This window comes from Culex pipiens, chromosome 2 (assembly GCF_016801865.2).
Source record: "Culex pipiens pallens isolate TS chromosome 2, TS_CPP_V2, whole genome shotgun sequence".
NCBI lineage: Eukaryota > Metazoa > Arthropoda > Insecta > Diptera > Culicidae > Culex > Culex pipiens.
The window spans coordinates 67,142,616-67,286,794 of NC_068938.1; the positions used below are offsets into that span (position 1 = coordinate 67,142,616).

The window sequence follows — 144,179 nt, forward strand, 5'->3', positions numbered from 1 at the left end:
TGGTTATTTTTCTGATCACAAAAACATCAAAAAAAGTTGTAAGCGATGAACTTTTGAAATATTTTACCATCGACAGTCATATCTTTTTGTTAACTGTTTCATTACCGTAATCTGGGGTGGATCGGGACTACAGTCTGAATAGGGACAGCAGTTTTTAGAGCACTTAAAGCTCTTAAATTTGGAAATGGATGTACACATTTTGTTGGTCTGAGTCTGTTCTAACCGAAACCAACCAGGAAATTAAAAAAAATTGCTCCAACATGGTTAAAACTGCTGTCCCAATTCGCCCCATGTGTCCCGATTGACCCCAGTTTACGGTATTATTTTTTTATTTATTAGGTCACTCAACCTTTAATAACAAGTAAAAAAGCGAAGCGAAGCGAACAATAAATTTTCATATGAATGAATTAAGAATTCAGAGACCTACATTTGAAATAAATAAGAACTTTCGTATCAATTTAGAAAATTATCACATATGTGTTTTTACAGCAAGATGCAACAATAACTCTTTTCCACTTATAAGAAGTATGATAATTTTGAAGTTTATGTAAATAACTGACATGACCATACAAATAGTAAACATTTCAAGTAAAGTGGTGCAAGAAGAATATGCCATTAAAATAGTTATCAAAAAATTGGACTTATCTGAAAATATGCTACATGGACTTTAGAGATTCAAAATTATATTTATAATTACGTGAAATCAGCTTAAGCCGTTAATAGCCGTTGAAACAATCATTTCCTTAGATACAATATTGCACGAAATAAAACTATCGCAAATTTTATTTTAACTTTTGGTTAAGTTATTTATTCAAAAGTATCACAAAATAGGCAGAACTAAAACCGTGTCGAAATTATTTAATTAAAATTATTTTAGATGAGTTATTTTTTTTTGTATTTTTGTTTTCGAAAAACATTGAAAAAAAAACTTAAAAAGTATATTTATATCAGCTTGAAATAGGAAAACACAAATTTGAGGAATAAACAATCCAAAAGGTATCTTGAAAAAATATGTTAATTTTTGGAATACTGTTTGCATAATTTTAAATTTTTACTAAGGGTATCCTGCCGTTTATCGAAAAGGAAAACACAATGCAATTAGATCCAGACTTTTGATGATGCAGGTAAATAAGATTTAATTAAAGCTATTAAGACTCTTTCAAATTACTTGAAAATATTGTAAATAATTTTAGCAAAATAGTTTGATTTCACACAGATTTAAGTACATAAAACATACATGTGAACGTTTTTGTGTTAAACACCATAATTTTGTTATACAGAATTGTAGGATACGAATTCATAAACCTAGTTTTTCGTGTATTTGAGTTTGCAGATTTTTGCAGATATTCGAAAAAAAAATTTGCAGATAACTCAAAATTTTATCTGGCATCCCTGCTTCCTCTAACGTGGGATTTCTGCTCCAGCGCCTCTGACGAGACAGGAGAAAGAAAAATGAAATGTTAAAATGAGTCAATAAATCTGGGAGCATTAAATATATGACACGTTCTTCAGTATATTTTTCATAAACTTCGATAGTTTAAAGAAGTTCAATGAACTAAACATGAAAACTACTCAATATATATTTTTCTACACGTTTTAAAATTTGTTTGTTTAAAATCTTTTAAAATGTTTTATAATAGTAGTTTATGCAACAAGTTGCAAAAAGAGGATTTTTTCAGCACGAGTCGTACATTTATCCAACGAGGTTCACCGAGTTGGATAAATACGAAGAGTGCTGAAAAAATCAAGTTTTGCAACGAGTTCCATACAACATTTTTTGCAATTCCGAAAAAAACCCATTGAGTGAAATTTTAAGTCAAATTTTTATGTATTTTGTCAATAAATCGTTTAAATCAAAAAATGTTGAAAAGTGTTACTTTTCGAAACAAGTGCTGAAAAGTCCAACTTTTCAGCACCCATTTCAGTGCTGAAAAGTAGAACTTTTCAGCATTTATTTTGAAAAGTGTTGCTATTCGATTCTGTTATTTTTGGTACAGAAAAGTAGGCTATTTCGTCGTTCAAGATTGACAGGAAAAGTAAGTAGTTTCACGACGGAATTGCAAAAAATATATTTCAATAAAGGTGAACAACAACGCAAAAACTTTTTTTTTTGTTTCATTACGCTTGGATCCAAATTATTTGGATCCAAATTTCGTTTAGATAGTTTTTGTCAAGCCTCATTGATTTCTTTTATACATGGTTGTGTTGGCAATCAAGCTTTCAAAAAAAAACTTGCAACGACCAGTTAAATTTGAATGTTTTTGCCTTTTTTTTAACTAATTTTTAAATTAATTATATCAAGGTATTGAATAGCAATCTACAAAACCAATAACAATAAATGAAAAAAAAAACTAAATGAAAATAAAAGAAATAAACACATTTTTCAATGTTTTGATTCTTATTTTCAACACTAGTTTATTCATTTGATTAAGCATAAGCATAAGCATAGGTGCCCACCCGCAGTTGCTACTCCGTTATTGACCAGGACCTCCAGAAGTTACATCCACGAGCCGTGGAAGATGAGTGGGTGCTATCTTTCCTCGCTTCGCAACTTCTCAAAGGCCCCTATCATGCTGATCAATACCGGCGCCGGCCACGACCAGTGGTAGGGTCACGGGGAAGTGGATGGGAATGTTAGTCCGATACTTGAGTGATAGAGACCGCCCAATCGACTGCTTCTCCGACAAAGTATCACATGAGTTTTGAGGGGGTTAGTAGATGGGTATGAGGTCAGGATTCACGAGTGGCAGTGATGTGACCATGAGCATTTTGTTTATCGGTTGAAATTTTTTAAATCTTAGGCAGCCGGCTGCGGAAAGATAAATAATTGATTATTTAAAAAGTTTTTTAATCGAACGCGTGCCAACCGAGCAGTAGTGCTATGGGCTGGACTTATCAGTTTTTTGTTCTGATTGTATAATTTAGATAACGCGGGCAAATTTCAAAAAAATAGTAAATAAAAGACGCTTTACGCTTCATAAAATCGATAGTTTGACGAGTTAATACTAAGTTAATTTGATTACATGAAAAGAACCTATAAGAATAATTTTATGAAAAAAATGTTTACTTTTGCAATTTTTTATCAAACATTGGTTCCGGCCCGTCACTGCTTCAGAAAAATCAGATCTGGCCCGCAGGGCCAAAAGGTTGGGCACCCCTGAAATAAACAGTCCGATCAAAAAATAAAATCAAACAAAAAAACTGTTTGTTTGATTAAAATAGTGGAGCATTTATCTGAGAATCAGAAGTCCGGAAATTGCCTAAATCTTAGAAAATTTTAAGCGTCAACATACAGTGAAGTGATCAGAATGGAAACAAAACTCATTTTCTGCATTTTTTAAAGAAAAAATATGGCCTTCACCATTCAAATATTATATCTTATTTATGTAAAGGAATATTTATTTAAGGGAAAATATTTATTATGCATTGGAACTGTGTTGTTAATTATTAATAGTCAACATATTAATCATTGCCCTAAGCCCTAAGTCCAATCCTTGTGAAGATACAGCGGTTTTAAACATAAAAATGTTGAAAATAGGTGTTTTGGCCATTTTATGTGGTTTTTGACCATTTCTTTATGACAGACTTGATTTTTCAGTCTAGTAAATATTTGTACCGAAAATCTCGTCCGATTTCCCATAAGTTTTTCTTTGACAGCCGGATACAAAAGTACCAGAAAATAAGCTAATTTGGGCTGCATTTGCTAATTTATTATATTTGTATCCAAATGAGAATGTATCCTTTACATTGTTCGTTCTTTTTTCACATTTCTCTGAGGAGTAACTAATTAACCTTATTAGGTATTCATTTTAAGATTTTAACCCTCTAATGCCCAATTTTTTTCGAGTTTTTTTTATTTTTCTTGTATTTAGAAGGTCATTTTGAGCAACTTTTGTTCTACGAAAAACTTTACTCCTATTGTTTTAATTTTTCTTGTTTCATTTATAGTACTTCAATTTGCATTGATCTTGTTTAGTTTATGTTTGTTTCTGATAGCATTTGGCTTACTCTCCCACCTCCTATTATTACCTTTTGCCGATTTATTTTTTTCATGTTTTAACAGTCACAAATAAAACAAGTCTAACTTCCAAACAGATTTTTTTTTGTAAAATTTAAGAGTTTTTCCTTCCAATGCATTTTAAAGGTCAAAAATTGGTTGAACAATTGATTTTTGGCGAATTTTTAGTTCGAAGCCCGCCTAGACGCTGGGTTGAGTTGTAGAGGGTTAAAGTATTGGAAGGAAGAACTCTTAAATTTTAAGAAAATTGTCAGTTTGGAAGTTAGACTTGTTTTATGTGACTTTGTCATTATTTAAAAAATGTAATTTTTCTGGGGTCAACTTTGGTTGTGTTTCCACTATATGATGTGAAATTCAGTATGCAGTACACTCAACCCCCGGTGGTTGGTCACTTTTTCGTTTGACACTTTTTTAGTTTGTACCCCGTTGGTTGGTCAAAGTCAAACTAAAAAGTAACGAACTGTCACTTTTTACACGGCGCTCACGCACACTATCAAAACAAACGTTTAGTAGTGTGTGTGAACTCCGTGTAAAAGGGGTGTCAAACTAAAACGTGACCCCGTTCGTTTGACAACAGTTGGTGTCAAACCATCGGGGTTTGAGTGTAATTTTTTAGTGTACCAGACTATGCATCTAAGCATTTTTTACAATTTAAACGATAATGGTATCGCTATATAGTAGATAATGTGAAAAATTTGCAAAAAAATTAAAAAGTGACTGTAAAAACATGAAAAAATTAGATCGGCAAAAGATAATATGTAATAGGAGGAGATAAAGTTAGCCATATCAGAACAAAACATAAACTAAACAAGATAAATGCAAATTGAAGTACTAAAAATGAATCAAGAGAAATATAAAACAAGAGAAGTAAAGTTTTTCAAAAACAAAAGTTGCTCAAAATGACCTTGTGAACACAAGAAAATAAAAAAAATCCTTGAAAAAAAATGTTCTCAGTGAAAATACTCTCAACAGTTTCAGCAGTTTTCCTTTACTCTTTTTTTATTGATTTGTCAATTTTATACAAAATAATGTGCAATATTTTTTTTTATATTTATAATTTCTTAGCAGCAGCAATTCTTAGTGTTTTCAAATTACTTATTTTATAAATAAAAACGATCTATGTATTTAAATTTCTAGCTCATTTTAAAATGAAAACCAATCACTTTTACAGTTTTCTTTAGGTTAGCCGTAGTGAACCACAATTATAAATAGTTTTACATTCTTTGCTAAAAGAAAAGCAAGTTCTCGTATTCGACATGGTGAACACCGAGGTGAACACTGTATATTTTTAAATTAAAATTTAAAAATTATAAAATAAAATAATATTGATCAAAAAGGGACAAAAAAGCATTCAAGCTGTTGTCCAACCACGTGAATTCATTTTCAAAAGCAAGTCGCATGGCTTGTTGCCTATCTGCCGGGGGATTACACCGCTTGGATTACACATTCACAGTAGTTTCTTCAATTTACCACGAGATGTCGCTAGTCGCGTTCGCAGCAGTTCACCCCGAAAAGCAGTATGAACTGGAGAAAAGGCGCGAAAACGGCATGACAGTCAAATGTTTATGTTTTTTGCCTCAGAGTGGGTGTTCGTTCCCGCGGGGAGTAATCGTTGCATTCAGTTGCGTGTTGTTAATTTTTAAGTGTTTAGAAAGATTTTGTACGTGAAAATAAGTGAAAAAGTTCCAAAATGGATCAATTCCCTACGGAGGAGGAGGAATTCGAGCTGCAGTACGGCGATGAGCTCGACGCGATGGACGACATGGGAATGGAGAGTGAGTGCTGATTTTTTGCCCCTAACAAGATTTTCAACAGTGACTAATCGCAACCTCATTGCAGTGACCCCGGCCACTCCAGGACCATCATCTCGCCAGGAACCACCGCGCGCATCGACGTCCTTCTCAAACTACAGTCGGCATGGTGGTCGCGCACCGGACAGTCCCCACCTGTCGCAGATCAACGAGGACAGTCCGCTGCGGAGTCCGGCGCTGTCGCAGATTCCGCGCAATGCCAGCACCACCCACAAGCGGCTGTTTGGCACTCCCTCGGACAAGGGGCAGTACGGGAGGATGGCGTCGACGCCGTTTCCGGGTGCGTCGTCGTCGGTTGCGGCTGATCCGTTGGCGGAGATTCAGAACATGGGGTTGAATCCGAGGAAGCGCCGGTTGGATGCGCTGTTTGGGGACATTCAGGACATCGAGGACGACCGGAGTGAGTACAACTTTGGCGGGATGGATTGTGCGACGAAGAAGAGTAAAACGGAGGAGCAGTTGGACCGGGAGTTGATCGAGAAGATTTTGGAGGCGAGGAAGCAGTTTCAGGCGGTGGTCAATCCGACCAAGTCGAGTGGGTTGGCCCGGGTGGAGGCGCTGCACCGGTTCAAGATGCAGAATTTGTCGTACTCGTTGCCGAAGTGGCCGTTTGCGACCGTTGTGCGGAGTGACAAGGAACGGGTTTACGTTCGGTTTCATTCGGAGGAGTTTGAAACGAAGGAGATCAACGAGATTAACTGTTTCAAGGACGGTTACAATGGGCTGCTTGGGGAGGCCAAGGAGAGGATCTGGAACGAGGCGAAGGAGATCATCGCGAAGCGTTACGAGGAGCCGGTTCGAGCTATTGAGGCTAACCCGGAGGCGCCTGTTGTGGTCGTTCCGGATCATGGCTCCGTTTTGTGGGTTGAAAAGTATCGTCCAAAGCGATACATCGACCTGCTCTCCGATGAGACTACGAATCGAAGTCTGCTGCAGTGGCTGAAGCTGTGGGACAAGGTCGTCTTCAATCGCGAGCCCAAGCAAACCAAGGACACCAAACAAATCAACAGCTTCAACAAGAAAACGGGTCGTTTCGAGTCCGGAGGTTGGAAGAAGAAGGGCCGCTCAACGCTCAACACCGAACTGGACGAGCACGGTCGTCCCGCGCAGAAGATTGCCCTGCTCTGCGGCCCTCCCGGCTTGGGAAAGACTACGCTGGCCCACACAATCGCGCGACATGCTGGCTATGTTGTGCGCGAGGTCAACGCATCGGACGACCGAAGCCCGGAAGCGTTCCGGGTGGCGCTGGAGGGTGGAACCCAGATGAAGTCGGTGCTCAACCAGGACGGCCGACCCAATTGTATCGTGCTGGACGAAATTGACGGCGCCCCGGTGGCCACGATCGAGTTTCTGCTGCGGTTTGTGACTGGAGCGGTCCCCGTGAAGGGAGCCAAAAAGAGCGCCAAAGGGGAAAAGGCGGACAAGTTTATCTTGAAGCGGCCAATCATCTGCATCTGCAACGACATGTACGTGCCGGCGTTGCGACAGCTGCGGCAAATGGCGTTCGTGGTTAATTTCCCACCCACAGAGTCGGCTCGACTGGCGGAGAGGTACGTAGACTTGAACTCTTACTCCTAGCAAAATAAGCAAACACATTTCTCCCGTAGATTGCTACTCATCGCCAAGCAGGAGAAGATCCTCACCGATTTGACCGCAATGCTGGCGCTCGCGGACAAAACCGGCAATGACGTGCGAGCTTGCCTCTCAATGCTGCAGTTCCACAGCTCGCTCAAAAAACCGCTACGACTCACGGACGTGCTCAAGAGTAACGTCGGTCAAAAAGATCGCCACAAGGGACTGTTCGGCATTTGGTCGGCAATCTTTCAGGTAAGAAACTCTACTTTCTACGTTTATTGTTCAAAATTCATCATGACATCAAATTTATTTCGAGCGCCGCGTCGACGACGCGCTCAAGCTCTCCACCGTGAGCGAGTAAACCTCGAGCGGGGACGGCGCCGCGGGTGTCTCCGTCTTCTTCAGCCGCGGTCTCCGCTCCTCGGTTTCGGTGCCGCGACTTACCCGCGTTTGCGTGCCCTGCACCTTCGGTGGGTAAACCTGCGTCAGCTTGGCCTTCGTAGTCTGGCAGGAGCTGGTGCGTTTCATGCGCATGTTTGTCAGCTCGATCGCCTCGCGGCGCAGATCCCAGATGTTCCACCGGTACTGGCGGTCAATGTTGGACGGGACGGGGTGCAGTTCGGTTTGCACTTCCTGCTCGCACGTGATCGGGGCCTTGATGCGGAACACGTCCGAGCTTTGGGAGTTGTACGAGTTCTGTACCTTGTAGAAGATTTCCAGAAAGGTGATGAGCTGGATCTTGCGCCGGGCTAGCTGGACGATCTTGAAGAGGTACCTGGGGATAGCCAAAAAATGATTTTTTAAAAGTTTTACTAGCCTCGGTGAAATATTGTATGTTGGCAGGTTTCGGTCCTATTTAAATCAAAATGGCACAGAAACAATCAAATTGAAGTTTTCCAAGTGTCACCCAAACTGACTCAATTTTTGAAAGCCGATATCTCTGAAACTATTGGTCAACATAACCTGGGTGCTGAATAGTGGTTCGCAAAACGGCCTCAATTTTGAACCAATTTTAAACTGTCAAAGTGGAACCAATTTGCTGTTCGCCAAAAGTTGAGAGTATTGTTATCGTTCATTAAACATTGTTTTTTTTTTGCAAGAATAAAAAAATGCTTTTGGAACCTGGAGTTGAAGTCAAGAAATCTAAAGAAAGTTGACGGCACTCACAATTTTTTAGCAAAAAATGTCAAAAACTAGACAAAACAAAACACATGATACTAATTATTAAACAGCTCATTTATCAGTAAGAAAAAAGTTATGCTTGGCCCTCCTACTTTGTAAATGTAAAGAAAGTGGGATTAATCGAAAAGCACATTACGCATTCTCTCTATTCATCACCCAAAACATAACTTCAAAAAATATGTTCACAGCCCAATACGTTTATTCCGATTTTTCAAATTTAAAAGAGAAAAGCATTCGTTTTTGTTTACAATTGATTATGGTACACAGCAAAAAATCCGATGGTAAAATCGCATGCAAAAGTATGCACATCACCTTCGGCAAAATAAACACTTAACCCTCTACTGCCCAAATTTTTTTTTCGAAAATTTTTATTTTTCCCGTGTTCAGGGGGTCATTTTGAGCAACTTTTGTTCTACGAAAAACTTAACTTCTCTTGTTTTATGTTTTTGTTGTTTCATTTTTAGTATTTTAATCTGCATTTATCTTGCTTAGTTTATGTTTGTTTTTGGTAGTATTTGGCCTACTCTACCACCTCCTTTCATTATTTTTTGCCTATCTAATTTTTTACAGTAACTTTTTTTTTAACTTTTTCAATTTTTTGCATGTTTTTCACATTTTCTGCTATAAAATGGCACCGTTATCATTTAAATTGTAAATAAATGCATAGAGGCATAGTCTGGGGCACTAGAAAAATTACTGCATACTTCTTTTTACTTAAAATAGGGGCAGGGGGGGGGGCAGAATGGACCAGGGGGGCAGAATGGGCCACCCTTGATTTTGGGCTTTAGAATGGATTTAGACTAATTGTAAGGCAAGGGTCTTATAAAGGACGTCAAATAACTTCACCATACCGAAAACGACGTTTGAATTCATTGTATTTTTCGAATTATGAGCAAAAATGTAAATTTATTAGAAAAACCACGCAAATGTTGTTTATTTTGAGGTTTTTAAATAAGCTTTCTAAAAAGTTGGATTGTTTGAAAAAGTTTGCTCAATGCTTATAACGATACTAGATGTTACTACCAAGGTATACAATCAACAACGGAACCTTAAAATCATTCAGAGGCTTGGTGGTGGAAGTGTTAAAATAAAATCCACTTGGGGGCAGAATGGACCACAATCAAAAGTTATGAAATTTGTATTAAATGGATTATTTCACTCCTGGTAGCTTCACAAATAAAGTTTAATGCAACATTAGTTGATTTGCTAGTTGTTTTGATGATTATTTGTAAAAATAGAGTCCTTTTTCAACATATTAACACTATTTTCAAAAAAATTTGTTTTGGTAAGTGACTATTTTTATTAAAGTGGTCTAACTTCATGGAAACTATGTTAGAAAGGTACCTTAAGTCATTTCTTATCTCCCTTCAACGTTGTATTAGACGAAATGGCTTGTTTTCTAAGGTGGCCCATTCTGCCCCGCAGGGTGGCCCATTCTGCCCCGCACCCTAGAAAAGTAGTCGAAAAAACTTTTTTTTAACGTGGCTCAAAAATAGGTTTAAGCTAAAAAATTTCATCAACCAAGTATACAACATTGAAGGGAACATCCCAAAGCATAAGCCTACTACACTGAATTCATAAGTTTTCATGTTTTTCCATGGTTTTTGGTGCATTTTACTTAGGCGGGCCATTCTGCCCCCCCTACCCCTATAAGAAATGTTAGTAAAAAACACTGCCAAAGTTGACCCCTTAAAAAATGACATTTTAAAAACATTGGCAAAGTCACATAAAACAAGTAAAACTTCCAACCCATAAATTTTCTAAAATTTTAGGAGTTCTTCTTTTCAATGCTTTTTAAAGATCAAAGATAGGTTGAAAAATTGATTTTTGGCGATTTTTTCAAATCGAAGCCCGTCTACAGGCGGGGTTGGGTTGTAGAGGGTTAATATTACACACTGCATGTACAATTTTTGCAAACACAAAAAAAAGTTGCAACCGACGGGATTCAAACCCAGCAGCAACAGAAAGGATTGGCGCCTTAGCCCACTCGGCCATCAGACCGATGTAAAGTTGTAAGGATAAACGCATATATGAGCTTGACATTTCGGTCAAGTAGGTTTCCCATACTGATGGGCTACATATTTCAGGGTGTAAAATCACATAAAATTGCATAAAATAATGCAATATTTATTTTACACCCAGGCCTTTTACACGCAGCTGGACTACTACTTTTTTAGCTGTGTAGGTTTGGGTGCTCTCCCCATTCAAGCCTTCGGACTCCTATGTTGTTGATTTTATGTTGAGATTATGATAGTCTCCAGTTGACAGGTCTTAGAACTTTTCGAGTTGTCTAGATAGCAACATCAGATGTTTGCCTTGAGAATAAAGATTAAACGGGAACTGTCTTGACAGCAGCTTACGATTGCTTGCCATGAGAATAAAACTATAACTCTTACACACACTATGGCAATGGTCGCAACGTTTGCTTAGAGCGTATCCTAGACCTTTTACCTTTCCAAAAACCAGGGCTGCGGAGTCGGGTCATATTTCAAACGACTCCGACTCCGACTCCGACTCCAGCTTTCTCAGACTAGTCGACTCCGACTCCGACTCCGGCTCCGGCTTTCAACAAATGCAGGGTTGTTACGGACGGCGCGGATCGCGCGGATGGCGCGGATGGCGCGTATCGCGCGGATCTGGCGCGGATTTGCTGGCTAATTTTGTTCAGGCGCGGATTTCGCGCGGATAGCAATTTTCATAAATAAAATAATTGAGAACGATAGAATTTCTTTCAAGGTACAAAGGAAAATATTATAAGCAATTAAATAAATTCAATCTTTTTCTTTGAGTGCAAAAACATCAATTTCTAAAAAGTTGTTAATGAAGAATTTTTTTTCTGCAAACTATTCATTGTTTTTTTTCTTAATACGAATCTTTAAAAATAATCTTAAAGAGCGTTTATTTTTAAAAATGTATTGAGATTTCTTATTCTTATAGCAAACAATAAATATTGAGCGATCATATTAATTACAATTTCAAAATTACAAAATTCGAAAAATTTCAGAATTTCAAAAAGCTTTACTTCTTTTTAGATTTTTTAAGTTTTTTCAATCTTATATTTAAATTTTGAAATTTGCGGTTTATTAAAAAAATTAAAGATTCTGTTGCCACTCTGATTTAGGTGGAATTGGTTCTTCTCCCAATTATCAAAACATGACGAAATCTACTTAGCAATCTGCTAAAATCTCCGTCTAAAATTGAAAATTTCAGAATTTACATATTCAATTAAACAAAAAAAAAATAGAATTCATAAATTTAAATTGCCAAAACATGCAGACTCAAAAACGATCCTAAATTCTCACATTGAAAAATTTAAAAAAAAATAACAGATTTTTTCTAATTCTTAAATTCTTTTTTTAATGAAAGTTCTTTAGTTATTCAATTATTTATTTATTAAGTTATTAAATTTTTAAATTATTGAATTTTTAAATTAATCAATAATTAAATTATTAAATTATTAAATTATTAAATTATTAAATTATTAAATTATTAAATTATTAAATTATTAAATTATTAAATTATTAAATTATTAAATTATTAAATTATTAAATTATTAAATTATTAAATTATTAAATTATTAAATTATTAAATTATTAAATTATTAAATTATTAAATTATTAAATTATTAAATTATTAAATTATTAAATTATTAAATTATTAAATTATTAAATTATTAAATTATTAAATTATTAAATTATTAAATTATTAAATTATTAAATTATTAAATTATTAAATTATTAAATTATTAAATTATTAAATTATTAAATTATTAAATTATTAAATTATTAAATTATTAAATTATTAAATTATTAAATTATTAAATTATTAAATTATGAAATTATTACATTATTAAATTATTAAATTATTAAATTATTAAATTATTAAATTATTAAATTATTAAATTATTAAATTATTAAATTATTAAATTATTAAATTATTAAATTATTAAATTATTAAATTGTTAAATTATTAAATTATTAAATTATTAAATTATTAAATTATTAAATTATTAAATTATTAAATTATTAAATTATTAAATTATTAAATTATTAAATTATTAAATTATTAAATTATTAAATTATTAAATTATTAAATTATTAAATTATTAAATTATTAAATTATTAAATTATTAAATTATTAAATTATTAAATTATTAAATTATTAAATTATTAAATTATTAAATTATTAAATTATTAAATTATTAAATTATTAAATTATTAAATTATTAAATTATTAAATTATTAAATTATTAAATTATTAAATTATTAAATTATTAAATTATTAAATTATTAAATTATTAAATTATTAAATTATTAAATTATTAAATTATTGAATTATTAAATTATTAAATTATTAAATTATTAAATTATTAAATTATTAAATTATTAAATTATTAAATTATTAAATTATTAAATTATTAAATTATTAAATTATTAAATTATTAAATTATTAAATTATTAAATTATTAAAGTATTTAATTATTAAATTATTAAATTATTAAATTATTAAATCATTAAATTATTAAATTATTAAATTATTAAATTATTAAATTATTAAATTATTAAATTATTAAATTATTAAATTATTAAATTATTAAATTATTAAATTATTAAATTATTAAATTATTAAATTATTAAATTATTAAATTATTAAATTATTAAATTATTAAATCATTCAATTATTAAATTATTAAATTATTAAATTATTAAATTTTTGGAGTCGTATTTTAGTTTAGAGAAATTTAGAGAAGAAAATAAAATAAATTTCGTGTTTCGATTTTCCAGCGTAAAATTTTGGTGGGAATTATCAAGTACAAAATCCCTAGATTTTATAATTTGGTTGTTTATTTTAGGGTTTTAAATTTTTTTAAGTTTTTAAGTTTAAGCAACGATATTTAAAGTGTTACAAAAAATGTTAATATTGTTTCAGAAATGGCAGAAAAGGTTCCACTTGGCGCAGGTGGGATATGAATCCACAACTGATCAACGGATCAGTAATGCTTTCTGTATTATTCTTTTTTCGTTTAAAATTTTATTCATTATGTTACTCTCTTCTATGTTTGTCGCGATTTTTTTACATGGCGCGGATTTCGCGCGGATTGGGTTTTGAGGTCGGCGCGGATCTGGCGCGGATTTTTTTTCGACTTTTCCGTAACAACCCTGCAAATGGTTGGCTCCGACTCCGACTCCGACTCCGGCCTGCCAACTCTAGCCGACTCCGACTCCGACTCCGACTCCGACTCCAGCTTTCAACAAATGGTTGGCTCCTACTCCGACTCCGACTCCACATATTTTTTATTTGTTTCAAAAGTTAGTCAACTATTATTAGTTATTTATTTTTAAAACATTGATAAAAAAGATTATTTAAATACTCTCTAAGCGTCATGTTTTTCTCAAGAAAAATAAGTTCGAATCACAAAACGAAAAAAAAGTTTCTAGGTTACAAGTTGTATACGTTATGAAAACAGAAATCGAAAAATATCTTCAGTTTAAGAGGCATTTTGAGAAGAACAGTTTTGTAAATAAATTTGGAATTATTTGCTTAACCTCAAATTTGCAAATAATGTATTCAAAGCTTATAAATTTAAATATAAAATTGTTATTTTTGAATGAATAATCAAAAGAAACCTGGCCTTAATGATCTATTGAACTTGAATTTGCTCTTTTTCAGGCTGACATTTATAAGAAGCACAGTGACAGGCACCTTGTTTTTTAAATAACATTTTTTTTTTGTTTTTTTTTTAAGACGTACATGAACATCACACCATGGCTGAAGAAGATTATTATTGCAAATCAATGTATCTGAACAATTTCTTCGTGGAAAGGACGCTTAAGAGGTCCTTTTCAAATATCTGTGACAAGGAAAATATTTTACCCTGGAATTTTTTAATTTATTTTAATTTTAAAAATTAATATACATTAAAAAGGAGGCGCACGATACTTCATGATTCTTCACCTAAAACGAAGCTTTATGAATGATCTTGCGCCTCCATCAAAATATATGAAAAAAAACTTAAAATATAATAAAAACAAATATCCACAAGTAAAATATTTTCTAGGTCACAAGTATTTCATTTTTTTAAGGTACATTGATTTGCAATGATAATCACCTTCCGTCATATTGGCGTGGGACATACAGTATGAAAAAATTCTTACGGGTTGATAATATTTTGATTTCATTTTTTTCAATAATATTTGAAAAATAAATTAAAATCCTACGTTTTCTTCTATACATTTTTTTATTAGTTCATTTTTGTACTGAAGTCTTGAGATTTGTCAACGATCAACGATAATTTGTAACGATATCAAAATAGTTTCCCTAAAATCAACATCAACATTCAATGATTATTTCAAAATTAGTTGCAACTTCTTTTGATATTTTTTGTTAGTTTCAATTATTTTAAATGCAACACTTAGATTTTCTTGTACTCAGTTATAAACAAAATGCGCATGTTGAGTTCCAAGTAAGAGATTGTTATTATCGTTGATTATTTGTTACAAAAGTTAAACTGTCAGTGACTCTTTTTCGATTTCCAAAAACAGTAATTACTATTTGTAATCTTTTTATGTACCTCGTAATTTTTTTCCTAAAAAATGATTTAACTTAAAACCTCCAAGACATTCGCTATCGGGGTAAAAGATGACTGTGTGTGTTCTTTTTTCAGAAAGAACTGGATGACATTTGGTCAAATTTGAATTGGAAGAGCACATAAATATAGGCAAAAGGAAGCAGTCAAGAATCAATTAGATATGTTTGACTATATAACCAATATTTTTTATATATTTTTTTAATTATGATACTACATATTTGGGTAAGAGGTTATCATTTAGTGATTATAGTGAAATAACACAATTAGAGCTTTCCAATAACAATAAAAAGCTTCAAAAACATAATGGCATCTGATAAATCTCTTTAAAAAAATGAAAAAATGGCGACGCATTGCATGCGACGTAAAAAACAATTAAAAACATAAGAAGTTTTGTAAATCAAGCTGTTATATAGTAAATACTGAACAATAAAAAAACATATTTTTTGTTGAATTTAAGATAACTCCGACTCCGACTCCGACTCCGGGTTATCAGAAATCTTCGGCTCCGACTCCGACTCCGACTCCAGCTTTTAAAATTTAGCCGACTCCGGCTCCGACTCCGACTCCAGCTGTTCGAGTTTTGACGACTCCGACTCCGACTCCGACTCCAGGTCCCCAAAAAGACCCGACTCCACCGACTCCGGCTCCGACTCCGACTCCGACTCCACAGCCCTGCCAAAAACCGTCCAACTCCAAGCGAAATTTACTTGTGGATACCGTGGAGATTGTCCCTTATTCCCTTTTAAAAAGTAGAGCATCAACACTTAGCGTCTTCCAAATTCTGTTCCTTGTCCCTGATGCGCGGTGGAGATGGGAGCGACCGGCAATGGACGGCTGTCATGGTGGTGAGAATCTGGTTCAGGTGGAATTCATTCTATTACTAATTATCATTTCGACGTCGTCGTGCTATCATGTCGCACCCGCCATTTCGGCGTTCCGAGAAAAACGCGTTTTAATGTTTGACCTTGAATAAACAAAAACTAGAGCACGCAATAACAAACACGTTTTGTTTGGCAGACCATTCTGTGCAGGAGTCCTGAGATATAATTACAAATGTTTACGGCAGTCTAACTTGTACTTGCGACAAACGCGTTCTGACCTGAAATCCCTTTGGCCAATTGTCGCACTTACATCAATTTTCAGGGAGTGACAAGATAGTAGTCAAGGCACAAAACCCGAAAATAGCGATGCAAGAAGCAAATCGTGTAACAGGCCAGTTTTTTATGGATCTAGACTAAATCGACCCTCCTGAATCCGAATCTGCCTGTTGATTTTCCTGATTCTCAAAGGGAACCGAGATATTCAAGATGGCGTCCAAAATGGCGGCTGAATGGAAAAATCACAATAAAAGGATTTTTAAGTCCAATCAACTACTCAAATTTAACTAAATTGGGGTCGCTGGACTCGAATATGATCCTTAGAATACTCCAAAGTACTCAGGGAATGTGCAATCCAAGATGGCGGCCAATATGGCGAAGTAAGAATATTGGAAATGTTTATACAGAAATGTAACAGGCTATCAACAGGTCAAATTTAACTAATTTGGGGTCGCTGAACTCGAATATGACCCCTAGAATACTCTAAAGTACTCAGGGAATATGCAATCCAAGATGGCGGCCAATATGGCGAAGTTAGAATATTGGAAATGTTTATACAGAAATGTAACAGGCTATCAACAGGTCAAATTTAACTAATTTGGGGTCGCTGAACTCAAATATGATCCCAAAAATACTCCAAAGTACTCAGGGAATGTGCAATTCAAGATGGCGGCCAATATGGCGAAGTAAGAATATTAGAAATGTTTATACAGAAATGTAACAGGCTATCAACAGGTCAAATTTAACTAATTTGGGGTCGCTGAACTTAAATATGATCCCAAAAATACTCCAAAGTACTCAGGGAATGTGCAATCCAAGATGGCGGCCAATATGGCGAAGTAAGAATATTAGAAATGTTTATACAGAAATGTAACAGGCAATCAACAGGTCAAATTTAACTAATTTGGGGTCGCTGAACTCAAATATGATCCCAAAAATACTCCAAAGTACTCAGGGAATGTGCAATTCAAGATGGCGGCCAAAATGGCGAAGTTAGAATATTGGAAATGTTTATACAGAAATGTAACAGGCAATCAACAGGTCAAATTTAACTAATTTGGGGTCGCTGAACTCGAATATGACCCCTAGAATACTCCAAAGTACTCAGGGAATGTGCAATCCAAGATGGCGGCCAATATGGCGAAGTAAGAATATTGGAAATGTTTATACAGAAATGTAACAGGCTATCAACAGGTCAAATTTAACTAATTTGGGGTCGCTGAACTCGAATATGACCCCTAGAATACTCTAAAGTACTCAGGGAATGTGCAATCCAAGATGGCGGCCAATATGGCGAAGTTAGAATATTGGAAATGTTTATACAGAAATGTAACAGGCTATCAACAGGTCAAATTTAACTAATTTGGGGTCGCTGAACTCAAATATGATCCCAAAAATACTCCAAAGTACTCAGGGAATGTGCAATCCAAGATGGCGGCCAATATGGCGAAGTAAGAATATTAGAAATGTTTATACAGAAATGTAACAGGCTATCAACAGGTCAAATTTAACTAATTTGGGGTCGCTGAACTCAAATATGATCCCAAAAATACTCCAAAGTACTCAGGGAATGTGCAATCCAAGATGGCGGCCAATATGGCGAAGTAAGAATATTGGAAATGTTTATACAGAAATGTAACAGGCAATCAACAGGTCAAATTTAACTAATTTGGGGTCGCTGAACTCAAATATGATCCCAAAAATACTCCAAAGTACTCAGGGAATGTGCAATCCAAGATGGCGGCCAATATGGCGAAGTAAGAATATTGGAAATGTTTATACAGAAATGTAACAGGCTATCAACAGGTCAAATTTAACTAATTTGGGGTCGCTGAACTCAAATATGATCCCAAAAATACTCCAAAGTACTCAGGGAATGTGCAATCCAAGATGGCGGCCAATATGGCGAAGTAAGAATATTGGAAATGTTTATACAGAAATGTAACAGGCAATCAACAGGTCAAATTTAACTAATTTGGGGTCGCTGAACTCGAATATGACCCCTAAAATACTCCAAAGTACTCAGGGAATGTGCAATCCAAGATGGCGGCCAATATGGCGAAGTTAGAATATTGGAAATGTTTATACAGAAATGTAACAGGCTATCAACAGGTCAAATTTAACTAATTTGGGGTCGCTGAACTCAAATATGATCCCAAAAATACTCCAAAGTACTCAGGGAATGTGCAATCCAAGATGGCGGCCAATATGGCGAAGTTAGAATATTGGAAATGTTTATACAGAAATGTAACAGGCAATCAACAGGTCAAATTTAACTAATTTGGGGTCGCTGAACTCGAATATGACCCCTAGAATACTCCAAAGTACTCAGGGAATGTGCAATCCAAGATGGCGGCCAATATGGCGAAGTTAGAATATTGGAAATGTTTATACAGAAATGTAACAGGCTATCAACAGGTCAAATTTAACTAATTTGGGGTCGCTGAACTCAAATATGATCCCAAAAATACTCCAAAGTACTCAGGGAATGTGCAATCCAAGATGGCGGCCAATATGGCGAAGTTAGAATATTGGAAATGTTTATACAGAAATGTAACAGGCTATCAACAGGTCAAATTTAACTAATTTGGGGTCGCTGAACTCAAATATGATCCCAAAAATACTCCAAAGTACTCAGGGAATGTGCAATCCAAGATGGCGGCCAATATGGCGAAGTTAGAATATTGGAAATGTTTATACAGAAATGTAACAGGCCATCAACAGGTCAAATTTAACTAATTTGGGGTCGCTGAACTCAAATATGATCCCAAAAATACTCCAAAGTACTCAGGGAATGTGCAATCCAAGATGGCGGCCAATATGGCGAAGTTAGAATATTGGAAATGTTTATACAGAAATGTAACAGGCTATCAACAGGTCAAATTTAACTAATTTGGGGTCGCTGAACTCAAATATGATCCCAAAAATACTCCAAAGTACTCAGGGAATGTGCAATCCAAGATGGCGGCCAATATGGCGAAGTTAGAATATTGGAAATGTTTATACAGAAATGTAACAGGCAATCAACAGGTCAAATTTAACTAATTTGGGGTCGCTGAACTCAAATATGATCCCAAAAATACTCCAAAGTACTCAGGGAATGTGCAATCCAAGATGGCGGCCAATATGGCGAAGTTAGAATATTGGAAATGTTTATACAGAAATGTAACAGGCCATCAACAGGTCAAATTTAACTAATTTGGGGTCGCTGAACTCGAATATGACCCCTAGAATACTCCAAAGTACTCAGGGAATGTGCAATCCAAGATGGCGGCCAATATGGCGAAGTTAGAATATTGGAAATGTTTATACAGAAATGTAACAGGCAATCAACAGAACAAATTTAACTAATTTGGGGTCGCTGAACTCGAATATGACCCCTAGAATACTCCAAAGTACTCAGGGAATGTGCAATCCAAGATGGCGGCCAATATGGCGAAGTTAGAATATTGGAAATGTTTATACAGAAATGTAACAGGCTATCAACAGGTCAAATTTAACTAATTTGGGGTCGCTGAACTCAAATATGATCCCAAAAATACTCCAAAGTACTCAGGGAATGTGCAATCCAAGATGGCGGCCAATATGGCGAAGTTAGAATATTGGAAATGTTTATACAGAAATGTAACAGGCTATCAACAGGTCAAATTTAACTAATTTGGGGTCGCTGAACTCAAATATGATCCCAAAAATACTCCAAAGTACTCAGGGAATGTGCAATCCAAGATGGCGGCCAATATGGCGAAGTTAGAATATTGGAAATGTTTATACAGAAATGAACAGGCAATCAACAGGTCAAATTTAACTAATTTGGGGTCGCTGAACTCAAATATGATCCCAAAAATACTCCAAAGTACTCAGGGAATGTGCAATCCAAGATGGCGGCCAATATGGCGAAGTTAGAATATTGGAAATGTTTATACAGAAATGAACAGGCAATCAACAGGTCAAATTTAACTAATTTGGGGTCGCTGAACTCGAATATGACCCCTAGAATACTCCAAAGTACTCAGGGAATGTGCAATCCAAGATGGCGGCCAATATGGCGAAGTTAGAATATTGGAAATGTTTATACAGAAATGTAACAGGCAATCAACAGGTCAAATTTAACTAATTTGGGGTCGCTGAACTCGAATATGACCCCTAGAATACTCCAAAGTACTCAGGGAATGTGCAATCCAAGATGGCGGCCAATATGGCGAAGTTAGAATATTGGAAATGTTTATACAGAAATGTAACAGGCTATCAACAGGTCAAATTTAACTAATTTGGGGTCGCTGAACTCAAATATGATCCCAAAAATACTCCAAAGTACTCAGGGAATGTGCAATCCAAGATGGCGGCCAATATGGCGAAGTTAGAATATTGGAAATGTTTATACAGAAATGAACAGGCCATCAACAGGTCAAATTTAACTAATTTGGGGTCGCTGAACTCAAATATGATCCCAAAAATACTCCAAAGTACTCAGGGAATGTGCAATCCAAGATGGCGGCCATTATGGCGAAGTTAGAATATTGGAAATGTTTATACAGAAATGTAACAGGCTATCAACAGGTCAAATTTAACTAATTTGGGGTCGCTGAACTCGAATATGACCCCAAGAATACTCCAAAGTACTCAGGGAATGTGCAATCCAAGATGGCGGCCAATATTGCAAAGTTAGAATATTGGAAATGTTTATACAGAAATGAACAGGCCATCAACAGGTCAAATTTAACTGATTTGGAGTCGCTGAACTCGAATATGACCCCCAGAATTCTCCAAAGCACTCAGGAAAACATTTCCATTATTCTAACTACGCCATATTGGCCGCCATCTTGGATTGCACATTTCCTGAGTTTTTTGGAGTATTCTAGGGGTCATATTTGAGTTCAGCGACCCCAAATTAGTTAAATTTGACCTGTTGATTGCCTGTTACACTTCTGTATAAACATTTCCAATATTCTAACTTCGCCATATTGGCCGCCATCTTGAATTGCACATTCCCTGAGTACTTTGGAGTATTCTAGGGATCATATTTGAGTTCAGCGACCCCAAATTAGTAAAATTTTACCTGTTGATTGCCTGTTACATTTCTGTATAAACATTTCCAATATTCTAACTTCGCCATATTGGCCGCCATCTTGGATTGCATATTCCCTGCGTACTTTGGAGTATTCTAGGGGTCATATTCGAGTTCAGCGACCCCAAATTAGTTAAATTTGACCTGTTGATAGCCTGTTACATTTCTGTATAAACATTTCCAATATTCTAACTTCGCCATATTGGCCGCCATCTTGGATTGCACATTCCCTGAGTACTTTGGAGTATTCTAGGGGTCATATTCGAGTTCAGCGACCCCAAATTAGTTAAATTTAACCTGTTGATAGCCTGTTACAGTTCTGTGTAAACATTTCCAATATTCTAACTTCGCCATATTGGCCGCCATCTTGGATTGCACATTCCCTGAGTACTTTGGAGTATTTTTGGGATCATATTTGAGTTCAGCGACCCCAAATTAGTTAAATTTGACCTGTTGATTGCCTGTTACATTTCTGTATAAACATTTCCAATATTCTAACTTCGCCATATTGGCCGCCATCTTGGATTGCACATTCCCTGAGTACTTTGGAGTATTCTAGGGGTCATATTTGAGTTCAGCGACCCCAAATTAGTTAAATTTGACCTGTTGATTGCCTGTTACACTTCTGTATAAACATTTCCAATATTCTAACTTCGCTATATTGGCCGCCATCTTGGATTGCACATTCCCTGAGTACTTTGGAGTATTTTTGGGATCATATTTGAGTTCAGCGACCCCAAATTAGTTAAATTTGACCTGTTGATAGCCTGTTACATTTCTGTATAAACATTTCCAATATTCTAACTTCGCCATATTGGCCGCCATCTTGGATTGCACATTCCCTGAGTACTTTGGAGTATTTTTGGGATCATATTTGAGTTCAGCGACCCCAAATTAGTTAAATTTGACCTGTTGATAGCCTGTTACATTTCTGTATAAACATTTCCAATATTCTAACTTCGCCATATTGGCCGCCATCTTGGATTGCACATTCCCTGAGTACTTTGGAGTATTCTAGGGGTCATATTCGAGTTCAGCGACCCCAAATTAGTTAAATTTGACCTGTTGATAGCCTGTTACAGTTCTGTGTAAACATTTCCAATATTCTAACTTCGCTATATTGGCCGCCATCTTGGATTGCACATTCCCTGAGTACTTTGGAGTATTTTTGGGATCATATTTGAGTTCAGCGACCATAATTAGTTAAATTTGACCTGTTGATAGCCTGTTACAGTTCTGTTTAAACATTTCCAATATTCTAACTTCGCCATATTGGCCGCCATCTTGGATTGCACATTCCCTGAGTACTTTGGAGTATTTTTGGGATCATATTTGAGTTCAGCGACCCCAAATTAGTTAAATTTGACCTGTTGATTGCCTGTTACATTTCTGTATAAACATTTCCAATATTCTAACTTCGCCATATTGGCCGCCATCTTGGATTGCACATTCCCTGAGTACTTTGGAGTATTCTAGGGGTCATATTTGAGTTCAGCGACCCCAAATTAGTTAAATTTGACCTGTTGATTGCCTGTTACACTTCTGTATAAACATTTCCAATATTCTAACTTCGCCATATTGGCCGCCATCTTGGATTGCACATTCCCTGAGTACTTTAGAGTATATTTGGGATCATATTTGAGTTCAGCGACCCCAAATTAGTTAAATTTGACCTGTTGATAGCCTGTTACATTTCTGTATAAACATTTCCAATATTCTAACTTCGCCATATTGGCCGCCATCTTGGATTGCACATTCCCTGAGTACTTTGGAGTATTCTAGGGGTCGTATTTGAGTTCAGCGACCCCAAATTAGTTAAATTTGATCTGTTGATTGCCTGTTACATTTCTGTATAAACATTTCCAATATTCTAACTTCGCTATATTGGCCGCCATCTTGGATTGCACATTCCCTGAGTACTTTGGAGTATTTTTGGGATCATATTTGAGTTCAGCGACCCCAAATTAGTTAAATTTAACCTGTTGATAGCCTGTTACAGTTCTGTGTAAACATTTCCAATATTCTAACTTCGCCATATTGGCCGCCATTTTGGATTGCACATTCCCTGAGTACTTTGGAGTATTTTTGGGATCATATTTGAGTTCAGCGACCCCAAATTAGTTAAATTTGACCTGTTGATAGCCTGTTACAGTTCTGTGTAAACATTTCCAATATTCTAACTTCGCCATATTGGCCGCCATCTTGGATTGCACATTCCCTGAGTACTTTGGAGTATTTTTGGGATCATATTTGAGTTCAGCGACCCCAAATTAGTTAAATTTGACCTGTTGATTGCCTGTTACATTTCTGTATAAACATTTCCAATATTCTAACTTCGCCATATTGGCCGCCATCTTGGATTGCACATTCCCTGAGTACTTTGGAGTATTCTAGGGGTCATATTTGAGTTCAGCGACCCCAAATTAGTTAAATTTGACCTGTTGATTGCCTGTTACACTTCTGTATAAACATTTCCAATATTCTAACTTCGCTATATTGGCCGCCATCTTGGATTGCACATTCCCTGAGTACTTTGGAGTATTTTTGGGATCATATTTGAGTTCAGCGACCCCAAATTAGTTAAATTTGACCTGTTGATAGCCTGTTACATTTCTGTATAAACATTTCCAATATTCTAACTTCGCCATATTGGCCGCCATCTTGGATTGCACATTCCCTGAGTACTTTGGAGTATTCTAGGGGTCATATTCGAGTTCAGCGACCCCAAATTAGTTAAATTTGACCTGTTGATAGCCTGTTACATTTCTGTGTAAACATTTCCAATATTCTAACTTCGCTATATTGGCCGCCATCTTGGATTGCACATTCCCTGAGTACTTTGGAGTATTTTTGGGATCATATTTGAGTTCAGCGACCCCAAATTAGTTAAATTTGACCTGTTGATAGCCTGTTACAGTTCTGTGTAAACATTTCCAATATTCTAACTTCGCCATATTGGCCGCCATTTTGGATTGCACATTCCCTGAGTACTTTGGAGTATTTTTGGGATCATATTTGAGTTCAGCGACCCCAAATTAGTTAAATTTGACCTGTTGATTGCCTGTTACATTTCTGTATAAACATTTCCAATATTCTAACTTCGCCATATTGGCCGCCATCTTGGATTGCACATTCCCTGAGTACTTTGGAGTATTCTAGGGGTCATATTTGAGTTCAGCGACCCCAAATTAGTTAAATTTGACCTGTTGATTGCCTGTTACACTTCTGTATAAACATTTCCAATATTCTAACTTCGCTATATTGGCCGCCATCTTGGATTGCACATTCCCTGAGTACTTTGGAGTATTTTTGGGATCATATTTGAGTTCAGCGACCCCAAATTAGTTAAATTTGACCTGTTGATAGCCTGTTACATTTCTGTATAAACATTTCCAATATTCTAACTTCGCCATATTGGCCGCCATCTTGGATTGCACATTCCCTGAGTACTTTGGAGTATTCTAGGGGTCATATTCGAGTTCAGCGACCCCAAATTAGTTAAATTTGTTCTGTTGATTGCCTGTTACATTTCTGTATAAACATTTCCAATATTCTAACTTCGCTATATTGGCCGCCATCTTGGATTGCACATTCCCTGAGTACTTTGGAGTATTTTTGGGATCATATTTGAGTTCAGCGACCCCAAATTAGTTAAATTTGACCTGTTGATAGCCTGTTACAGTTCTGTGTAAACATTTCCAATATTCTAACTTCGCCATATTGGCCGCCATTTTGGATTGCACATTCCCTGAGTACTTTGGAGTATTTTTGGGATCATATTTGAGTTCAGCGACCCCAAATTAGTTAAATTTAACCTGTTGATAGCCTGTTACAGTTCTGTGTAAACATTTCCAATATTCTAACTTCGCCATATTGGCCGCCATTTTGGATTGCACATTCCCTGAGTACTTTGGAGTATTTTTGGGATCATATTTGAGTTCAGCGACCCCAAATTAGTTAAATTTGACCTGTTGATAGCCTGTTACAGTTCTGTGTAAACATTTCCAATATTCTAACTTCGCCATATTGGCCGCCATTTTGGATTGCACATTCCCTGAGTACTTTGGAGTATTTTTGGGATCATATTTGAGTTCAGCGACCCCAAATTAGTTAAATTTGACCTGTTGATTGCCTGTTACATTTCTGTATAAACATTTCCAATATTCTAACTTCGCCATATTGGCCGCCATCTTGGATTGCACATTCCCTGAGTACTTTGGAGTATTCTAGGGGTCATATTTGAGTTCAGCGACCCCAAATTAGTTAAATTTGACCTGTTGATTGCCTGTTACACTTCTGTATAAACATTTCCAATATTCTAACTTCGCTATATTGGCCGCCATCTTGGATTGCACATTCCCTGAGTACTTTGGAGTATTTTTGGGATCATATTTGAGTTCAGCGACCCCAAATTAGTTAAATTTGACCTGTTGATTGCCTGTTACACTTCTGTATAAACATTTCCAATATTCTAACTTCGCTATATTGGCCGCCATCTTGGATTGCACATTCCCTGAGTACTTTGGAGTATTTTTGGGATCATATTTGAGTTCAGCGACCCCAAATTAGTTAAATTTAACCTGTTGATAGCCTGTTACAGTTCTGTGTAAACATTTCCAATATTCTAACTTCGCCATATTGGCCGCCATTTTGGATTGCACATTCCCTGAGTACTTTGGAGTATTTTTGGGATCATATTTGAGTTCAGCGACCCCAAATTAGTTAAATTTGACCTGTTGATTGCCTGTTACATTTCTGTATAAACATTTCCAATATTCTAACTTCGCCATATTGGCCGCCATCTTGGATTGCACATTCCCTGAGTACTTTGGAGTATTCTAGGGGTCATATTTGAGTTCAGCGACCCCAAATTAGTTAAATTTGACCTGTTGATTGCCTGTTACACTTCTGTATAAACATTTCCAATATTCTAACTTCGCTATATTGGCCGCCATCTTGGATTGCACATTCCCTGAGTACTTTGGAGTATTTTTGGGATCATATTTGAGTTCAGCGACCCCAAATTAGTTAAATTTGACCTGTTGATAGCCTGTTACATTTCTGTATAAACATTTCCAATATTCTAACTTCGCCATATTGGCCGCCATCTTGGATTGCACATTCCCTGAGTACTTTGGAGTATTTTTGGGATCATATTTGAGTTCAGCGACCCCAAATTAGTTAAATTTGACCTGTTGATAGCCTGTTACATTTCTGTATAAACATTTCCAATATTCTAACTTCGCCATATTGGCCGCCATCTTGGATTGCACATTCCCTGAGTACTTTGGAGTATTCTAGGGGTCATATTCGAGTTCAGCGACCCCAAATTAGTTAAATTTAACCTGTTGATAGCCTGTTACAGTTCTGTGTAAACATTTCCAATATTCTAACTTCGCCATATTGGCCGCCATTTTGGATTGCACATTCCCTGAGTACTTTGGAGTATTTTTGGGATCATATTTGAGTTCAGCGACCCCAAATTAGTTAAATTTGACCTGTTGATAGCCTGTTACATTTATGTATAAACATTTCCAATATTCTAACTTCGCCATATTGGCCGCCATCTTGGATTGCACATTCCCTGAGTACTTTGGAGTATTCTAGGGGTCATATTCGAGTTCAGCGACCCCAAATTAGTTAAATTTAACCTGTTGATAGCCTGTTACAGTTCTGTGTAAACATTTCCAATATTCTAACTTCGCCATATTGGCCGCCATTTTGGATTGCACATTCCCTGAGTACTTTGGAGTATTTTTGGGATCATATTTGAGTTCAGCGACCCCAAATTAGTTAAATTTGACCTGTTGATTGCCTGTTACATTTCTGTATAAACATTTCCAATATTCTAACTTCGCCATATTGGCCGCCATCTTGGATTGCACATTCCCTGAGTACTTTGGAGTATTTTTGGGATCATATTTGAGTTCAGCGACCCCAAATTAGTTAAATTTGACCTGTTGATAGCCTGTTACATTTCTGTATAAACATTTCCAATATTCTAACTTCGCCATATTGGCCGCCATCTTGGATTGCACATTCCCTGAGTACTTTGGAGTATTTTTGGGATCATATTTGAGTTCAGCGACCCCAAATTAGTTAAATTTGACCTGTTGATTGCCTGTTACATTTCTGTATAAACATTTCCAATATTCTAACTTCGCCATATTGGCCGCCATCTTGGATTGCATATTCCCTGAGTACTTTGGAGTATTCTAGGGGTCATATTCGAGTTCAGCGACCCCAAATTAGTTAAATTTGACCTGTTGATAGCCTGTTACATTTCTGTATAAACATTTCCAATATTCTTACTTCGCCATATTGGCCGCCATCTTGGATTGCACATTCCCTGAGTACTTTGGAGTATTCTAAGGATCATATTCGAGTCCAGCGACCCCAATTTAGTTAAATTTGAGTAGTTGATTGGACTTAAAAATCCTTTTATTGTGATTTTTCCATTCAGCCGCCATATTGGACGCCATCTTGAATATCTCGGTTCCCTTTGAGAATCGGGAAAATCAACAGGCAGATTCGGATTCAGGAGGGTCGATTTAGTCTAGATCCATAAAAAAATGGCCTGTTACACGATTTGCTTCTAGACACGAAAAATGAGCACCTTTTTTGATTTCGTGCCTTGACTATAGCACGACAAGATTGAAACTTCTTTCATATGAAGAGCGACAACAATGCACGGAGTTTTTTCGGTTTTTATTGAATATCTCAGGATTGGAATCGAATTTTGGAGATCTGTGAAGGTCAAAAGGTGAGTCATTGTTAGCTGCACAAAATGGCGTCCTTAACTCAATTTGGCCCAAAATGCACGTACGACAAGTTAGCACGACTGCGACTGCGATTTTAATGAGCAACTTGGGCTTAGATAATCATCACATTACATGGCGAAATCCAGTCTCCAATCCGCTAAAATTACCGTCTCCTAGCAAAGCGAAGAGGTCCAAGAATTTTTTAAATGTATGTGGAGTAAAACCAGAACAGATACTAGTCTCAATATTAGGACATCTGATCTAATTCGTTTATTTCATTTAATTTAGGTTAAGTAGGAATTAGTTGATAGCTCTGATCATCATTCGCGAGGTCTTCAGTCCATAATAGTAACCTCTGAAGGATTTCCAGCACATCATCGTGGCGAAATCTGTTACTGTTCCTCTGACATAAGCTCCATTAAGGTTGCTGAAAATGTAAAAAATGCAGCAACCAAATTTAAATAATCCTTAGAACAATCATTACCTTTCGTGACAAGCCGCATACCACCATGCCCCTTGATATTTAACGGCACAAGCCCCATCCTTAACCAAGTCGTTATCCACATCCAAGGTAGAAAACTTCATCCCTACTTGATAATTCAGCGAATCTCCCGCAGTTCCGGAGTAAATTCCTACACTTTTCAACGTGTACTTCTCCTCCGGACCTGCCACCGAAAATCGACTATATTTTGCCACCGCCTGGTAACCATTCCAATCGTCCATCAGAACTACCAACTCGTACTTTTTCGAATACGTCAGCTCGTGGATCTTCTTCAGTCCTAGCCAAAACTCTCCCTCCATGCTGCCAAATCCTTCCTCGTACTGTTTCCAACCCCGGTAGAAGTTAACCGATCCATCGTAGCGATTCTGGATGACAGTCCATCCCCCTCCTTCGTAATCTTGATCGCAGAACACTCCAAACGGCTCACCGAAGCCCGGTTGAGGTTGGATGATCTGGATGCCCGATTTCCGATAATGAGAATCGGCACAACACTGCGGTAGGTCGGAGTACATGCCCTTAGTTTCGGCTAGGTTGTTACTGAAGTATAAGAATTTTTTTTTTGGTCAATTTATCTTTTGCACAGGTGTTTTGAAAAACTCGAACCTGCATTCTACTGATGAAACTTGAACTTGAACTCCTACCAAAAGAGCGAACAGCGCCAACAATGTCTTCAACTCAGCCATCTCAAATGAATGAAATTGGATGACTTTAGAACATAACTTTATATACAAATTAAGAATCCAAACTTTTAGAGATAAAGACATGATAAGATAAGATTTATGTAATACAATTGCAGTTTTCGTGCTTTCGCTACGAAACAATGAGCACATTTGCAACGCAGAATGAAAACAACCTTGAAACACTTTGTGTGATTTACAACGTTTGTATAACCTAAACTCTCCAGTTTGAGCAAAAGGGGCAACTTCCATACAAATTCCTCCTTTTTCTCGAGCTTGAGAGTTTACGTGTTATTGCTAGGGAATTGTTACGCCCGTTTCTTTGCTATTCAACCAAAAAAAGTTTACACTCAAAAAAATGAGTTCGCGTAAACGTTAACAGAGTTCATGCCACCGGGAACCAGGAAGAAAACTTTTCAACTTTTATAGTGCATTGCTCCATGAAAGTGAACAGTTTTCTTCCTGGTTCCCGGTGGCATGAACTCTGTTAACGTTTACGCAAACTCATTTTTTTGAGTGTATGTTTATCATAAAATACTGCGTTTTGAGACTGTATTTGGTTTGCAGTCTAGCCGGTTTTGTTTATCCCATGCTCTATCCCGTTCCCACTCCTCCCATTCACGATATCGCCCTATTAAAAGTAAGAGAGTAATTTTACACTCCATCGAAAGACATGATCGGTGATTGTTCATCTCGGAAAATCCCGACGGCGCAGGGAAATATTTTTCAAACTTCCAAGCCCGTTTTCTCTACTTGTTCAAAATACGTATGGGACATTAACATGATAATTTTTCATGTAAATCAACGTTGTTAACGATAAAATCATCGAGGCTCGATAACGATAGTTCTATCGTTATCGTCGGGACGATTTCAATATTTTCAATATTTTTGTAATTCGGAATTTAAAAATCGCTGTATCTTGAACCCGTTGCATTGTATCAAAAAGTGGTCAGAGACAAACTTGTAGGAAATTTGACGGGCTTTCTGAAAAAAAAATGCACTGAAAGAAAAAAAACACCCCACTTTTATGAGTTTTTTTGCTTTCAAAATTTTAAAGTCAATTTTTTTTGTTCGAAATTTTTGTAAAAAAAAACAAGATGTTACAAAAAGTATCACGAAAAATGTAGGATGGAGCAACTCACCTAAAAAAATACAAAAATCATTTACCAAAACTGTTTTTTTTAAAGTGCTCTGAGCGTCAAAATTTTCAAAACCCGCAAACGGGAATTTATTCTCCAGACATTCTATATATAGACGTCGTCGTGCTATCTTGTCGCACCCGCCATTTCGACGTTCCGAGAAAAACGCGTTTTAATGTTTGACCTTGAATATACAAAAACGAGAGCACGCAATGTAAACAATAACAAACACGTTTTGTTTGGCTGACCATTCTGTGCATTGTCCCGAAGTTTGGTTGAAGTTGGTTGCTGGAGTCCCGAGTTATAATTACAAATGTTTACGGTAGTCTAACTTGTACGTGCGTCAAGCGCGTTCTGATCTGAAATCCCTTTGGCCAATTGTCGCACCTACATCAATTTTTAGGGAGTGACAAGATAGCACGACAAGATTGAAACTACTTTCATATGAAAAGTGACAAAAATGCACGGAGTTTTTTCGGTTTTTGTTGAATATCTCAGGATTGCAATCGATTTTTGGGGATCTGTGAAGGTCAAAAGGTGAGACATTGTGAGCTGCACAAAATGGCGTTCTCAACTCATTTTGGCCCAAAATGCACGTACGACAAGTTAGCACGATGGCGACGATATATAAAAAATGTCGATGGTTTTTTTTTCGAACGCGAATCAGTTCAATACGGAGCGTCGGATCGAGGTGCTCTTTGTTGCGTTGGGTTCGTATAAGCCCAAGGAAGGTTTATACGCTAACTAATTAAATAAAAAACTAACACTTTGGCCACTCTGGAGCCGATTCCGGAGCATCGGAAAATTGTATGGAAAAAGTTACGTAAAATCAAATTTTAATCACAGGAGGCTGAATAAGCAAAAAAGCAAAAAACGTCAACAAACGAAAAAAGGCAGAACGAAGTTTGTCGGGTAAGGCTTGTTTTACATAAAAGCCCCCATATTGACATTTGTCCTAAGTCCAAGCCTTGTGAAGTTACAGCGGTTAAAAACATGTTAGAAAATTGTTTTTCTGATGGTTTTTGACAATTTCTATATGACAGACTTGATTTTTCAGTCTCGTAAATATTTTAACCGGCAAGCTCGTCCAATTTCCTATAAGATTGTCTTTGACCACATTTATAAATACTTGAAAGTATATAAGGGGTATATAAGAAGTGTATAAGAAAATACTCTTTAGTTTTAAGCTTTTCTATTTCTATCCTTTTCCTTAGTAAATCTAGAAGGTTTTTTTTTAATTTTTCCTTCTCTTGCCAAATCCATTGTTAGAAAATCCAATTACATCAAAATGAATTATAGTTCAAATCATAGTTGAAAGGAACTCCAAAACTCTATTAGGTTATAAGAATTACGAAATTGTGAATTGATTATTTACTAATAAAAACTAATTGAATTGAATTGAAAGAAAATACTTTTTACTAAAAAATCACCCAAAATCAGAAGCGACTGCAGGCAAAAATGTCAAAGGTTGGTTTGAGCACACACTTAAACTTTTTTCAAAATCTGTTTTCAGGGCATTAACATATTCCTTTTCATCCATTAACAAAACAAATTTGAAGACATTTGGTTGTATCATTGCCGAGATATAGCTATTTAAAGTTAGCAGTTTCAAAAAACGGGTGCCACGATATCTCAACATTATTTCGACCAAATCGGCTCAAAATCAAGGTGAAGACTCGTTAAACCGGTCCCGTGTGCATGACGAAGGCCGATTTTCAAAAAGTTTATTTTTAAAAAAGATAAAAATATGTTTTCTGTTATTCATATAAAAAATCGCCAGTTTTTAATTTTTGTATTTTTTTAAAATTCAAAATTTCAAAATTAGGCTTCGTCATGCACACTGGATATGTCTTGGGAGTCTTCACCCAAAATTTCAGCCAATTTGGTCCGTCCCATCTCGAGATATCGTGGCACCCGTAAATCAACTTGGTGTTTTGAGAAAAACGCTCACAAAGTTTGACAGTTCGCTTTGGGCATGACAAATCTGAGCTTAAATCGTCTCTAACTCAGTTAAATCATGAAATACCTTCATGAAACTTTCAGGAGTGATTGAAAATCATCTTTTAAGTGGAATCAATAAATTTTCTGTAATATGAAATTTTGTGATTTTCTACATGTTGATGGATGTAACCCCTTAACCTTAAGAGCAATTCTCTGAGATTTCGGTCATTCAATTTTTTTTGTATTTTTTAATCCAGCTGAAACTTTTTTGGTGCTTTCGGTATGCCCAAAGAAGCCATTTTGCATCATTAGTTTGTCCATATAATTTTCCATACAAATTTGGTAGCTGTCCAAACAAAAATGATATGTGAAAATTCAAAAATCTGTATCTTTTGAAGGAAGTTTTTGATCGATTTGGTGTCTTCAGCAAAGTTGTAGGTATGGATATGGACTATATGAAAAAAAATGATACACGGTAAAAAAAATTTGGTGATTTTTTTATTTAACTTTTTGTCACGAAAACTTGATTTGCAAAAAAACACTATTTTTAATTTTTTTTATTTTTTAATATGTTTTAGAGGACATAAAATGCCAACTTTTCAGAAATTTCCAGAATGGGCAAAAAATCTTTGACCGAGTTATGATTTTTTGAATCAATACAGATTTTTTCAAAAAATCGAAATATAGGTCGCAAAAATTTTTCAACTTCATTTTTCGATGTAAAATCGAATTTGCAATCAAAAAGTACGTTAGTGAATTTTTGATAAAGTGCACCGTTTTCAAGTTAAATCCATATTTAGGTGACTTTTTTGAAAATAGTCGCAGTTTTTCATTTTTTAAAATTAGTGCACATGTTTGCACACTTTTGGCAAAAATATTTTTGAAGAGCTGAGAAAATTCTCTATATTTTGCTTCTTCGGACTTTGTTGATACGACTCTTAGTTGCTGAGATATTGCAATGTAAAGGTTTAAAAACAGGAAAATTTATGTTTTCTAAGTCTCACCCAAACAACCCACCATTTTCTAATGTCGATATCTCAGCAACTATAGGTCCGATTTACAATTTTAAAAGATGAAACATTCGTGAAATTTTCCGATCTTTTCGAAAAAAATATTTTCAAAAATTTTAAATCAAGACTAACATTTCAAATGGGCGTAATATTGAATGTATGGCCCGTTTGAAATGTTAGTCTTGATAACATTGAAAATATTTTTTTCGAAAAGATCGGAAAATTTCACGAATGTTTCATGTTTTAACATTGTAAATCGGACCATTAGTTGCTAAAATATCGACATTAGAAAATGGTGAGTTGTTTGGGTGAGACTTAGAAAACATCAATTTTCCTGTTTTTTAACCTTTGCATGGCAATATCTCAGCAACTTAGAGTCGTACCAACAATGTCCGAAGAAGCAAAATATAGAGAATTTTCTCAGCTTTTCAAAAATATTTTTTTCAAAGGTGGGCAAACATGGGCACTATTTTTAAAAAATGAAAAACTGCGACTATTTTCAAAAAAGTTACCTAAAAATGATTATAACTTGAAAACGGTGCACTTTATCAAAAATTCACTTAAGTACTTTTTGATTGCAAATTCGATTTTACATCGAAAAATGACGTTGAAAAATTTTTGCGACCAATATTTCAATTTTTTTAAAAAATCTGTATTGATTCAAAAAATCATAACTCGGTCAAAGATTTTTTGCCCATTCTGGAAATTTCTGAAAAGTTGGCATTTTACGTCCTCTAAAACATATCAAAAAATAAAAAAATTAAAAATAGTGTTTTTTTGCAAATCAAGTTTTAGTGACAAAAAGTTAAATAAAAAAATCACCAAATTTTTTTTACCGTGTATCATTTTTTTTCAGTGTAGTCCATATCCATACCTACAACTTTGCTGAAGACACCAAATTGATCAAAAAATTCCTTCAAAAGATACAGATTTTTGAATTTTCACATATCATTTTTGTATGGACAGCTACCAAATTTGTATGGAAAATTATATGGACAAACTAATGATGCAAAATGGCTTCTTTGGGCATACCGAAGGCACCAAAAAAGTTTCAGCCGGATTAAAAAATACAAAAATTAAAATTAAAGAAAAAAGACCGATTCCGTAGAGAACTGCTCTTAACCGATTTGGCTTAAAATTTGTAAAAATACTTATTTTTACCTAAGAAATCGAATCAGAGGGTATCCCTGATGTCGAGATTTTTTATTGTCACCCTAGTGTACAGTAGGGTGCCCAGAATATGGGACTTTTTCTCAAAACCTCGCTCCACAAGCTGAATATTGTTCCTTGACCTATTCTAGGACTCTGGACCAAATATGAGCAAAATCGGTCATCATTTACCCATTGATACACGGAGGTGAAGTTAGTATGGTAAAAATCGAAAAAATGTATGGAAAATCCAAGTTTCTTACGGTTTGGTCTGCACGGTGCGCTACTTCCATCCGAATATTCCCAAAAGTGAGATTCTTAATGAAAATTTAATGCTCTACAACTTTGTAGAACATACAAAGCTGTAAAACTCGATCCTGAAAAGTTATTAGCGATTTAAAAAAGTCATTTTTGTATGAAAAACATTTTTTACACCAACTTTAGGCTCGGGTATCAATGTGTTAATCTCAAACAATTTCGCTCAAAATTTGCAGAAGACTAACATTTCAAATGGGCGTAATATTGAATGTATGGCCCGTTTGAAATGTTAGTCTTGATAACATTGAAAATATTTTTTTCGAAAAGATCGGAAAATTTCACGAATGTTTCATGTTTTAACATTGTAAATCGGACCATTAGTTGCTAAAATATCGACATTAGAAAATGGTGAGTTGTTTGGGTGAGACTTAGAAAACATCAATTTTCCTGTTTTTTAACCTTTGCATGGCAATATCTCAGCAACTTAGAGTCGTACCAACAATGTCCGAAGAAGCAAAATATAGAGAATTTTCTCAGCTTTTCAAAAATATTTTTTTCAAAGGTGGGCAAACATGGGCACTATTTTTAAAAAATGAAAAACTGCGACTATTTTCAAAAAAGTTACCTAAAAATGATTATAACTTGAAAACGGTGCACTTTATCAAAAATTCACTTAAGTACTTTTTGATTGCAAATTCGATTTTACATCGAAAAATGACGTTGAAAAATTTTTGCGACCAATATTTCAATTTTTTTAAAAAATCTGTATTGATTCAAAAAATCATAACTCGGTCAAAGATTTTTTGCCCATTCTGGAAATTTCTGAAAAGTTGGCATTTTACGTCCTCTAAAACATATCAAAAAATAAAAAAATTAAAAATAGTGTTTTTTTGCAAATCAAGTTTTAGTGACAAAAAGTTAAATAAAAAAATCACCAAATTTTTTTTACCGTGTATCATTTTTTTCAGTGTAGTCCATATCCATACCTACAACTTTGCTGAAGACACCAAATTGATCAAAAAATTCCTTCAAAAGATACAGATTTTTGAATTTTCACATATCATTTTTGTATGGACAGCTACCAAATTTGTATGGAAAATTATATGGACAAACTAATGATGCAAAATGGCTTCTTTGGGCATACCGAAGGCACCAAAAAAGTTTCAGCCGGATTAAAAAATACAAAAATTAAAATTAAAGAAAAAAGACCGATTCCGTAGAGAACTGCTCTTAACCGATTTGGCTTAAAATTTGTAAAAATACTTATTTTTACCTAAGAAATCGAATCAGAGGGTATCCCTGATGTCGAGATTTTTTATTGTCACCCTAGTGTACAGTAGGGTGCCCAGAATATGGGACTTTTTCTCAAAACCTCGCTCCACAAGCTGAATATTGTTCCTTGACCTATTCTAGGACTCTGGACCAAATATGAGCAAAATCGGTCATCATTTACCCATTGATACACGGAGGTGAAGTTAGTATGGTAAAAATCGAAAAAATGTATGGAAAATCCAAGTTTCTTACGGTTTGGTCTGCACGGTGCGCTACTTCCATCCGAATATTCCCAAAAGTGAGATTCTTAATGAAAATTTAATGCTCTACAACTTTGTAGAACATACAAAGCTGTAAAACTCGATCCTGAAAAGTTATTAGCGATTTAAAAAAGTCATTTTTGTATGAAAAACATTTTTTACACCAACTTTAGGCTCGGGTATCAATGTGTTAATCTCAAACAATTTCGCTCAAAATTTGCACAGATGCTTAAAATAACCCAATAAACCGTTTTCCGCTTGTGGAGCAGGGGGTCACTTTTTTCTGGGCACCCTAGTGTACAGTAGGGTGTAATATCAAAATCGATTTTCCAGCAGCACAGCATTTTTTCAGTTCCTTTTGGGGTCCTAAACAACTCCCCAAAGTTTGGGAATGATTGGTTTAGTCCACACTTTGCGCAAAGTGATTCAATTTTCCATATAAATTTGTATGGAAAAAATCATTTTTTTGAATTTTAATATTTAAAAAATCCAAGTTTCACGCTGTACCAAAACCGGATTCATATTCGGATGCTCTGGAAGGTGCTCTACAACTTTCCCGAAGAGAGTATGGTGCTAACTTTCTCCTATAAAAAGATACAGCGTGTTCAAAACTCGTCTAAAACGTGTTTTTTGCTCGAAAATCACGTTTTAGACGAGTTTTGAACACGCTGTATCTTTTTATAGGAGCAAATTAGCACCATACTCTCTTCGGAAAAGTTGTAGAGCATCTTTCAGAGTATTTGAATATGAATCCGGTTTGAGTACAGCGTGATCCGTGAAATTTATAAATATCAAAATAAAAAAAAATGGTTTTCCCCATACAAATTCCTATAGAAAAATGAATCGCTTTGCGCAAAGTGAGGACTGAACCAATCGGTCCCAAACTTTGGGGAGTTGTTTAGGACCCCAAAAGGAACTGAAAAGTTGCTGTGCTCATTAGATTTGGACAATTTTATTTTTTTTCCATACAACCATATTACGCCCTAGTGTACAGTCATCCCACATATTCGGAACGGTTTACAGATCGATCAATGTTTAAAAAAAAATCATAGAAAATCAATAGTTGAACATAATGATTTGTATTTACCTTCATGTGAAAGCTTTTCTTGTAAACTTTCGAATGATGTATCGAGCGATTGTAAATTTTTAAGTTTTATAACGTCATTTTCCCGTCGAATTCCCGGACGCTTCGAAACCCGGACACCTCATTTAAAGTTTGTTTGAACGCTGTAGTTAATGTCAAAACAGTTAAATAAAATAAAATTTTAAGATTATCAAAAATGCGAAACATTTCACGTGAAATATTTCATAGGCGTCCGAAGCACCGGGAAGGCAAAGCAGAAATTTATTATTTTGATTTCCTTAAATTCTAGGAAATTTTTATATAAAATATCGATTGTATTGATGTAAACAGCTAATTTGAGACCTAAAGAATGCCATTCACTAACATTTCAGTCCAAATTTGTGCGATTCATTAGCAAAATCGAATGTCCGGAATTCGAAGCAAAAGTGTCCGGATTTCGAATCAGCTTTTATCAGTGTCCGGGACTCGAAGCACAACAAGTCATTTTAATTTTCAAATTCTGATGAAAAATTGTTAGAAAAGACATATTTTGCATGCTTTTGCTTAAAACTGACTGTTAATACTACATCCTGATGATATTTCTTCATTTCCAACTTATTACATGATTTTTTGTCAGCTATACTGCCGCTCAAATCAAGTCCGTCCCATATGTAATTTCGTCAATTTTGAGGTAATCATGCAGTTTGGTTCAAAATCATGTTAACTATCAGAAAAACCAATAAAATGTAATACTTTGTTCTAGAAAGCCTGAGAAAATCCACTTTTTCGTGAAATTCTAACACGTGGCCTTATGGGCGGGACAACTTTGACACGCGTTTTTCTCGGCTTGCTGTTTTTACATATGGGACGGACACGATTAGAGCGGTAGTATAACGAAAATGATATGCTACTAAGTGTCCGGATTTCGAATCATGACGTTATCCATTTTCTAAAGAAAATTATGACCCTTGAAATTCGGAACACATTTTTCTTACGGATGTAAACAAACTTTGATTCTCTCCAGAAGTACACATTGAATACAAAATAAGAAAGAGAATTTCCAAATAAAGGTCCTAAAAATAGTAGGGTCGACAGAAAAGATGCATATGGCCTGCTATTGACAAATTATCATAAAAGTGTTCCGAGATTGTGGGTCTTCTGAATATGTGGGATGACTGTACCACGTTTTATTCAATAATTCATGGCAAACATTTAGCTGAATGACTCCAATAAATTTTGCCACATTCCAATAATCAAATTGAGTATGATTTACAACATACCACAACACACGCTACAATAAACCTCTCGCAACCTACTTGTCGGGATCCTCGTCGAAGAACACCACCGGCTCGGGAATGTTGAACGCGTAGCAGTCCTTCTGGTACTGACACACGCCCATATCGACGTTGCCCGGCATCAGCACCCCGTCCGCCTCCGTCAGGTGCCACACGCAAAACTTGAGCAGCTCCACCTGCAATATATATGCAAATGTGTGACCCCGTTTCGTGAAATACCATCGAATCCAGAAATTTACCTTCATCGCCAGCGAGTACGGCACGATTTCGCAGTTCGGCTCCTCCGCGTCCAGAATCAGCTGCTTGCCGGCGGTTTTGCCGAGCCGGTCCGAGTCCGTTTGCACCTGGGACTCGCCCAGCAGCCGGTAGGCGAGGTCGTCGAAGCTGAGACACTTTTCGGTCAGGTTGGTCAGCGTGTTGCTGATTTGGTTGATTTCCGAGAGGAGGTAGATGTAGTTCTGGAACTGCAGCCAGATGCGCGTCAGCTCGGAGAATTTTGGCTGGAAGATCAAAAGTCTGTAATGGAAGACCTCTTTGGTGTAGAAGGTTCAGTTTGCTCACAAAGACTCGATCAGTCGGGATCGCCGTACGGTACTGGACCGCTTCGTGGATCTTGACCAGTTTGGCCTTGTACTCCTGGTTGCAGGTGTCGATGTTGAACTTGATCAGCGCAAGCTCGTCCAGGAGCTTGCGGGTGTAGACTTCGTGCTGACGGTACATTACGAGAAGATCTTTGAGGTTGGTTAGGTCTTCAGCGGAAATGTTCTCCGGAAGGAGGGTTACGATGGTGCGGTTACGTAGGTCGTAAGCAATTGACGAGTTGAGGGCGCTGGTTAGCAGGTTGACCTTGTCCATTATTTCACAGAGGGTGATTTGGAGAATCGATTTGGTAGATTCGTGGGATTGGTCCAAGATTCGAGGAACTGAAAGTTTGTAAGGTTGAAGTAGTGCTATGCGAAGGTTCGTTAAGAAACAACTTACGATCGGATATCCCGTTGGTTGAATTCCCAGCATGTTTGTTGAAGATCCTTATTCCACACACAATCTCCCGAATGTCCTTCAGCGCCATCAGTCGGTCTTTCTTATCCAGAGTAACAAACTTGGCCTTATCACTGCGGGACATGACCGAGTTTAACGCCTTCAACGTTTCGTTGATGACCTCCTTGTTGTCGGGATTCCCCAGACCCATATTAAGCACGATATCCACAATAATTTTGCTGAAGATGTCGTCCTGCTCGTCTTTGGTGATGACATCGTTCTCCGTTATCTCCTTCAGCAGGTACGCTGTCTTGTTCAGGAGATTGCGAGTATGCTTTTCAACCACATCTTCCCGATCGAAAAAGTTCTCCAGAAAGTACAGCTGCATCTTCAGCGTTACCAAGCTTGGCGAACGGTCCTCTGGAAATCCTCAAAATCCTGTATCAAAACCTTAGAAACCAACCAACCGCCAACTCACCCCCCAAAATGCGCACGCACTCCTCGACAAAGTCGTCGTGGTTCCGCCGGTCCGCGCTCAGCGTCTCCATGTAGATCTCGAACTTGGGATCCAAGCTGACCAGGTTCATGATAAAGGTGACCAGCTGCTTGTCGTAGCGGATGTTCCGACGTTCGCACTGCTTCACGATCTCGTAGAACAGCGGCCGCAGGTTGGCGTTCGCCTCCAGGAGGTAGCTTTTCAGGTGGTTCGACGCCATTGGTGGGATTTGGGTGCTCTCGCGCGGACTGCTTTCGGAGGAATGAAACCGTGGGCGACCCGGTGACCTGGGTTGAACTTGGTGGGAATTCGCGGAATGTTGTTATTTTAACCCTCGAAAGCGGAGGGATTGTTGCTGATGATGGGGAATGGTTGTTTTGGCGGTTGCTAAGACAAGTGCATGTTGCAACTGTGCCAGTTTGCGTTCTAGAGTAAACGACATTGGCAGGGAAAATAATGAGGAAAGCCAATGAATTTGCATTGAATCAATATTTTTATGCTACAAGCTTATAAATAAGGGATCATCCATAAAATACGTAGACACTTTTTTGAATTCTGGTGCAATATTGATATCGAGAAGATCGACAGCCAGAGAATCGACTGAGTCTGATCTCTTATCTATAAAGTCCAGACTCGAATATCCTAAGTTACTTTAGCATCGAATTCGAGTTCTGCGACCTAATTTTATTAAAATTTGTGAAGTTTATGGCCTATTCAATTACAAAATGCATTCTTTATATATTTCATCGCCGTCATTTTGGCCACCATCTCGAATTAAAAAAAATAATTTTAGGCTTCATCCATAAACAGGAGTGTAGCCAGAATTTTGGTTGGGGGGGGGGGGGGGGGGTCTGGAAGAAGAAATTTTCTTCTTCTTTTCTTCTTCTTCCCTCTCTCCCATATGTCTTCCAAAAATTTCGGGGGTGGGCCCACCCCCCTGGCTACGGGCCTGTCCATAAAGTACGTCACGCTCCAGGGGGAGTGGGGGGTTGTTACTGCTGTGACGAAACTTGACAAGAGAGGGAGTGAGGGTTACCAAGATCGTGACGTCACGGTGAGATTTTCAAAAATTTAATTCATGATTGGCCTAAAATCATTGGTTTTGTTTTGAGGATAACTTGTCAAATTTACACAAAATTGGACGAGCTTTCCGGTAAAAATGTTTTCGAAACTGAGAAATCAAGTGACACTTATAGAAATGGCTAAAAACCAAAAAAGAAACTCTGTTTTTTCAACATTTTTATTTTTAAAACCTTTGTATCTTTACAAAGATGGTTCTTAGGGTAATGGTCAATATGGAGACATTTATGTAAAATTGTCTGGAGAATCGATTCTTGCTATTGGTTTTTGAAAATGTTGACGTTTAGATTACCTACTAAAAATAGTTTATAAATGATTTTTTATATTTTTTTCGTGAGTTTTTTAAGCAACATATTTGCCTCTCTCTACAAAAATGTTAAACGAAGAAATCGGAAAGTTGTCTTCAAATTCGACTTGTAAACTTTTAAATCAAAAAAATATTATAAAAGAAGGTTATTTTTTTTCATTCATTTTTTTCTCTCAGAAACCCGGTTCAATTTCCTACAAGTCTGTCTTCGACGTAGAAAATCGTGAAAAACATTTAAAAACTCTTTAAAAATCACTTTAAACTGAGCCACAAAGAAAAATGGTGGAATGGTTTAACTTTTCTAACCTATAATTCACGCAGAAGGTGAATTTTTTGCACAATGTGCTCGAAAATCATTAACAATCTGCTTTTTCGGTAGCTCTCAAAAGTTAGTGGAGAAATTCTCCAGAATTTCGCATTATCTTCAAGATTTTTTATTTGTTTATTCGATTGAAACTTTGTCCAAGAATTCTTTACGTGAAAACAAGACATTTGCATTATAAGTTTTGCCATAAAACGCAAAAAAATCCGATTTTTCAAAAAATGTTTTATTGGGAAAAAATTAAATATTGTCGTACAAAACTTCAAAAATCATGTTTACATATAAAATAAAATTTTGCAATTGAAAATGACTTGACACGTTTTTTGATAAGGTGGATTTTACTTATATTTTTTTATTTGGCTCAAACTTTGTGGGGGCCTTCCCTATGACCAAAGAAGTAATTTTGTGTTTAGGGTGTAACAAAAATGACTTTTTGGTGGGAATTCAGGGGTTTGTTCAATTTTAAATGGGATTTCACCCGTAAAAATACTTTTTTTCAAAAATGTCTATTTTTGAGGCATTTTGGCCACCAAATGCGTTTCGAAAAAATGCCAAACTTTGAAGGTCTGTACCGAGCTTCAGGGTGCTCCAAACTTCAATGTTATATATACCAAAAGATGCGCAAGGATCTGGCCTACACGCCAGCGATGTCAATTTTGTTACGATCTAGTCTCCATACATTTTTGGCAGCTGTTCACAAATACACAAATACACAAATGGTACGTAAATATTCGAAAATATGCAACTTTGCAAGGAATTTTTTCGATTGATTTGGTGTCTTGGGATGGGAACTATTCTTAAAAAATAGGTACACGAAAAAAAATATTTTTTAATTAATTTTATTTTTTTGATCCTGCAATTATAACTTTACCATTTTTTATATGTTATGTAAAATTTTCCGAGGAATCTGATAAAAAAGTGTTGAAACATGGCTCTTTGATCCCGAGACCTTCAAAACAGCATTTTATGTTTCATATGACCTATTCAAATGTCAGGCTAGATTTTTGAAACATTAAACTATTTTTCGTTATAAGCCTATTTGCGCCCAAAACAGCTAAAATCGATTGAAATTGTTCGGAGCTATGACTTTTTGAAAAAAGTGATTTTTGCGAAAATCGATGAAATTAGAATTTTTTTTGGGACCACCCTGCGGATACGGATGCGGAACAGTGTGAATGGGAACATTTGAAATGCATTGGAGAAATCGCGTCCGCACTGTGCGTCCGTACTGTCAAATTTTGTGCGGATGCGGATGCGGTATAATGTGAATACACCTTAACACGGCGTATGTCACCCTAATAGTCAAAAAAAAAAAAATACGGATCTAATTATTTCGGCCAAGGAATCCCCAGACAAATTTTGAGCCTGAACGGGGAGCTTTTTTTTGAATCATGCTGCTTTCGTGGGGAATTGCTGTATAGGAATTACATAAATATAATTTAATAAAAACAATATTTACTCAAATTTGTATTTGTTATTGTTGGAGCTGAGAAAATTTCTAAATAAAAATTCACTACGCAATAGTTATGCATTACGTTTTTTCCAATTAAATAACTTACGTTTAATTGAACCTTTTTCGTCATGTTTTTCAAATAACGATTTTCCATCTCTTCCAGATCCAACGGCCCAAAAAGATGCTCTCCCAGGAGGACGACGCCGCCGAGGCGATCGTCACCCTGTCGGACATGTCGCCGGCCACGCGTATGGTGAACGTGCTGGACGTGCTCCACATGGCGGGCGATTATGACCGGCTGATGCAGGGCGTTTTCGAGAACTATCTGCACCAAAAGATGCCCGACCCGAACATGGTCGGGGTGGCCGACGCTGGCGAGTGGTTCTGCTTCAACGATCGCGTCCAGCAAAAGATCAACCACCAGCAGAACTACTCCGTCTATCCGTACCTGACGTACGGGTTCGTCGTGTGGCACTACCTTTTTGCCGGGCTGGCCTGGCCGAAAATCAATTTCCCCAGCAAGGGATTCGAGGTGAGTGGTGTGGGGCTGTGGCGGAGGTGTTGAATGAAATCAATTACGGGACCCATTATAACTTGTTATGTGGATTTAGTCCCAACGAAGAATGAATGCCTTCTGTGGAACAGGGATGAAATTAATATCTCGTGATGAATAGAGCTGGCTTGTAGTTCCGAGGCTGCTACTAATTATTCTTCCCCTTTCATCCTTCAATCTGCAAGGAAATCTCTAATTTAGTATTCTATTTTGCACCGCAACAACACAAGGTTCGTGCAAAATGTGAAGATGGGGGTACCTTAGTCGTTTAGAACCGCATCATCGTCACGTCACCGCACTTTTCTGGTGTGCCCCCGAGCGAGTAGAGGAGCGGTCGGTCCTTTTCTGTGAAGGCATGTGGACAAAAAAGAAAATCCTTCACTACGAAGGTGGAGAAGATGACGACGACGATGATGATGATGTTAATGGAATACACACAGTTTAAACATAATTTACACCATTTTGAATAATTCTTTTTGTACCACGAACGGGTGCATAGCTGGGGACACGAACGCTGGTGATGCTACATGGTGACGATTTTCTGGGAAGGACTTTAAGAAAATTTCGCATCTTGTAAATTCGCTAAATTTACTAGTTTTTTAAAATGTTTATTCTTTTTGTCAAAAACTCAAACAAAGGATATCTTATGAAGAACTCAATTATATATAAATATCATGCAGGGCCTCGCTGAAATATAATTGTGATCTTGAGGATAAAGACTATTTCATAATTGAAATTCCGAAAAATAAACAACTTTTTCAAAATTTCGATTTTAATAGGTAACTACAAATGAGTTTTTTTTTGTCTTATTTTATTTGATACACACTGAATGGCCTCTTACAGGTTTCCTAAAACCGGTTCCGGAGTGGCCAGAAATTGGCCAATTTACTTTTTACTCTTTTCAGAGAGCATGGCTTATAATTTCATTAAGCATGCCGCACGATAAGTTTACACCAAAAAACTTCAAACTTGGTGGAACCTTGCCTGTCACCAAAGAAGCCATTTTGTGTCATTGGTTCACCCATACAAGGCTTTTTCAATTTTTGGAGCTGTCCATACAAAAATGGTACGTAAATATTCGAAAATCTGTAACTTTTGAGGGATCTAATCGATTTGGTGTTTTCGCCAAAGTTGTAGGTAATGATGAGACTTATTTTGAAAATAATTGGTATACGGAAAAATGCCGATTTTTTAATTATCTTTTTTCCCGAAAATAAAATTTGACAAAAATTGGACAAAAAATTTGGAGTAAACCATTAAGCCCTATCTAAATATTTTTGCGCAGAAATTTTGTTAGTCGGTGTAATTAAATAGTCGAAAAACTAGAATATTACATTTGAGCAATTCTCTACGAAATCGGTCTTTTTTCTTCAATTTTAATTTTTTTATTTTTTAATCCGGCTGAAACTTTTTTGGAGCCTTCGGTATGCCCAAAGAAGCCATTTTGCATCATTAGTTTGTCCATATAATTTTCCATACAAATTTGGCAGCTGTCCATACAAAAATGATGTATGAAAATTCAAAAATCTGTATCTTTTGAAGGAATTTTTTGATCAATTTGGTGTCTTCGGCAATGTTGTAGGTATGGATACGGACTACACTAGAACAAAATGATACACGGTAAAAAAATGGTGATTTTTTATTTAACTTTTTGTCACTAAAACTTGATTTGCAAAAAAACACTATTTTTATTTTTTTTATTTTCTGATATGTTTTAGTGGACATCAAATGCCAGCTTTTCAGAAATTTCCAGGTTGTGCAAAAAATCATTGACCGAGTTATGAATTTTTAAATCAATGCCGATTTTTACAAAAAATCGAAATATTGGTCGCAAAAATTTTTCAACTTCATTTTTCGATGTAAAATCAAATTTTCAATCAAAAAGTAATGTAGTGAAATTTTGATAAAGTGCATTGTTTTCAAGTTAAATCCATTTTTAGGAGACTTTTTTGAAAATAGTCGCAGTTTTTCATTTTTTTAAATTAGTGCACATGTTTGCCCACTTTTGATAATTTTTTTTTTGAAAAGTTGAGAAAATTTTTCTATATTTTGCTTTTTTGACCCTTAGTGCTGAGATATTGCCATGCAAGTGTTTAAAAACATGAAATTTGATGTTTTTTAAGTCTCACCCAAACAACCCACCATTTTCTAATGTCGATATCTCAGCAACTAATGGTCCGATTTACAATGTTAAAATATGAAACATTTATAAAATTGTACAATCCTTTCGAAAAAAATATATTCAAAATTTTTAAACCAGGACTAACATTTTAAAAGGGCTTAATATTGAATGTTTGGCTCTTTTGAAATGTTAGTCTTGATATAAAAAATATTGTTTTCGAAAAGATCGGAAAATTTCACGAATGTTTCATATTTTAACATTGTAAATCGAACCATTAGTTGCTGAGATATCGACGTTATAAAATGGTGGGTTATTTGGGTGAGACTTAGAAAACATCAATTTTCCTGTTTTTAAACACTTGATTGGCAATATCTCAGCACTAAGGGTTGTATCAAAAAAAAAAAAAAAGGGTTGTATCAACAAAGTTCAAAAAAGCAAAATATAGAAAATTTTCTCAGCTTTTCAAATTTTTTTTTTCAAAAGTGGGCAATAATGTGCACTAATTTAAAAAAATGAAAAACTGCGACTATTTTCAAAAAAGTCACTTTAAAATGGATTTAACTTGAAAACAATGCACTTTATTAAAATTTCACTAAAGTACTTTTTGATTGCAAATTTGATTTTACAACGAAAAATGAAGTTGAAAAATTTTTGCGACCAATATTTCGATTTTTGTTTAAAATCAGTATTGATTCAAAAATTCATAACTCGGTCAAAGATTTTTTGCACAACCTGGAAATTTCTGAAAAGTTGGCATTTGATGTCCTCTTAAACGTATAAAAAAAAAAAAAAAAAAAATAGTGTTTTTTTGCAAATCAAGTTTTAGTGACAAAAAGTTATATAAAAAAATCACCAAAATTTTTTTACCGTGTATCATTTTTTTCCAGTGTAGTCCGTATCCATACCTACAACTTTGCCGAAAAAACCAAATCTTCAAAAAAATCCTTCAAAAGATACAGATTTTTGAATTTTCATACATCATGTTTGAATGGACAGCTGCCAAATTTGTATGGAAAATTATATGGACAAACTAATGATGCAAACTGTCTTCTTTGTGCATACCGAAGGCACCAAAAAAGTTTCAGTCGGATTAAAAAATACAAAAAAAAAAAAACGAATGACCGAAATCTGAGAGAACTGCTCATTTAATTTAATGATACAGTCGACACCATGCAGCATAACCCAAAGCTCGTGACACTCCGGAACATGACACATTTTGCTTTCACTCTCAGTGGAAAATAATTAGGAATGACACAAGTAACGGAATAACTTGGCTGGTGAAAATGAAACAAAAAAAAAACTACATTTGGTTTTCTGTGGAAAGTTTCCTTTTTCCCTCGCGTTTTTCCACGGCCTCCAAATTGATTCAGTCCTCTTATGGTGTTGTTAGTGGTCCACCAAAGAGAAGAGTTTAACGAGCACTCGCTCTCGCGATCCTTGTGCATTAGTAAATAATGGCCTCTTAATGTGGTTTCTTTCTGCGGCACATGCATAATTTAGCTGGCAATTATAAAACTGCATAAGAACTCCACCCGTCCCTGGCCCCCACTCTCTCTCTCTTTCAGGACTCATTAAAAAGGATTTTCCGGCCTTCCGTGCATGTGTTTATCCATCAACGGCTAAGTGGGTCCTCGGATTTTAGCACGCTTTTTAGCCTTTGGCGCTCTTTTTTTATTTCTAACGCGAAAAAGAAGGAGGCAGGGACGATGGTGTGCGCCCAAACTTTGATAAGATTGATGCTGGGCGTTGCTAACTCTTGCGTACTTTAGCACGATTTTTTCGGGGGGACCATTCCGGAACAGGTTGAAATTAAAACAAGTTTTTTTTTCGTTGGTCCCCTCGAACCCAGGTAACGTTTCGGTCGGCCCGCCGTGGAAAATAAATCTGATGATTATTAAGATAACCCACCCGAAAGAGCGTTTCATGAAATGATTCTATTAATTATTCAATATTCATTTACCTTCCCTTTGAGAGGCATCGGGAGCTACGGGATTGGCTTTGCCAGGGAATGGTGGTGCCCTTTTTTCGTTCAATTCATTCGCGGGGTGCGAGAATCGCTTTTTTTCTTGCTGCTTTTGATGCAGTAGCATGTTTTTTTCTTCTCACAGAACCCTTTTGATCTGTTCAGTGACGTACGGAGGGGTTGTTGATGTCTGACATTTAATACATATATATTTCTAATGGTTCTGGATTGAGACATCATTTCAATGAAATTACTCTATAGCTCTACTATTTCCGTTTTAAATCAAATGCCAAATTGTTAAGAAGTTATCCTAAAAAAATAACATATTTAGTATAATCCAAATTATATTTTATAAATTAATATGGTCCTAAAATAAAGCTTCAATTGCTGATCTTGTTGTTCACAACGATAAAGTTTATTTTTCTAAGTACAGTCGACTCCGAGGTCGACTCTCTGGTTGTCAATATCCAAGGGCCCACCGAGGAAGAGAATCATCAGTTTACAGAACGATGCAAAATGAAGACTCGATTAAAATATTTTTTTGCTTGATGCCCAGCTATGGGATAGAATCATGGCAACGTCCATCATACAAAAACAAATTAATGCTAAACACCCTTCAAAGCTTCGTTTCGTCAAGAAAAATGTCTATGCAAGCCATGAGAAAGTAAAATTATTGACAACCGGAAGAGATTTCTAAGGCAATCAGAATCCAAGGGACCGTCGAGGAAGAGATCCTTCAAGCAAGGGAAAATATCGAGGAATGAAGATAATTGAAGTATGCAGATTGAAGGGACTGTAGAATTCATCGATATATGGAGAATTATTGATATCGAGAAGATCGACAGCCAGAGAGTCGACTGTATAATGACCCTTTGTACGACTGCAAAGGATTTAAAATTGATTTTTAATTTTTAAAAAATTAACTTCGCGGCCTGTCTTGACATAAAAGGTCCTACTTGACAGCTCGTTTCAAAGGGGCCATAGTTGATTCATAGAAAAAATGTTGTCTTGTCAATTTATTTTTTTTGCATTAAAATGAAAAAAAGTGATCAGACATGGTTTTTAATAGTGTTTTTGACCGTTGTACACAGAAAAAAAAATCATTGTAATATTACATCTTAGAAAAGGTACATCTTTTATGTCAGAAAAAATGTGTAATTTTACCTCTGAAAATGTGTAATTTTACCACTTTTCTGTTGTAATGTCGCTTTTTCAGTCTAAATTGAGGTAAAATAACATCACAAAAGAGGTAATATTGAACCTTCCAAAATTACACCTTCCAAATTTACAAATTTTTTTACTGTGTACATCAGGCCTGCCCAACGTCCGGCCCCTGAAGCCATTTCATCCGGCCCGCGACGGCTTTTCAAATTAGTTCTATGACCGGCCCTTAAGGCTGCTCATGAAGTATTAAATAAATAAAATTATTGTCTGAATCAAAAAATAGCTCGAGATCAAATTTTAACATATTATAAGAACATTCTTCATGTTTGAATTTAATTTTTATAATTTTTATATTGATATTTTTTAACTGAAAAATTGTGCAGGAAAACAAAATTATCCATTTTGTAAAATTGTGAAATTTATGAAAAAACTTGGATTGTTGTCTTAAAGTTTACAAAAAGAAACTTAATGTTGTTTCTTTCAGTTTTAACTTTGTTTGCTTCAAATTGATTTTTTTCTATTTTCTTTTTTTTAATAAATAAGTAAGCAAAACTAATGTATTTTTCCAGAATTACTTTTTAGTGATAAAGTTTTTAAAAAGAGCTTAAAAAATCAAATTAATCATACTGAAAATAGATTCCTGCAAATATTTTAAAAATATTAAGGCTGGCACAAATATTTTTAAAAGTTTTTGTCACCCCCCCTTCAAAATTGGCCCGAAAAATCAGGGGGCAAAAAAAATATTTTTACAATAAACTTCAAAATTTCAATGAAAATTCAAGGGCAACCAGCTGAAATCAAATTAAAATACATTCTCCTGCGTTTAAAATCATTTTTAGCATGTTTGGGTTTATTAAAAAATCTTAAGATTTTTTGAAAATTTTCGATGCAAGATCTTTTTTTTTCGATACATTTTTTGTTTTTGTCAGATCTTAGATTTTTTGAAAACTAATGATTGCAAAACAACTGAACTAGTGTAAAATGCATTTTAAAACACTTTTTTCATTTAAATGTGAAGATTATGGCTTGTTATTTAAATTTTTATATTTTTTTTTATTTTTTTGCCCCCCCCCCCCCCCTTGACCTCGGCCAGGGCCGAGGGACGAAAACTTTTTAAAATATTTGCATCGGCCTAAGAAATTTATCAAAAACTTCAAAAAATTGCAATGATCATTGAAATTTTAATGTTTGATTTATAAAAAAAATATATCAAGGTATTTAATTGCAATTGTCAAAAACAATATCTATACAATTTCAAACATACGAAAATAAAAATAAGTCAAATAAACACATTTTTGAATGTTATCTTTGTTTTTAATTCTTAAAATCAAGATATATGAATCATATTTGCAACTCTAGTTCTTTTATGTATTTACTTTAGAAGAACCCAGTCATAAGAAAATTGAAAAAAATTGTGTTTACTTTTTCAACTTTTATTAAATATCAGTTCCGGCCCGCCACTGCTTCAGAAATCTCAGATCTGGCCCGCAGGGCCAAAAGGTTGGGCACACCTGGTGTACATAAACATTTACATGGGATTTTAGGACCCTATTTGAATAAATAAAATTCTGGTTCACAGATCTGGAACAGTACAATTACAGGCAAGCTTGTTGGAAATTCTAAGAATAACACTGATAGAAAAATACATGCTATTTTAACGAGATTAAAGATTTTAAGAAAAGGCCAACATTGATGGCAAGTGAACGATTTTTTTTCGCTCATTTTTTTTGTGAAAATAGATGTCATAACAAGTTCCACGAAAAATGCTTTTTTTTATTTTGAGACCATAAACAACTGAATTTCAATTAATGAGGAAATCTATAAAAATAGAAAAAGGCTCAACTTTGAAAATATGAGCAGTTCTCGTCATCCGCCATCCGAGTTTGTTACATTTTTTTAATCTGGCTGAAACGTTTTGGGTGTCTTCCGAATGCCCAAAGAAGCCTTACAAATTAGGCAGTTGTCCATAGAAAAGTTGTATGTGAAAATCTTAAAGTCTATATCTTTTGTTGTTTTTTTTTTTATTGAATTGGTATTTTTAGCAAAGTTGTAAATTCATATAGACGAGGACTATACAAAAAAAAAATATGATTGATTTTTTTTGCTGATTTTTCAAATCTCTGTTTGTCACTTAAAATTAATTTCCATAATTTTATTTTTATTTTTTATGTGGTTTAGAAGTGGCATATTTTCAGGAGATTCCAGAAAGGTCAAACAATCTTTCACCAGGTTATGATTTTTGAAAAGTATCGATTTTTTCAAATCTTTGAAAGGTTCAAACATTTTTTAAATCATGTTTTAAAGTAACATAAATTTGCAATGAAACATGCAAATTGAGATCAAGTGCTCTGTTTTCAAGAAAAAAAAAATCAAAAATCAAGTTATTCGCTCTACAGCATTGCCTTGGCGTTCTGGATTGCGAGATTCCTACTCGAAACTAGATGTCCGAAGGATTGATTGTTGAGGCGTTTCCAATCATCTTTTTACACCTTAGCTTCCATCCACCCCGGGATTCGAACTGACGACCTTTGGATTGTGAGTCAACTGCCTACCAGCGACTCCACCGAGGCAGGACCCAGGGAGCTAACGACCTAACCTCTAGGTTAGACCGGGGCCAACATTTACTTCCCCATCCGACGGAAGGCGGGATCGGACAAATCTCGTCTCGAAAAATGCCACCGGGAATCGAACCCAGGCCGACTGCGTGAGAGGCAATCACGCTTACCCTCACATCACGGGTGCCGGTTTTCAAGAAATAGCCATTTTTTGGTAACTTTTTTGAAATGCTAATGTTCTTATATTCGCCTTAAAAATGGATAAAACTTGAAATCGGTGCACTTGATTTACTTTTAGTAAAGTATTTTTTCTCATGACTCATGAAGAGCATCGGGGCCGCATTTTCAAAACGGATTCAGTGGCTATTTCTTAACACATTGTTAACATGTTTAGTAATGTAAACTTTCCTATGGTGTCGTGTTAAGGTCCAACCTGTAATGATAGTTGTGTTCGTCCGAGCAGGGATTTGAAACCCGGTCTACCGCTTTTAGGTGGTTACCACTATGCTACCTGGCACGGTCTAGTTAGTAAATTAGTCAAGACAGTTTTTTTTTCATCTCGCTTTTTTTTTTTAAATCATAAATTGGTCAAAGATTTTCTCTGCCTGAAATTTCCTGTAAAAATTTCATTTCAACAAAATAAAAATATTTAGTGTTTTTTGGATTTTAATTTTTTAAATGTCAAAAAATGATTGTGAAAATCACAAAAAATCCGAATGTAATTTTGTTTCGGTGTGGTTCTCATCCATACTTACAACTTTGCCAAAAACACCAAACCGATCAAAGATACAGATTTTTGAATTCTTACACACCATTTTTGTATGGACAGCTGTTAAATGTGCATGTAAAAGCATTTAAACAATCTGATGATGCAAAATGGTTTCCTTGGGCATCCGAAAGGTATCCAAAAGGTTTCAGTCAGATAAAAAAATACAAAAAATAAAATTTGAATTAAGGCTAATTTTGTAGTGAATTTCCCAGTTTTTTTAAATACAGTTTTTACCATTTTTAACGATGGAATTATCTCAATTCCTCAATTTCCGCTTTTGCCCTTCTTCAACTGTCTAAAAAAACTTTTTTTTGTCAATATTTTCTCTTTTATATGCCTTGTATAGACATTTTTCTTTGCGTAACGGGAAACATTGATTAATGATTAAGATTAAATTTGATGTTTTCTGGTCTTCAATTAAAATAACTTCAATCAATTCTTCATTTTGCTTTGTTCGGCAATCTGATAGATCTCTTTCTCGATAGTTCCTTCCTTGAATATTGACAACCAGATTGTCGACTGTATTGAAAATTTAAATAAAAGCCGTATTTATGTACAATTACATTACATTTGTTTGAGAAATTAATCTAAATTTTACTCACATTTTAAAATATAAAGTCCTATAAATAAAGCGTACACAATAACTTGAAGGTCGCCACAAACCCTAACCTACGCCCCTGGCCGCCTTTCAATCTGAACTTAAAATCCTTTTTCTCATTATTCCCCGCTCGTCCGACGCTAATAGAATTCACAAAAACTGGCCACCTGCAAGCTGATCCTCACCGGACTGCGCAAGGGCCTATCGGCCCACCTCAAGGGAATCGGCGAGGGTCCCACCGTACTGCTGGACACGGTTCCGCTGCTGAAGCGCGTCATCAGCCCGTCGCTGCGATCGGTTTCGCTGCAGCTGCTGACCCCAAAGTAAGTAGATTGAGTTTTGTTTGGAGGAAAAAAACTTAAAATTAATTGATTTCTTTTTTTAATTCACAGAGAAAAATCCGACCTCACCCACACCGTCGAAGTGATGGCCGACTTTGGGCTCAACTACATCCAGCTCAAGTCGGCCGAGGGAACGTACCAGTACCAGCTGGATCCGGACCTGGAGCAGCTGGGCCAGTTCCAGGGCGTTTCGCCCCAGAATCTCAGCTACTTTGGCAAGCAGATCGTGGCCCGCGAGGTCGAGCTGGAGCAGATGAGGCGAGCGCAGCCAAAAGCCGCGGTGGCCACCAGTTCGAAGGCGATCGCTGGTCCAGCGCCGGTTGCGAAAAAGAGCCGGCCGGAACCACCGGCCAAGGACAAGAAGGCCGCCCTGCCGAACCATCTGCAAACGCTGCAACCGAAGCAGATCAACGTGAGCAAAGTGAAACAGGTGGTAAGTTGGAGCCTTTTTATTAGTTATTTGCATTTCGTATCGTTGATTGCTTCATTTCTGTTCGCTGTTTGATGTTCTCTGCGGGGAGTTGCGTTGGGGGGAGGGGAAAATTCGGTGGAAATCTATTATATTTTCAATTTGTATGAAAAACAACGCGAAAATGGAATCAAACATTTTTGGGCAATTTGCAAATTGCGCATGCATCACACAGTTGCGGGTTTTTTTCTCATCACGCCGGGCGATTGAAAATGATGAAGACAGTTTTTTTTGTTGAAGCAATTGCTACTTTGGTATTCATGACGTGGGGAAATTTGGTTTCACGAGTTTTTTGCCGTCTTGTGGAAGGATTACCATTATCTGATGATTGATTGCCGTTTTATATTGGTTTTATGCTGGAATGGTTTTTTTTGGAGCAACAAAAAATGACTTTATGTTGGACAATGTATGAGCGCAGTTTTACAATTTTACAATGAGTTTCGTATCTAGCTTGACTGTATTCTTATGTGAGTAATTTTAAAAGACGTAAACCAAACCATTAAAAAAAATCACAGAACTTAGAAGGTTGAATATGTACCTACTCAAAGAATTGGACGTAGAATTGATTGACATCAAGTTTCCAATTAAAAACTGTGCTCAAGGACCATCCACAAACCACAGGGGCACTTTTTGTGAATTCTAGACCCCTCCTCCCCTGTGGTAATTTCTCGCGTGGTTTATGGAATGCCCCTCAGTGTGTGTTGCGCAAATGAAACCTTGGAGCATAACTTTCAAATTTTAGTGAAAATTCTGACCTCACCATCGTGTTTCTGAGACAATTTAACGTAGGGCTTTAGTTAAATAGATAGAGACGATATATTGAATGTTGAAGTTGGAAGTTTAATAATCCCCTTAAAAAACGAGTGATTGATGGTTAAAAACTGTTCAACTTTGGCTGTTGGCAAATGTTTGATAACGACTAGAAATATTTCGTTGAATGTTTACTCTTCTTGTTTATTTTTCAATCAAAATTTCAAAATCACGTGGTTTGTGTATGGCCACTTAAGAGACCACCGGAGCGGGGAACTTGATAATTTTCACTCTTTTGGGAACCACTGCTAGGGAGTGGAAATTCCATTGCTACTCTGATGACTTTGAAAATATTCTAGTACGCAACAGCAGGACGCTCATTTAGCAAGACGCATTGTTTCCTAAATCATAGCCTACCTGAAAACAACTTGCGCGCACATGGCACATCACACGTGGTGATTTCAGATTGTCAAGGGAAACAGTTTGGCTAATGTTTGACGGATCCAAATGCGCTTGACACCAACCACCCTTTTGCTCCCAGCAGAACTGGCAGTATTGCAAGCGCAAAACATACGTTGCCAGTACCGATTTATCGACCATTCTGTTTTCTTTGTCAATCTGTTGTTGTGATGGTTTGAGTGAAGGCTATATTTGTGTTTCCAAATGATTTCTTTTTTGAATCTACAGAAATGGTAAATGGTAAAACCAAAAGTATATTTTCCATGTAAATTTGCAGGTACATAGTTTTTTTTTTCTGACGAATGATAGGTTTCTGAATTGAAGGCATTCGTAAACCAATTTGACTACTCAACCAAATATGACTCCGAATGTGGTATCCAAAATTCCGTGTGTTAGAGGCCGTAATGCTTTTCCAACGTGCAAAAAAGAAATGAGAGGAACCATGCGACGGTAGTATTTTATTATATTGCTTTACTGAGAGACAAGTAATTTCAAATATTATTTCAATCAACATGAAATTTTTATAATCCCTGGGCTTTGTCATAATGAGTGTCATAGGTTTGATGCTTGTTTGGCAAAGAGTATGATTTGATTCGATGTGGAATTAAAATCGAAGTGTTCAGTATATTGCTGAAGCTTCCATTTTTACACATGGACACCACTTCATGCTGCGAGAACCCACTTTGGCGTAGTCTCAGGGCTTAATCGATGGCCGGTAAGCTGTCATCGAGACAAGGAGGTTCTCTGATAGTGGAAATATCACATTTGTACAATGAACCGCTACATATGTGATTTTTCCCTATCTTAATGTGGGTGTCAGGTTAGGATGCGGGTTTAAAAAAAAAATAGTTTTTGTAGAATTTAGGATTTTAACTATAAATATCAACTTTTTATACTTTGCCTTTAGTTATTTAGGGACAAAATTAGTAACAGTGAATTTAGTAATTCTATCAGAATCGGTGATTTTCATTCAAGTAGCATAAAAACCATTCTAATTTGTCAAAATTTTCATAGAGTCTCGATCAATCAATAGTGAAATGATATCGGACTAAAATCGTTGATCTGTTGAACTAACGGTTGTCGGATTATGATTGTATCGACCATTGTTGCGAATCGAGGATCTACTGGAATTCTGACGAACAAATGGTCGTCTCTTTTTCAATTCACGACTTGTAAAATATCAACTGCTATTTTTTTTTGTTTTTTTTTTTTTTTTTAAATAAGCCAGACAGGTTTTAAAAGAAACGTTTTTTTTTTGGTTAATAATTAAAATGTCGGGGATTTGAGATAAGAGTAGCTTTCGGATAGGTTGCTTTAAATCTTGTATTCAATTCAAGCTAGGTAGTTATCCGCAAATGAATATTTGGACTTATATGAATAATTGAACATTTTGGACTTATGAATAACACACAACTGTGCATTTATTCTAGAGTCAGATCCATACAGCGTCAGTGTTTATTTGGTCGAAGTGTACTAATTCATTGGCAGATCTGATTCTAGTTGTAATGTACGACAAGACTACTGACGGACGTGACAGGACGAGGGCCCAGTTTAGAGGTTTCGACATCAACGATGTGCGGCTGGATCACCCTCCCAAAAAAAAAAAAAAAAAAAAATCAACATGAAATTTTTATAATACGCTATGACATTCAGGATACTTTCAAAAAATTTTGATAACTGAATTTTTATCATTCATGAAAATTTCATCAATATTTTTTGAAGCTTATTTTGCATTGTGCTTGCAGTAAGAAAAAGGTGGAACTCGATGCAGCTGAAACGTGAAAAAAAAAACCCTCAGACCTTCGTTTTTTTTATAATAAAAACACGATTATAGTCAGACGTGCATCGGCACTCAATAGCACTTCACCACATTTTGGGATGATGGCCTAAGCAAACCGGTAGAGTGAATCTTGGCTCACTGTGCAACACATCAAACTAAAACTCAATTTCCCAAAATACGTATTTTTTTATTTTCAAGATTTTTTGATATGTTTTAGGGGACAAAAATCCGCAACTTTTGAGCCATAGAGAAATATGGTAAAAAAATCTGCCGCCGAGTTATGAATTTTTGAAAAAATAGTGATTTTTGGAAAAAAAGAAGTTTCATGCAAAAACAAGTTTGACATTATTTTTTAATGCAAAATTGAATTTGTAATCGAAAAGTACTTTACAGATTTTTTGATAAAGGGCTCCGTTTTCAAGATATAGCCACCAAAAGTTTGATTTTAGCGAAATATTTGCAGTTTTTGAATTTTTAAAAATAGTGACCATGAGTGACCATTTCTAAAATATTTTTTTTGAAAAGTTCAAAAAATTTGCTATAAAATTGTCTAAGAGACATTGAAGATTGGACCTCGGGTTGCTGAGATAGAGCCGCTTTAAGAAAAAGAAACACGAAAATTGAAGTTTTCTAAATCTCACCAAAACAACCCACCTTTTTCTAATGACGATATCTCAGCAATTAATGGTCCGATTTTCAATGTTAATGCATGAAACATTCGTGAAATTTTCCGATCTTTTCGAAAAAAATATTTTGAAAATTTTTAAATCAAGACTAACATTTTAAAAGGGCCAAATATCGAATACGCCCATTTAAAATGCTAGTCTTGATTTAAAAATTTTCAAAATATTTTTTTCGAAAAGATCGGAAAATTTCACGAATGTTTCATGTATTAACATTGAAAATCGGACCATTAATTGCTGAGATATCGTCATTAGAAAATGGTGGGCTGATTGGGTGAGACTTAGAAAACTTCAATTTTCGTGTTTCTTTTTCTTTAAGCCGCTATATCTCAGCAGCCAGAGGTCCAATCTTCAATGTCTCTTAGACAATTTTATAGCAAATTTTCTGAACTTTTCAAAAAAAATATTTTTAGAAATGGTCACTCATGGTCACTATTTTTAAGAATTGAAAAACTGCATATATTTTGCTAAAATCGAACTTTCGGTGGCTATATCTTGAAAACGGAGCCTTTTATCAAAAAATCTGTAAAGTACTTTTCGATTGCAAATTCAATTTTGCATTAAAAAGTGATGTCAAACTTGTTTTGCATAAAACTTCGATTTTTTTCCAAAAATCACTATTTTTTCAAAAATTCATAACTCGGCGGCAGATTTTTTGACCATGTTTCTCTATAGCTCAAAAGTTGCGGATTTTTGTCCCCTAAAATATGTCAAAAAATCTCGAAAATAAAAAAATACGTATTTTGGGAAATTGAGTTTTAGTGAAAAACAAGTTGATAAAAAAATCTGCAATTTTTTTTCCGTGTACCTATTTTTTTCTCAGAAGTCCTCAACAATACCTACAACTTTGCCGAAGACACCAAATTGATCAGAAAATTCACTCAAAAGTTACAGCTGCTTGAATATTTACAAACCATTTTTGTATGGACAGCTGCCAAAATTGTATGGAGACTTGTATGGGTGAACCAATGACACAAAATAGCATATTTGGTCATAGGGAAGGCCCCCACAAAGTTTGAGCCAAATAAAAAAATACAAATAAAATCCATTTCCGGTTTTGGTAGAGAATTGCTCAGTAACAAATAATAGCAAATTAAGCTATGAATGATGATTTTTTTTTTAAGTTGGAATATCACATGAATAAAGCGATCAATGATTGAATGATTTTCCATATATTCCATACTTTGAGTTGTTATTGTCTTACTCTCTCATAAGATCTGTTCAATAACAATTTTTAGACTAAGTGTTGGAGATGTTATTATTTTGTTTTGTCTTCTCATTGCCGAATTTCATGACTTTCTGATACAGTCATCCCTCATATTCGGAACAGTTTACAGATCGGCCAATGTTCAACAAATCATATAAAATCGATAATTGAACATAAAGATTTGCTTTTACCTTCATGTGAAAGCTTTTCTTGCGATCTTTCGATTGATGTATAGACCGGCTATATATTTTTACGTTTTATATCAAGTTTTCAAAGAAAAACATTGACCCTTGAAATCCACAAATTCGGAACATTTTTTGTTTTACGGTGTAAACAAACTTTTTTTTCTCTCCAGTACTTATTTTTTTTTTTAAAAATAATGACTTTGCACTCTGAAACCAATAAAACTCATGCTTAGTAATGTTTTATGAATGGTCTGATAACTTTTTTATGAAAATATTAGTTAAATTCAGGTGTTCCACAATTGTGGGAGACACAATAACATCCCACAATCATGGAACAGTCAATTTGGAGGCAGTGTTTTGGTGCTCTGGATAAAATAGTCTTGAAATGCGGTTGTTGTTTAAAAAGTATTACTTTTACTAGTGAAATAGCAAGAGAATGTTCAAATAAAGGCCCTAAAAATAGCAGGGCCGGCAGAAAAGTTGCATTTTGCATTCTATTGACAAATTACCACAAAAGTGTTCCGACTTTGTGAGTGTTCCGAATATGTAGGATGACTGTAACCAAATTAGATATGTTAACAGGACTTGTTACATCCGATTTGTTATTCCCACATTGCATTGCCCGGGGTAGAAAAACTCTAAATCGTTTGCGTTGAAGAATCCATTGTGTAACCGAAAAAAAATCACGTATACATATACCTTTAAAAAGTCTAAAATCTCTATCAAATCCACAATTCAAACACAAATAAACCATTCTGCAATCATGAGATATGAAATCCATCTTTTGTTCAATATCACGCTGCTTGAAAGTTGTAATAACACCGTGAGTTTCACATGAACCACACACATCCATCATGAGTTCGAACCGAGTTCGCTACATTACACCCGGGAACAACTTTCCACTTTGTTGGCAGTGCCAAACTCTCTCGCCTTGTTTGCGAATTTGATGACACCGCGCAAAAAGAAAAGTAATCTTACCAGCAGCGCGCAACGCCATCAAGAATCAATTTTGAGGAAATATTTTTATTATTCAGATTGATTGCAATATATCGCGGCGAATCGAGCGAGGAAAGTTTGATTGAAACGGCGCGGCTGATGGAATCACGAACGGGGTAGGGCGAAAAAGTGAATTTTCCCGCGTGCAATTTTTCCAACCGTAGTTTGGCATGTCGAAGTGGGGAGGCAGATCCAATCCGAACTTTTGATTGGTTTGATAGGATTGGTTTCGTAACTAAAATTGATGTTTGAGATTAAGTGTACTTATTCATCCTTCCGGTTGGATTGCTCTGAAGAAATTTATAAAAATGGATTTTTTGTTGCTTCTTTTTGCAGGTTTCGAAGGATTTCTTTGGAAGGGTTTCGACGAAGGAAACGGTGCTGTCGGTTCAGGAAGGTGAGTTGTTGAAGAATTATTCTATACATTTATCAAGTACATTAATTTAGAAGGATTTTCAATTATCAAAATGTTTCTTCTCTACCCATTTTACGTTTTTTTATTTGGCAAAATTGCCGTTAAGACAAAAGCCAGTAACCAACAATCTAAAATTCATTTCAGGTGGAACGGACACGATTGTAAAGAGTCCTATTTGGTATCGCTACAAGGAAGGCTTCAACAACGCAGTGCGAAAGGACGTAACTCTTCAGGATTTGATGTAATCATGTTTTCAGTGTAAATATATGGTCAAGGTAATCCTGATTATTCGTCATTTTCAATTAAAGGGAAAAGGGTTTTAAATTCGAAAGAAATGCCCTTTCAAACGCGCATTCAGAAACGATCGGCTCGTTACTAAAAGCAGATTAATCCCCAACTTTCGATATAATTTAATCCCACCAGCATTACCAAACTTAATCAGGTTCAAACGAGAAAGGCAACCTTCCGCCGCGAATCTCCTCCGTGGCTGGCCCGTGTGCTTTGAACTTTCCACGACTGCCACTTCCAACTTGGCCTTGAAGCCAGGACTTCAAAGCGGCCAACTTTTCCGCACACACTCACAAAAACACCGTTTTCACAGCCATTTTAACGTTGCGTCGGCGAAGGTACCCAGAATCTGCTCCCCGATGGTTGCCGCCGCCGCCCCGCCAGGGCGGGCCACCCCCACTTAATCCGCTTAATTTTATTTAACCCAATTTATTTAGGCAATTACCCAAACTTTTGCTCATCTTATTAAAATTTTATCGAATGTGATCAACGGAACAACAACAAAGGATAAAATAGACCGGAGAACCTGCAAAATTCCTCCACCGTAGCCAGAGCCCCTTTTTTGTCGGGACGGGAAAGTTTGTTACAAGATTGTCGGAAGTGGCGTGTTTGTGTGTGCTTAAGCTGCATGTGCCGCTTTGTGAGGGTGAAAATTGAGTAAAAATTAAAACAAATTTTGCCCGACGAAAGGACGCGTCGTCGTCGTCGGCGTACTCATCCTCTTGTTTGGCGACGATGGGATACAGGTGTCAGCATAAAAAAGTCACGGTTGTAAAATAAAGTTATTTTTTACGCGGTATCTTTACCGGACTCGTCGCGGGGAGGTGGACGGTTTTTATGCCACACTAAATTGCTGTTTTACGGCGGTTTTGTGGTGGTAACTGCCGGTTAAAGTGTGGGTAATTCAATTTGTGTTTTGGAAGCCGCGTCTCGGGAAAAATCGATAACTTGAACTGAAAATTTCAGGAAGAGCAGTTTTTTTAAAGCCCAATAAACCAAATTTTCATTTTTTTCTTTTTGAGTGTTTTTGGATACCGCTAACTCAAGAAAATTTAAAAAAAATATTCAAAAAGCAAACAAAAAATCGTTCAGGCTTTTGATGATATTTTTCTAAGTTTATGTCGCCCCCCTCACGAAATTGATCCGAAAAATCAGGAGGCAAAAAGACATTTTTTTTTTCAAAAAGCTTCTAAACTATAATGGAAATAGAAGTGTAATACACTAAAAACATTTGAAATGCATTTTTCTGCATTTTTAGTCTATATAGCATTTTTGAGCTCGTTCAAAAAAGGTTTGAGTTTTTTGTTTTAATTCCAATGTGAAAATTGCACCGAAAAAAATTCTTTTTCGTCTATGCGGGTGTTTTTTATCGTTGCACAAATATCAAAATTTTCATATTTTTAAAAGTTGTTTATATAAGCTAAAGAATGCATTTTTTTATTTGTCTGAATATGTTTAACCTTTTCTATTATCAAAATTATTTGAAAAAAAAAAAAAATGAAAAACATTATAAAAATATGTAAGAAAAGCCAAAGCTTATTCAAAAAAGGCATAGCTCTTAATTAATTGAGGAATTCTCATAAGGGACCATCCATAAACCACGTGGACGCTAAGGGAGGGGGGGGGGGGGGTGGGGTATGTCGATTGTCTACGCTCCTTACATTTTTTTTTGTATGGCCAATTGACCACGAGGAGGGGGGGAGGGGGGTTGAGATTTTCAAAAAAAGTGTACACGTGGTTTGTGGATGGTCCCTAACTAAAAAAGAGAACATTGGAAACAAATAAATACCCAAAAAAAATATAATATTTTTGAAGATCTGCTGAAGGTGCCCATGTAATTTATTTAAATCAACTAGCAAACAGAGGTGTTATTCGAGCACCTTGATTGTTTAATAATTTTATTTTGGCATTTACAGCAACCAATAAGCAAAAACAGATTAGTAGGTTCTAACAAGGGTTTATGTCTCGGTATTAAAACCACGTGACAATTAAAGGCAAATGGATCTAATTAAGGTTTTATGAAGGTTTCAAAAGAGTCTTGACACCATACCAATTGTGTGCTACAATTTGTTCGAAATTCAATAAATTATGCTTATAACAATTTTAAAAATCATTCCATCTTGGAACGGTTCTTTCAAAAGACCGGAGTTTAAAAAAGAACCATTAGGTATGCAAAAAGCTTATTTAAAACCAAAAGCCCCTAAAAAAGTATTCAACGCGGCAATAGCAAAGCTTAAATATGGCACATTACTCGTGGTCGTATATAATTGAACGCCATCTTGATAAAAAATACAAAATATACAATAATTTAACTTAAACTGTTATGAAAACTTACTTTTATTCTCAGTTTCCGATATAATAAGCATAACCACAATATTTAAAAGTAATTTGAGCTATTTTTTTGAAAATTGATCAATTTTTTTTCAGTAAAACAATATAATTAGATGAGAATTGATGTTTGATGAAGCGAGGTGATTTTTCTTGGCTCTATTTCCCCCACATGAATCGGTAACATTTCAACCGCAGCTGAATTTGAGTTACTTATTAAGAGTAAAAAGGCTTTAAATTATTTCAATTATCTCCAATATAATTATTTCATCATAGCCATTTTGGCAAATCATCTCCATTTTAGCATTTGCCAAAAACGAAGAATTAATTTTGCCAGAATAGATTTTTGGAGACGTATGAAATGACATTTCCATTTGCATAGGGGTAATTCTCTACCAACTCACTCGAAATCGGGAAAAGTTGCCCCGACCCCTCTTCGATTTGCGTGAAACTTTGTCCTAAGGGGTAACTTTTGTCCCTGATCACGAAACCGAGGTCCGTTTTTTGATATCTCGTGACGGAGGGGCGGTACGACCCCTTCCATTTTTGAACATGCAAAAAAAGAGGTGTTTTTCAACAATTTGCAGCCTGAAACGGTGATGAGATAGAAATTTGGTGTCAAAGGGACTTTTATGTAAAATTAGACGCCCGATTTGATGGCGTACTCAGAATTCAGAAAAAACGTATTTTTCATTGAAAGAAACACTAAAAAAGTTTTAAAAATTCTCCCATTTTCCGTTACTCGACTGTAAAAAAATTTGGAACATGTCATTTTATGGGAAATTTAATGTACTTTTCGAATCTACATTGTCCCAGAAGGGTCATTTTTTCATTTAGAACAAAAATTTTCATTTTAAAATTTCGTGTTTTTTCTAACTTTGCAGGGTTATTTTTTAGAGTGTAACAATGTTCTACAAAGTTGTAGAGCAGACAATTACAAAAATTTTGATATATAGACATAAGGGGTTTGCTTATAAACATCACGAGTTATCGCGATTTTACGAAAAAAAGTTTTGAAAAAGTTACTTTTTGCGTTTCTCTTTGTTTCGTCGTCCGTGTCTGTCGCGGGTGACCATGAATGGCCATGATCGATGACGACCAACTTTTTCAAAACTTTTTTTTGTTAAATCGCGATAACTTGTGATGTTTATAAGCAAACCCCTTATGTCTATATATCAAAATTTTTGTAATTGTCTGCTCTACAACTTTGTAGAACATTGTTACACTCTAAAAAACAACCCTGCAAAGTTAGAAAAAACACGAAATTTTAAAATGAAAAATTTTGTTCTCAATGAAAAAATGATCCTTCTGGGTCAATGTAGATTCGTAGATGTAGATTTTAAATTTCCCATAAAATGACATGTTCCAAAAAATTTTTACAGTCGAGTAACGGAAAATGGGAGAATTTTTAAAACTTTTTTAGTGTTTTTTTCGATGAAAAATACGTTTTTTTCGGAATTCTGAGTACGCCATCAAATCGGGCGTCTAATTTTACATAAAAGTCCCTTTGACACCAAATTTCTATCTCTTTAACGTTTCAGGCTGCAAATTATTGAAAAACACCTCTTTTTTCGCATGTTCAAAAATGGATGGGGTCGTACCGCTCCTCGGTCACGAGATATCAAAAAACGGATTCGTGATCAGGGATAAAAGTTACCCCTTAGGGCAAAGTTTCACGCAAATCGAAGAGGGGTCGGGGCAACTGCTGTGTGAGTTGGCGGAGAATTACCCATTTAAAATAATTGATCCAGGAAGTCTCTAGTTTTTATTACCAACATGTTATTGGTAAAACATATCTTTTTGTCTAAAATGTTTCCGATTTTTTTCCAGAAGCCAATAACCAATCATGTCACCTTGGCCATATTTTCACGTTTTCTCCTCATCATTTTAATTCGTTCACTACTCATTACTCGTCATTTTAATCAATTTTAGATTTTTGCTTTATCGACTAAATCAGAATCACTATGGGCCATCTCCATACAAACAGGCGGCCAAATTATTTTTTTGCTTTTTAAATGTTTTTTCATACAAATTTGGGTAATTGTATGGTATTGAAACGATATACGTCGATTTTTATGACTTTTCATGTTTTCAATAGTGGATTGTTTATAATAAATAGTCTTTTCAAACATTTGTAAGTGCAAAAGAATTGCGTATATATTGTTTTGCAAGTTTATATTATTAAATTATGGATAAGCTAATATATCCCCACTTTAAGGACACAACCCCTCCCTCCTCTTTCTTTCACCACCCCCCCCCCCCCTCCCCTCCTCCCCTCTAACAAAATTTTGTTAAGCGTAATAAATTCATGTTAAGTCAAATATTTATTATTTACTGCTGTGTGTTTCTTTTTGTGAGTCCATGTCATATAACTTGAGACCCCACCCCCTCCTCCACCCTTATGGGCATAAATTGCGAAAATTTTAATTGTTAAATCAAATAACAGAAAAATTAATTTCATTCAAAATATTAATTATGAATTAAAACGATAAAATACAAAACATATTCTAACTAATCCTAATGTTCTTGTTCATGAAAATTCATTTGATTATAGAGTTTCTGACGGCTTCAGGATATGTTAAAGGTACTTTTAAAATGTTTTGTACTAACCAACATAGAACTTAAATGTGGATCAGTTTCATGGATTGATCGCAGAAATTCATCATGCTAAGTCAATATTTTGCTGAATACTTTTTTCGGTATAAAACTGAGATTCTCCAGTTTCGCTTGAGAAACTTCGGTACGAATACCTTATTTTGACTAAGGTACTCAATTTTAAATGTAGGCAACAGAAAATTCCAATAAAGTCATTTCGAACTTCTTGAAACCAGGTATTGATTTTTGAAGCGACGATGCCCACGAAGTAGGTAGCAAAGCAAGTGAAATAAACGGGCGCATATGTAGATTGCAGCAAATTTTGATAAAACGTAAATGTTCAAAATGGCATATCTCCGAAAACGCAAAAAATCGCAGGCTGGAAATTACAGCAATGTTAGATTATGATCCAATCTTTCAAGTGATCTTAGTTTCATGTTTAGCATCGGTTAGCAAAAAAAGTACTCGATTAACAAACACAAAAAAATATGATTTGTCAAAAAAAATGCTCCAGTTATTCGATGAAAACTTCAGTTTTTGGTTTGGAAACAACATTTTATCTATTAATAGTTTCAAAGCTTATCTCATTACCTTTCCAACGATGTATATTTGTCCTAATAAAACATTTAAAATGGCTGAGCTATGTTAAAATTATACAATCAGCCTTTTTTACGAAAAACGCTAGTTTTTTACTCCATTTTTTGAGTTTCAGCTTGCGTATCTCCGTAATGAACAAACTTAGAGCTTTGAAAATTTGGATTTTTCTTAGTTAGAATGTTTACTTTCGAGAAAAAATACCAAAAAATATTTGGAGAAGGTAACTTTTTTGAAACTTGGCCACCCAATGTACCATAGTGGAATGTAGGTGTACTTTTACCTTGAAGTTTAAAAAATAAATATAAAATAAAATACGACAACCTAAAATGCTGTTTCTGAGGTCTCGGGAGCAAAGAGCCTAGTTTAAAAGTATGTTTATCGCATTCCTCGGGAAGTTTTACATAACGTATCAAATGTTTTTGAGTTTCATTAACTGGATTCCAAAATGCATTTTTAAATAATATAAACACCTTTTTAAAATGTGAGTGCTTTTTTATACGCCATTTGCTCGGGCTCCTTGAAGCCGTTTTACAAACGTTAGCAAGAATTTAACTCATACAACTTTGACAATAATTTTTTTTGAAACGGTTATAAGCGGCCATATTTTTTTTTGAAACTTTATTTTTTGATACTTGGTTGCATCAGAATTCACATGAGAAAATACATTTTAAAAATACTTGCTTCGTTCGAAAGGCTAAAAACAAAATTCCGAAACTTCTTTCCATCTCCAAGGATGAGCTAATAAATATTACCTAATTCAATCACAGTCCCGGTCTCTCCGCTAACGATCTCTGAAATGTAATAATCATTTGATCCGGGGTAATTTCTCTTCGCTAATGCGATAGTAAGAGCGGCCTCTTCATCTGCCACTCGATTTTGTTTCTTTTTTTTTCTCGTCCAAGCCCTAGGGGCAAACCGCCGAGCTGTTCTGTTACATTTTTCGAAGCATATTTTCGCCCTAAACCACATCACCCCGTCCCTCGTCGTCCTTGTGCAAATCCACTTCAGGGCGACAAATAGACGAACAAGTGGGTTGCTACCAGTAGCACAGTAAATAATGTTTTTAATTGGAATATGATAAATATGGGTCTCGTGGCGCAGGGGTAGCGGCTTCGGCTGCCGATCCCGATGATGCTATGAGACGCGGGTTCGATTCCCGCCTTATCCACTGAGCTTCTATCGGATGGTGAAGTAAAACGTCGGTCCCGGTTTCTCCTGTCTCGTCAGAGGCGCTGGAGCAGAAATCCCACGTTAGAGGAAGGCCATGCCCCGGGGTGCGTAGTGCCAATAGTTTCGTTTTCGGGTATTCTAAAATTAAATAAAATTTGTTATTATATGTCATTTCGACGTCGTCGTGCTATCTTGTCGCACTCGACGTTCCGAGAATAACGCGTTTTAATGTTTGACCTTGAATAAACGAAAACAATGTAATGTAAACAATAACAAACGCGTTTTGTTTGGCTGACCATTCTGTGCATTGTCCCGAAGTTTGGTTGTATTTGGTTGCTGGAGTCCCGAGTTATAATAACAAATGTTTACGGTAGTCTATCTTGTACGTGCGTCAAACGCATCCTGACCTAAAATCCCTTTGGCCAATTGTCACACTTACATCAATTTTCAGGGAGTGACAAGATAGCACTACAAGATTGAAACTACTTCCATATGTAAAGTGACAAAAATGCACGGAGTTTTTTTCAAATCAAGTTTTGCAACGAGTTGCTTACAACATTTTTTGCAATTCAGAAAAAAACGCTCTTTGAATGGTTTTTTTTTGTCAAACATTCATGTGTTTAGTAAATTAGCCGTTCAAAACAAAACTTTTCGATTCTAGTGTAAAAAAATTCAACTCTTCAGCACCCATTTTAGTGCTGAAAAGTAGAACTTTTCAGCACTAGTATTTAAAGGTATTAATTTTCCATACAGTTATTTTTGGTAGGGAAAAGTAGGCCGTTTCGTTTCTCCAGAAGGACAGGAAAAGTTGACAGTTTTATAGCGGAATTGCAAAATAGTAGTTTATGCAACAAGTTGCAAAAAGAGGATTTTTTCAGCACGAGTCGTACATTTATCCAACGAGGTTCACCGAGTTGGATAAATACGAAGAGTGCTGAAAAATCAAGTTTTGCAACGAGTTCCATACAACATTTTTTGCAATTCCAAAAAACACACACTGAGTGAAATTCTATGTCAAATTTTCATGTATTTTGTCAATAAATCGTTTAAATCAAAAAAATGTTGAAAAGTGTTACTTTTCGAAACAAGTGCTGAAAAGTTCAACTTTTCAGTATCCATTTGAGTGCTGAAAAGTAGAACTTTTCAGCATTTATTTTGAAAAGTGTTGCTATTCGATTCTGTTATTTTTGGTACAGAAAAGTAGGCTATTTCGTCGTTCAAGAATGACAGGAAAAGTAAGTAGTTTCACGACGGAATTGCAAAAAAGAAACTTTTGAGTTCTTAAAACTTATTTCAATGTTTTTAACTGTGTCGAGAGGTGTGTCAACAGAAGGCCTTTCCACCCCAACCCCTTTTCTCGAGGGCTGATGGATAAAGTTACCCCTTCGAATATATTGGATTTTGCTTCAAACTACCGTACAGTGAATATTTAACCTCCGGGGTTAAAAATAAGCAGCAACGTCGCACATGTGCGTTATAACACCCTTCTAACACAATGATCCTGCGGTGAACCAACAACAGGGACGAAAAAAAACCAACAGTAACAACCCTTCGCGTTCAATCGGGGGAATCAGATTTATGGTTGTTTTATCGAAGGATTATAGTTTAATATGTTTGCTTTCTGGTGCCGACACTACAAATAAAAACAAATGGAGCGAAATATATGTTGTAAAAAACATGCTGCATCAAACATGTTAGTTTTTAAATAGGTTTTTTTTTTATTATTTTTCATAAATTTTTATTTATTATTCATAAATTTTTATTTTATTTCAACATTGGTAAAATTTTCCAACTTTGAAACTGAAGTTGTCCATCGACTCACGCTGCAAGATAAAATTAAAAGAGCTCATCCTTTCGCACTGTTTAACCTTGCCAGGTTGTGCCCCTCATTATTCATCATTATTCGTAATCCACTTATTAATTTCATCAACCCGCATCAGATTGTGCGGAATTTGATTCAGGCCGGCGTAAATCTCTGTCCCAAACCAGGAGGAAAAAAAAGGCGAGCCAGCAAACCAACCGAATAAAATTTCGGAAATCAGAATTTCATGGGAAAATTGGTCGATGTGCCTTTTTTTTAATTTCCACCTTTTTATCTCAACGCACGCGGCATCGGAAAAAAGTCATCACATGGATAATGATTTCCCGCCCATTTTCCCTTCTCCGAGGTAGAGCCTCGCACGCGGTTGGTAATTTGATATTAATTTTTCATGGCACCGTTATTAAAATCGCAGGCATGAAAAACAATGTGATGATGGCGAAAAAAAATCGTTATGTCCTGCCAGGATATTTGGTCAGCCCAACGAAAAAAAAAAAAAAAAAAATGACGAGGCTAATGAAAACGAGAGGAGAAAAAAAAATCTGAAAAATTAATTTCCTATTTAGTTGCATTATTGATGAAATTAATTATAATTCATATAACTTGCTTTACGGTGGGTTTTCGTGGGATTGAATAAATAAATAAAACACAAACGTGCAAAATGGCCAGTCGAAGCCATGTTTGGATGTGGTCGGCGATTTTTTTTTGCATTTTGCGACCAATTGGAAAGAGCACCGGAACTTGCAACGGAAATGAAAAATTATAATTGATTTTAGTTTTTTTTTCTGCTCATCCACGACTCGCTGTCAATTATTCATCCAACCAATTAATTCTGTAATTGGTTTCGTTTTGCTTTGTTGCATAATAAACCAATGGTTTGGAAAAAATGCAAATTGATTTTTTCTATTTTATGAGCGAATAAAAAGCAATTTGTAGGCAACGAATCATTTTTTTAATTTAATTTTTTTTCAAATATTAAATTTTTCTCGAAATATTTAGCAAAAATAGTAATATTGTTGAGTAAATAAAATATATTTTTTATCTATATGAGCTAGGTATATTCAGATAAACTGAGAAAATTTCCTTTAACTTTCCTTTTAAGGTTATATTTATTGAACTACTTGTTGCTGAGATGAAGACTCTAAAATTAAAATTTTGTGAGAAATGAGTTTTACTAATTGGTTCTCATTTTTCAACTAACGTCCTCCAACATAAAATTCAGTAAACATATTTCCGAAGTTTTTGAATCAGGTCTTACATTTCAGAATGTCATAATCAAGTCTTTTTAGGTCTACTTGCTAAATCACATATTTTCATTGAAAAGAGCAATAATTTTCACAAAAATGTGTTCTTTAAATATTAAACTTCAAACAAATAGTTTTTGATATGACGTCACTTGATTTTTCAGAGCTTAGAAAAACTCATGTTTTAAAAAAATTTAATAATAAGAGTCTATATCTCAGCAATTAACAGCCCAATCAACAAAGCCTTTAAGAGCGAGTCCACGAGCAAAGCATACCCATCTCGCATCGACCTCACCAATCTGCCTGAAATTTTCAGGGGTTGTTTGTACATATATAACTAGCATCTGGCCAAAATATGAGCACTCTAGGTCAACGGAAAGTGGGGCAAATCAGGACACAAAGTTTGGAGGTTCAAAAACGTAAAAAATCTTAAAAAGGCTATAACTTAGGCAAAATTCAATTAAATTTCAAAATTCAAAATGCGTCTTAAAGGGCTTCAAAAATGCAACAAAATGCAGGGTAGAGCATCCAAATTGGTTAATTCTAAAGGGAGTTATTGGCATTTTAGTGAAAAAATAGCATAATTTTCAAACTCAAATAAAAAAGTGTTCCATCCAGATATCAACTCAGAACGACCAGCAGCTTGTAGGGGACATCTGGGACTACCATCTGAGACTGAGATCGCTTTGGGTAAGGCAGTTCAACGTATTAAATAGACACTTTTACTTTTAGTGAATTTTTTGGTAGTAAATTTTTGCTCGGAGGACCCCTTAGATCCCATTTTCTGGTGATAATTTTATCATAATCGTATTCCTGAGACAATTTCACATTTGAAACATGCATAAAAATGTTTGTTTTCATCAATTTTAACCCTTTAAAAAATGAAAGTTAAAAAAAACTTTGATTCACATTTATTGAAAATCAAGTTCGTTTCCAAGGATACTAGATGACACCAGAAAAAAAGCAGCTTCTTAATTTTTTTTATCTTTCTTTTTTTAAAGGGTTAAAATGGATGATAATATACATTTTTATGCATGTTTCAAATGTGAAATTGTCTCAGGAATACGATTATGATAAAATTATCACCAGAAAATGGGATCTAAGGGGTCCTCCGAGCAAAAATTTACTACCAAAAAATTCACTAAAAGTAAAAGTGTCTATTTACTATGTTGAACTGCCTTACCCAAAGCGATCTCAGTCTCAGATGGTAGTCCCAGATGTCCCCTACAAGCTGCTGGTCGTTCTGAGTTGATATCTGGATGGAACACTTTTTTATTTGAGTTTGAAAATTATGCTATTTTTTCACAAAAATGCCAATAACTCCCTTTAGAATTAACCAATTTGGATGCTCTACCCTGCATTTTGTTGCATTTTTGAAGCCCTTTAGGACGCATTTTGAATTTTGAAATTAAATTGAATTTTGCCTAAGTTATAGCCTTTTTAAGATTTTTTACGTTTTTGAACCTTCAAACTTTGTGTCCCGATTTGCCCCACTTTCCGTTGACCTAGAGTGCTCATATTTTGGCCAGATGCTAGTTATATATGTACAAACAACCCCTGAAAATTTCAGGCAGATTGGTGAGGTCAAAACGACGTCCCATACAAAGGGGTATGCCCTGTTCGTGGACTCGCTCTTAAAGAAAAAATAGGGTCCTAAAGTCCTATGTGATTTTTTTACATACAACGATAAAAGGCATGCCAGAGAAGCATTTCTGATAGCTATTTTTTAATTTTCATTTAAAAAAATTGACAAGACGACATTTTGCGATTGATCAACTATAGTTCCATTGCAACGAGCTGTAAAGATACTTTCTTTCAAGAAAGTCAGCTATCCATTTTTTTCAAAATTTATTCGAAAAACCATTTTTATCTCTGTGGTTGTTCAAAGTGTCATTGTGCTTTTAAAATTAGTTTTATCAGTGCGTGTGATAAAATCAATATTTAAACTCAATTTTAGGACCAAATTTAAGGAAATTTTCTCAGCTCTTGGAATTTTTTTTTCGAATTGCTCAAATGAAAAAATCTCCAATTTGAAAATTTTATTCAGCATTTATCAATAAATTTGAAAATTTAGTAAGCCAATTGTTTAATATTTTCCATAAATTATCATTTAAAAAATATATATAACAACACATTTTTCAACTGTCCAATCACTGATCAAGCACTTAGAATTGAATCGGAGTTTAAATGTTTCATTTTTTCTGGAACAGATGGCAGAAGTTATTTTGCAATATTCATTACAAAGTTATCTTGCAAGAACTTGAAACAAATAAAACATTGCTGTAATTGCATTGCTTTTTTTTCTAAAATCATGGAATCTGCAATTTATCCTGATTTTTGCAAAATAACTTCAGTTCGAATTTTTGTAAGGCAAGCTTTCTGCAAGATAACTTCAGTTCGCTTTTTGAACAAAACCTTAGTTATCTTGCAGCCTGGTTCTATGAAACCAGCCGATGCTAGCTTGCAGAAATTGACCTGAAGTTATCTTGCACAAAGTTTTCTCACAAAAACTGACCTGAAGTTATCATGCAGAAACAACCTGAAATTATTCTTGCAAAAACCGAGCTGAAGGTATATTGCAGAACTCGATTTGAAGTTATCTTACAGCAAGTAATCTTACAAAAAAAACAAGCTGAAGTTATCTAGCAGATTCGATGATTTTAGAAAAAAAAACCTCGCTGCAAGATAACTTTAGTACTAAAAAGTTATCTTACAGCAATGTCTTTTTTAGAACATTGCAAGATAACTTCTGCCATCTAAAAGAAAAATATTGTTGATTAAAAATATTTTTTTGAAACATGCAAATAGAGAAAAAGGGCAAAAAATTGAGAAGTTTTCAAAACAAAGTAATTAATTAACTTAATTCTATCATTATTTTTGAGATTTTTTAGTTTTTATTAGCTCAAAAAGTCATTTACACAAATTTTAAATAATATTTGCAATTGGCTAGTACTTGAATGCGTTTAAAACAAAACACATTTAATCGAGCGCCAAATTGCTCAACAAATTACTTTTCCCACGAATTGTATTTGCAAACAAGAATAATCTCTGCCATTATTCGACGCACTTCAACCGAACAACAGTCACATCACTTCAACATTGAACAAGCGCAACAACAATCCCTGTATACAACACATTAGCAGCCCCTCGTGGCCCATCGCGCATAATTTATTTAGTTCTGGCTGAGAGAGAGAGACACACATTCTTTCCCGGGAACACGGAGGGTGTGGCAGCGACCTTCCCAGAGCTTAACAGCAGGTTTGCTGATCATTATTGGCCAACGTGCCAACAAATAATGCCATCAAGGATTCATGAAAATCTGGCAGAACGCACAACGACCCGAGAGCAGAGAGCATATAAAACGGAGGGGTGCCACCAAAACCGACCCGTGTGTGATTAGCCCCTTGATGACATTGTTTTGTGAGCTGAGCTATTTATGCTTTGGGCTCTGGGTTCAAGAGATTTGAGGGTCACGGGGTAAAATTGGTGTTTTTAAGTTTCATTAATATTAGTAAAATTATCATCATTTCATGCATACTTATGTTTTTTGTTTTGATAACTAACAAAACCTGATTTTAATTTTTTTGGAAAATTAATATAAAAAAGGCGAGAGATGAAACTACATTTCTCCGTGCGTAATGATTAAGAAAGTGAGAGAGTAATTCACTGACTAAAAAAACTATAATTTACTCGCTCACTTACCAAGCACTAACTGACTCACTAACTACTAACTCAATCATCCCTTAACTCGCTTACTCACTCACTCATTTACTCACTCAATCACTAGCTCACTCACTTATTCACTTACTCACACTATTCCACTCACTCCTTCACTCACTCTTTGAATCACTCACTCGCCCACTCACTTGCACACTCCCTCATTTTTAACTCGTTAACTCTCTCACTCTCAATTTCATTTTTTCAATCACTCGTTCACCCACTCGCTCACTCACTCCTTAACTCACAAAGTGAGAGAGTAATTCACTGACTAAAAAAACTATCACTCGTTCACCCACTCGCTCACTCACCCCTTAACTCACAAAGTGAGAGAGTAATTCACTGACTAAAAAAACTATAATTGACTCGCTCAAATACCAAGCACTAACTGACTCACTCACTTACTAACTCAATCATCCCTTAACTCGCTTACTCACTCACTCATTTACTCACTCACTCACTAGCTCACTCACTTATTCACTTACTCACACTATTCCACTCCTTCACTCACTCTTTGAATCACTCACTCACTCACTCACTCACTTGCACACTCCCTTTATTTTTAACTCGTTAACTCTCTCACTCTCAATGTAATTTTTTCACTCACTCGTTCATCCACTCGTTCACTCACTCCTTAACTCACTCTTCCCCTCGCTCACGGATTAAATTTTTCTCAAATGTTATGAAATCAAGTGTCGCCGAGCTACCGTGGCCGTGAGGTTACGGGTTTTGCATTGTAAGCGGAATGTGATGGGTTCGATTCCTGTCTGGCTCGGTAAAGTCAGATCCCTTAAAAGCGTAAATCTGTTCACTGGGAATACTGACCGGTAGGGGATGGGTTTCGACTAGCGGCGTGCTTGAATTCCAATCCATAGGTCGTGAGTTCGATTCTCGTACCGGGATGATGAAATTAAAAAAAAAGTCCCATTTCACCCCAGCCCACCCCTAATTGATATCCAGGAAAAGGTGTTGATTTCGGGGTGTTTAAGCGTAAGAAATTGATTTCGCAGAACTCATTATCGAACCTTTCTGCGCCGATTCAAGCCATTGGCCATGGTGAACCTTATGCACCGCTGATGCTGCTGCAAACGTCCCAAATCCCCGAACGCTCAATCAATCCATTCCGTGATGAAAGTGATGAAAAGGTAATTCAATTGTTTTTGCGATTGTGATTGTGGTGGTGGTACCTCTCAAACTGGCTCTCTCTTTATTTATTCAACGCGCGCGCGGTATTGGAAATTATTTGCGGAATGCAATAAAATCAAAGCTCACGAGCTCCGATCCGTTTGTGATCCACAACTCGCCGATGATTTCCAGGGGAGAGAAAGAAATTGCTGTGAAATGCAATTATTTCGGAGCTCGTATCGGCGGGGTGTGTTTAGCGTGAAATGTGATTTTATGCTTCGGGTTGGAATTTGCGCATTGTTTGGATTCTGGGAAAACTATTTGCCCGATCAACCGTGAGGAATGAGATGACAAAGTTGGGGGGCGATTGAGGGTGGTGACTGTGGGAGGTTTTTCGTCGTATGATTGGCGCTTCACAAATGACATATTTTCTTGCATGAGATTCTCAGAAAAATGTTTTTTTTTCTTTTTATTAAACTTGGAAATGTTTTTGCGACAAAAAGATTGGCATTTAAAAATGTTGTTGTTTCAACAACTGGAAGAATGTGGTAAATAGTTCTATTTGCGACGCATCCAAAGTTCCTAAAAACATCGTCGTCTGAAACGTCTGCTGCCCGCCAATCCTGGAGCCAGCCAGCACCTACCGTCATCATCATCATCATCATCATCATAAAAAGCAGTGCTAAGTGGGTGGTTTACGGAAGCATAATTTTGCCGCTTGCTGAATTAGCTCCAAAATACTTGCGGGTGCTGCGGTTACAGCAAAGTGGTCCCGACGACGACGCCGCCGACGTTCCTCGCCCGGAAAGGTGCCAACGGAGAAGTTGGACCATGACGCTAATTAATTATTCACTGTACACAATATTGATAATTTAAACAACATCAAATTACACTTTAACAAGATGATTTTATGCACGAACTAAGCTGAGAGTTTAAGATCGTCGCTGGCTGGCTGGTTCGCCCGTTTGAAAATTCAAATCCCAAGAGTCTGCCGGAAGAGGGAAGCGGGTCCTCCAAGGAGCAGCATCAGCATCACAGGAAAATTCAATAACGCTGAAGCGAAAGCAATGAAGTGCACCTGCACTACCCGTGCTGAACTCCGCCAGCAAGTAGAACGAGGAAGTTGGATGGATGGATTGCTGGGGCATCGCTGAAGTTCTGGAACGCTGAAGACGACGAAACTCTTCTCCCCCCCTTTCCCAAAAGGGTGCAGATTAGCTTGAGTTGATTGAAATGCAGTACATCTCGGCGCCAAGATGTTGGTTCTCGTGCTCCTTTTTCCAAACAGGCAAAGAGATAGTGTGCTTCAATAATTCATATCGCGAAAGTCACTTCCTGTACTCACCGTAGTCTCAGGAACACTTTGGACTCACTAGTGCCTGGCTGGTTGGAAGGAAACTGTGTGTAATGCAAACCACTTCAATTAGGAAAACTTGTCACCTTCGTGCGCACGAGACGCAAGTGCAAACGTGCAACCTGCGGTGAGGCATCCCAAAACTGATTTTCCCTAATCAATCAATCACGTGAAAGGAGCGAGAGTATCAGCTGGCAATGCATTAAAAAAGGAAGGATGAGCTGCATGCTTTCAAACAAATTTAATCAATTCTGAGTTTTTTTTTTAAGATTACCCGATTCGTAATTCAGTGCTTATTTTACCGTTTATACATATAAAACATGCAAATTAAAAAAAAACAACCAATTGTATTACTTTTTACTTATTACGCCAATTTCTAAAATTATTTCAATGTTCTGTCAAGGGAAATGTTTACCTATATTTTAAAATTGTTGAGTTAAAAAAACTCCATTGTTAGACGAGGGATTTGTGTGTTTTTTCGAGACCTCAATGATAAAAAATTCGGTATGTCTAATATTTGGCACCGTGAAAGAAGGGCTCTTTCCCGAGTATTTGCGGGGTCTACCGAAATATTTCGCGGGGGGGTCTAGAGCAATTTTTTTTTTGAAAATTATTTTTAGATTTTATGGGATTTTGAGAACACTAACCAACTTTTCTTTGTACAATTTGTCATGAAAATTCAGCAACACACTGCCCGGATACGAATTTGAGCAATAAACAATGCCAAAAATGGATCATTTGATTAATAAGCTGTTTATTACCCAAAAGGCTCCGAAAAATATTTGTTTAATCCTCTGCCACATTACACCATAACATTCAAAAACATTTTAGAATCAATCGCATTGTAGAGAACAGTTTTCTGAACAAATTCCATAAAAAGGTATCAGTTTTGGTTCAATTTTAGCAGAGATATGCCTAATTTCCTAAAATAAATAGTGACTTTCTCCAAAATTTCTTGGTTTAATCCACTTTCACATGATGAACACTGCCTTCTCTGATATTTTTTATGATGATTATATTTTAATGAAACATAAAAGTTATAAAAAGTTTTGACTAAATTCAATAATTCTATGACATTCTTTAAAAAACTTAGTAGGTAGATCATGTGAATGGGAATTAAATCAAGAAATTTTGGAGAAAGTCACTATATATTTTAGGAAATAAGGCATATCTCTGCTAATATTGAACCAAAACTGATACTTTTTTTTGGGATTGGTTCAAAAAACTGTTCTCTACAATGTGATTGATTCTAAAATGTTTTTAAATGTTATGGTGTAATGTGGCAGAGGATTAAAAATATATTTTTCGGAACCTATTGGCCTACAAAGAAAAGATTTATTTTCGGTCGTATCGGGGTTTCCAGCTTGGATTTTGGGTTAATTTTGGATCGAATTTATTTTAGTGGAGGTCAAATATTGGTCAAATATAGTTGGTTAGAGTTTTCAAAACATATTCATAAGGAATTTGAGTGATATCAACATGAATGCGCCGATTTTCTGTGACCTTTTCGAACAGATTTTTTTTTCGAACAGATATCCCATAAAATCGAAAAATAATTTTCAAAAAAAAAGTTGCTCTAGACCCCCCGACGAAATATTTCGGTAGACCCCGCTAAATGTCGAGAAATAGCCGGTGCCAAATATCAGACATACCGAATTTTTTATCATTAGTTTGTTCTACAAAACACACCGTGAGTTGAGTTAAAAAACTCGTGTGCCTTATTTCGCGGGGCGGATGAACTTGAAATCGATGTTGATGAATTGAATACAATTTTTGGGTAGCGAGTTTCGTAACTGCTCACTTATCAAGAAAAATCGTCCCCTCGATCGTCTCGGTCAGTATCAACTGTACAGAAATCGACCATAACGAAAACTTCTTAAAATTTTAATCACACGGAATTACACTGATTTACTGTTTATAGTTATTTCATCTTCTGTAATCTGCCGTTAAAGTTTTGTATTTTAGAATTACTCTTTAGTAACTTGTGGTGACACTATTAACAATTCATCGTCATATTTCTTTGCTATAAGTTTTCATATGTACGCTCGACTTTCTGCACAATTTTGAAAACATTGATTTGAATAAGGGTCATTCAATGTCAACTGAGTACACTTTTGGACTCGGTTTTCACCGACTTGGGCCAAACATTCATCTATAGATTGTTAACAGAAATTCCAATTTTGGTGCTGATTGGACCATCCAAAAGACTTTCTTCATGTTGCATTTTATAGAAAATTGTCCAGGGAATTCAATAAAAATACATTTTAATCCTCAAAAGCACCCCGATATTATTTATTTACACTTTTAGTTTTAGCTTTTTTGTGGTTTTTACACATTTACTATATTTGTTTTTTTTTTATTTTATCGCCATCGTGTTCCCCAGACAATTTTACATGAAAATCTACGAAAACCTCAAAGTAAAATGAATTATTGAAGAGAAACAGCCATTTTACTGAAAGTGGTTAAAGGCTTTCTAGGCCAAGAGAAAAAATAATTTAACTCAAAAGCTATTCGTCACAGTGTTTTAACGCAAACAAAGATCGTGTTGAGCGAAATATTTTGGCTGAAAACACCAAAGGAATGATGGAACGAGAGGAATCACAAATCCGCGTAAATAATTTCAAGATTGTTTAGGTGTAAACCGAAAACGCGATCAAAAATAAAAATAAAATTATTTTTTAAATTTTCTTTTCTTGATTTGTGTGCACCTAGGCGAGGGATTGGACAAAGCACCTAGCAAAGCACCCTCCTGAAAAAACAGCTTGAATTCAAGCTGTTTTCAAGCGTCTTAAGACGCAAGACCAAAAAAAAAAAAACTTTTGCCAGAAAGAGATAGCAAATCTGATACAAAAAAGAAAAACCCGCTGCTGCCAAGTATACAAACTTTGAATGTGTTGGTAAATTTTTGACTAGGGGAAATATACCCTTTCTAACCAAACACCTATCTTCGTCATATGAAGAGATTGATGCTCGATTAAAGCTCCAAAAATACTATTAAGGATATAAACTTACCAGCAACGGCACCGCCTCGAGTAAACACGCAAATTTATGCCATTTACTGGCCAAAAAGCTCAAATTTAATGCATTTTTTTAATCATAATTTGTATTTTGCGAGACCATTTCTCATCATTTTGGTGGCACACCGAGTGGCACACAGATCCACACGCAAGATGAAAGGTTAACTGCTTAACGAAAGTCGCCATCAATATCTTTTCACTTGCGCTAACGATTTCAAAGCGCTTAAGATATAAAATTGCTTCCACATACCGGCAACATGTTCTTTTGCACATTCTTTAGTCACTCACTTAAAAAATAATCCCGAAACATGTAAATAATTAGCAAGCGCCATCCAAAAAACAAACGCGCTAAGTCTTTTGACGTTCAAATTTTGACGACCCATTCCAATCGAAGGCTGAAGAAAACCGAGCGAGTAGCGAAGGCAAATAAAGAACAAAGGGTAGCCACCAACACCACCAACATGCTGGTGCAGCGCCTGTTGGAGTTAGCTAGTGATGTCAAGAAAATGCTACTATTCGTGAGAGTTCGCTTAAAATTTTATCAATTTTGGGAGCACGAAGTAGTCCCAAAATTTTACCCAAATGTATTCGATTAAATGCAAAAATGTAAAACAATTTGAAATAAATGAATGAATGTGAACAGTAATAATAAAACGAAAAATACAACAAAGATGAAGAGCATTTAGCCATACCACTTAGAATGTAAATGAAATGTAATTATTATAAGAAAGTTCAATAAAGACATATTGAATTTCAAAAAAAAGTAGTCCCGCTGAAAGAAAAAAAGAACTAAGCTGAAAATAGAAAAATGGGGTGGCCCAATGCACTCGACTGATTAGAATGCATTTGGGAAATATTTTTTTTTAAATGCTTGTAAAAGAGAAAGCATAACTTTTAATAAAAGTGAAAATAAACAGAAATGTTCACAAAAAAGTGGCTCTACTCGTTGGTGTACTTGGTTTTAGTAAATTTCCAGAACACTCCAGATTATCCAGCATTAATCAAACACGACCGCTTATTAGGCTTAAAATGGGTATATTTCCCCTAGAAAGCCTTATAAAGCACACGGAAATGGACAGATCTATTGCTATTGAACGTAATGTAAACATTTGCTTGGCCAACTAAGAAATGAGCCAAAATGTCAAAATATCGATTTTTGGTCATATTTTGGGTTTCTATGTAAAATTATCATATCAACCCAAAATATGACCTAACATTGATATTTTGAAATTTTGTCGATTTAGCTGAATTCTGAGTGCAGATTCCAATTCAACGGGCAAAATTAAATGGAAAAACATATATTTGGAATTTTTTTGAATTTCGTTCGGGTGGTCCCATAAACTAAATCAGACATTTTTAAATGAAGATATCTTAAGTTTAAAGAAAAACATTCCTGAGAGTTTTTCCTCATTTAATGCAAGATCTTTTTCTGATGCAATCTAGCTGAAAAAAAAATTGTAACGTTTGACCCTTAAGTCCAAATTGACCTGTTCTCTTTCTACCTTAAAATGGTTTGTAACTTTTGACCCTGAAGTCTTAGTTGATCTGTCAAAAAATGAAAATGTTTGTTTTTAGAGCTCTGAAAGTGCCTAAAACACAACCCTGAATTGCTACGTTAAAAACTGATTTTTCAACAAAACCAAATTTTACCCCTCTCATTTGTAACAACTCTTCTAAAGACAGCAAAGCTCCAAAACATCCCTATTTTTTTGGAAAAATCATGTTCCACCTAGTTTTGCGATCTGGACCACTGTGTAGTGTCATCATGGTGCCATATAATCAGTCCTCAATTTCCAACTGACAATTCATATCCCGGAAATTATTGTTTCGGTTTCCAGTTGAAAAAAATATTTTTTTTATCCTTTTGAATATTGTTTTGGATCAAGGCAACTTTAAAATTTATTCAACTAACTTAACAAAAAATCTTAAATACAGGAACTTTTAGCAACAAAAAATGTTTGCTCAACGTATCCAGTTTCCAATCAACGACTCTCATCGCGTACATAAAGCATACTTCGAAGCAGGATTGCTCTTTGATGTAATTTACCGCCGACTGCTGCCTTGCCTTGCTCTACGAACGCTAAATTTAATAATTATTACTTCAAATATTATTCACCGCCACTCGTTTCGTTCCCTTTCTCGACGGGTATAATTTGTAATTTGCGCACCCCAGCCAAGTCTCGAGCCAAAGCAGAGCTGTCGAAACGGGAATCCTTTGGCGAATCGTACTTTTGCTTTTCACAAGCTCTGTATTTAAATTTCTTATTCAATATTTATATGCGGGTTTAGCATCACCTTTACAGAGTTGAATTTGAATTGATATTAAGAATCAAACTATTGTTTTACTCGCTAGCACTTTTTTTTATAATCAAAAATATGATTATTAACTTAAACCTCAGTAATTTTTAGTGCTAACCCAAATAAAAAATCGTAATCTCGTGTCACAAATCAGCAAAGCAACGCTGTCTTCCCAACATCAAAAGCAACCTACTCCTGTGTTCAGGGATTAGGAAGGGGGAGATCACTATCAACTTCTGCGAAACAGGTTTGATTCAATTTTAAAATATGTAAATTAGGTAATTGATATTGCAAAACCCTCGAGTGCCACACCGCCGCCGCCCCAATTTGTCGTGACAAGGAGGAGGAATCCTTCTGTTCTGTTAGTGTGGCAAAAGGGGGCGTACGGGTCCTCAATTATGGTGAATCATTCTGCATATTTTTCGGGTTGTGCTGCGGCAGATTTAAAATATGCTAATGATAAAATCATCGCTTTTGCTGTGTATGACGGTGATGTAATTTAGAGACTCTTACCCAACTCTCTGGTTCCCCTCCCAAGCATAGTCAGTGTCACATTTTGTCACCAAGTGAGCAAATCTGTCATCATATTTTTCTCTGCCTCTGTGTTGGAAGGTACAGGGTTGGGACGTGGAAAATTCAAAAGTTGTCTTCTTTTCAGCCGGAGCACAGTTGTATTACCGAGATGGAAAATCAAATCGCATAATTTGGTTACCTGATTGAGATGATTGTCGACGATGATGTTTCACTTTGTGGAGGTTTTTGTTTGAGCCTCGTTTCCTTGAAAAATCTTTTTTTTCATGCTGAGTTGGTGGGGTACCGTGGAGATTGAAGATGATTTTTATGTCAATTCAGTAATACAATTACGGTTCGTGGGTCGTGATTGATATCTTTTAGGAAAGTGGCAGAAGCTGCTCGACTGTAAGTTCAGCTGGGATTTTGTGGGGTTAGAGGGATGAAGAGATTTATGAATTTTGTTTTGATCCTTTCGGAAAGATATGCTGAAAATGATGAATACTGAATAGTTATTATGACGAATCATGCTGATATTAGCCATTCTTGACGTTTTCGTAAAATCGTACTTTAATTTAATTTTTTATTTGGATGAAACATTGTTCGTCGATTTTTATGTCCATAAAAACAATTTTGCATAATTGATTCCTCAATACAAGTTTCCTTACAAATTTGGGGGCTGTTCGTACTGCTATAAAAATATTCGAAAAAATGTATCTCGAGAAGGGAAGTTGTAGATTATGATCGGGACTAGGGGTGTGCCTTAAACTATTGAAAATACTAAAAAGATATTGAAACACATAAATTGCAGCTTTAAAAAATAGTGATGAGTTGGTAATTCGAAGTCGATGGGACTTTTATGTAAAATAGAATGCTTAATTTGACGGTATACTCCAAATTCCAAATTCCGAAAAATGTGTTATAAAATAGTCTGAAATCTATCACATTTTTCGTTACACATGTAATTATTTTCGGCGTATTTTTCTTTCGGAACTAAATTACTTAATCAAAAATATCGTGTTTTTGCAATTGGAATGATTTCAATATATAAAAGCAATACATGTGTAATGCTATGCCATTTCCAATGCAATTAAAATATGAAGTCCAAATGCTAATTTTATTTAAAGTTTTTTTGAAATAGTCTCTTTTAGTGCTCTCGTGGTTCATGGATTGCCCCTTTTTAGTTTTGAAACTATAAGTACCGTAGTTTGGGGCGAATCGGGACTACAATCTGAATAGGGACAGCAGTTTTTAGAGCACTTAAAACATTTAAATTTGGAAATGGATGTACACATTTTGTTGGTTTGAGTCTGTTCTAATCGAAACCAACCAGAAAAATCAAAATGTTGTGCTCCAACATGGTTAAAACTGCTATCTTAATTCGCCCCATGTGTCCCGATTGACCCCAGTTTACGGTATTAAGTATTAAGTATTAAGTATTAAGTATTAAGTATTAAGTATTAAGTATTAAGTATTAAGTATTAAGTATTAAGTATTAAGTATTAAGTATTAAGTATTAAGTATTAAGTATTAAGTATTAAGTATTAAGTATTAAGTATTAAGTATTAAGTATTAAGTATTAAGTATTAAGTATTAAGTATTAAGTATTAAGTATTAAGTATTAAGTATTAAGTATTAAGTATTAAGTATTAAGTATTAAGTATTAAGTATTAAGTATTAAGTATTAAGTATTAAGTATTAAGTATTAAGTATTAAGTATTAAGATTTTAGTTTTTAGTTTTTAGTTCTTAGTTTTTAGTTTTTAGTTTTTAGTTTTTAGTTTTTAGTTTTTAGTTTTTAGTTTTTAGTTTTTAGTTTTTAGTTTTTAGTTTTTAGTTTTTAGTTTTTAGTTTTTAGTTTTTAGTTTTTAGTTTTTAGTTTTTAGTTTTTAGTTTTTAGTTTTTAGTTTTTAGTTTTTAGTTTTTAGTTTTTAGTTTTTAGTTTTTAGTTTTTAGTTTTTAGTTTTTAGTTTTTAGTTTTTAGTTTTTAGTTTTTAGTTTTTAGTTTTTAGTTTTTAGTTTTTAGTTTTTAGTTTTTAGTTTTTAGTTTTTAGTTTTTAGTTTTTAGTTTTTAGTTTTTAGTTTTTAGTTTTTAGTTTTTAGTTTTTAGTTTTTTGTTTTTAGTTTTTAGTTTTTAGTTTTTAGTTTTTAGTTTTTAGTTTTTAGTTTTTAGTTTTTAGTTTTTAGTTTTTAGTTTTTAGTTTTTAGTTTTTAGTTTTTAGTTTTTAGTTTTTAGTTTTTAGTTTTTAGTTTTTAGTTTTTAGTTTTTAGTTTTTAGTTTTTAGTTTTTAGTTTTTAGTTTTTAGTTTTTAGTTTTTAGTTTTTAGTTTTTAGTTTTAGTTTTAGTTTTTAGTTTTTAGTTTTTAGTTTTTAGTTTTTAGTTTTTAGTTTTTAGTTTTTAGTTTTTAGTTTTTAGTTTTTAGTTTTTAGTTTTTAGTTTTTAGTTTTTAGTTTTTAGTTTTTAGTTTTTAGTTTTTAGTTTTTAGTTTTTAGTTTTTAGTTTTTAGTTTTTAGTTTTTAGTTTTTAGTTTTTAGTTTTTAGTTTTTAGTTTTTAGTTTTTAGTTTTTAGTTTTTAGTTTTTAGTTTTTAGTTTTTAGTTTTTAGTTTTTAGTTTTTAGTTTTTAGTTTTTAGTTTTTAGTTTTTAGTTTTTAGTTTTTAGTTTTTAGTTTTTAGTTTTTAGTTTTTATTTTTTAGTTTTTAGTTTTTAGTTTTTAGTTTTTAGTTTTTAGTTTTTAGTTTTTAGTTTTTAGTTTTAGTTTTTAGTTTTTAGTTTTTAGTTTTTAGTTTTTAGTTTTTAGTTTTTAGTTTTTAGTTTTTAGTTTTTAGTTTTTAGTTTTTAGTTTTTAGTTTTTAGTTTTTAGTTTTTAGTTTTTAGTTTTTAGTTTTTAGTTTTTAGTTTTTAGTTTTTAGTTACAATGTCCCATCCCAGAGGGTCCCGGAGTACCAAACCTTCTTAGCATGGTGCTCCCAACGAATACAACCAAATCTCGGAGCGTATGGTGGTGTGTCCCCACGCTTCTTCCTCCCCTGTCGATTCAGAATTGTGTTGTTGTTCGAACACTTAGTGCTCAAACTCAACCCAATTACGAGTCATCTCTTCGATACGGCTTTACGCAGTAGGCCTGGCCGCTTTAACGCTTGTGATGTTTCAATGCATTTTCAATGCAATGGCGCACTACAAATGTTAATAAATGATAAGAAGAGTGCTAGGCGTCATCTAACCTAAGGCACTCTCCAGGATCCCTTCGAAAGATTGGCTGCGCTAGGGTCTGATTAGATTAGATTAGATTAGATTTAGTTTTTAGTTATTGAGGCTTTAAAAAAATCTGAAATAAGATTGATGATAATTCAATTTTGGAATGCTCATATGACTTTTAACATTTTGTTCAATCATGTTTCATTAATGTCATTGTATAGACCACGTAAAAATAGTTTTGCTAATTAATTTTAATCGGTCTTTTTCGGTGAAAACTGACACAAATTTTAGAAGAAAGATGATGAAATTTTAGGTGGACATTTTTCTATGACTCTTAGTCGACCTATCCACTTAAAATTTCATCATCTTTCTTCTAAAATTTGTGTCAGTTTTCACCGAAAAAGACCGATTAAAATTAATTAGCATCATTTCTCGGTGACCAAAACAATATGGGAATAAAAATAGTTTTATGAGGAAAATGTTCGGATGATTGAAAACAATGCAAAGCGGTTTCAACGGTACTCATAATTCGTTTGGTTTATTATTCTGTGTTTACTGTTTATTTTACATATTCTGATGGCATAGTGTTTGAAAACGGTGATTTTGATGGTTTTGGAATCAATAAAGCAAAAGTTTACCAGATATTCGAATCGACTTCCCTTTTTCACTGCTTATGAATATTATTGGGTCCAAACGTTATGCGTTAAAACTATTCGTCGTGTACTGCTTGACGATAAATAATTTTGATTTGGCGCGTGCTATGATAATGTTATTTCGATATTTACAAATATTTGTTGAGTTTTGTTGTTGCAAGTTTTATTTTACGGGAAACATGTAAAACAATGGTTTAATCTCAAAATTTAACTATAATTACATAAGATGTTTCACTTTTCTACTAGAATTATCTTTATAAATCAAATTAAGTAATGGTGGGTAAGCGATGCTACTCGTTTCTAGTGTCTAAGTTATTGCAAGTTGTCGTGAAATGTCGTTTAACCTACTCTCACTGTACAGAATACTCAATGTGTTCAAATGGTTTAATTATTTTTATATTTTCATAGAAATAGTACGAACAAAGCTACGTGTGATTGGAAAAAGGCTACTTTTAGCAGTGTTTCACTTAAGTATGTACAACAATTTCATTTCGATACTGGTCATAATCACAATTGGTCAGAATCTGTGCTGTTGGCCTCACAGCACTAATCGCTACCGGATTTGTCACCGTTGTGCCGGGGTGGCGAATCGGCCCCGCTCGGGACATTGTTATTGGTACTATTTGGGCTATTGTTGTTGTTGTTGTTACTGGCGGCCAACCCGTGCATTCCGAGGGCGGACATTCCGTGGCTGCTCAGATGGTGGTGCATCGACAGGTCGCTGATGAAATCGCTCGGCTTGCGGCCACCGGCCAGGGCACTGTGCAGCGAGAGTGGCGGCAGGTGGAAGCCCGGAAAGGCTAATCCGGCGGCGGCCGCGGCCTGCAGGGAGTGCAACAGGGCGGCGGAGTGTTCCTGAGCTTTCCGGCGCAGTTCGGCCACCGAGGAGGAGCGCGGATCCGGGCTGGGGCTGGTCGTCACCAGGGAGTGCGATGATGAGGTGCACGTCGGGGAGGACGTTGCGGTCGAGGAGGCACCGCTCGTGATGGGGGACTTGACCGGACAGCACGAACACAAACCGGGGAAGGCAGCTGAGGAGGTGGGGAAGAACATTGTAGATTAGGATTTTGGTTGATTTTAGAGATGAAAATGGGAGCTTACCTTTCAGATTTGGAAACAGTGGCGGGGCGAACTGTGAACCAAGGGAGGCCAAATGAGGTGGAAGGAACAGCGGGGGTGTCGTCCTTGGTTGACCGTTGTCCAGTACTGGGCGGAATCCACCATTGCTGAAATGAAAAAAATGTGAAATTTGTTAAATATTTAGAATGGTAAAGCGCCGATGGAATATTCTTAATGTTAATGTTACAAAAGAGCCTTTCATTTATTTGCATCGATTTTCCACAAATTTCACAGTTCAATGCACGACATTCTTTAACATTCCAACGCCCAAGGCTCCAAAAAAGTTGGAACGGTAACTTCAACTCAATGGTTCTCGGGCATAACTCAACCAATCAAGATGATTCTTCTTTCCTGTGATTTGTTAGGATGTCTAGATGATTCTAGACCTTTGCAGAACTTAATTTAATAAAATCTGTAATTTTTGCGATCAAAAACATCGCTCCAGCTTTTTTTTCGCGTGTAAAAAAATAATCGCCAAACATTCCGCGGAGGCAGTCGTTTAAAAAAAGTTGGAACGATGTTTTCGGTCGCAGAAATTACAGATTTGTTCAAATAAAGTTCTGCAAAATTTTAGGATCATCTAGACATTTTTACAATTCACTGGGAACAAGAATCGTCCCGATTGGTTGAGTTATCCCCGAGAACGGGCGTGTTGAAGTTACCGTTCCAACTTTTTTGGGAGGCTTGGGCGTCCGTGTAAGTTGGACATGCGTTGGGCGTTCCAGTGTTAAAGATGGCGAACGATGAAGCCCGGTTGCCATCATGCGCGCCACACGCCCAAAAGGCACCTTCCTTCTGCACTACACACCCGTAGGCAATTATTTGCCTTGGCGAAAAGCAATTTTCCGCAAATTTGATTTCCCCCCTCCTCTTCGACGCAATTAGGGCATAAAATATAAAGGTAAATAAATTTCGGAAAATTATGTTCACGTCGTCGTAGTTCTTTGCTTTTTCAGCCCCAGCCATTTTTGAGCACGTTTGTGAGTGTGTGACGAGGGGGTTTGATGTTTGAGTATCATCATTTTTTGTGTGTGTGATGGAGAACCAGGGAAAAGGGAGGAAAATCGCCATGAACGTGAGCTCAGGTTGAAAAAAGAGTTCGTTCCGCTTCAGAATGTCAGCCAATGCATCGTGGAAATGCAAACGATGACTTTTCCTCTGTCAGGTTTTTTTCTCCTTCTCTAGACCCTCAGGGAGGTAGGGAGGAGGAGGAGGAAAAATGCAAATTCAAATAAAATGAATAAAAAATAGATGATCTGATAAAAATTGATATCTTCTCTATAGCCTGATCTCTCTCGAGGGGGACTGACGAGCGTAATCAGCCCTGATTTGGAATCCCAGTCGTGCGTTACGTTGAACCGGGTCGAGAGAAATTTTTTCTGCACGGAAAATCGATCCGGACACTGACTTCAACCAGACTGACTACCGCTAGGAGCCAGTACATTAAAATTTGATTTAAATCGATTTTGACAAGCGTAACCTAATATCCCTCCCAGAGGAGGTAGGACAAGCGATAGTACACATTTTGCTTCTGAGAATAAAGTTGATGTGAATGCTGGAACATTTATTAGGAAACTCTTGTTTTTCATGTTAAAACGATTGAAATAATAGTAGAAAATTCATCGATATAGCACTCTCTCAAAGAATCACTCTTCAAGTATACGGATGATCTTAGAACAAAGTCCAGGCCACAAGCGAGCTTCTATAATAAATTTGACAACGAGCAAGTCTCTGAGACATTTTTGTATTTTTTTATTTGGATGAAAGTTTGTGTGTAATTTTTTATGACTAAGAAGTCATTTTGCATAATTAGTTCGTCCATACAAGTTATACCATTTTGGCCGCTTGGGTGGACTAGGCTATTGAAATATTCAAAAATCTGTGTGGATTTTCTGATCGATTAAATGTCTTCGGCAAAGTTGTTAGGACTTATCAAAAGAAAAAAAAACTAGTTATGCTTTTAACTAAATTATCCATTTTTTTAGTTGCATAGGAGCGATTCCAGCCCAAAACAGGAATTTTTCAGGTACTTTTTTCTCGACCCTCTCCGATTTCAATGAAACTTTGTAGACATGTTATCCTACGCTTATATAAGCCATTTTTGTGTATATGGAGCCAGTTCCACACGATAATGACATTTGAGAAGGGCGTAAGTGTTTTAAATATTTTTGTAATTCGTAATTTAAATATTTCTGTATCTCGAAGCCGTTGCATCGTATCAAAAAGTGGTCAAAGACAAACTTGTAGGAAATTTGACGGGCTTTTCGATAAAAATACACTGAAAGAAAAAAAAACACCCAACTTTTATGAGATTTTTTGATTTTTAAGTTTAAAAGTCAAATTTGAGGGGGAGCCCACGATTTTTTTTCGTTCAAAATTTTTGTGAAGATAGCCTAAGATGTTACAAAAAGACTCACGAAAAATGCAGGATGGAGCAACTCACTTAAAAAAATACAAAAATCATTTACTGAAACTATTTTTTTGAAAAGTGCTCTAAACGTCAAAATTTTCAAAAACCGAATACGGGAATCGATTTTCCAGACAATTTTTCATAAAAGTCTCCATATTGACCATTGTCCTAAGTCCAATCCTTGTAAAGTTACAGCGGTTTTAAAAATAAAAATGTTGAAAAAATAGGTTTTTTGATGGTTTTTGGCAATTTCTATAAGACAGACTTGATTTTTCAGTCTCGTAAATATTTTTACCGGAAAGCTTGTCAAATTTCCCATAAGTTTGTCTTTGACAACATTTAAATTGGATGTATGAGCTTGCAGATAAAAGCTAATTACATTGCTCATAATTGAAAACATCATATTTTTTCAGTGTAGTATAGTAACCTGGATAGTAAATTAGCTTATATCTGTAAGCCCATACATCCAATTGAAATGTGGTCAAAGACAAACTTATGGGAAATTGGACGAGCTTTCCGGTAAAAATATTTACGAGACTGAAGAATCAAGTCTGTCATATAGAAATTGCCAAAAACCATCAAAAAACCTATTTTTTCTACATTTTTATTTTTAAAACCGCTGTAACTTCACAAGGATTGGACTTAGGACAATGGTCAATATGGAGACTTTTATGTAAAATTGTCTGGAGAATCGATTCCCGTATTCGTTTTTTGAAAATTTTGACGTTTAGAGCACTTTTCAAAAAAACAGTTTCAGTAAATGATTTTTGTATTTTTTAGGTGAGTTGCTCCATTCTGCATTTTTCGTGAGTCTTTTTGTAACATCTTAGGCTATCTTCACAAAAATTTTGAACGAAAAAAAATCGTGGGCTCCCCCTCAAATTTGACTTTTAAACTTAAAAATCAAAAAATCTCATAAAAGTTGGGTGTTTTTTTCTTTCAGTGTATTTTTATCGAAAAGCCCGTCGAATTTCCAACAAGTTTGTTTTTGTCCACTTTTTGATACGATGCAACGGCTTCGAAATACAGAAATATTTAAATTCCGAATTACAAAAATATTTAAAACACTTACGCCCTTCTCAAATGTCATTATCGAGTGGAACTGGCTCCATATACACAACAATGGCTTATATAAGCGAAGGATAACATGTCTACAAAGTTTCATTGAAATCGGAGAGGGTCGGGTACAACCGATTCCCTATTTGGCATGGAATTGCTCATAGTTGGTGAAAGTTCCATTAGTATGAAAAATCTTTTTTTCTGAAAAAAGCAATTTTCACCGATAGAATATTTTGAATCGAAGATATTCTTAATCAGGAAGGTGAAACACAACACTGTAGTGGTTGCTGAGATACAGCCGCCGAAAGAAAACCACACAAGAAAAACGAGGTTTTCTTAAAATCACCAAAATAAATACTTCCGATTTTAAATGTTCTCTGCCAACTAACACAGCAGTTGCCCCGATCTCTCTTCAATTTGAGTGAAACTTTTGTCCTTGATCACGAACTCGAGGTCTGTTCTTTGATATCTCGTGACGGAGGGGCGGTACGACTCCTTCAATTTTTGAACGAAAAAAAACTTTTTTTTCAATAATTTGCAGCCTTGGTGATGAGATGGAAGTTTGGTGTCAATGGGACTTTAATGTAAAATTGGACGCACGCGGTGATGATATAAAAGCATTAGGGGTTTGCTCATAAAAATCACAAGTTATCGCGATTTTAAGAAAAAAAAAAAAGATTTAAAAGAGTTGGTTTCTGTCGATCATGGCCGATCACCCGCGACCTGCCCGGGAGCATGTTGACAGCTCCCATACAAACTGAGCGTACCCCTTTTTGTGGGCCCAGTGGGCCTAAAATGGCGGCCTTCGATATTATCTAGCCAAACATTTGAATAAGGCGTGTATTATAAACTAATATTGTCTTGTTCGGCTTAAAATGACAAAATAAGCATTTTTAAATCATTTTCTTGAAAAACTTGTTTTGATTTTGATGTTAAAATATTATTCTAGAGAAGTTGGAGGGAGCTTGCCACGAAAGCCGTCACATAAAAAAACTTTTCCATACGAATTTTGAGTTGCGTTTTTAACGGACGATCTCCGACGAGGCCCACTTGCCATCTGTCGGTGGATACGCGCAACTCACGAAAACTGTCAGCTTAGAGTATGCCTGCTCGCGACAAACACGAACGACGAAACAAAGAGAAACACAAAAAGTTACTTTTCCAAACCTTTTTTGTAAAATCACAATATCTCGAGATGGTTATAAGCAAACCCCTTATGTTTGTTCATCAAAAATTTTGTAGTTGTCTGTTCTAAAACTTTGTAAAACATTGTTGCATTTATAAAAAAACTAACTTAATCCACCTATGTGGTTGGTGCCTTCCTCACTCTTTTCCAACAATGGGTGATATGTTATATGATGGGTTTGGACACAAATTTCGTCTGATTTCGTTAAGTTCCGGAATACAAAAAACACACATATCACTGAACTGCCGTTTTACGGCGATATGATGTATACGCCATTGAGGTGATTTTGCTGTAGACACGATTTTCTGTTTTTGTTCATTTTTTCAATTTAAAATGACTAATTTGAGATCTGCTCTGTAGAAACTGTTAAAAAGAACAATAAAAATGTGGCCCCTACTAAATTTCTTGTTTTTTCTTATTCTCTACGATTTTAAAGCAAATTTTAATAAACATCATTTGGCCGAAAAAATAGCAATAAAAAATCACTACTTTTCCTGCCCAATGATGCATGTATACATTGCTCGATCAAAGCGATCAAAGCTTTATTTTTTGTGCCAGCTATTTTGATAGCTGAGTGGATCCCGTAATGCATTGTCCACGTGGATACTTTAAGGGGGGAGGAGGTATTAGGGAGCGTTCTTTCATTACGTAATGCAATGGGGGGGGGGGGGGGGGGGTCGGAGGCCGTGTTACGCTCCATACAATTTTTTTAAAAATTGTATGGAAATTTTGTTACGAGGGGGGGTCTAAAAATCCGTTTTTTTTGCGTTACGTAATAAAAGAACGCTCCCTTAGCGATTGTCTATGCTCCATAAACACATTTTTTGCATGAACAATTGTCACCAAGGGAGGTGGGTGGGTCTAGAATTTTCAAAAAAGTGTCTACGTGAATGTGGATAAGGTGTCATCCATTAAGTACGTCACATTAAAATCAGTCAAAATTTACTCCACCCACCTTTGTCACGATTTCCCTATGCTTTTAACACGCAACGTCACGCTTTCTCAAAACCCCCCTCTTCCCTCAGAACGTGACGTCTTTTATGGATGATGCCTAATGGAACTCCCCTTAAGAATTAAATCGAAATAATGTAATAAAATATTGCCCAGTCTTGATTTGGTCCCAAAACCTCAAATCAACATTCAAACAGTATTGAATTTAACTTCTATCAATTCTCAATGTATACATACATCATGATGAGTAAAATTGGCGTATACATCATTGTTTGTTTGCTTAATAAAATGGGCCCCAGAGCAGTTTTTTGAAAAATTCTTTCGTCAGGAGGTAGCTTTTAAGATTCTTTATCAGACTGTACAATAAAATTGAAAATGTCCAAAATGGCGTATACATCATATCGCCGTAAAACGGCAGTGAAGGGCTCATAAGTGGCATCTTAAGTGGTCATAGCTTGAGACAGGGTTTCCAGATCTTCAATGTTTTAGACTCGTTGGAAAAGTCTCTGGATTACCTTACCAACGATGGGTCGGATGATGGATCCGGACATTGTTTACATATATTTAAGTGAGATCCGACTACAAAAAAGTACATAAATATCACTTAAGTGGTCAGAACTCGAGACAGGGTTGCCAGATCTTCAATATTTTAGACTCTTTAGAAGGGTCTTTCGATTACCTAACCAACGATGGGTTGGATGGTGGATCCGTACATTGTTTACATGCATTTAAGTGAGGTCCGGCTACAAAAAAGTAAATAATTGTCACTTAAGTGGTCATAACTCGACACAGGGGTGCCAGATCGTCAATATTTTAGACTCGTTGGAAAGGTCTTTCGATTACCTAACCAACGATGGGTTACTTCAGTGAGGAAGGCAAAACCTTGAAAAGTTAAAAAAATCACGAAATTTCAAAACGAAAAAAAATTCTGACTAAAAAACTACTCTTGTGGGTTAATGTAGAATCGAAAAGTATATTAAATGTCCCTCCAAATGCCCGATTTTGTGTGAGTTGGTAGAGAATTACCCATGTCAACATATTTAAGGTATCGTGAAATTTTTTAAATATACTCATTTAATAGCATGTCTTTTCTCATAAACAGTGACTTTTGGAAGTCACGACATCATCATTATGCTAAAAGACAGCAAGCATAAGTGACGTGTGCCTGCTCTCCGCCCTCCTCCTCCCCCAACAACAATTACGCAGTGTTTATGCTTGTGCCAACAGCAAAACACTTTAGCACACACAAAGTCGCTCATAAATCTATCCCACGTGGTGAGGGGGACGAAAAACGAACCTCGTGCTGATTGTTTTCGTATTACGGCTCGATCCGAGCCAACTGGAGCGAGCAGCCACGTGGCGGCCACTTCATCAGCGAGTGTCCGGAATTCCGGGCGATGCGTTTTGCCGGGGTAATTGCGTTATTTGCTTTTCGGGGTATTTTATGGCATAAAAATCAACGGGGAAAATGAGGAAAATTTGGCAGTGACGGTGAAAACATCTCAATTAAGGCAGAGTTTTGCATAGATGTCGGGGAAGATTTATGATTTTCTGGCAGTTGGCATTTAAGTGACATTTGAATAAACCGGAAAAGGCAGATTCTCGAGATATTGTTTTGAAGGTTTCTCCAGGAAATTTTAAAATACAATTCTCAACTTTTTATAAAAACTTATTTAAGCTTTTATGTTACGCGTTTTTGGAAGAACCCCAAGCTTGTTAAAATCTTTTAGACAAATAGATTCAAATCTGTTAATTTAAGGGATCCATGTATTTCATTAAATTGGTTTATTTAAACTGACATAGTTTGTTTAATAAAATTTAACAATAAAATTTAACAAAAAAATGCAGTTCCCTAGAGAATTGAATCTCTCCGGTACTAACCTCTCCCCGAAGCTCCCGAAGAGGTGACTGCTGAAGCTGTGATGGGTACTACTGCCAGTTCCTCCTGCGGTGGTGGCCGTGCTGTGACCGCCGTTCAGAATGTTGCCGCTGCCACTGGATACCGCCGTCAGGGGGCTGGAAGTGTCCGCACGTGTCGACGTCGTCAGCGAAATCGGTCCGCCGACCTCGATGGGGGAATCCGCCGTCACGGACGGGGACGGGCTCAGCTCCGCCTGGTGGGAATATCTGAAAATTGAGAAATTACACAACATTGTTTAAGAATCTTCAACTCCCAACAGGTAAAAGCTAAACTCACTTCAACCCGGGTGATGGCGTTCCTGCGCTATTTGACCCGGACTGAGTGTTCATTGAGTGGTGCATCTGGTTGTTGCCCGAGTGAGGCCGGTCCGGTTCGGAGTCCATCCGAGGGCTCATCGGTGGGGCACTTGAGCTACGCATGTCGTCATCGTCAGCGTCCCCGGTAATGTCCGGGCTTGAGTCACGACTGTCGGTGTCCAGCTAATGATTGAGCAAAAAAAAACAACTTGATTAGACCCTAAAGTGACCTTTGAAGAGGAAATTTTCTTTGAAATAATTTGGTAAAGCAGGCCAATATACCTTATCATTCATTAACTGAGGATCAGACCCGTCTCCACGTTTTCGCTGCTCCTCCTTTAGCCGTTCGGCCTTGCGCCATTTGGCACGGCGGTTTTGAAACCATACCTGTAAAAATTGATAAAACATTTAATCAATGATGTGATAACTTATTCTGAAGGGAAATGAACTCGACAGTAAAATAAACTGTCTGTCTCAGATTGTAAATTTTTAATTTTTTTGATAACATTCTGAATAGTCTGATTGATTTTATAACATGTTTTTGGGACTACAATGTTATAATTGTACAAAATATTTTGTAAAGAATCTATTTTTTCATGATTTTATTAAGTTTTAGAGATATCTTTCCTCAATTAACAGTAAACCATTAAAAAATAATGCAAAAAATACTGTAAAGTTGAAAACTGGATTAATGGTATTAAATTGAAATTAAATCAAATTAAGATAAAAAACCCCAATATTATTTATCTATAATAAAATTGAAATTATTTTTTTATTCTATTTTATATTATCACTTGTAAATTTAGAAAAAAAAAGTTATTTGCGGTTTTCTTTATTTTCAAACCAATTTATCAAATTGTGCATCCCAAAAAGCTTGTTACACCATCGTAATATCACACAAACACATATAGAAAACTTCCACCCACTACCATTTAAAGCACAAAGAATTGTTTCTCTTTTGTATCCTTCTCTTTTATTCTTCATTCCACCCCCCCTAAGGCAAGTGGTGTCTGTCTGTCTGGCAGCATGTAAGAGAAGAAAACGGGAGGGTGGGGGTGTAATTGGACCATTTTCTTGCAAGGCGCATGTGCACTCAAACAAAATGGTGCTTCTCCGTCACAATGGGACTTCGCCAAACGAAACGTAACTGGTTTGATGGTATTTGTGGAAATCAACCCCCTCGTTTGATTGGGGGTTGAGGGTGGAAGGCGGTGGTTAGCAGAAATGGAGAAAAAGAAGCTCTTGGTGATATGTGTGTGTATATAACATTTAGAACTCAATCAGCCAATTTGGGTGGGTGTGAGTGGGTTTGAGTGTTGTTATCCTTGTGGTGATGGCTTAAGGTGATTTGTCTGCGTTTCTCGAAAGGAAACCAATGAGAGATCCGAAAATTCAATTTGGTTCGTTATTTTGGAACTTGATTTGGTGTATGAATTATTTGGATCTTTAAGTTGATTTAACGTACTTTGGTGTTTTTCGTACTATACTTTTGTAAAGTGAAATTTTAAATGTTTTTAAATTGAGAGCATTTGAAGGATGTGCAGATAAAAAATTTTTTTTTTTTGTTGATTGATATAAAAACTGCATTGTTATTTACAACTAACTGGGATCTTTTGACAACTAACCCAAGCTATGCAATTTAACTTAAAATGGAAAATGGTTAAAAAGGTTCTTTAAGATTATTTTCCGATATTTATGTATATATTTTCCCATTTCTCTACTTTTTTTTAATAAGGTGTTATATGAAAGACCTTTTCAAAAAATAACTCTGGATTTATTCATTACACCGTTACATTTATTTTAGGTTACGTTTCGGCTTTCGGTCACTTGGTAAAATCAAACACCAGTTTGCTTTCTTCTCCTGAAAGCAAACTGGTGTTTGATTTTACCAAGTGACCGAAAGCCGAAACGTAACCTAAAATTTATTCATTATGGACAAAAACAAAACGTTTTGCATGATTGATCTTTTCATACAAGTCTAAGTATAAATTTGAAGCATGGATAGAAGATTTATTTTGGTCAGTCTATATTGTTTTTTTAAGGTAAAGTCATTGAAATTTATAATACAAGTCCCTCCCCGCTTCTTAACAAACGTTCAAAAAAATCAGGAGACAAAAAATAATTATTGCTGAAAATTGAAATTTTCATTGTGAAAACTTGTACATTGAATTGTTAACTATTAAAAATGTATTGTATAACGTTTATTTTGTGTTTTTGATCAAATAGGGTACTCTTACAGTAATTGCACCTTTGGATTTTCTGGACCACACTTTAGAAAATAATATTTCCATAAATTGGTTGAAATTTTGCAAATTTCCGGTAGTACCATAATTGTTATAATGCATAAAACATTTTGGGATACTGTTCGCTTAAGTATTTTGAAGAATGGGCTTGAAATTTGAAATTCAGTTTTTTTTTAAATTTTTTTGCTTATTTAATCAACCAACTTAAAAATTTTATGTTAAGGGTTTTTTTTTGAAAATTTTGCTTATTTGTTGGACAACAAAAATTACGATATTACCGAATAAATATAATATGCTCATATTTTGTGAGCTTTTCAAAGAATAATTTTTGTTATATAGTTTAATAAGCTTTCTGAAAAAATACACTGAAAGAAAAATACATGCCACTTCTATCAGATTTTTCAATTTTTATGTTTAAAAGTTAAATTTTAAGGTGAAGTTACGATTTTTTTTCATTCAAACAAGACTCACGAAAAATGCTGGATGGTATATCTCTCCTAAAAAAAATACAAAAATTATTTACCTAAACTGTTTTTTTGCAAAGTGGCCCAAACGTCAAAATATTCAAAACCGATAGTGGGAATCGATTCTCCAGACAATTTTACATAAAAGTCTCCATATTGACCATTGTCCTAAGTGCAATCCTTGTGCAGTTACAGCGGTTTTAAAATAAAAATGTTGAAAAAACAGTTTTTTTGGCATTTTGTATGGGACAGACTTAATTTTTCAGTCTCAAAAATATCTTTACCGGAAAGCTCGTCCAATTTCCCATAAGTTTGTCTTTGACAGCTTTTCAATCGGATGCATGGGCTTACAGATATAAGCTTAATTACATTGCTCGTAACTGAAAACAGAATATTTTTTTCAGTGTGGTAGAAATCAGGAGAGTAAATCATCTTACGTAAATATTAAAACGAGTCAAATTGAAAAGCTGTCAAAGGCAAACTTATGGGAAATTGGACGAGCTTTACGGTAAAAATATCTTCGAAACTGAAAAATCAAAAACAAAAAAAAAAAACAAAAATCGAACTCTAAATTAAACCATAAAACGCAATCAAATAATACTTCAAAATATTACCAGTGCCCAAAAAATGCAAACATATTCCAATAAAAACGTTTTCTAAGTGAAAGTAAGACTTTTCAGTCTCAAAAATATCTTTACCGGAAAGCTCGTCCAATTTCCCATAAGTTTGTCTTTGACAGCTTTTCAATCGGATGCATGGGCTTACAGATATAAGCTTAATTACATTGCTCGTAACTGAAAACAGAATATTTTTTTCAGTGTGGTAGAAATCAGGAGAGTAAATCATCTTACGTAAATATTAAAACGAGTCAAATTGAAAAGCTGTCAAAGGCAAACTTATGGGAAATTGGACGAGCTTTACGGTAAAAATATCTTCGAAACTGAAAAATCAAGTCTTCATATAGAAAAAGGCAAAAACCACGAAAAAAGCTGCTTTTTCAACATTTTTATTTTTAAAACCGCTGTAACTTCACAAGGATTGGACTTAGGACAATGGTCAATAGGGAGACTTTTATGTAAAATTGTCTGGAGAATTGATTCCCACTATCGGTTTTTGAAAATTTTGACGTTTCCAAAAAGTTTTCCAACTTTTCCACTTTTCCAAAAACCAGTTTTAGTAAATGATTTTTTTTTTTAAGGAGAGGCATACCATCTTGCATTTTTCGTGAGTCTTTTTGTCACATTATAGGCTATTTTCACAAAAAAATTGAGCGAAAAAATCGTGACATCGCCTTTTAGCTTTTTAACCTAATAATTAAAAAATCCCATAGAGGTGACGTGTATTTTTCTTTAAGTGTATTTTTTCAAAAAGCCCGTCCAGTTTCCTACAAGTTTGTCTTTGACCACTTTTTGGTACGATGCAACGGCTTCGAGATGCAGTCATTTTTAAATTACAGAATACAAAAATATCTAAATAATTTACGCCCTTCTCAAAAGTCATTTTCGAGTACAATTGGCTCCATATACACAAAAATGGCTTATATAGGCCTAGGATAACATGTCTACAAAGTCTACAAAAGTACCAGAAAAATACCTGATTTGAGATGGAATTGCTCAGTCAAGATATTTAAAGTTTTTGCTAAGCCTGACTAAATTGGATGAACGTTGAAATGATACCATTAAATATCTTGAAAAGGATTGTGTGAGAAGAATTTATTCAATTCGGTAAACAAGTTTTGAGAAATTGTAGAATACAGTGAGTACATGAAAGTTAAATATAAATGGAAGCCGTCATTACACAATCTCATGTTGATTTATCGATTATTAGAAAAAAAGTGCTATGAAAACACGTTTAACCACAGTCTTTTATAAAGCTGAAAACAAAAATCGAACTCTAAATTAAACCATAAAACGCAATCAAATAATACTTCAAAATATTACCAGTGCCCAAAAAATGCAAACATATTCCAATAAAAACGTTTTCTAAGTGAAAGTAAGACTTGTTCTTGAAAAGTTATTAGTCATGGGAAACCCAATTTCTGCATGATATTTATGCATTTTTGTCATATCTACTTTATCTGTTCATGTAAAACTTATCGCATTCAATCGAACTGGTCACAGAAAAAATTACCCCCTGCTCCACAACCGGAGTTTTGGGTTATTGTGTATCGAAGCACTAATAATTTTATTCATAGTTTATGATTTTTACTAGCAGTTAAGCCATTAATTGATCCTTATCAGGGATGGAAGAATCGCAAAAGAATCATTTTCGCTTGCAAACTTTCTTCACCCGCGAAAGAGAGAGTAGGCAAATCACGCAAACGATAATCGCTCCCGAAATTCTCAAAGAAATTCAATCTGCTGATGATGTTTTGTGATTTTCCTTGGCAGCACCGCTTAAAAATATTTATTTTTCGACGTGTGACGTTACACTTGCAAGTGTAGTAGTGAATAAGATGTTCCGCAGAATAATCGAGATGATGATTTTTTTTAGATTTTTTTACCGATCTTTCGTGCGCGAGAGAGGAGAGCCTTGCTCTCTTCGGAATTTTTCTCTTGATGTACGTCCAAAGATTTTCTTTTGATGATGATTAAAAAATTCAAAAAAATCACGGGATTTTCCAAGCATTCCCGAGATTTTTTTTTTCCATTATTCCTGGATCGCCGGGAAATTAGACGCTTGAATTGATCATAAGCAACCTGTTATGAAACTGCTCTAAACAAAATTCCTTGAGATGCCAGTTTACTTGAGTGTCTCTTTTTATGTCAAGGTGTTGAATTATCTCATTAAAACAGCTTTTCGTAACATTGCACCGGAATTACTGCTCAACGGTAAGAACGTACCAAAATAAACCTCTCCAGGGAAAACCAACTCCAACATCCCATCCGATGACGACGGCCTTGAGCCAGCAAACGTGAAATAATTCACGAATTATGCTCCAGCTCTCTACACACGAAAAACCTTCACCACGTGTGCGACTGCCCACGTGCTTTCCCCATCCAAGAAGTCGGATGGAACACTCGGAAAATGGTAATTCCTTAATCTCGTTGCTGGTAGATGTATTTTTCGTAACGTTTTCTTCCCACTTGCTGGTCTCGTTCCATTTATGAAATTATGATTATTTACGCTGAAAATTGTGTTAAATTTTTCAAACCGACTTCCCCTGCCGCTGCCGCTGCAAATGTGCCCAAACTGCTCAAGAAATACATCAACATTCAGCGCGCAGTCAAAAATCCATAAAACATGAGCCCCTCTCGGGAGAAAATTATGAAATGCTATATTCTTCCTCCTTCAATTTTCGTGGGACCTCACGGTTACTTCTCCACTTTTATTTTTTGGTGGTGAAACTCCTTGTTCTTGGTGCATTTGAAATATTAATAGCGCCCCAGCAGCAGCCACTTTTTCAACTCTGTTGAAGTAACACGTGTACTGAGTCAGAGGACGACAACGGTGCGGAACAATTCCCCGGACAATTCCATTTACGGTGGTGTCAAGTTACAAATTGCGATTGCACCCGACTTTGGCACACTTGCCGAGCTCAGTCGGGGAAAAGCGTTATTACGATTAGATAGGCCCCGGGACAAGGGAAATAAAATGGAACAAGGGTTTAATGTAGGGCAGTGTTTTAAAATTGAATTAGACGTTTGCCTGGATGGGTTACGTGGGGTTTGTAACGATTTTCAGACAGATTGTTTTTTGAAATTCAATACTTTTTCTGGACTTATCAGATTAGATGCAATAAGGCCTATGAAAAATGTGTTCTAAAGTAAACAAACAAGAGAGCAATTTTGTGATCTTATTTTGTTTGACAAAAAAACATGCTATTCGTGTTTGAAATGCAAAAAAATAAAAAGAAAATCTAGTTTTTTTTTATTCAACAAAAGGCAACCCCTATATAAAACAACGGGCTCGTTTCGTCTAAATTCAATTTTCAACCAAACTAACCCATAAGGTTCAAATCGAGTTGACCTATTAAGGACCAAAACTCGATAAGTGGAAAAGATGTGCTGTGTCGTACACACACATTCAACCTTTCACCGCACAAATTCGCCAACTTTTTCCAATTTTCCCCAACCAATCGTGGACGGGGACGGGGGTCCATTTGCCGTTGCTTTCGCTTCAGGCCATCGGGACAGCTAACGACAAAGTTGGTGACGTCCACGGCGCAGAAAAGGCGCAACTCGAATGAAAAAGTTGGCCGACGGTGGACGACGTCCAAGTTGGTGGACGGCCCCTTTCAAGAGTTTTCCACCGTCGACGGCACTGAATTGATTCGCCACGGTGGACCGACCCTAATCTAACCTCGATAGCGTTCAAACTTGCATAACCTTGTCATCGTCACATTATCGGATTAGAGGATTTGGACGTTATTAAATTTGGTTCCCCTCCGGTGTTCCGGACATGAGCAGTTCTCTAGGATTTCGGTCATTCGATTTTTTTTGTATTTTTTAATCCGACTGAAACTTTTTTGGTGCCTTCGGTATGCCCAAAGAAGCCATTTTGCATCATTAGTTTGTCCATATAATTTTCCATACAAATTCGGCAGCTGTCCATACAAAAATGATGTATGAAAATTCAAAAATCTGTATCTTTTGAAGGAATTTTTTGATCGATTTGGTGTCTTCGGCAAAGTTGTAGGTATGGATACGGACTACACTGGAAAAAAATAATACACGGTAAAAAAAATTTGGTGATTTTTTTATTTAACTTTTTATCACTAAAACTTGATTTACAAAAAAACACTATTTTTAATTTTTTTTATTTTTTGATATGTTTTAGAAGGCATAAAATGCCAACTTTTCAGAAATTTCCAGGTTGTGCAAAAAATCACTGACCGAGTTATGAATTTTTTAATCAATACTGATTTTTTCAAAAAATCGAAATTTTGGTCGTAAAAATTTTTCAACTTCATTTTTCGATGTAAAATCAAATTTGCAATCAAAAAGTACTTTACTGAAATTTTGATAAAGTGCACCGTTTTCAAGTTATAGCCATATTTAAGTGACTTTTTTGAAAATAGTCGCAGTTTTTCATTTTTTTAAATTAGTGCACATGTTTGCCTAGTTTTGAAAAAAATATTTTTGAAAAGCTGAGAAAATTCTCTATATTTTGCTTATTTGGACTTTGTTGATACGACCTTTAGTTGCTGAGATATTGCAATGCAAAGGTTTAAAAACAGGAAAATTGATGTTTTCTAAGTTTCACCCAAACAACCCACCATTTTCTATCGTCAATATCTCAGCAACTAATGGTCCGATTTTCAATGTTAATATATGAAACATTTGTGAAATTTTCCGATCTCTTCGAAAAAAATATTTTTGGAATTTTCAAATCAAGACTAACATTTCACAAAGGCCAAACATTCAATATTACGCCCTTTTAAAATGTTTGTCTTGATTTGAAAATTCCAAAAATATTTTTTTCGAAAAGATCGGAAAATTTCACAATTGTTTCATATATTAACATTGAAAATCGGACCATTAGTTGCTGAGATATTGACGATAGAAAATGGTGGGTTGTTTGGGTGAAACTTAGAAAACATCAATTTTCCTGTTTTTAAACCTTTGCATTGCAATATCTCAGCAACTAAAGGTCGTATCAACATAGTCCGAATAAGCAAAATATAGAGAATTTTCTCAGCTTTTCAAAAATATTTTTTTCAAAACTGGGCAAACATGTGCACTAATTTAAAAAAATGAAAAACTGCGACTATTTTCAAAAAAGTCACTTAAATATGGCTATAACTTGAAAACGGTGCACTTTATCAAAATTTTAGTAAAGTACTTTTTGATTGCAAATTTGATTTTACATCGAAAAATGAAGTTGAAAAATTTTTACGACCAAAATTTCGATTTTTTGAAAAAATCAGTATTGATTAAAAAATTCATAACTCGGTCAGTGATTTTTTGCACAACCTGGAAATTTCTGAAAAGTTGGCATTTTATGTCTTCTAAAACATATCAAAAAATAAAAAAAATTAAAAATAGTTTCTTTCGCAAATCAAATTTTAGTAATAAAAAGTTAAATAAAAATATCACCAAATTTTTTTTACCGTGTATCATTTTTTTTCCAGTGTAGTCCGTATCCATACCTACAACTTTGCCGAAGACACCAAATCGATCAAAAAATTCTTTCAAAAGATACAGATTTTTGAATTTTCATACATCATTTTTGTATGGACAGCTGCCGAATTTGTATGGAAAATTATATGGACAAACTAATGATGCAAAATGGCTTCTTTGGGCATACCGAAGGCACCAAAAAAGTTTCAGCCGGATTAAAAAATACAAAAATTAAAATTGAAGAAAAAAGACCGATTTCGTAGAGAATTGCTCACATGTGTTCTGGACATAACGTTACATGGTGAAAGTGTGTTTTTTCCCCCCGGCTGTTCTTCCTCCTTCGGGACTTAGTGACTAGTTTTGACTGTTTCTTCTCCCTAGGTGCTTCCAGCACAAGTTGATTCAATTTTGGCGGTGACTCGACTCTTACCTGGACGCGGGCCTCGGTGAGGTTGATTTTCATGGCCAGATCTTCGCGGGTGAACACGTCCGGGTAGTGGGTTTGGGCGAAGGCCGTTTCCAGCTCTTCCAGCTGTTGGTGAAAATGAAGGAAATAAAGGGTAAGAAGAACGAATTTCGGTTTGAAGCTTTTCGCTGATTTTTTTTTGTGTGAGGAAAAAGGAGGTTTTACCTGCTGCAGGGTGAAGGTGGTTCTGTTTCTTCGCTGTTTCCGCCGCACGAAGCTTTCGTCGTGGATCGCGGGGTGGTACGAGTAGCTGGTGTCTGGGGAGTAGAATAAATTAGGAAGAATTAGTTTAAATCAATGTTTTGCATTTTAACTGTTAATGTTTTTTGTTTAATTATCTAATGCGCATTTACGAACTAAATTTTCAAATTAAAAGTATATCTACAGTCATCCCACATATTCGGAACACCCACAAATTCGGAACACTTTTGTGATAATTTGTCAATAGCATGCCAAATGCAGCTTTTCTCTCGACCCTACTATTTTTAGGACCTTTATTTGAACATTTTCTTGCTATTTCACTAGTAAAAGTAGTACTTTTTAGACAAAAACTTCATTTCAAGACAATTTTATCCAGAGCAGCAAAACACTGCCTCCAAATTGCCTGTTTCATAATTGTGGGATGTTATTGTGCCTCCCACAATTGTGGAACACCTGAATTTAACTGATATTTCCACAAAAAAGTCATCAGACCATGTTTAAAACATCACTAAGCATGAGTTTCATTGATTTCAGTGTGTGAAGTAATTATTTTGTTAAAAATCTGTATTCCTGGAGAGAACCAAGGTTTGTTTACATCCGTAAGATAAAAGTGTTCCGAATTTGTGGTTTTCATGGGTCAATGTTTTTCTTTAAAAAATTATATAAAACGTAAAAAACTACAGCCGGTCTATACATCAATCAAAAGATCTCAAGAAAAGCTTCCACATGAAGGAAAAAGGAAAACATTATGTTCGATTATCGATTTTCTATGATTTTTCAACCATCGGCCGATCTGTAAACCGTTCCGAATATGTGGGATGACTGTATCATGTGATTCATTGGAAAGGCTAGTTATTTTTCACGGCTAAATAATATAAATTTGCCAGTCACAAAACATTGAAATTTCCGGACAATTTCATGACTCTTAAAAATTTGCCACAAATAAATGCAAAAATGTTTTATTTAGAATAAACATGTACAGGAAAGTCACATAGAATATAGTTCAAGATACAACATATGCACAACATTTTATAAGTGTAAATAAGTGAGTACTGAAATTTGTAAGTAAAATAGTTTGAGCTGCTTTTTATTTCGATCAATGATGTTTTGAAAGACGTTCTTTCAGCAGTTCCTTAAAACATGCTTCGATTTGGCTCAAAATTGGGTTTCCTGGTCGAAGTAAAAAGACCCGATTTTTTTGTTTGGCAATGATGGTGACCTTTGCCGTGTTTGGGTGGTCCGAAAAATGGAAAATTTTGTCGATTTTCACAAAAAATTCTTTCAAACATAAGCATTTTTTTAAATTTTCAGCATATAATTTTAAATATTTTTTGTAGGTTTTGCATTTTTTTAAAGCAACTTATTTGTTTTATTTCTGCGAGTTTTTTGAATTTTAAACGTCAACAGTTCTTTTTAAATTTCATAATATAATTTGAAATAATTTCTGTGATTTTTTGCTCTCTTTTTTTTTCCTGTAAGTTTTATAGTTTCTGTTAGTTTTTGCATTCTTTCAAACATGAGCAGTTATTAACCCTCTACAACCTAACCCCGCCTATAGACGGGCTTCGATCTATAAAATCGCCAAAAAGCAATTTTCCAACCGATTTTTGATCTTAAAAAAGCATTGGAAAGAAGAACTCTGAAAATTTTAGAAAATTTCAGGGTTGGAATTTTAACTTGTTTTATGTGACTTTGCCAATGTTTTTTTTTAAAAATGTCATTGTTTTAGGGGTTAACTTTGGCTGTGTTTTTTACTATCATTTCGACGTCGACGTTCCGAGAAAAACGCGTTTTAATGTTTGACCTTGAATATTCAAAAACGAGAGCACGCAATGTAAACAATAATAAACACGTTTTGTTTGGCTCACCATTCTGTGCATTGTCCCAAACTTGGTTGAAGTTGGTTGCTAGAGTCCCGAGTTATAATTACAAATGTTTACGGTAGTCTAGCTTGTACGTGCGACAAACGCATCCTGACTTTCCTGGCCTGAAATCCCTTTGGCCTTTTGTCGCACTTACATCAATTTTCATGGAGTGACAAGATAGCACGACAAGATTGAAACTACTTTCATATGTAAAGTGACAAAAATGCACGGAGTTTTTTCGGTTTTTGTTGAATATCTCAGGATTGAAATCGAATTTTGGGGATCTGTGAAAGTCAAAAGGTGAAGCATTGTGAGCTGCACAAAATGGCGTTCTTAACTCAATTTGGCCCAAAATGCTCGTACGACAAGTTAGCACGATGGCGACGATTTCCTATATTTTCAGTAAAAAGCAGTATGCAGTAATTTTTGTAGTGCCCCAGACTATGCCTCCACGCATTTTTTTTGCAATTCAAATGATGATGGTGCCATTCTATAGGATAAAATGTGAAAAACATGCAAAAAATTGAAAAAGTAACTGTAGAAACGTAAAAATATTAGATAGGCAAAATGTAATTATATTAGGTGGTAGAATAGGCCAAATAATACCAAAAGAAAACATAAACTGAACAAGGTAAATGCAAATAAAAACACTAAAAATAAAACAAGAAAAACATAAAACAAGAGAAGTAAAGTTTTTCGTAGAACAAAAGTTGCTCCTGAACACGGGAAAAATAAATATTTTGGAAAAACAAATTTGCGGTAGAGGGTTAAAATTTTTAGAATGTATTGTTTTTTTTTCTGTGAGTTTGTGCATTAGGGTGCCCAGAATATGGGACTTTTTCTCAAAACCTCGCTCCACAAGCTGAATATTGTTCCTTGAACTATTTTAGGACTCTGAGCCAAATATGAGCAAAATTGGTCAACATTTACCCGTTGATACTCCGGGGTGAAGTTTGTATAAGAAAAATCGAAAAAATGTATGAAAAAAACAATTTTTTTGTTGTTTGGTCTGCACGGAGCGCTATTTCCACAAAATAGTCTCTAAAGTGAGATTCTTATTGGAAATTTAACGCTTTACAACTTTGTCGAACATACCAAAGCTGTAAAACTCGATCCTGAAAAGTTAGTAGCGATTCAAAAATGTCATTTTTGTATGAAAACCCATTTTTTCACCACCTTCAGGCTCGGGTATCAATGGGTTAATCTCAACCAATTTCGCTCAAAATTTGCACAGATGCTCAAAATAACCCAATAAACCGTTTTCCGTTTGTGGAGCAGGGGGTCATTTTTTCTGGGCACCCTATTGTGCATTCTTTAAAATAAGAGCAATTCTTTTAATTTTCTTCATATAATTTTTAATAAATTCTGTGATTTTTTGCATTCTAAGTTTTTTTTCATAGTGAATAATCTTTATAGATTCTGTGGGTTTTGCATTCTTTAAAACATAGAAGGTTCTATTAATTTTCAAGTGACGAATAACATTATGAAGGTTAAAGTTACGTTAATCAAATAAACAACAACAACATTGAATTTTCAGTATATAATTTTAAATTATTTCGGTGAATTTTTGCATTTTTTGTTAGGCCGTTGCAAATATTTTTTGAAGTTTATGTCCCTCGACTCTGACCAAAGTCGAGGGGGGTGAGAGGGGTGGAGGTTCAAAAAAAAATAAAAAAGTATAAAAATTAAATTACGAGCCATGGTTTTAACATTTTAATGAAAAAATAACTGTTGTAAAATGCATTATACACCTGTCCAGTCGTTTTGCCATCATTGATTTCCAAAATATTGAAGTATTGACGAAAATTTTCTTTTTTTCTAAAAATAAAATATTTGCGGTGCTGTACATTGGGATTCCATTAAAATTCAAAACATTTTCAAACAAGCTCAAACATGCTATATATGATTATCAATGCAGAAAAAGGCATTTTAGATTGTTTTCAGTTGATTGGACTTCTGTTTTCATGGAAATTATGTAGTTTTTAGGAAAAATATTTTTTTTGCCCCCAGATTTTTTCAAGCCAGTTTTGAAAGGGGGGGGGGGGGAGGGGGGTTCGACATAAACTTTGAAAAATATGTGCAACGGTCTTATTTAAAGAAAATAATCTATAATATTTCTGTGAGTTTTTGAATTCTCTCAAATATGAGCAGCTCTTTTTTTCACCATATAATTTTGGATAATTTCTGTTAGTTTATGCATTCTTTAAAATTTTAAAACAAATTATTTAAATTATTTCTGTAAGATTCTACATTTTTTCGCATATAAGCAGTTCAAAAGCAGTTATTTACTTTTTTTATAAAAGATATAATTTTATTATATTGTTATCTTGCCTCCGCTGGATTTTTTACCCCCTCGATTTTAGTTTTATAGTTTTTTGTTATGAAGTGTAACACAACACAGCCTTCGACCCTCCCTTTCCCTTCCCTTCCCTCAACTGCGTTACTTAATAAAAGAACGCTCTCAAACAAGTTTGTTTGAACGAGTGACAAGATAGCAATGCTGCGAAGAAGTACCATAAATCATACAAAAAATATGTTTTTCGGCGAAACGTCCTTTCGGCGAAATGACCGTATGCGAAACGACATTCGGCGAAATGTACCAGATCCTTAAAAAAAAATAAAATCAGATGTTTTCGACGTGCCGCGCGCAAAAACAAGAAAGAACGAAAACGGAAAAATCAACTTCTTACACTAAAACTACGATAACTCGAAATTTAAGCGATGAACTATACATGTTTGGGCATCAAAATTGCGTAATTCAATTACGAAAGTTTTGTGCATGTATATGTATTTAATTTGTAAAAAAAACGAAACTATTGGCACTACGCCCCCCGGGGCATGGCCTTCCTCTAACGTGGGATTTCTGCTCCAGCGCCTCTGACGAGACAGGAGAGTATTTAATTTGTAAAGATTTTAAATATTGAAGAGCATTTAAATCAAGTTTAAAAAATTATAATTTGTTAAAAAGTTGTTTAATTCTTTATGTTGCCTAATAAGATCAAACAAAATTTGTTTTGTTCTAGGGTTCTCTTAAAAACTCAGGATTCATTGCTACCTAAAAATAACACAAACTAAAGAACTAAGGGTTCCTTCATCTTGATTAATGAAATTAGTTGATGTGTGTATTTCAAGCTACAACTCGATAGCTGTTGAAAATATGAAGCTATGAAAGCTGTGATAATTTTTGAAAATGTGAAGCTTTTTTAATTTAATCTTCGAAATAAACATATACTATGCTGTGTATAGTACAAAATAACAGCTCGATTCACAATCTGAAAATGATAATTTCTATCGATTTTCCCTTGCCAGCCTTGTCAGACGAATGTTGACCCACTCAAGGGTAACCACATCCGATCTACCATACTGGTAGCAACCTTTCACCAGCAACATACTCTCACTCAACATCTGACTCTGCCTGTCTGTACCAGTGTGTTCAAACCGTACATCGAAACGCATCGGCATCGGCAGCCGTAATTAGATTTCGTTATTTCTGCGTCTAATTGAACTGGAAATGTACGTTCGACTATCGTGCTGCTATTCGACGAGCTTCAACATTCTCTTTCAACCTCTCCGGCCGGATACTATGTACTGCTGACAGGTTTACTTCATTGATCCGAGTTAAACGAATAATTCGATGAACATGAATTTCGCTTGCGGTGAGAATGATGACTTTTGAACTTGCCTTCCCTATCTCTACAACGGTGAAAGTGGGCTGATTGGAGAGTGCTTCCTTGCACCACTCGTCGAGAGAAAGAGGATCCCAAATTTCGGTTAGCAGTAATTCGATTACCAGCTTTTATCTGCCGCCTTTCGACTCGACTTCGACGAACGGAACTCCTTGCGGAGAAATCCAATACCAAAGTGCCAAAAGACCCCGAAGGAGCCTGCCAGCCAGCAGCCGGCCTAATGGGCTCATAAACGATGATAATTCCTTGGCACGTTAAAGTTTTTCCCCAGGAACCTGCTCCTTGCTCCGGCTGGGCCGACGTACGACGACTTTCGGCAACGAGCGAAGTTGGCCCAAATCTGATGGGAATTGGAAGATCTCGAATTTCCGGACCAGCCCGACAAAACCCCTAGCATCACCGGATTCTGATGCTGATGCTGATTTTGACGGCAAAGTGCCCCTGCTTCGTGTCCCTCTCCCAACGACACGATATCAGATTCAAACGGACAAATCGAAACAACGTATTATACATACAGCGAAAACATTTCCCGAAAATTGAATTACCTTCAACCGGCGGCTTTCAAAGTGCGCGCGCCCGCTTTCCCGGCCGGGAGGGGGGTCAATCTTCATCCCGCGGAACCCCGACTGACGGCGAGGGATTAAAAGAGATTAGCTAACTAGTGTAGGAACGGACGGACAGAAGTGTGCTCTGATGATGTGTGTTCGCCAAAAGTTAACTTTTTCCGGCGATTTTCACGGCGGACAGTGTTTTGAAAGGGACATGGCCAGGTTCGCTTACGAGGGTAGAGATCAGATCGTGGAAGGACGCAACTTCTAATTGATTTAGCTTGTTAATCAAATATAGAAACATAATTTAGCTGAAAAGTGATACTGTTTGAAAGGTGGTGGAAGTTCAGTGACGAAAAAATGATTCTGTTATGTAAGGAGGGTAAGGTGATACAAATGAGACATCTAACACGGTTGACGGTGGAACTAGGAATGATCTTTATTTTAACTTCAAACTTATTGCTAACTTAAACTTAAGCCTTGTTGGCTGTGGTGAATTCCTAGAACAAGATGGCTAATAAGCCACACCTACTTTTTGGTTATTTACCATCGAGTACTCTTTCGGTGGTCGCTTGAATATAACAAAGTGCTTGGTGCATGTTTGTCAACATCTGGTACCCATCAAAGAGGGTCAGTGTTAAACACAACACGGAAAGCAACTGCTGACTTCAAAGTGTCACAGAATGTGGGCCACAAGAAGGTCGCCCAAGAAGTAGAACATAAATAATTTGTTACTGACTCAAGTGTTGTAATTTGAGTCAGCGTTAAATGATACGCTGCATGTGTCGACCCACTACACGCCTCTTCTTGGAAAAATTAAAAATTATCCTATAGTGATTATTTTTAATGTATTATGATGTAGTGTGTAACTATAATAGAGTTACAATATATGTGTCTTGTTACAATATTATTTATATGTGTGTGTGTGTACAATATATGTGTCTTGTTACAATATTATTCATGTGTGTGTGTTTATGTTTTGTTACAATAGAAATATTAAATTTTGTATTTTTCTATTTTTTTTTATTTTATTATTATTTTTTTTTGTTGTCTTCTTTCCCTCTTTTTTTAAATGAATTTTCTAACTCTATTTTTGTGAATAATATCTATTTTATTATTAATTTGAATCTTTAGGTTTACACCTAAATCTTCCAAGACTTTATATGGTCCGTCAAATTTTTGTTCTAATTTTGAACCTGTTTCATTTCTTACAAGAACTAGATCGTTAATAACATAACGATCAGTTTTGTTTGTGTCTTTTTTTGTTCGGTTTTGTTTGGCTTTTAGTAAACAATCGCGTGCTTGTTTTTGCGATGTTTGAATTTTAAATTTTAGAATAGCAGAATAGTCATCTATGTTATACACAGGACTTATTTCTGTTTTTCCTTGTAACTCAGTTGGAAGATTGCACAATTTTCCGTATACTAACTCGTACGGAGTTTTACTGGTTGCGCTGTGCACAGTTGTATTATAAGCGAATTTATAATACGGCACCCAAGCAGACCAATATCCATAAGAATTATTTGTTTGGATTCGTAGAAAATTCCCAAGCACTTTATGCGAATTTTCTAACGCTCCAATTGTTTCATGGTGATATGCTGTTGAATTGAGTTTCTCAATTTTCAGCATATCACAAATTTTTGTGAAAACAGAGGACATGAATTCTGTACCTCTGTCCGTCAATATTTGGTCGGGAACGCCATAATTTAAAATTATTGCTTCAACAAATGCTTTGGCCACTGCATTTGTTGACTTGTCAATAATTGGCGTTGCAGTTATGAATTTTGACAGATCGCACTGGGTAGTCAGTATGTACTGATTCCCGTAGGCGTCTGGTAATAATGGACCAACAATATCCAAAAATATTTTTTCAAAAGCAGTTTTTGCTGTGCTTGTCATTGTCATAGGTACTTTTGTGCGGAAAGACTTATTTTGTTGGCATTTCACACACTTTTTAATAAAATTTGAGATATCCTGGTCCATGGATTTCCAGTAATATCTTTGTTTGATGGTATTTTGTGTTCGTTTTATACCAGCATGCCCTGCAGTTGGCAATATGTGGTAATTATTAATGATAAGTTGTTGCTCATCTTTATTTTCAACATGTTTTATTTCATTTCCTATTACAATGATAGGTGGTATACCATTTATCTTTAGAGCTTCTATTTGCTCTTTTATTTTTTTATATGTCTGCGTATTTTGCACGACTAGGCCTTTTATCGGATTCTTTTCTGTAAACACCACTAGTCGTTTCAATACTCCCCGTAGGTGAGATATTGACGTTTTAGGGTTAATAATCAGAGTTCCATCCTCAATCTTAAATTCATTTTCATTACTTCCAATTTGGATTTGTATGTAATCTGTTGCAACCTTACTTTTATCTTCATTTTTCTCAGCTGATTTAATTTTATTTTTATTTTGTGCTCTTGTACACACAAAATTTATTTGAGGCGTAAGTGCCTGGAGATCTTCAATAGAAATACGTGACAACGCGTCCGCTATCACGTTTTCTGATCCCTTTTTGTATATGACATCAAATTTATATTCTTCGAGTGCTAACCGAAATTTGGTTAATCTACTCGAAGGGTCAGTTAATGTGAATAAATAAACTAAAGGACGGTGGTCTGAATAAACATCAAATCTTCTCCCATACAAATATGGTCTGAAATGTCTGATTGCCCAAACCACTCCAAGTAGTTCTTTTTCAATTGTGCTGTAGTTTATCTCAGCTTTATTCAATGCTTTACTCGCAAATGCAATAGGTCTACCATTTTGGTTGCTTAAAACAGCACCAATAGCTTTTCCTGATGCATCTGTGTGTAAAGTAAATGTGTTTTTATCCGAAAAATCTGGATAATCTAATATTGGTGGAGTAATAAAACAATTTTTCAAATGCTGGAAACTGTTTTCACATTCTTCCGACCACTCAAAATCTACACCTTTTCTTGTTAGTCTATTTAAAGGACTGCAAAGTTTGGCAAAATTTTTGATGTGCTTTCTATAGTAATTAGAAAAAGCTACAAATCTCTTTACTTCATCAGCCGTTTTAGGGCTGCTCCATTTTTTAATTATTTCAATTTTCGAAGGATCTGGTTTGATACCTTCTTCAGAAACAGTATGACCCAAATAGATCAACTCCTTCTTCAAAAAGTTACATTTCAACGGGTTTAATTTCAAATTAGTTTGTCGTAATCGTTCGAAAACATCAAAAAGATTTCGATTGTGATCTTCAAGTGTTTTGCCAAAGACGATTATATCATCAAGATAAACTAAACACCTTTCCATATTGAGACCAGCCATTGCAACGGTCATCAATCTTGAGAAAATTGAAGGACTGTTTTTTTTAAACCCATAGGTAGACGAGTCATTTGGTACTGTCCCCTATTAGTACAAAATGAAGTACAGGATCTGTCCTCCGGTCTTATCTCACATTGATAATAACCTTGAGTTAGATCCAAATGCGAAAAATATTTTGCTCCTGCTAAAGATTCTATAACTTCCTCAATATTTGGAAGTGGAAATTTATCATCCTGTAAAACGTTGTTTAACTTACGATAATCTATGACTAACCGCCATTTTTTACTATCGTCAGTTGATTTCTTAGGAACTAATAACAAAGGACTATTCCATTCTGATACAGTCTCTTCGATTATATTGTCGTTTAGCATTTTATCAACTTGTCTCTGTACCTCATCACGCTGAGATTGTGGTAACTTATATGGACGGGTATACACTGGTTGTGTATCCGGTTTAACTTTCAAAGATGGCTGATAAATTTTTGTAACAGTTATTTTGTCATCTGTTAAACAAAATATATCACTAAATTTCAAACAAAGTTTAGTAATTTCAACTTTATCTTTTTCATTAATTCCATCAAAATTTAATTCTGATAAAAGTTTGTTTGCTCTGTCTACATTATGAGGATAAGCACTACCTATTTTTATCAAATCATAATTTTTAAAAGGTTTGGCCAAAAGTTTCAAGTCATTTACCTTTACAGCTTTATTTTTCAAATTCATCAGTCTAACCGGAATCTTTCCGTTGACCGGAGAAACTAACGCATTAGCTATAAAAACTAAAGGTTCTATTTCTTGATTTAAAATAACTAAATCCTCCTTAAAACTTGTTTCAATAAATGTTACTACTTCCGTTCTTGCGGGTATAACGAAGTTTTCATGGAACAATGGTTCCCGTAAAATCATAGTAGAATTTTCAAAATCTATTATTGCTCCGAACTTTCTTAAAAAATTCATTCCAACCAATCCTACTATAGAAGGTGATAGGTTTTCAACAATATGAAATGTTATGGGGTATTCATAACCATTATATTCTATAAACAATGATACAGTGCCAAGAGTGTGCGTAACTCCGTTTAAACCACGAACCTCTATGGACTGCGTAGCATTGATTTTTTCACGAAATTTTTGGGGTAAATAATTTATGTCTAGTAAACAACAAGATGCTCCACTGTCTACTATTAACGAAATTTCCGAGTTATTAATTTTAAATTTTAGGCGTAGGGCTCTTTCGGCATTTGAACTATGCACGAAAAAACTCGCCTACATTAACCTCTTCACGTGGTTGCTGAGGTTGTAGTTGTTGCTGCTGTTGGGATCGCGGATCTTCCTGAACCACGTTAGCAACTCCTCGATTACCACCTCCTCGGTTATGTTGGTAACCTCGATTTCCACGGTGGCCTCGATTCGAGTTGTAGCCTTGCTGCTGCTGGTTATTGTAACCTTGCTGATTACCATTTTGTTGTTCATAGTTTCTATTTTGGTTATTTTGATAACCACGATTTCCTCTGTTTTTATTACGTTTTCCTCGGCCTCGGCCTCGGAAACCTGGGTTACTATAACTGGCATAGGTCCACATGACTTCCTCGGGCATGGGCTGCGCATGTATCTCCAGAGCATCCGACAATGCTTTGGTTAAGGTTTCCGGATTCCTTGACCGCATTTGCAATACTTTCGATTGATCCTTAAGACCATTTATAAAAGCTTCTACAGCAATTGGTTCGACTATGGGCCGCGTGGCTGCCTCAGTTGGGAAAAGTTGTGGTTGTTTCGATACCCACGCTGCGGCTAGCCTAGCTGCCACTTTCTCGATTTCATTCCCGAAATCGACTAAAGATTTGCCTTTTTGTTTCAACCCCCGTAACTCGGCTGTCACGGCAACTGGGGTTAATTTAATCCCAAATCGCGATCTTAAGGTATTTCGTGCTTCTATAATGGTAGCTATTCCCGTTAATTCACCGCGGGCAGCACCAGTTAAACGGTTGTTCATAAATTGAACAAACACCGCTTCATCGACAGTTGGTTGCCCCGCTCGGAGAACCGTCACGTCGTTGAGCCAGTTTTCCAACTCGGCTGCGTCGCCGTCGTATTTACCCACGACGCGAATAGCTAATGACAAATCTAATGTATTCGCCATTTTTACCTTTCTGTATAGCTTATTAATTGTTAGTATTACGTTCACTAAATTTTTAAAAGAAAGCGGCTCAATATTATTATCGAGCCGTGCCGTAAGTTTTGTATATGCTTCTCCGTAGAGATATCTTAAATTCTTCAATAATTGTAATTGTTCCGACTCCTTATAGAGTTCTATCTCGATTATTGCTGCATTATATACTTGTTTAGCCTCGTGTAATTTGGCAATTAATGTACTATTTCTATACCTCCTAGTTGGGGCTTTTGATAAATTATTTAATATTTTTGATAATTTTTCAAAATGTAGTTCCATTTAAAGTATTCTCACGCTTTGATGATTCGGACATACATCTCCATTTGATCCAATCATTTTCCCAGGGCCTGCTTATCGGGTTGTGACGGAACCGACCGTTCCCACAACCGACGCTTCCCTTCTGCGATGAGATGTTGGTTGGTTATTGATGGTGTTCGCCTTGAGGATCTGCATATGGCTTGTGTCAGAACCGTCCGTTCTCACAACCATTGCTCTCCTGCTCATTTGATGTTTGATGCTTGTTGAATTGCCAAGGGCCTGCAACCCGGGTTGTGACGGAACCGACCGTTCCCACAACCGGCGCTTCCCTGATTTGTTTTATTTCTCTTGTTTTCAGGATAGAGTCTACATCCGGATTGTGGTAGTACGGACCGTACTCACAACCGACGCTCCTCTTGCTGTTGTGATATTTTTTGTCATCAACATCATCACAAAAATTTTTTTTTTAGATATTAATTTTCAATTTTTCACTTTCACTTTTTGTGTTCATCCTGCTTCCTTTTTTTTTAGATATTAATTTTCAATTTTTCACTTTCACTCTTCATGTTCATCATGCTTTTTTTTTTTACAGATTTTTTTTTTTTTCTTCAATTTGATTTTAAATGTTTATTCACAAACTTTCTTCTCTTTGTTTAAATCAATGTTCACTTATCGCTGCGTAGCGATATTATTCAACCTAGTCTCACGACTCGCGGCGGCCGTTGCCGTTCTTTGCACGTGTTTGGCAAAAAATTTACCCAGCATGTAAATTATTGCTGCTGCAGCTAGTACCACAAGCGCGATGGCGCTTACATGATCTGTAATTTTAACAGTATTCACTTCACTGTTAAACCAACTCATTTTAATGCTTTTGCTACTTTACAATTCACTACACTGGCATAAATCACTGTTGTGAATATTTCATTCACTTTTAGTCTTCACTTTAAGCTTTGAATTCCCGACAAAGAAAAACTTTTGTTAGAGCTGGCAGGATCGCCATGTTATGTAAGGAGGGTAAGGTGATACAAATGAGACATCTAACACGGTTGACGGTGGAACTAGGAATGATCTTTATTTTAACTTCAAACTTATTGCTAACTTAAACTTAAGCCTTGTTGGCTGTGGTGAATTCCTAGAACAAGATGGCTAATAAGCCACACCTACTTTTTGGTTATTTACCATCGAGTACTCTTTCGGTGGTCGCTTGAATATAACAAAGTGCTTGGTGCATGTTTGTCAACATCTGGTACCCATCAAAGAGGGTCAGTGTTAAACACAACACGGAAAGCAACTGCTGACTTCAAAGTGTCACAGAATGTGGGCCACAAGAAGGTCGCCCAAGAAGTAGAACATAAATAATTTGTTACTGACTCAAGTGTTGTAATTTGAGTCAGCGTTAAATGATACGCTGCATGTGTCGACCCACTACAATTCATTGCACTTTTACCGCTCTCGACGGTGCCTTCTATATCGACAACGAGAGAGTCCACTGTAAATGCTCTCTGATAAACACTGTCATTGGTAATACAGTTGACTCTACGGTTATCGATTTCTGATTTTCCAATCCCGAAAACCGGGGTGACTTTGATAGGATTTCAATTTATTTTTGAAATATTTTCCAACTGGTAAGGTTTTTCTCAAGATTCTTATTTTTAAAACATGTACTGGGGTAGGGCCCACAAATTCCATGCACTATTTTTGAAAAAAGTTTTTTCAATAGTGTTTAGAAAAATAGTTACATTAAAAATTCTTAGTTTAAATTCCAGAGTGACTTTGATAGCTATAATTTTTCTTGTAAAAATCAGATTTAAGGTGTTCAAATTTCATTTTCACGTCAAATGTACCATCACTAAGGTTGCTGATATTGTTTTTAAGAAAAAAAATATTGTTTATATTTAGTTATTTAAGTTTAGAAGCATTTTAACAAAATACATATCAATTTTAGTTAAAATTGTAAAATTGTCGAAATTTATCCTGAAATTCGTTAAAACTGGTTTTGTTTACATTTTTTTAAATTAATATTGCATTTTAAAATGATTACGAAGCACGAATCACAAGTTTTCACATTTTACTTTAAATTTGTTTTACTAACATTGCCTATAAATTTGGAGATTTTTTTAATTGTGTTTCAAAAACATATATTATTTGGGTAATTCTCCGCCAACTCACACAGCAGTTGCCCCGACCCCTCTTCGGTTTGCGTGAAACTTTGTCCTATGGTGTAACTTTTGCCCCTGATCATGAATCCGAGGTCCGTTTTTTGATATCTCGTGACGGAGGGGCGGTACGACCCCTTCCATTTTTGAACATGCGAAAAAAGAGGTGTTTTTCAATAATTTGCAGCCTGAAACGGTGATGAGATAGAAATTTGGTGTCAAAGGGACTTTTATGTAAAATTAGACGCCGGATTTGATGGCGTACTCAGAATTCCGAAAAAACGTATTTTTCATCGAAAAAAACACTAAAAAAGTTTTAAAAATTCTCCCATTTTCCGTTACTTGACTGTAAAAAATTTTGGAACATGTTATTTTATGGGAAATTTAATATACTTTTCGAATCTACATTGACCCAGAAGGGTCATTTTTTCATTTAGAACAAAATTTTTCATTTTAAAATTTCGTGTTTTTTCTAACTTTGTAGGGTTATTTTTTAGAGTGTAACAATGTTCAACAAAGTTGTAGAGCAGACAATTACAAAAATTTTGATATGTAGACATAAGGGGTTTGCTTATAAACATCACGAGTTATCGCGATTTTACGAAAAAAAGATTTGAAAAAGTTATTTTTTGCGTTTTTCTTTTTCGTCGTCCGTGTCTGTCGCGGGTGACTATGAACGGCCATGATCGATGACGACCAACACTCTTCTACTACGGTCAGTATGAATTCAAACCGTTGCGTACGTATTTAATTTGTACTCTTCATTTTGCGGAAAAATCTGAAACCTATCAAAGTCACCCCGTTTTACGGTAATCTTTACTGTTCCGATTGATTCTTCAGTCTCTTCAAACGGCATAGTTAGATTATTACGTTATATATTCTGATACCTCCCTCTCTTAATCGAAGGGACCATATCGATACAGAGAGGGTCCACGGTATATCAGTTCACTTGCATTTTTGCTGGTTTGATCATAAAGTGAATAGTGACATAAGCAAAATAAACAGACCCTCTCTATGTCGATATCGAAGGGACCGTTAAGGGAGGGAGGTATCTCACTAAAGTTTCACCCTAGTAGCCTTTATTTTCTAATGCCATTATTTGAGCAACTAATGGCCCATTTTTCAATGATAATAAAAAATCGTTCGGGAAATTTTCTGATCTTTTCGAAAAAATATTTTGGAAATTTAGAAATAAAGGCAAACATTTCCATAAAATTTTGGCAACCGTCCAGACATAAAGGCTATTAAAATATTCAAATACCTGTTTGTTGGGAACGGACTTTCTGATCGAATTGGTGTCTTCCGCAAAGTTTAAAATATCACCTCGGATAGTCGAACCACGAAAAAAATGTTTTTCGTCGTTTAATTGTTCATTCCCGAGCTGAAGTATGACTTCTAAACTACGCTAAAGTGATTTAATTTTTTTTAATCCAAGATGGCGGCCAATATGGCAGTGACGAAATATTGGAAAAATTTATTTATTTTGTATTTTGTTTTTTAGATTTGACATTTTTTTTTGTTTGTGATTCGGTTATCAAAAGACCCATACAAATCTTCGGATAATCGAATTTCAGATAATCGAAAATTCGGACAATCGAGGCTTCGGATAATCTAATCTGGACTGTATTGCTAAGAAAAGCTATCCACTTTAACAACCCCCGTGTCTTTTGTGGTCTCTGTTGCAAGGTTCTGCTCATCAAGACTAACATTTCAAAAGGGCCAAATATTCAATATTACGCCCTTTTAAAATGTTTGTCTTGGTTTAAATTCTTTTCAAATATTTTTTTCGAAGAGATATTTTTAATATTTTTCACGAATGTTTCATATTTTAACATTGTAAATCGGACCACTAGTTGCTGAGATATCGACGTTAGAATATGGTGGGTTGTTTGGGTGAGAATTGGAAAACATCAATTGTCCTGTTTTTTAACCTTTGCATGGCAATATCTCAGCAACTAAGGGTCGTACTATTAACAAAGTTCAAAAAGCAAAATATATATTCCAAAAATATTTTTTTCAAAAGTGGGCAAACATGTGCAATAATTTAAAAAATGAAAAAGTGGAACTTTGTTCAAAATAGTAACCTAAAATGGCCTTAACTTGAAAACGGTGCATTTTATCAAAATTTCACTAAAGTACTTTTTGATTGCAAATTAGATTCTCAAAAAAAATCAGTATTGATTCAAAAATTCATAACTCGTTCAAAGATTTTTTGCACAACCTTGAAATTTCTGAAAAGTTGGCATTTTATGTCCCCTAAAACATATCAAAAAATAATTTGATTCATTTCGGTTTTATTTGTGAATAATCAAGATACAATAAGTTCTTTTGAGGTACATTACAGAGTTTTGGAGTTCCTTTCAGCTGTGTGTTACATCATAATCCATTTTGGAAACATTTATTGCTTGTAAATAAAGGTCACCAAGAGTAAGAAAAACTAAGAAAAAAACTTACTAAAATTGCATGGGAAAGGGGATAGAAATAGAGAAAGCATAAGACTAGATCAAAGTTTTTCACCCTTATAGATGTGCTTGATCATCAGCTCCCCAAGGGCCAGGAATTGCTCCGCCTTGTTACGGCAGGTCCGAAACCGCGTCATCATCACCCCTGCGAAAGCAAAGAACTCTGGCAGGGTAAAGAGATCTTCCCCGGTGACTTCTTGCTGGGCCGCATTGCCGCTACCGGCAGCGACCACGCTGGCGAACGATCGCCCCCATCCAGGAGGGAACGCTGAGTTGTCCGCTGGAACCGTACGATGACCAGCTGCCGGCACGGTTACGCTCGTGCTTCGCTGAGGAGGGTGGGACGCTGCTGCTTTCTTCTTCCTCTTTTTCTGCTCCACGAGGTAGTTTTTCGATGCGCTGCATCCACGGTAGTTGCTGGTATGGTTACCTCCACAGTTGGCGCACTTTGCTCTGCCTTGTCCCCCAAGTCCGCCTTGCACGACAGTGCACACGCCTCAGAGAGGTGTGATTCACCGCACTTCAGTAGAACCGCCAGTTTACCGAAAAACCGTCTAACGCTTTAGTTCGCCAGGTCTTGAATTTTGACGGTGCCGCGGTCGAAGTACAATAGGTAGAAGGTGTGTGTACCTGTGACTGTTGTCTTCCGCGAGAGGACTTTTATGTCACGCGGCGTTATTCCAGCACCCGAGAGGTCCTTCTTGAGGTCGGAGATCGGGCGGTCTTGGTACCCCTGCAAGACGACCTTAACAGCTGTCTTCTGCACGGGGTCGAATGTGTAAAACTTAAAGTTTTTACTCTTTAATTTCTCCACAACCAGGTCGAAGTTCTTTTTGTCGAATGTACATTTGTAGTAGTACTGTAGTACAGTGTAGACGCACTTTTATTGTGTAAACAAAAATTGTCTAAAAATTGATGTAAAAGGTGGCTTTGAAGCTTAGTTTTTGGACTCAGGTGTGAATCGTGATTGATTCTCGCGACCGGTGTAGTTAGTGGTTCGCGAAACGCATGATTAATCGGAAAAAGTGATAAGAAAAATTGCGAAACAAACGGAGAAACAAGAAGCCAGGCAAAGTGTTTGGTGTGCTTGTAATAGTGTGGCCGAAGGGCCAGCTATAAATCTGCACCATGTCTACGAGCGTGCAGTGTAGTGTTTGTTCCGCGGCTATCAAAGAAGGGAACGAAAAAATTTATTGTTTTGGACCGTGTGGAAAGATAATGCACCCAAAATGCTGTGGTGAAATAAATATGGATGGAATCAAGGCAATGCAAACAAACAGAGGCCTGAAATATTTTTGTCATGATTGCAGAAACTCTCAATGTGATTATAATAATGTGCTGGGAATTTGTAATAGTATTTTGACAAAGGTCAACGAAACTGAAAAAATGATGAAAAAAGAAATTACGGAACAAATAAGGGAATATACTAAAACAGCAAACGAGGCGAACGAAAAAGGATTTGTATTGCTAAAAGATTATATTATGAGTGAGAATAAAAAACTGGAAGATAAATTGTCTGCCAAAACCAACACTAGTGGGAGAAATAGGAAAGAAGAAACATCGCTCTCTGGCCCAAGTGGAAACACTCGCTCTCAAAGTAAACAAAAAACGGCAAAGGCTGGTGAGACGGGTAGCGTGACGCAGAACTATGCTGAGGTTCTAATAAACGGTAGAAAGGAAAGTGAAATTGATCAAAATAGGGAAATCCCTAAAGAAAAAGAGACTGTGATTATAATTAAACCTAAGGAAGGGGACCAATCGGCAAAAAAGACCAAGCAACAGTTGAAAGAAAAATTAAACCGCACTGAAAACCACATTCTAAATGTGAGAGAGGGCAGAAATGGAACTGTTATACTGGGTGTCTTGGATAACGTGGAAAGTGTAGCTAAATCAGTCCAGGAAAAATGTGGAGAACTCTTCAATGTGACCGTTCCAAAACCAAAAAAACCAAGACTGAAAATAGTAAAAGTGGCTGAAGAGCTTAATGAAAAAGAGTTAAGAGAGGCCCTCATTGAACAAAACGACGTATCTGATGATATAGAACTGCGATTAGTGACAAGTTTTAAGAATGGTCTTGATGAATACTGTGTGTGGACCTACATCATTGAAGTTGATTCTTCTTCTCATGAATTTTTGCTTGAATTAGAGAAGGTGAACATAGGATGGGAAAGATGTAAAATAGTGGAATGCTTTGGCATTATTCGATGTTTTAAGTGTTGTTGTTATGGCCATAAAAGTAATGAATGTAAGAGCGATAGGGAGGTTTGCTCCATTTGCGCAGAAAACCACAGAACAAATGAATGTAAATCTGAAATAGAATGTTGTGCTAATTGTTCGACAATGAATAGAATGAGAGGTTTAAAATTAAGCACAGATCATGTTGCATTTAGTCGTGAATGTCCTGTCTATAAAAGACAAGTAGCCCGCAAACGCCATCAAATTGATTACACTCGATAGCAATCAACGAAAAACAAGAACAATAAACAAAAATGGTCAGTGATTAGCTTAAACTGTGGCGGACTGTCTACAAACTTTGAAGAATTTAAATTATTAGTCCAAACATATAAACCAAGATTAGTGTTAGTAACAGAAACTCATATAACAGAGCAGTTGGGAGATGAACATTTGGGAATCGATGGGTACAACCATGTGAGTTGTTTTTCAGACTCAAGACACACAGGAGGTGTAATGATTTATTCACAATCAAACATTGAATACAATGTGCTTTGCAAAAGCCAAATCGGACGAAATTGGTTCTTGTCAATCGATGTAACTAGGGGTATGAAGATTGGAAGATATGCAACGTTGTATCATTCCCCAAATGAGCCGCATGCAACATTTTTAAAAATTTTAGAAGATAATTGGCTTGAGCAATTCGTAGACTTGTCAAAATTTATAGTGGTGGTTGGTGACTTCAATATTGACTGGTCAAGAGAAACAAGTGAAGCATCTAATTTGAAACAAATCTGTGATTCATTAGGTTTAAAACAAAATGTCCAAGATTATACACGCATAACGAGGTTGACCAAAACAATGATTGATCTAGTCTTTTCTAACTGTGATATAGGTGTGTGTACTGTGAGTGAAATGAAAATATCTGACCATGAAACTTTGTGTTGGTATAATGTGAATGAGTGTACTGTTGCTAGTAAATCAATGAAAAAGATCACTTGTTGGAAAAACTATTCTAAATCTGCTCTAGTAAATCTTTTGAGACAAAACAGAAATTTAACATTTAATTTTGAGAATATTCATGAAAATGCAATCAACTTAATAAGTAATTTAAAAAAATGTGTTCAAACGTTAATAACTGAAAAATTAGTCTCTGTTGATAAATGCTGCAAGTGGTTCTCAGTGGAGCTATTACAAATGAAGCAAAGGCGGGACCAGGCCTATTTGAAACATGTAACAGAAGGAGGAGCTAATTCATGGGCAATTTATAAAGCATTCAGAAATGAATACTCTAGCACTTTAAGAAGAAAACGGAAAGAATATATTCAAAAGTCAATCGAAGAAAATAAAAATAACAGTAAAGAGTTATGGAAAATATTAAAGAAAATGATAAAACCTGAAAGTGCACCGGCTAATACTATCTGCTTTGATAATGTCAATGAAAAAAATAGAGTTGAAATTCCTAGAAAATTTAATGAGTATTTCGTAAAGAGTGTGGAAGAAATAAGCAATTCTATTGAGGAAATGAATGCACCACCTGAGCTTGAGTGTCAATTTTCTGCAACAAATATGTCGTTTTTTGAAACAATAACATTAGAAAAACTAAAATCTGTGATATGGTCTTTAGAATCAAAGTCTGGATCTGACAATATCAGTGCTTCTGTTTTGCGCGACGCTTTCGAAGTTATAGGACAAGATCTATTGAATGTGATTAATCAGTCATTAATATCTGGAGTGGTGCCTGACAGTTGGAAAGAGTCAGTGGTCATTCCCATAGAAAAAGTCCAGGGAACAATGAATGCATCAGAGTTTCGACCAATAAACATGCTTCCTCTCTATGAAAAAGTTTTAGAACTGACAGTTAAAGAGCAACTTCTAAATTATTTAAATGTTAACAAACTCCTAGCTGCAGAGCAATCTGGGTACCGTAAAAACCATTCGTGTGAGACAGCTCTTAACTTGGTGATTTCAAAATGGAAAAAACAATTGGAAAGCAGGAAAAAAATATTCGCGGTTTTTCTAGATTTAAAGAGAGCTTTTGAGACTATTTCAAGAGAAAAATTGATTGCAGTCCTTAAACAATACGGAATTACAGGAAATGTGATTAATTGGTTTTCTTCTTACCTAGTCAATCGAAGTCAACGAACTAAGTTTAACTCTGTGATATCAGTTTCCATAGAAACGTTAGTTGGAGTACCTCAGGGAAGTGTTTTAGGTCCCCTTTTATTTATTTTATATATAAACGACATGAAGAGAGTTCTTAAACATTGTGATATTAACTTGTTTGCGGATGATACTGTGCTATTTATTGCCTCAGACAATGCAGTTGCGGCTATTGAAAAATTAAATTTTGATTTGGAAAACCTCTCTCGTTGGCTAAAATTCAAAAAACTCAAACTAAATGTATCGAAAACAAAGTATATGATAATTGCTAATAACAAAGCAAGTCTGCCAAATTTGATAGTCAGTATTAATGGCGAAAGATTAGAATGCGTTACCGAAATTAAATATTTGGGAGTAATCATTGACGATAAACTGGACTTTAAAAAACACATAGATTATAGTATTAAAAAGATTGCAAAAAAATTTGGTGTACTGTGTCGTTTACGCAATGATTTAACCCAGTGGAGTTTAATTTATATGTACAAAGCACTTATTTCACCACACTTTGATTTCTGCCCATCCATAATATTTCTAGCTAACGAACAGCAAATGAATAGGTTACAAAAAATACAAAATAAAATCATGCGTTTAATTTTAAAGTGTAATAGGCGAACTCCAAGGCAATCTATGTTAAGTGCACTGCAATGGTTATCGGTGAGGCAGCGTGTAACATTTCTAACAGTTGTTTTAATTTATAAAATAGCAAACGGAATGGCACCTGAATATCTTCAAAAAATATTGATTCGTGGTTCAGACATTCATCAGCACAACACTCGTATGGCTTCAGAAATAAGAGCAGCATCGTTTCTTTTAACAAGCACACAAAATTCATTATTTTATAAAGGTATAAAACTATACAATACATTGCCTAGAGACTTTAAAAATGAAAAGAACTTTGCGGTGTTCAAAAGGAAGACATTAGGTTTTGTAAAAGAAAATGTTGGTATATGATTTGAGTACTAGTTGAGTGTAGATTAAGTGACTTTTTTTTAAATGTATTAATTGTGTGAACATCTTTGTATGATGATAAAATTAGCAAAAAATAAATAGATAAATAAAATAAGGTTGATGGACGCGCATGGGCTTAAAAAAAATAAATAATAATAGCAACATAACAATGCAAACAAGAAGTGAATTAACTAAACAAAATATCTAACAAGATAAATCAGACACTCTGCTATTCCCATGGGCGGGGGTAAGTGGAGGGCCATCATCATCATAAACTTGCACCGACGACTTACCAATTTTCAGACAATATCCGAGGCCTTCCAGCAACTCGTCAATATCGTCAGCCAACGTGTCCAAAACAAAAAAACTGGAGGTGGTCTACGTTCCTTTGGGGAATTGTTCTTTTTTGACGTCGATACTTTTTTCTGTGCACGTCTGTCGTCGTCGTCGCCGTTGTCGGTAGTGCTGCTACCTTCGGTGTTGTTGTTGTTGTTTTCTTCGTCGTCGCTCAGCATCTGGAACTCGTTCCTGATGGGAATGTTGGCGGATGTTGATGTGCCGCTGGTCGTGGCACCAGAAGTACCTGAACGGGTTCGCACTGGTGATCTCGGAACATATCCGGGATGTAAATACTTTTTGTCGATTCCACATGCGCTCACGTTCCCCTGCGCAATGGCGGCCGACACGGCATTGATTTGTTTACCTTTTTGCACACGGTCGGTAGACGAACTTCGCGGGTTTTTCGAGGCCACACTCGAACTGCCACGGCCGGCCTTTGGCATGCTGGAGAAGCAAACTCGCGGGTGATCACAATCAATTATAAATAAAAAGCGATAAAAAACGACCCCTTAACCTTAACTGATTTGGCTTAAAATTGTCACAGATACTTATTTTTGCCGAAGAAATCGAATGTCGATTTTTATTATTGTCACCCTAGTGGTGAGTCAACCAAAGCCTCTTTTACGATTGCTAAATATTTTTCAGGAAAAATAGTCACAAGTTAAAAAAAACTTATTTTTTTATTGTTTTTTGTCTCACAAAAATTGATCTCCATTACCAAGTTAAACCCACCGAAAATTGTTTTTTTTTTTCGTTGATAACGTGACGATAACAGATAAACGTGGATGTATTTTTTCCATAAATTGCTTCAAAAAAATTTAAGATTAGAAATAGGTAGGTCATCTCCATTGCTCACTCATTAATTCCATTCCACATGAACTACACAGGTAACTCACACTTCATGTACGGCTACATGGTGCATGACAAATGTAATTTCCTTTTCTGTGGCCATAATCTCTACGTGGTACACACGCTTCCCTACTTTCGGGGTAAACCCACAAGATTAACACGAACTTCCCCACAACACACACTCCTCTTCCGAAAACTCACCCAACTCCGAACCACTTAGCAAATTAGTGACTAATTCATAAGTCTAACGTTGCACTAATGTAGTTACGGGTGCAGATTATCTTTTCGGGGGGTAATTTTGCTTGTCCGGAGAGATCAAGTTTCTGCCAGTTTTTGCACCACCGCGCTCACAACATGGTTTGCGAAATGCAGTACAGAGCAATGGGTCCAAAAACTTTGAGGTTAATCCAATCTGGTGTCCGGTACTGCCGTACCACTACGGTCAAACACATGTACTTCATGACTCTAGTCTAAGCTGGTTCATGTGAGCTGTGTGCACTTGTGGCATGTATTTGCCACCCTTCCCCCTGGACGAAAAGGGTTATGTCATCGGACTGACCGAGAAAAGTGGATTTTCTAATCAGGGCAAATTCGTTTGAAGTTGAAATTTGGTTTCTGATATGGATTCTTTGAATAATTGTTGAATCTAAATGTGAAAAATTTCCAACAGCTACAAAAAATACTTACAGGGATGTGTCGGTGCGAACGGGTACTCGAGCGTGGGTAACCGTGGCGGATGTGGTCCTGCCGGATGCAGCGACGGTGGACAGTGGTAGCAGAACATTCCACGACCCGCTGTAGCGGAACCCAGCTGAAATAGACCGAGAGAGAAAAAAACATGATTTTTTTCACTTAGCTTAAAGTGTCCCAATCAGGCGCCGCAATCGATTCTTGCAATCCGTATGAGCCCTCTATATTCAGGAAGTGTCCCCGGGCAAGCCCTCTCTAAACCCTTTTAGGTCTCATGCACTAGTCAATCGTTTCATTTCCCGTTGATTGAAGATATTTTTGCTCCCCGATTCAGCGGCAATCCTTGCTCGTCTGTGTCGGGTGCAAACCCGGTGACGAGACGTGACTAGATTGAATCAAATTTGAAATTTATAGGATTTTCGTGCCGGACCACTTTTTTTTTGTATGGGGCCAAACTTTGTGCACTGCGATCCGGTTGGAACGTGCAGCAATTGGACCTTTTCGAGCGTGATTAAAAATTCATTCCTGTGACACTGCTCTGACTGTTGAAATCTAATAGCAGCAGGGCCGGAGATTACCCCGGTGTTACAGAATTAGAATTCGAGCCTCGAATCTCGAGGAATTTAGGTTCGAACTCTGTACCTTTGCTACTTTGTGACACGGTTGCAACATCCTTTCGAATTTCACTACGTGGAATGGATTAGATTTCTGCTGCATGCAAGCTAATTATAAATTGTACTCGACTTCAAACAGTTTATTAAATTTCATTGCACTCTGTTGAGCTACGCGAATTTGGATCGGAAATCTACGTTATGGCGCGCACGCTGATTTCGAAACTAGTTTGGAAATGACCCAACTGGTATCAGCAGTGACATTATTTGCGCACACTGAATTTATTTTAGATGGACAGAACATCAGATCGTTATGATTGCTATACACACACCCAGAACTGGACATCGGCATACGAGAGGATAAATAGCACGATTCAGTAGTAAAATGGTACAGTGTGCGGACTGAGATGATAAATCCCGAAATTACCAAGAGTACTGTACTCATGGGTTCATCTTCAAAAAAAGCTCATCCATAAAAAAAAGTACCGGTACCGAGAATTGAACCCAAGACCTTCGGCATATTGAACCGTGCCATTGCCGTATGGGCCACCATGGTGTTCGGTGACTAAGTGGCGGTCATTTGTCCATATAAGCCACTCAATAGGATGAACTGTTCCAATGAACGAATGAACACGCGAGAGGACTATACTCTCACAAAATAGAGGAGAAAATCGTGACGTCAGAAATGAACTCAAATCACTCAAAGTTCATTTTGTGAGTGACTTTAAATGTTTGGCCTAGTTTGACAGCTACATTGTCCTTAGTTTTCTGCGGGAGAGAAAACTAAGCACAATGTAGCTGTCAAACTAGGCCAAACATTTAAAGTCACTCACAAAATGAACTTTGAGTGATTTGAGCTCATTTCTGACGTCACGATTTTCTTCTCTTTTTAAAAACTGTTTAACTTGGATTTTCAACAAACTATAGTTTTTTGTTCTCACTATTATCCATCCGTTTAAAAAAATCCTCAAAAATTCAGGAGGCTTTTTAAATAATTATCGCTGAAAATAAGAAAAAAACTCATTTCAACAACTTCTACAATTAATTGTAACCTGTACACTGTAAATTGTAGGAGAAATATGCCCTTTCTCAGTCCATTTCTATTATCGATCTATCAACAAAACAAACACAATTTGAATAACATCGAAAAACTTTTAACTTTTAGAAAGGATATTAAATAGTTAACTATCATTTTTTCAAAAAATTGTGGAATTTGAAATACCACACAAAAATGAAACTAAAATGATGCTCAAATATATTGTGTTTCTTGTTCCAAGGAATCGTATTGGCATGCGCATGCTACAATGTTGAAGTAGAGATTTGTAAACATTTGAGAACTTTTGGAGCAATTCCATCAAAAACAACTGCCGAAAATTTGTGTATTTCTTCTTTAACATTAACGTTTGTATTTTTTTATGAAATAGGGCCCTTAAATTAATTACATTTTTTTTAATTTGGGGATCATAGATTGAAAAAAGACGTACCACATATTTTTTTTCATAAATTCATTGACATTTGGCAAATTTTTGGGAGTAGCAAAACTGTATCTGTAACTGTAATAAGCATTTTGTGATACATTTTTTTTTAATTTTGAGGGTTCAGCTTGAACCAGTAAAAAACGAAATTGTAAACCCTAAAACTCTATCAAGTGCATTTGATTTTTTTGCTTGCAAAGTTCAACAAATTACATAAGAATGACACTGCTAGAATGAGAGGATTTAAAAAATATGTTGAGCGCAGTATCTTGTTTGTTACTTTAATTTTTTTAAAATTCCTACATTTGCAAATTTTGCTGAACTTTCCGAAAAAAATCTTTCAAAAGCACGTAAATGAGTTTTAGGGGTTAAAACTTCGAAAAACTCTTGGAAAAACTTGGCGAAAATGATCAAAATCGCCACTTTTCAAAAAACTTTTTCGCTAAATGCAAACTATTTACATCAAAGGTTCTGTTTTTGAATGCTCTACAATTTTGTGAAACGTGAGTTTACCCAAAAAAGTAACCCTGCAAAGTTACAAAAACACGTAATTTTAAAATTAAAAAGTTTGTTCTAAATTAGAAATTGTCCTCTGTGAGTGGATGCAAATTAAAAATAAATCCCAAAAAATTACATGTCTCTCGATTTTTGACAGTTGAGTAACGGAAAATTACAGCGATTTGAGTACCGTAAACTGGGGTGACCTTGATAGCCTGGGGTAACATTGATATAAATTTGATTTAGCCACTTATTTTGATACATCCAATGTAACAGTCACATGTTTTGCAAATATGTTCGATAATAAACTATCCCTTAATCTAATCTAATCTAATCTAATCAGACCCTAGCGCAGCCAATCTTTCGAAGGGATCCTGGAGAGTGCCTTAGGTTAGATGACGCCTAGCACTCTTCTTGTCATTTATTAACATTTGTAGTGCGCCATTGCATCGGAATGCATTGAAACATCACAAGCGTTAAAGCGGCCAGGCCTACTGCGTAAAGCCATATCGCAGAGATGACTCGTAATTGGGTTGAGTTTGAGCACTGAGTGTTCGAACAACAACACAATTTTGAATCGACAGGGGAGGAAGAAGCGTGGGGACACACCACCATACGCTCCGTGATTTGGTAGTATTCGTTGGGAGCACCATGCTAAGAAGGTTTGGTACTCCGGGACCCTCTGGGATGGGACATTGTATTTCCACGAATGCCCTGGACACTATTTGCCGAGGTTATAGCGCCACAACTCGCTCTCTGTAACAGTATTCCTAATTCCAGTCCACGCTCACTAAGTCGTCATGGCTTAGTGGTTAGCATTTTTGCTTACCAACCCAAAGGACTGGGGATCGAACCCCGCCCGAGCGACTTTGATTTTTCGTTCATATTCATCATTTCAAATTTATGAGTTCTTAACTTTCTCATTGGGAGCAGATGGGAATCGAACCCAGAACCATTCGCTTACAAAGCGAACTATCCCTTAATGCTTACATACTCAAAATTCTCAAAAATGTTTAGATATTAATTTGACGGGCATTTGAAAAACCTATCAAAATCACCCCGGGCTATCAAAGTCACCCCAGTTTATGGTACTATATATTTTAAAACTTGTTTTTATGGTAAATTTGTTTTTTTTTGTACGCCATTAAATCGGGCACAAATTTTCCTTTGACATCAAATTTCTAAAAAAAATGTCTGTGCAAATTTTGCATTTTGCACTGCAAAATGATATAAATATCAAAGTCATTAAAATCTTGCCAAGTATCATAATTTTGTCATGTCAATTTAATGTTCATTTGATTTAATGGCGTATCTGTTGGAGAAACGTAATATAAAAACTAACTTAATCCACCTATGTGGTTGATGCCTTCCTCACTTTTTACCAAAAATGGGTATATGAGTGGTTTCATCATTTTTTTAGATCCAGAAAAAAAGAACACAATGTATAACTTATGTGGTCATAACTCGAGACAGGGTTGCCAGATCTTCAATGTCTTGGACTCATTGGAAAGGCCTTTCAATTACCTAATCAACGATGGGTCGGATGATGGATCCGGACATCGTTTACATGCATATAATTGAGATCCGGGTATTTGTGAAAACACATTTTTATGCATAACTTTTGAACTTCTTATCAAAACTTCAAACAATTCAATAGCGATGTATGGGACCATAAACCAAGTCGAATGCAACTGGTTCGATCAAAATCGGTTAAGCCAGTGCTGAGAAAACTCAGTGAGAATTTTGGTCACATACATACATACACACTCATACACACACACATACACACACACAGACATTTGTTCAGTTTTCGATTCTGAGTAGATATGTATACATGAAGGTGGGTCTAGGAGCTTTTAATAGAAAGTTCATTTTTAGAGCAGGATTATAGCCTTACCTTAGTGAGGAAGGCAAAATATCAACATTAGAACATACATAAACATTCATCAGATCTTTCAGTGTATATGCTTCAAATTTGGTCAGGTTTGTTGGTTACTAATAAATACAAAAAAAAGTTTCGTTTTAAATACCTCAGTTTAATTGGTTTTCAATCTTAGAATTATAATTAAATATAAAACTTAATAGATGAGTTAAAAAATGATAAAAAATGTGAATACAAAGACCCAATTTTAACTTTCTCAATCCCACCGTGCTCCATCCGGATGAGGGTGTTTTGCGTTTGCACTTTTCATTTCGGCGCACCAGTGCCAACGTCGACCGGCGAATCTTCCAGTGCTGTTGCACCGGTTGCAATGCTCCCCCCACCCCAACAAGCCAACCTTTGTGTCCAGTTCCAGCACCCCTAGCACGGTTGATCACACTCGGTGACAAGTGGTTTTATGTGTTCCGGAATTATGACGACCCCCTCCGTCCCTCTCGCACATCAGGGAGGGGATCATTTTCATCTAGAAAACAATGCAAAAAAACGAAACTATTGGCACTACGCCCCCCGGGGCATGGCCTTCCTCTAACGTGGGATTTCTGCTCCAGCGCCTCTGACGAGACAGGAGAAACCGGGACCGACGTTTTACTTCACCATCCGATAGAAGCTCAGTGGATAAGGCGGGAATCGAACCCGCGTCTCATAGCATCATCGGGATCGGCAGCCGAAGCCGCTACCCCTGCGCCACGAGACCCACAAACAATGCACAAGTCGCATATTTGTGCCGACCTCGTCAACGCTGTGCAAACTGTCACTACCCCCCGGGGACCGTGGCCAACGACAGCAACGGCGACGCGATGACGGGTGTGATGACGCTGATACATATGCAGATGAATTTAAATTATTAACTTAATTTAATTCAATGAGATCTAATTTAATAAACGTTTGGCTGGATATTTTGTTCTAAACTAGTTTCTGCTCCGGGCTGGAATGGTCCACGAGCACGAGCAGACTCACGCGCGAGCGCAAATATTTTGGCGTGGTCAATTTACGCGCATGAACCGCACTCAAGTTTGGACAGAGTGGCCACGGGATTTTGATGAAATTGGGACATGTTTTGGGGAGGAAAGTGTTTTCAATTGTGTTGCCATGATTGATTGGTTGTTTTGATAACGGGTTGTTTAAAATGTTTTGATTTATTTGAACACGATGAACCAAAAAAAAAATTTTGCGAAAGTAGTTTTTGCAAAAAGTTACAAAAAGAAGTTTTTTTTTTCAGCTGGATAGTTTTCAGAGTTGGATAAATACGAGTGCTGAAAAAATCAAGTTTCGTTTTCTGCAATTCCGAAAAACGCTTTTTGAACGGAATTTCAAAACAAAAATATAAGAACAATAAAAACTTCAGATCAATCGGAATCCAGCCGTGAAGTGTTTTCTTTCGCTCCTTTCCTGTGATTTTGCTCACATGTCCTGGGCTCGCACAAAAGCTCACACACTCTTGAGATTAGGAAGGTATTTCGTTCGGAAAAACAACAACACTCAGCGGATGAGAGCGGTTCTGAACCGTATCGCGGCCTCCGGATCTAAAAACTCGTCGGTCGTCACCGTGTTTGCCGCCAGCAATTATGACCCGCATGTAGATGGAGTGTTGAGTAATTGAATAAAACGAGTTTGTGTACGCTCTAAATGGGTAAGAAAATTGCGTGATTTTATTAAGGCAAATTAAAACGAGACGAAAAAAAGTGACGAAGACGGTGGTGGAACGGAATTTTTGGAACCACTTGAAGCACACGAGGACTCGGAAGGGGAATTGGCAGGGGTGTGGATGTTGAACAAATTCTTGATCGCGATAAGGAGGTACCAATTCGCTTGATTCAGTTTGCTGCCTGTTTACACACTCTCGGGAGGGTAAAGATTTAGCTCCTCAAGTGTTGGTAACCAGTTGGTATTCAACACTTTGGGGTTGGCTTCCCCCGGTCCTAGGGATGGTCCAGTATCCGGTTTCTCTTAGATTGCTGGAAAATGTAAATTCAGTTTTTAAAATAAATTTTTATGTAGATTTAACCGTAAACAATATTTTTGTTGTAAATTAGCCGGGTCTAGTGGCGAAGTGGTAACATGTTTTGTCTGATCACGACTTCCATCGGATGGCGAAGTAAATTAAGATAAAAAAGGAGGTTAGGTTGTTAATTCAGTCCCAGTAGTGGAGTCGTAACCCTAGTAAATGTTTAAACAAACTCCGGTAGAATCGCTGGTCGGCAGGTGGACTCACAATCCAAAGGTCATCAGTTCGAATCCCGGAGTGGATGGAAGATTGGGAGTAAAAAAACCCTCATCGCCCATCTCTGGTTTCTTTAGGGGATTTGGAGTCTTAATATAGCTCGAGGATGCTTGTTGGGCTTGCTTTCAAAACCAGTATTAGAAATCTTGGAAGCAACATTAAAATTTAGAATGAATTATATTTGTTTCTACATAAACATTTCTTCATTCAAAAATTGATCATTCCTACTGTAAAAAAAAACAAACTTTGAAGTATGATGTCATCTAACGAATTCGCCCTCGTGGAGCATCGCATGACGACAGACATATGGCGTATATCCTGCCAGCAAGCAGCTTACCCAAAAGGATTGTGAACCCGTTCCCGCCGGGAATAATTAAAAAAGGGGGCGTAATAAGTGGACGCGCCCGCTAATCACATGTTGTCACAACCCGGTCCGGAGAAGTTGCGGACCACAGCAATTGCATTTACGGTTCAGCCGGGTAGCGAGCCAAATTCAATTAATCTTCGCTGCTCTGTTGAGTAGCACCCATGGAATTAGTTGGGCAATCTCTCTCGATCATAAAGAAAAGGGTTTAAACTCTCCAAACGACATTTGAATGCAAACAGTCATCAGCTGCAGAACTTCGCGGGAGGCGCCTTCGGGCCAAAGTCTAGCGAATCGATTCGATTCAATTGCGGGAATTACCATCAACCCGCGGTGCTGCACTACATCGCTCGATGTTCATCAACGCAGAAAAGCTCATTCGTCTTGATTAATTTAATTCTGTTTAAACGGGGCTGCTGGCAGCAGCAGCCACTTTTACATGCGGACATGCCACGGCGCGCGACGAGACGCGACTCTGATAAATTAGTTTTTATTACAATTAATTTATGAATACATTATTAACAGCGTTTATAGTCAAACAATTTCATCTAAATTAACTTAAATTGAATTTGACGCTGCTGCTGCTCCGCCGGCCGAGCGACGCGACACTATCAGGGAAAGGCCAGTCAGGGCAGGCAGTAGCACGAACTGAGACTGGGTTTTGATGAAGAGAAGATTGGAGTGTCGAGTGAAAGATCGTGAAGCAAGAGCTGATTTTAACACAATTTTTTAGAGTTTAGAGTCTTTTCACCTTTCTAAAAGTTATTCGTGAGCACTTAAACTTCTCGAGCTTGGGAAAATATTGCTATCGGGATCTGGTCGAAAATATTGCAGATCAGGCAACCCTGTTGTAGGTTATGACCACTTTAATCATATTTATATTTTTTCTTAAGCTTGTATGAAAACCAAATTCAGATCAATCATTCGACGTATCGTCAAATTGGTTATCAAAAGATCATTAAAACGATTGCAAAACTTTGAAGAACTGGCAACCCTGTGTCAAGTCATGACCACATCAGTGATATTTATGACGTCATGATTCGAATTCCCGGACGCTTCGAAACCCGGACACTTCATCTTGTTTTATCAATAATTTGGATATAAGTTCGCATTATGAATGTCAAAACTGTGTTATTTGATGAATTCCAACATCAACTTTCATTTAAAGTTTGTTTGAACGCTGTAGTTAATGCCAAAACAATTAAATACAATAAAATTATAGGTTTACCAAAAATGCGAAACATTTCACTTGAAATATTTCATAGGCGTTCGAAGCACCGGGAAGGCAAAGCAGAAATTAATGGTTTCGATTTCCTTGAATTCTAACAAATTATTATATAAACTATCGATTGTTTTGATGTTAACAGCTTATTTGAGACCTAAAGAATACCATTCATTAACATTTCAGTCCAAATTTGTGCGATTCATAAGTAAAATCGAGTGTCCGGAATTCGAAGCAAAAGTGTCCGGATTTCGAATCAGCTTTTATCAGTGTCCGGGATTCAAAGCACAACAAGTCATTTTAATTTTAAAATTCTGATTGAAAATTTTTCTTGATACTGACTGTTTATACTACATCCTTATGATGTTTCTACATTTCCAACTTATTACATGAGCAATTCTCTACGAAATCGGTCTTTTTTCTTCAATTTTAATTTTTGTATTTTTTAATCCGACTGAAACTTTTTTGGTGCCTTCGGTATGCCCAAAGAAGCCATTTTGCATCATTAGTTTGTCCATATAATTTTCCATACAAATTTGGCAGCTGTCCATACAAAAATGATGTATGAAAATTCAAAAATCTGTATCTTTTGAAGGAATTTTTTGATCGATTTGGTGTCTTCGGCAAAGTTGTAGGTATGGATACGGACTACACTGGAAAAAAATAATACACGGTAAAAAAAATTTGGTGATTTTTTTATTTAACTTTTTATTACTAAAACTTGATTTACAAAAAAAACACTATTTTTAATTTTTTTTATTTTTTGATATGTTTTAGAGGACATAAAATGCCAACTTTTCAGAAATTTCCAGGTTGTGCAAAAAATCATTGACCGAGTTATGAATTTTTTAATCAATACTGATTTTTTCAAAAAATCGAAATTTTGGTCGCAAAATTTTTCAACTTCATTTTTCGATGTAAAATCAAATTTGCAATCAAAAAGTACTTCAGTGAAATTTTGATAAAGTGCACCGTCTTCAAGTTATAGCCATATTTAAGTGACTTTTTTGAAAATAGTCGCAGTTTTTTATTTTTTAAAATTAGTGCACATGTTTGCCCAGTTTTGAAAAAAATATTTTTGAAAAGCTGAGAAAATTCTCTATATTTTGCTTATTCGGACTTTGTTGATACGACCTTTAGTTGCTGAGATATTGCAATGCAAAGGTTTAAAAACAGGAAAATTGATGTTTTCTAAGTTTCACCCAAACAACCCACCATTTTCTATCGTCAATATCTCAGCAACTAATGGTCCGATTTTCAATGTTAATATATGAAACAATTGTGAAATTTTCCGATCTTTTCGAAAAAAATATTTTCAAAATTTTCAAATCAAGACTAACATTTTAAAAGGGCGTAATATTGAATGTTTGGCCTTTTTGAAATGTTAGTCTTGATTTGAAAATTTTGAAAATATTTTTTTCAAAAAGATCGGAAAATTTCACAAATGTTTCATATATTAACATTGAAAATCGGACCATTAGTTGCTAAGATATTGACGATAGAAAATGGTGGGTTGTTTGGGTGAGACTTAGAAATCATCAATTTTCCTGTTTTTAAACCTTTGCATTGCAATATCTCAGCAACTAAAGGTCGTATCAACAAAGTCCGAATAAGCAAAATATAGAGAATTTTCTCAGCTTTTCAAAAATATTTTTTTCAAAACTGGGCAAACATGTGCACTAATTTTAAAAAATGAAAAACTGCGACTATTTTCAAAAAAGTCACTTAAATATGGCTATAACTTGAAAACGGTGCACTTTATCAAAATTTCACTAAAGTACTTTTTGATTGCAAATTTAATTTTACATCGAAAAATGAAGTTGAAAAATTTTTACGACCAAAATTTCGATTTTTTGAAAAAATCAGTATTGATTAAAAAATTCATAACTCGGTCAATGATTTTTTGCACAACCTGGAAATTTCTGAAAAGTTGGCATTTTATGTCCTCTAAAACATATCAAAAAATAAAAAAAATTAAAAATAGTGTTTTTTTGTAAATCAAGTTTTAGTGACAAAAAGTTAAATAAAAAAATCACCAAATTTTTTTTACCGTGTATTATTTTTTTCTAGTGTAGTCCGTATCCATACCTACAACTTTGCCGAAGACACCAAATCGATCAAAAAATTCCTTCAAAAGATACAGATTTTTGAATTTTCATACATCATTTTTGTATGGACAGCTGCCAAATTTGTATGGAAAATTATATGGACAAACTAATGATGCAAAATGGCTTCTTTGGGCATACCGAAGGCACCAAAAAAGTTTCAGTCGGATTAAAAAATACAAAAAAAATCGAATGACCGAAATCCTAGAGAACTGCTCACATGATTTTTTGCCAGCTATAACAAAAATGATATGCTACTAAGTGTCCGGATTTCGAATCATGACGTTGTATTTTTATGAATCCGGATATTTTGGTTTCAGTTGGTTCCGCACCAGAATCATGCTTGATGCTATCATTTCCTGACCTTTTGTGTGACCCATTTTTGATAAGAAGTGGGAAGGCACCAACCACATAGGTGGATGAAGGTAGTATTATCATAACTTTTGAACAAATTATCGAAGCTTCCCAAGTAGCAAGCATAACTTCGCTTTTTATTTTTGTTAAATAATTGCTGCACAAACGTTTTTTTACGTTTATTATTAAACAAGTGTCATAAAATATGGTCAATTGTTCACATTTTGATTAAAAACCATTGTTCAACATGGTTGTGTAACTCAAATGCCAAATCTAGCATCGCATTCTGACTTAAAAGGAACATGCTTGAAGAACTCGAAAAGCATTTGCAGACATGATGTTTCAGTTAAAGTTTGCTAAACAAGAGTTATCATAGTAGATTTGACCTTTGGCTTCAGTTGGTATTTATCGTAAACAAGTTGTTTATGTGTAGTTCGCGTTCGTATTTAAAAAACCTCGCTCGTCCAATTCCCCATAAGTTTGTCTTTGACAGCTTTTTGATTTGACTCGTTTTAATATCTACATATAAGCTTATTTACTATCCTGGTTTTTACCACACCGAAAAAAAAAAAATTATTTTCAGTTATGAGCAATATAATCAAGCTTATATCTATAAGCCCATACAAACAATTGAAATGCTGTCAAAGACAAACTTATAGGAAATTGGACGAGCTTTCCGGTTAAAATATTTTTGAGACTGAAAAATCAAGTCTGTCTTATAAAAAATTCCAAAAACCACCAAAAAACCTATTTTTTCAACATTTTTATTTTTAAACCGCTCTATCTTCACAAAGCTTGGTCATTGGACAATGGTCAATATGGAGACTTTTATGTGAAATTGTCTGGGGAATCGATTCGCACTATTGATTTTTAAAAATTTTGTCGTTTAGACCACTTTTCAAAAAACAGTTTTAGTAAATAATTTTTGTATTTTTTTAAGGAGAGACATACCATCCTGCATTTTTCGTGATTCTTTTTGAAACATTTTAGGCTATTTCCTCAAAAAATTTGAACGAAAAAAAAAGTGACATCAACTTAAAATCTAACTTTTAAATGTAAAAATCAAAAAAATCTCATAGAGGTGGCGTGTATGTTTCTTTCGGTGTATTTTTTTCTGAAAGCCCGTCCAATTTCCTACAAGTTTGTCTTTGACCACTTATTGATACGATGCAACTAGAGGATGACGATTCTCGAGATTTTCAATTTCCCGGGAATCGAGAGTTGCATTTTGCAATTTCCCGGGAATTCCCGGGACCCGGGAGTTTTTTTTAACTATGCTAATAGTACCAATAATTCATAAAAAAAAGAAATAAATTTGTTTCTTTTCAATGAAGTCAGTTACAATAAATTCATACTTATTCAATGAAACGTTAATTAGTAGCCTCATTATTTTCGGGAATTTTCTACCTTTAATTTTTTTCGGAATCTGCAAATACAAGATCATTTCTTGACCTTTTTGGGACTCTTAATTGTAGTTTTAAATGCTTACAAATCTTAATTCATACTGAGTGATTTTTCATAAATTGCACAAACTTGTTAATTGATTGTTATGATGCAAAAACATAGTTAACATATAATTTCCCAGTATCGGGTTTTTTTGCAATAATAAATATAAACAATAAATGCTAAGTATGCTTAAGTTAAAATTTACACTTTCTGAATAAGTTTTTCTGATGAGTTTATATAATTTTGCTTCGATATTCATAAGTTAAAAATTTCCCGGGAGTTTCGACCAAATTTCCCGGGAATCGAGAGATCCAAAAATGGTCGATTTCCCGGGATTTTTTTCCCGGGAATTCCTGCTTGTCACCCTCTAGATGCAACGGCTCCGAGATACAGTAATTTTTAAATCACAAAATACAAAAATATTTAAATAACTAACGCCCTTCTCAAATGTTATTTTCGGGCACAATTGGTTCCATATACACAAAAATGGCTTATATAGTTTTAGTGAAATCGTAGAGGGTCGGATACAAAAGTTCCAGAAAAATACCCAATTTGGGTTGGAATTGCTCAAGCGTTAAAATGTTTTGGATTTAAAAATGTATCCACGTAGTTTCTGAAAGCCATTTCTGAATTATTAAAAATGTAATTGATTAATTTTACAGTAAAAATCATTCAGCTTTGTATTTCAATAAACATCAAATTTCAATATTTTATTGTTTTTTTGGAATTGAACTTACACTCTAAAATATATGTAAGCTGGTTTTATTTTCAATTCAAACGATAAGTATAAATTCTATCATGAGCTACACGAGCCGCCACCAGCACCCAAATGCAGCTGAGCATCAAATTGCTGGGGGAGATTGTTTTAACTTTATGACGGATGTATAATGTTATGTGAATATGATTAGCCGTAATAGAATGATACCACTGCCGAGTGAGCTGGGCGATATCATCTCGCTCGGGACTCTGCGGGACTGCTGCTGTCTTTTTGCACGCTTCAAGGCCAAATCAATTTTGAAATTCTGATGGTTTTAAGGGAACTTGATGTCAAAATAGAATGCCAGAGATATTGATAATTGAATTTAGTAATAAAGTTTAAAGTTATTCTCTCAAGGTTTCAGTTTGACTTATGAGCTGTTTTGCAAGTCAATTTCGTATTCTAAAGAGTGATAGCAGCAGCTTCCTTACTACGTCGAATACGATTTAATTGGTCTCAATTAAGCAATTAACATTCGTTCGGACTCATTACAACAATTCGCACATGTGCAGCACATGATGTTTGCTCGGGAGTTGGTTGAATTTCGCTGACACTTGTAGTTTGTAACCAGTTGTGGTCTCATCATAATTGCGGTATACTATTTCTGTTTGAATGTTGGAGGTGCGTAGCCAGGGAGGATCTATTTTTAAAACTAGTTTTAAGCCACTTTGACGAGTACTGAGAATTGTTGAGTACAAACTCCCACGCAAGTTGCTGCTTCCGCTCAGCTTACCGTGGGTTTCGTCAACTTCTTAAAGATCCTCAAGGGTGATAAGAGTGCATGCATTTAAAAATAGCAGTTGGCAGAAATCTGGACCACGAGTGCCCACGGCATCGGCATGTTGAGTCGCTCAATCAGTGCTGCCAGCCCAACGCTCAACACCGGGTGAAATTATTTTGATTTATGATTATTTGATTACAGCTTTTATCAACATGGTGATTGTGGGGATGAAATTGACCACAGAAAGAACCCCGACCATCAGCAGCAGACTCATCCTTCAATCTGATTGGTGTGATGAAATCTGATTGTGATTGATGTTGTTGGCCGAGGAAAAAAGTGTGTGCTTTTTTGAATCTCTGCTTCTCTCTGGATACTGAATTTCAGTTTGACAAACTGTGCACAAACGGGCAACGTCCCGATTGGGGACAAATGAAATTAACGAAAATTAATTATTCATCGCTCGGATACAATTTAAATTATTCAGATTTGGGGCTTTGGGTGGGGGATAAAGGACGCGCATAAACGAACCCGCGGGCAGGGTTTAACGAGCGAGGATGAAATCGAGATTGAACAAAAAAAAATCTGTGAATTTCTGCATGACTTTATTTTGAATTTCATGGTTTTCAAGAATCATTTCACAAATTTATATCTTTAAGTATTTTTAAATTACAATCCCATTTTCGTCTTCGTCTTCGTCTTCGTCTTAAGGGTCGTTGAGCTAAAAAATGGCCTCCAAAATGCAAAGTGATGAGAGAATATGTAATCCAAGATGGCGTGAATATGGAGGTGACGAAGTGATGAAATATTAATTTAGTAATTAACAGGCAATCAACCTCTCTTTTTTTTCTTATTTGGGGTCTTTAATTTCATACTAGTCTACCTAGATTATTTAAATGCAATCATTTTGTTGACAATTTTTCCTTTCAAGCAAATCAAAGAGTCTTCATCTTTTGTTATAAAGTCCACAATTTTACCTCATATGTCAGTGACAAACTATTACCAAGGGCCAAGGTCGCTGTTATCCATTAGTACCACTCAGTGAAACAATTTAGAATATAATCGTAAAAAAAAAAACAAACAATCACAGATTATCTCCACCGAGCCGTGTGACCCGTGTGCCGGAAATCTAAAAAGCACTGCGCCCAGGATATTGCAATGTGCAAAATTACCACCACCCGCACACACTAATCACTCCGGCTAGTGCTAATTGTGCCAATTCCATCCCCAATTAGTAACGCCACCCCCACTTTCCCCTCATCCGCCCCCACCACGTGGTCACGCGCAACCCAATCAACGCCCAGCAACGCAAAATCACGGAGCGCCTCGGCAACTTTTATTTGCAGAATCAATCAAATGCGCAAATTGCACAAATTGAATAAATATCCGCTCGATTATTTATTAAATCGCTGCCTATTTTGCACATTTATTGGTTGCCAACAACGTGCGCGCCCGTTGATACAACGGAGAGCATAGAGGAAAGGGGGGTGGTGTTTGTTGGGGTACGCGGATTGGGTGGGATTAAAATTTGCAAAATGGCTGCAAGTTTCTGTGAGAGTGTGTTTGTGTATGGGTGTGCTTGTGGTTGGCATTTGTAATGCAGAGCAATGATGTGTTTGCCGTGCAATTGATTTGATTGATATCAAAACTGTTTTCAACGAATTTATAATTGCATTTTATAAAACTAACAAATTTTCTGTGCATCAAATCCTGTGAAATTTTTGTAGGCCTTTTCTTTTCATGTTGTTCTCTCTAGTTTTCTAGAAAAAAATACCGTAAATCGGCGTGACATTGAGAGGAAACCCCCTATTTCGAAGGTTATTTTTGCATTTTTTTTCTTCTATGTCCAATTCGTTCTCCTTAGTACCAGTAAACTCTCTCCTAGAACGTTCAATTTCCCGTTCCGGGAAAAAATATTTCCCGTTTCCCGGGAAATTTGTAAATTTCCAGGGAATTCCCGAAATACAAGCAGAAGTATACATTTTCCTACCTTTTTGGCATCAATGTTTTGAAATTATACAAAAAATAATAATTGGAGAACCTGATTTGATTTTATTTATTTCCATCTACTGTTCATATTGAACTAATCAGCTTGTCTGTAAATTTCATGTCAAGGTTTAATTCATATAATATTTATTTCTGAAGCATTCACCACTAGGAATATTGTTTGCTTATATGTTGGACCACAAAATTTACGCTGTTATGGAATGAATATAAACTATAAAAATTTTGACAACCTTTTTTTAATGTTTTTGTTTTGTAATATCA

At 35.8% G+C, this 144,179-nt stretch overlaps 6 protein-coding genes across 6 annotated transcripts in view; 2 read left to right on the forward strand and 4 right to left on the reverse strand.

Annotated features, from left to right (window-relative positions):
* The first annotated feature begins 5,608 nt into the window (after window positions 1–5,608).
* Window positions 5,609–60,597, forward strand: LOC120414096 (chromosome transmission fidelity protein 18 homolog). The gene is made up of 8 exons (XM_039575119.2): window positions 5,609–5,793; window positions 5,858–7,379; window positions 7,437–7,656; window positions 43,464–43,832; window positions 53,172–53,347; window positions 53,417–53,798; window positions 60,231–60,291; window positions 60,454–60,597. The coding sequence occupies exons 1-8, from the start codon at window positions 5,709–5,711 to the stop codon at window positions 60,552–60,554; spliced, it is 2,916 nt and encodes a 971-aa protein (XP_039431053.1). The 5' UTR covers window positions 5,609–5,708; the 3' UTR covers window positions 60,555–60,597.
* On the reverse strand, window positions 7,658–40,493 carry LOC120414093 (cilia- and flagella-associated protein 206). Its single transcript, XM_039575117.2, has 6 exons — window positions 40,121–40,493; window positions 39,646–40,062; window positions 39,226–39,587; window positions 38,904–39,164; window positions 38,686–38,840; window positions 7,658–8,179 (listed from the first exon to the last, which is right to left on the reverse strand). Exons 1-6 carry the CDS (start codon window positions 40,356–40,358, stop codon window positions 7,711–7,713), a joined length of 1,902 nt encoding a protein of 633 aa, XP_039431051.1. The 5' UTR covers window positions 40,359–40,493; the 3' UTR covers window positions 7,658–7,710.
* LOC120414094 (microfibril-associated glycoprotein 4-like) lies at window positions 28,332–29,313 on the reverse strand. Its single transcript, XM_039575118.2, has 3 exons — window positions 29,204–29,313; window positions 28,583–29,137; window positions 28,332–28,525 (listed from the first exon to the last, which is right to left on the reverse strand). Exons 1-3 carry the CDS (start codon window positions 29,281–29,283, stop codon window positions 28,399–28,401), a joined length of 762 nt encoding a protein of 253 aa, XP_039431052.2. The 5' UTR covers window positions 29,284–29,313; the 3' UTR covers window positions 28,332–28,398.
* Window positions 60,598–86,064: 25,467 nt separating the features above from the next.
* Window positions 86,065–144,179, reverse strand: part of LOC120414081 (diencephalon/mesencephalon homeobox protein 1) — a 63,819-nt gene continuing 5,704 nt past the window's right edge. The window contains exons 2-9 of the mRNA XM_039575102.2: window positions 128,196–128,319; window positions 104,564–104,655; window positions 104,363–104,464; window positions 95,446–95,550; window positions 95,144–95,346; window positions 94,828–95,073; window positions 87,323–87,447; window positions 86,065–87,252 (exon numbers count right to left, since the gene is read on the reverse strand). Coding sequence (XP_039431036.1) covers window positions 86,768–87,252; window positions 87,323–87,447; window positions 94,828–95,073; window positions 95,144–95,346; window positions 95,446–95,550; window positions 104,363–104,464; window positions 104,564–104,655; window positions 128,196–128,292 — 1,455 coding nt within the window. The 5' untranslated portion in view covers window positions 128,293–128,319 and the 3' untranslated portion in view covers window positions 86,065–86,767. The remainder of the gene's footprint in view (window positions 87,253–87,322; window positions 87,448–94,827; window positions 95,074–95,143; window positions 95,347–95,445; window positions 95,551–104,362; window positions 104,465–104,563; window positions 104,656–128,195; window positions 128,320–144,179) is intronic.
* On the reverse strand, window positions 111,939–117,845 carry LOC120414083 (uncharacterized). Its single transcript, XM_039575104.2, has 2 exons — window positions 115,331–117,845; window positions 111,939–113,799 (listed from the first exon to the last, which is right to left on the reverse strand). The coding sequence occupies exons 1-2, from the start codon at window positions 116,438–116,440 to the stop codon at window positions 113,767–113,769; spliced, it is 1,143 nt and encodes a 380-aa protein (XP_039431038.1). The 5' UTR covers window positions 116,441–117,845; the 3' UTR covers window positions 111,939–113,766.
* On the forward strand, window positions 120,859–123,508 carry LOC120414082 (uncharacterized). Its single transcript, XM_039575103.2, has one exon. The coding sequence runs from the start codon at window positions 122,166–122,168 to the stop codon at window positions 123,492–123,494; it is 1,329 nt and encodes a 442-aa protein (XP_039431037.1). The 5' UTR covers window positions 120,859–122,165; the 3' UTR covers window positions 123,495–123,508.

Coding starts and splice junctions, on each gene's coding strand:
- LOC120414096 (XM_039575119.2), top strand. CDS start 5,709: ATGGATCAATTCCCTACGGAGGAGGAGGAATTCGAGCTGCAGTACGGC. Junction 5,794..5,857: donor GGACGACATGGGAATGGAGA/GTGAGTGCTGAT, acceptor ACCTCATTGCAG/TGACCCCGGCCACTCCAGGA. Junction 7,657..43,463: donor TTTGGTCGGCAATCTTTCAG/GTAAGAAACTCT, acceptor CATCTCTTCCAG/ATCCAACGGCCCAAAAAGAT.
- LOC120414094 (XM_039575118.2), bottom strand. CDS start 29,283: ATGGCTGAGTTGAAGACATTGTTGGCGCTGTTCGCTCTTTTGGTAGGA. Junction 29,138..29,203: donor GTTTCATCAGTAGAATGCAG/GTTCGAGTTTTT, acceptor CTTATACTTCAG/TAACAACCTAGCCGAAACTA. Junction 28,526..28,582: donor TATGCGGCTTGTCACGAAAG/GTAATGATTGTT, acceptor TTACATTTTCAG/CAACCTTAATGGAGCTTATG.
- LOC120414093 (XM_039575117.2), bottom strand. CDS start 40,358: ATGGCGTCGAACCACCTGAAAAGCTACCTCCTGGAGGCGAACGCCAAC. Junction 40,063..40,120: donor GTGCGTGCGCATTTTGGGGG/GTGAGTTGGCGG, acceptor GAGGATTTCCAG/AGGACCGTTCGCCAAGCTTG. Junction 8,180..38,685: donor TTCGACGAGGATCCCGACAA/GTAGGTTGCGAG, acceptor GGCTATCCCCAG/GTACCTCTTCAAGATCGTCC.
- LOC120414083 (XM_039575104.2), bottom strand. CDS start 116,440: ATGGAACTACATTTTGAAAAATTATCAAAAATATTAAATAATTTATCA. Junction 113,800..115,330: donor ATCGAGGAGTTGCTAACGTG/GTTCAGGAAGAT, acceptor TTTCTGAAGAAG/GTATCAAACCAGATCCTTCG.
- LOC120414082 (XM_039575103.2), top strand. CDS start 122,166: ATGTCTACGAGCGTGCAGTGTAGTGTTTGTTCCGCGGCTATCAAAGAA.